Genomic DNA, 121,896 nt, shown 5'->3' with positions numbered 1-121,896 from the left:
TCTGGACACATAGGCAAAAATGCATATTTTCAAGAAATGAAATGAATGAAATTTTCAACAACATTTTATTTAATTGGAATATTAACAAATAACATCTTCAATATGATTTCCATCGTTTGTGATACAAAGGTTGATGCGCTTTGCAAGATTCTCGTGAATTCGATGCAATAACTCCACATTGCCGTCAATTTTAGCACATTCACTCTTTATTGTGTTCAGTCAAGTATGTTGCATCTGTGACTTTCATTTTCACTGAGTACACCTTCTCCCGTAGCATACCCCAGAAAAAGAAGTCACTGAACAACACAGAGTCTTCGGTAAAATGTGTTCAGACTTTAGGGACACCCTGTACAGTACTTACTATGTACAAGGCACCCTTTTAAGCACTTGACAATCATTTGAGCCTTACAATGACCTATGCATGTAGGTGCTATTAAAATTCCCCTTTTTAAGATGAGAAAACTGAAGCAAACAGAGGTTAAGTGACTTGCCCAGGGTTATGCAGGTAGAAAGTGTCTGAGGCCAGATTTGAATATAGGTCATCCTGATTCCACACCCAGCCACATATCCACTAATCCCTACTTTAAGTTCTCTGCTGGTCATCTATTAACTTAGTGTTAAAATGTAATCTATGTTATTATATTTCTATTTATTTTGTTATTTGCTCAGTTGTTTTCGACTCTTTACAACCCTATTTGGATTTTCTTGGCAAAGATACTGCAGTGGTTTGCCATTTCCTTCTGCAGCTCATTTTACAGATGAGGAAACTGAGGCAAACAAGGTTAAGTGACTTGGCCAGGGTCACACACCTGAAGCACAGGGTCACCATAGTTGGAAGTGGCTGAGGCCAGATTTGAACTCAAGAAGATTATTAGTCTTTTGGCCTCCAGGCCTGGGACTCTATCCAGTGTGCCACCTAGTTGCCTGATTTATTTTGTTAAATATTTTCCAAACATATTTTAATCTGGTTCAGCCTGAGGGATGTGGGAGGCATGTTTGATATCGTCAGCATAAACAATAGTGTAATGGATGCAAAGTCAGAAAGACCTACGTTTGAATCTTGCCTGTATGATCCTGGGAAGGTTACACCAGTTCTGTCTCAGTTTCCTCACCTGTAAAATGAAAAATCTGTAAAATAATAGCACCCATCTCCACAGGGCTGGGGTCAGCATTAAATGAGGTAATGTGAGCAAAGTGCTTGGCAAACCTTGAAGTGCTGTATAGATATTGACTACTATTCTAGAAAATCCTATCACGTGTCCTGGGATCATGGATTTTGAGCTGAAGGGACTTCTTGAAGCTATCTAGACCAACCCCCTCATCTTTACAAATGAGAAAACTAAGGCTCAGAGAGATTAAATGACTAATCTAGGATTCCACAACTATTAAGCACCGTAGTTGAGATTTGGAATCAGGTCTTCCTGCTTTCAGGGGCAGCTAGGTGGAGCCATAGTGCACAGAGTGCTGGGCCTGAAGTCAAGAAGACTCACCTTCCTGAGTTCAAATCCAGCCTCAGATACCTAATAGCTGTGTGACCCTGGGCAAGTCACTTAATCCTGTTTGCCTCAGTTTTCTCATCTGTAAAATGAGCTGTGGAAGGAAATGGCAAACCACTCCAGTATCTTTGCCAAGAAAACCCCAAATGGGGTCATGGAGAGTCAGACAGGGCTGAAACAAGAGCAACTTCTTCCTGACTCCAAGTCCCTTACTCTGTCTCTTACACCCTGCTGTTCTGTTTCTTGAATGCTCAGTACCAATTATTTATTGATGCTTCTCCTGGGCAAATTATATTAAGAAGAGGTGATCAAACAAAGGTAGGTACAGTGGATAGAGCATCGGCAGCTCTCTTCACAGGAAGAACTGAGTGCAATCCAGCTTCAGACACTTCCTAGCCATGTGACCCTGGACAAGCCAACTTAACTTCTATCTACCTCAGTTTTTTCATCTATAAAATGGGAACTAATAATAGCACCTCCCTCCCAGGGTTTCTGTAAGGTTAAAATGAGAAAATACTTGTAAAGCACTTGTCAAATGTTCAAGCAGCATGTAAATGTTATTAAAATGATCTACTCTAATGAGAACTGAGTTCCCTGTTGCTGGTAGCATTAAAGCTAAGAAGGCATGATCTCTTATTGAAGAAGCCATAGAGTAGAATGCAATTGTCACCTTCCTCATTCTTGATGACATACTTGCACTAATGAAGGCTCAGATCAAATCTGGTTTGTTGTCAGTCACATCAATTGCCAGTATCTTCCCAACAGAAATTACCCTGCATTTACTTCTTACATATTTTGCACACACTTTTATGTCTGCCTGTTATTTTCCCTTTTAGAATGTAAGCTCCTTGAGGGCAGGAACTATTGAATTTTTGTCATCTTATTCTCAGTGCCTAGCTCAGTGTATGGCCCACAATAGATACCTAATAAATGTTTGATTGATAGATTGATTCACATCAACACCCCTCTGGATCTCCTATTGGAGCTCATGAGCCCTCTCTCCTCCCCTCTGCTTCTTAGAATCCCTGGTGTCCTATGAGATTCATTTGTCTCCTATAAAAGGCCTTTCCAAGTTCCCCCAAGAGCCTTCCCCTTTAAAGTTATTTTGTACCTACTCTGTGTGTACTTTGTATATACCTACACAAGTATGAGTTGTCTCCCCCAATGGAACTTCAGCTCCTCAAGGGCAAGGATTGTTATGGCCTGTCTTTGTATCCCCAGAACTTAATTAATACAGTGCTTGACACATCCTTAACTAAATGCTTAATAAATGTGTGTTGATTGATTAAGAAGAATTGCTGTGATCAGGGCTCACCCTTTATTTTCCAGGCAGTCTTCAGTAATTAATTATACTATGTAGTTGCTTAAGGGCATCTAGGTGATGTAGTGGATAGACCCTGGAGCCTGGAGTCAAGAAGACCTAAGTTCAAATCTGGCCTCAGACACTTATTAGCTGTGTGACCCTAGGCAAGTTACTTAATCCTGTTTCTCTCAGTTTCCTTAGCTATAAAACAAGCTGAGAAAGAAATGGCAAAACCATTCCAGCATCTTTGCCAAGAAACTCCCAAATGGGGTCACAAGGAGTCAAACACAATTCAAACAACTAAACAAGAAGCTGCTTAACAAACACCTTTCTCAAGTCTTTGATGCCAGTACCTTTCTCTTGGTAGCCCCAGTAAAGATTTTCCCTTACTGAGAAAATCTCCATCATTTGTTCAGAAAACTCATTTGACTTTCACCTCTCCAGTGGCCCCCAGGGCTGTTATAAAAAGATCCAGAAAAGGACTGCAGTCTCCCAGGACATCCTTCTGGTCTTTTTTGGTTTGGTTTTCTGCAGGCTGAACCTAATGCTCTGTGTCCTGAAATATGGTCTGTTTCTGCTCTCATAGAAATGCAGGGATCTCAGGGTGATAAGGGAGCAATTGCTAGCCTTCAGACTTTGACAGGAAATTGCTCTGGGCCTATCTATTCTACCAGGCCTTGTGATGCTCTTCCTGTTTCTCCCACCCGGCTCCCTCTCTAACCTCCCCCGCTCTTGGAATAATCTTCTCATCTGGATTTCTTAACCCTTAACAGAAAAAGCAATTTTTTCTAAGTGATTGGTGCTTTGAGACTAACTCTGGAGTCAGCTGCTCCTTGGCCATAGGAATGTCAAGTAAAAGTACAAGGTCTCTCATCATGGCATCAGCTTGTTTGTCCCAGAATGTGTAAACTACCTGAAAGATTGAAGTGACTGAAAAGCAGGCATAAACCAGTTCCTGGCTCTTGAATATTAAAGAAACTACCCAATACTGCTGTCTATGTAGTAAAAGAGAGCTCCCAATCTGTTCCTAGGACCCATATTGAGTAGAACTTTGAGAAAAATCCTTATGGCCCAATAAGAAGCAAGAGCAAGTCAGTGCTCAGGCCGGGAATAGAATTGAGATTAGGGAGGTAAGGGGGAAAGCAGGAAGGGGTGGGCAGATAAAATGGGAAGTGAAAGGGAATGAGGGAATACCAGTTCGAACTCTGCCTATCTCATAAATTTGTTTAGATCTGGCATTATACATTTTTTTCTGGACAAGAACCAGCAACAGATATTTTTCTGCTTGCAACTTGAATGAGTGAAGTGAATATGATTTTGGTGAGCTGGTGTGATACAAAAAAATCCACTATTAGTGTAACTGCAAATATTCAGAGAATATTGTTGCCAGGGCCCTTGCTACTTTTCCTACATCTATTTCAGGTAATCAATTTTCACATGACCTCACCACGCAATACTCTATTTAAACACCATACAAACTATAAATCCAAAAGCATTTATTTAAGCATATAGACAATGAAAGTGCAAGGAACTGAATAAAAGAATCATTATTTTGTTATATATACAAATGGGTACAATCCCCTTAAAAGCTCCACAGGGATAATAATCTAGTCCGCCCAATCCCGGTAATTCTTCAGAAGAGCCAGAAAGAAGCATAATTCATTCAGAACTCAAAGCCCACTAATTAAAATTTAAATTCAGTGCTACCTGCCTCATAAAAATCTGTTAAAGTCTCTAAGGAAAGGCTGCAATTTGCTGAAGCTACTTAAGGTGGTTCTGGGATCCTCAGGATTCTCCCAGGATTCCTGAATTTGGTGGCACCAAGACAATACCATTCCATATTTTCTCTTTCCCATCTCCTTCATCCCACTACCACACAACATTTGCCTCTCAAGCTCTGTCAACTTTCCCATGGCTCATGCATCCCTCCCTTCACTTTCTATCTTCTATCCGTGTGAATCCTCCTCTGTTTTTCTTTCTTTTTTTCCTAGTTTACACATCCTAACATAATACCATGCCCTCCATGGACTACTCCCCCAACCTGCTCTCACATTCATGGGTTAGGTCAACAGAAAGCAGTTGCTGCCTCAAAGCCTGTGAGACTACACTCCTAGAACTGTGCCTCATGAGCCCCCATCAGTGTTTAACAATCATTTAGAATATCAATTAGCTCTGTTATTATTATTATTATTATTCTCATCTGCCCTACATAGCATACCCTACATACAAGTTTCTGTGTTGTTTCTCAACCGCCCATGACATCCTCTCTTTTCTTTCCACTTATTTAAATACTATCCATGCAATGCCGAACTCAAGTTCTGCCTTCAGCCCATGTGGATCTTCTCCTTATCATAACTACAAGTGCATATAATTGATATACGTTCAGCACTTAGTCTTTTACTGTTGCCTTACCCTGCTATATTACTGTTTTATGCACGTATTTCATATTTCTCTGGTGATGGGATAAACTCTCTTGAAAGCAGGTACTCTTTTTCATGCTTCTCTAATGATTCTAGTAGTGTCTAGAATAGCACAAAGTGCAAAGCAGTCATTCAACAGATTCTTTGATTGAATATAATTGAGTTGAAAACCTCGCAGCAAATAGCAAAAGTTGTTTGATTTGATTGAGAATCATCTCCTTTCACTGGGACCACCCTACATAAAAGGAGCAGTCAAAATTAAGACAGAAAAAAGAGATTAAAAAAATAGGGCTTGGATAAGCTAGTAATGAAATAATTCACAACATGGATAACTTCTCCCTGAATAAACAAGAGCTAAGTGGCTGTGGCCATGTCCATGTTGATTTACACATAAAAGGCTAGTAGGCAGCTAAGTGGCACATGGATACAGTACCCAAGAAGATTCATCTTCATGAGTTCAAATCTGGCCTCAGACACTTATTAGCTGTGTGATGCTGGGCAAGTCACTTAATCCTGTTTGCCTCAGTTTCTTCATCTGTAAAATGAGCTAGAGAAAGAAATAGCAAACCACTTCAACATCTTTGCCAAGAAAATGAGGTCACAAAGAGTCAGACATGACAACAAGAGCTAGTAACCACTGAATTTGCACCCCTGAAAAGATTGCAACTGCAGAGGATGATGTGAACTCCATACCTTCCTCTTTCCTAGTTCTGCAGCACTGCCACCACCAGTGGCACTTTTCCTATTTCCCTCTGGGCTGCCCTCTCTGCCCTCAAACCCACTCCACTGTCCCTATGGTGTCTCTAAAGACAATTGTTGATTCTTCAAACTCCATTAGTTCCAAAATCTGGCTTTGCTAGCAGAAGAGTGCTGGGACAGACAATGTGTTCTTCCTGGTCCACTTGAACAGTGAAATATTATTTGTATCTGAGTGGAAATTGACAAATGGAATAAGCTGTGGGACATTCAGCAATAGCAACTTAGATATATATTTCCTGTATCAAGCTAGAGAATCCCAGAATTACCTCACAGAACTGCCAAATCAAACTCAAGCTTTCAGAGAAAAAAAGTAAATGTTTTAAGTTTGGATCTAAAGGGAAATTTTCATTGTAAAACTAAGTCATATTTATATCAATAGATAATTTTTCAGGCCATATTTCTGTGGCAGTTAATATAATTATGGTTGTCAAGAATTTATATAGCACCTTTTATTTCATTTGTTTTAAGTCTACTATGATAACTTTTCTGGGCTACTTCTCCAACTCTCACTTTTACTAGTGGGTCCTGCTTGTAGTCCTATGGGTAACTATTTCTATTAGTGTAGTTCCTAAGCCCCTATCAGTATACTTCTCATTAACAATCAGCTAGTGGACTTAATTAGTTCTTAGCAAAGGCATTTGCTACTATGATATAGAAAGACCAATTGGTACAAAACATTCTCCAAAAAAATCAGAGGCTCACAAACTCACAAGAGTAAGTGCAAACAGGGAGTAAAATTGTAATGAGGCATACATGTAGGATATACCTATGGCAAAGGATAACTCACATTTCCTGGAAAAACAGTGTTTAAAACTCCTTTTTTATGGAGTCCTTATGCAGTTTCCTTTAGGTTCAGTGTCTCTTCTGGGCAAGCCACTTAGCTGAGTTCCCAGAATTTGCTACTTTCTTATATGTACATAGCCAGCCTTCTTCTGTGCTACAAGAGGTCACCCTGCTTGAATATACCTTCTGCCACAATCTCTTCCTTCACTCCTGTCTCACACAAAAAGGTGTCTTTATTCCTAACCAAGGCAAAACCTTCTATCTGCACAAGTGATCTCATTCTATCCTGTCTCCTCCAACAGATTGCTCCCTCTGTCACCCCAACTTTATAATTCATCTTCAGCCTCTCTCCTACTACTCTCTGTCTCTGCTGACCTCCCTGTCTACCTGATTCCTTCCCTAGTGTCTACAAACATGCCCTGCTCTCCTGAAAAAACCCTCTATTCATCCCCACTATTGTCCCATATTTCTTCTGCCCTTTGTGGTTAAACTCCTTGAGAAGACTATGTACCATAGATACATGCCTTTGATTTTTTTTTCCTTAACTCTCTTCATAATTCCTCTGGCTTCTAACCTCATCATTCCACCAAAACTCCCCTCTCCAAAGTTACCAATGGTCTTTTGAATGCCAAATCTACAGTCTTTTCTCAATCTTCATCCTTCTTGACTTCTCTGCAGACTTCAACAGTGCTGATCACCTCTTCTCCTTGATACTTTCTTCTCTTTAGTTTTTTTGAGACTCTCTCCTGGTTTTTTTCCTACCTATCTGATCCCTCCTTCACTTCCTTTGCTGGATCCTCATCCAGGTCACATCTTCTAACTATGGGTATTCTACAAGGTGCTGTCCTGGACTCTCTTCTCTTCTCCCTCTAAACTACTTCATGTGGTGATCTCATCAGCTCCCACGGATTTAATTATCATCTTTATGGTGATGATTCTCAAATCTATCTTTTTTGACCCAATTTCTCTGCTGACTTCCAGTCTAGTAACTCCAACTGCCTTTCCAATATCTCAAACTGAATGTCCAATAGATATCTTAAGTTCAACATGTCCAAAACCAAACTCACTATCTTTCCCACTAGTCCCTCTCCACCTCCAAATATTTCTTTTACTATCAAACACCAGCTTCCAATCCCTGAGGCTCACAACCTAAGTGTCATTCTCAACTCCTCATTATCTCTTACCACCTACATCCAATCTGTTGGCAAGATCTATCAAGTTCACCTTTGGGACATCTCTCAAATATGCCCCCTTGTCTCCTTTGGTGCTGTCACCATTCTGGTGCAGGTCTTCATCACTTCATACTTAGACTATTATAATAGCATACTGATGGGTCATCTTCCTACTGCAATCCATTCTCCAGATCACCAAATCATTCTCCTAAAGTGCAGATCCAACTATGTCACCCCCTCCCCCAATAAACTCCAGTGGTTCCCTATTATCTCCATGATCAGATAAAAAATCCTCAGTCTGGCTTTCAAAGACCTTCATAACCTAGACCTCCATGCCTCACCTTTCCAGTGTTCTCACACCTCACTTCCCACCACATACTCTTTGATACAATGACACTGGCATCCTTCCTGTTCCATGAACAAGAACTAGGCTCCAGGTATTTTCTCTGCCTGTTCCACATACCTGAAATGCTCTCCTTCCTTGTCTCTGTCTACTGGCTTCTCCAACTTCCTTCAAGTCCCAACTAGAATCTCATCTTCCACGAGAAGCCTTTCCCAATCCCTCTTGGAGGGAGAAAGCTTCTTAATTCTAGTGCTTTCTCTCTGTTAATTATTTCCTGTTTTTCCTCCATACTGTACATAGTTGTTTTCTTGTTGTCTCCCCAATAAGATTATGAACTCCTTTAGGGCAGGGACTGTCTTTTGTCTTGTTTTGTATCCCCAGCACTTAGCACAATGCCTGGCACTTAATAGACACTTCACAAATGTTTATTGACTAACTGAAGATGCTTCTTCTTTCTGGTATTCTGTGTCTGCCACCATGTCTATCCTCAAGTGTATATTTCTGCTCCCAACTGGATGTACTGTTATATCAGTAAGACAAGATTCATGACCTCCAGGATGGCCATGAACATGTCTGAATGGTTTGAAATCGCTAAGTATGAAAGACTCTCTATGTAGAAGGCAGAGGAAGTATAACATTTATTTAGACTCCAGAGGATCAAATCCAAGAACCAATATCCCCAATTCAATATGGTAGCAATTATATTCCAAAACCAGTAAGCCCACCTCAGTGAAGTAACAACGATACTATAAGACAGTATTATGGTAAGGAACCAAGTCATCCTGTAACCTTCCCCCCTGCTAGGGCCTTCCTATAAACAATCACTCACAAATCCTAACTCTACACTCAGCACTATCTTCTGCAGCTCTGCTGGCGCTGGTTCTCTCAATGTCTGCTCTTCAGCATCCTCTTCATGTCTGCTGCTTCAATGTCTTCCTCTCAGTTCTGCTGCTCTCAGTTCTGTTCCCCTTCAATTCTCTTCTCCTCATCAATTCTCTTCCTCTTCAATTCTGGGTTCTCCTTTTATCCAGTCCTAGCTGGCATCTGATTGGCTAGAACTCAGGTCTCTGATTGGCTGAATTTAAGATTGACTAGAACTCAGTGCACATATCATCAGCTTTGGCCTTAGCAACTCCCTTTAGGGTCCTGAGGGCTTCAGGCCCACATTGGCTTAGCACCTAGTAAGTAGGGACTTTATGCCTACTTACAAAAAAAGATAACCTCTTTAGCTTTCCCACCTAGGCCCACTTGAGGCCTATTGAATGGGTGGGGAAGATCTTTGATCACATTAATACAACTGTTTTCTATTGGACCTACAGTAGATGTGATGACATGGCTCATTGGAGAAAGAGAGGAAGGTAATGAAGTCTCCCCCTCCCCCACCTGGGTCTCCCCTACAAATTGCTCCTGAGCCTAGACTCCTCAACACCGGAATAAATTGCTTCTTTTCTGTATAGTCCCAAGGGATGATTGATCCTCTCAATGATCCTCTCAACCAATCTCAACCAATCAAACTAAACTGTATAGTGCCAGTTGCATTCATCTAATGACCAAGTCCCAAAAATCCTCTCTAGTTGATTAAGAAACAATCATAAATTGTTTTGGAATTGTAGAAAAACTCCTTAATACTTCCTCTGTACTTTTTGATTACATTCTAGGCTTTCAGGGATCATATCAACTGAGGTGAGGAACAAAACTCTCTCCCTTATAAAAGAGGAAAATGAAGTGGGGGTTGAAGAGGGGAGGAAGCTGAATTACTTAAACTTATTAGCAGCATAATATTTTTTTTAAATCATCTGCCTTTAAAGATTTTCAATATTTCAATACACCTGAGATCTTATCAATGTTACTATTTCCTCCAATAATGCATACTGGCAACACATTCATGTCTACCTATCCTTTGAATCTCTTACCTGGACTTTCCCATAAATCCACCTGGTGGACCAGTGGCCTTCTCCTCACTTCCTTGATATTTCAGAGTCTTTGCATTGGCCATCACCTATGACTAGAAGATACTCTCCTCATATATGATTAATAGAATTCCATCAATCAAGATTCAACTCAAACACTGCCTTTATCATGAAGTTTCTCCTGATCTCACCTGCTAGTGTCCTCTCTCCTTATCATGTATTTAAGTTCATTATATTTATATGCATTTAATCTATTTATATTTATTCTATTAACATATGTACTTATCTCTCCTGTTCAAATGTAAACTTCTTAAGGGCAGAGATTGTTTCATTCTTTTTATTTCAATCCCCAGTGCCTGTTAAATAGTAAGTGCTCCATAAATAAGTGATTGATACCAATGGAGCATATCCAAAAAGATGTCTTCAGGTTACCCTTTGCTATTCTTATAGGATCAAACCATTTTGATGAGGGGAAAGTAATGGAAAGGTTGGTGTTTAGTAATATGAGTTTGGCAACTCTGTACAAAAGAACTCAAAATTAAATTCAGGAAAGCATATCATTTTCAAGCTCCTAAATTATAAGGACAAAGATGATGCTATGAGCAGCCAAGAAAAAAAGTAGCATCATTAAATCATATTTAACAAAGTTTCTATAAAAATAAGAAATGGCACAAGCTTGAATAATCTACGTCCAAAGTTGAGAAATATGACTTGATGCTCATACTGAGTTTTCAGCAGAACTATACATGCTTTTCAATGACAAAAGATGGACATTTAAAATCAAGGTGACAGCACAATTCCTTTGGGGAAGAAAACTCAACCTCAGAGAAACTTTTAAAAGGCTTTCAAAAAATCAGCAACTGGTCTAAGGATAGGAACAAAGAGTTCTCAAAAGAAAAACTACTAAGCAATCATTGACGGGTTATTCTAAAATCGCTAATAAGAAGAATAATTAAAATCAAACCTCCCTAGGGTTTCACTTAATTCCCACTAAACTGGCAAAGATGATAAAAGACAAATCAATGTTGGAGGAGCTATGTGAAGGAAGGCAAACTATTTGTGAACTATTTGTAGCTGGCCCAATCATTCTGGAAAACAAATTGGACTTAGGTGAGAAAAATTAATTAGTTCTTTATAACTTTCCACCCAAAGATCCCATTCTTGGGAATAAAAACCACCAAGTAGATTGTTCTGGGCTGAGCCTGACTCAGGCCAGTCCCCTGATGGTTTAAGTTTGATTCTATAACAAAATGAGACACTCACAAGTTATTCATCAGATTTATTTAGCAATAGCAAGATAAGAATATTCAATGAGAATAGAAATTGAGAATCCTTTGTGATGATTCAGCTGAAAAACCTCTCATCATCATTCACTGAGTGTCAAGCATCTTACCTCTATACCCAGGAGATGAGGAAGTGTTATCAACAGTCTTAGCTATCAGTCCCCTGAGCCAACCAAGTCTCAAGGAAACCTCTCAGCACCTTTTAGGCTACCTCAATCTAGCCTCTGTGGAGAAAAGGGTTAAGCTAATCCTCCTACCAGAGAAGACAAACACAAAAGGTCTCAAATATACCAAACGGTAGGTATCACCACTTTTTGTGACAGCAAAGCATTAGAATCAAAGTGGGTATCCGTTAATTTGGGAATATCTAGAAAAAAATACTGAATATGGATATGATGTAATATTTTATTGTAATAAAAAGATTAAATTAATAATTCTGAGAAATATAAAAAGTCGTGAACTAAGGCAGAGCAACGTAAGGAGAATCAGGAAAACAAGATACACTGTGATTACCAAGTAAATTAAAGGAACAGTAAAACCAAGCTGAATATAATAATGACCAATGTTGATCTCAGAGAAGAAATGAGGAAATATAACCTCTTCTCTCCCTTTAAGTGAACAAGTATGTAATGTCACCCATGCTTTCAGATACAACTGGTTCATTTTGCTTAACTGTCTTTTCTTTGTTTCAAAGAAAGTCTAAAGTAGAGGGGAGACTGGGAGGAAGATGAGTGTAACCAAAAATTACTCTGATGTAAAAAGAAAAAGATATCAGAAGTGGTTTTTTTTTTAAAGAACTCCTCCTCTTTAAAAAAATGAAATGTGATTGGGTTTCACATAAAATTTAATATAAGAATACATTAATCACACACATGTACACACACACATACACACACACACACACACACACACATGCCCATAACCTCCTATGAAGTTTCTCAAAAGGTAAACCTTTAAGAATACTAATTAAGCAATGCTAAAGAACATTCTCTTTTATACAAGTTTGAAAATAATTGTAGTTAAGAATTATGGCCGTTTGTTGCAATTTATCAACAGCAAAGGAATAGAATTGTGTGTATGTGTATATAAATCCATTTCATATTATTTTAATCCCACTCAATTCACTACGCACACCTGCTTTTTCTGTTTCCATGTTGAAGGTGAGAAAGAAAGAGAGACAAATCTTTCAACAAATTTGCTTCAAATTCTGTGAAAAGGATAAGGATATGCACATAGCCCCAAACAGTTGGGAACATATTACCTTGTGAAACTTATTCAGTTTCTCTAATGTGCATGCATTTCCTCAAAACTATGAATAAAGGGGCTCCCATTTTGATCCGCATTAAGAGAAAGGTAAAACAGAAACAACTTTAGGAGAAAATTCTTAATGAGTCACTGCTAAGTTCTTCCCCTTCAAGGGGAAAATAGAGTGCCAGGACTGGAGTCAGGAAGACTCTTTTTCCTGAGTTCAAATCTGGCCTCAGATATTTACTAGCTGTGTGACCCTGGGCAAGTCACTTAACCCTGTTTGCCTCAGTTTCTTCATCTGTAAAATGAGCTGGAGAAGGGAGTGGAAGACCACTCCAGTATCTTTGCCAAGAAAACCCCAAATGGGATCACAAAGAGTAGGACAGGACTGAACAACTTCAAGTTTGCACCTGCCTTATATGTATTTTGAATGTATCTCTATATGTAAATTTTGTCTCCTTCTTTATGCAAATTCCTTGAGGACAGGCACTATCTTGCTTTTGTCTTTATGTCTTTAGTGTTTGAAAGAAAGACTGGCACATAGGAAGTGATTAATAAAATGCTTGTTTGAAGGATTGATATTGATTCAAATGTGTTTGTAATCATTTGAAAAACTGGAAGGTACCTTCTTTCATTATGAAAAAATACATAACACTCTGACCTTTTACCTCTTTAGGCTCCCTGACAAGAAGAGAGTCTATATTTGATTAAATAGGATAAATTGGGAGCAAGTTTACTGCATTGAAGAGAAATAATTATACTTTTTTTCTTTTTTGGCATTCAAGGGCCTTCATCAACTTCCATCTGTTTAAATCAAGCACTTATGGGTTGTGTTTTCCTGACCAATTTGCATAATGTGTTTTATCAGTGGTATGTAAACAGTTTGTCCCTAGTAGAATATAAACTCCTTGGGGGCAGGGAATGGAAGGATTCTTTATTTCTCCTCTAAGATTAATTTCCTTCTGCTCAGTATATATTTTGTATGTCTCCATTTATATAAATTTGTCTCCCCATTGGGAGATCAGGGACTGGTTTTGCCTATTTTTATTTCCCAGAACTTAGCATAGTAACTGATATGCAACAAGTGCTTAATAAATGCTTATTTGATTGATTAATTGGTGTGGTCTGTTGTGAAATGAAAATAAAGAGTCCTTGTTACTAGCTGTGTGACCTTGGGCAAGTCACTTAATTCCAATTGCCCGGCCTTCCCCCCTACAAAAAAAAAAGAGTCCTTGAAGCATATTTTGGAGAATGAAATATTTATGATGTATCTATGGCTGGAATAGTGGGTGGCAGAGCAGGGAGAGAGAATGGACAGGAGAGGCAGACATGTAGCTCCAAGTCTAAAGGGCTGCCCAAATTAAACAGATGCAGAAACGATTTGGAGAGGTCTCAGGCTGAAAACCGAGCAAGTCAATGGCACCTATTTGCTCTTTGCACCACAGGGCTTTATGCTAGTAACGGAGATGCTGAGGCCTTGGCATCTGAGGACACCAGCCTCACATTCAGTCATGGTCTGCTCACTCCCATCTACTTCCACACAAATGCTGAGTCCTCTTTCCACACAATTTGCTGCTGATTCTTGGCACACACATTTATTTATCTGAGCTGGAAAACAGAAGAAAGGGGTTAATCACAAATTGGAAACATTTGTCTCCAAAAGGCACAGATTTGGTGATTTAGAGATTTGCTCCTGGACCAAGCACCAGAGAATTAATGTTCCTTTATTCTACCAAGACTAAATGGGCAGTGGGGCCGATGCCAGTCCTTTTATTGGTTGGAATCCTATGCCGATATTCTTTCCAGTTCTTTATATTCATATTTAAATAGTGATATAAGGGGGAACCAGAACCCTGAATAGACCCACTTCCACCATCACATCTGGTCTATGACACAGGATACCATAAAACCGAAATTATAAAGGTCCATGGGGAAATGAGAAAGAAGTCAACACATTTGGGGAAATGGTCTACATTTCCCATAATGGTCCCAAACTAGGGACTGATGTCTTCCCCTTGAAAGCCAATGGACCAAGTCTCCCTGAAGAGGGTCTTAAGTAGGAGAGACATTAATCCCATACGTCATAAACAGAGCTCAGGGGTTGGAGATACTAACACATCAGCTGCAATGACTTTGGGAGCACAACGTAATGGGCAGCCATTGTCCCTGTAAAGGAAGCAGCTGTGGAATTTTCCAAGCCACAGTATAATACATGTGGCTGAAGTTCAGCACGTCCACCTCAGGTTAAACTTTGCCAGTGATACATAGAAGATAGTAGAGCTAGGCTGGACCAAAAGGCAGTTCAAACTTAGAAAAGTCCGGGAAAGGTCCCTCAAATTCTTAGGTAGGTGCTTTGTACCTCTATTGTAAAAACCTAGAAAACTCTAGGATTTTAAATTGTACTCATACTAAGATCACCAATTACAAGCATTTATTCTCCATATCCAATCAGTTGGCAAACCATCGTAAAATCTCTTGTATAAACCCCTCTTCTCTCCACTGACATTACCACCACCATGGCACAGGCCTTCATTGCCTCATACCCAGACTACCACAATAACCTTCTGGCTGGTCTCACTGCATCAAACCTCCCCCCGCTCCAATTTGTCTTCCATTCAGCTGTCAAATTGATCTTCCAAAAGCACAATTTTAATTAATTTATGTAATTCTAGCGACTTCAGGCTTTCAAAGCCCTCTCAAACCTAGCTCCTTCCTTCCTTTCCCCCATTCTTACTACTTATAGTCCTGCCATGCCCACTACTGGCATGTACTCTATGATCCAGTGGCACTGGCCTCCCTGTTATTCCTTTAACAAGACACTCCAACTCCCACCTTCAGGCATTTTCACTGACTGTCTCTCATGCCTGGAATTCTCTCCCTCCTTATTCTCTACCTCCTGGCTTCATTGGCTTCCTTCAAGTCTAAGCTAAAATCTCACCTCCTAGAAGAAGCCTTTCTTGATCTCTTTCTTGATTGCCTTTCTTCCACTCATACTCTACAATTGATTATGTATAATATATATGTGCTATATGGATAGAGAGAGAAAGAGATACCTTGTTTGTACATAATTGTTTCCATGTTGTCTCCCCATCAGACTGTTAGCGCCTTGAAATCAAGGGCTGTCTTTTGCTTTTCCTGGCAACCCCATTGCTAAGCAGTTTCTGGAATATAGTAGGCACTTACTAAATGCTTGTTTACTGATTCATTAAGTACCTACTATGTGCCAGGCACAACACAAGGCTCAAGGGATACAATGACCCCCCCAAAAAAACCCACAAAGAAAACTATCATTACTAGTAATTTCCTTACAATTACATGTGTAGTATGTCTCTTACCATTGCATTTTTCCCACATAGAACATGTACCACATGTTCTCTCAGCTAGAGCAGGTAGAGTGCAGCTCCCACTATTAGTAAGAGTATAACTCCTCCCCATACACTCAAGTACATGCAGCTTGCAAACTGTCAAAGCTACGATCCTTTTTGTTCTCCCATCTTGGGCACAAATATCCAAAGAAGGTCTGAAAAAAAGTATGGAATGAATTATAGCATTTCCATATATCAGCAAGCATTTATTAAGTACTGTACCAAGTATATTCCAGGCACTGTGCTAAACTCAAGAGCTGAAAGTACAAAGAATGAACTCTTTCTATCTAGTGGAAGAGGGAGAAGGGCATTTATTAAGGGCTTATCATGTGCCAGGCTCAGGTGCTTGAAATACAAATACAAACTAAAAAGATAATCTCTACCCTCAAGGAACGTACATTTTAATGGAAGAGGGAAACAATCAAAAAAGAATTGGAAAAGGAAAGAGAAAGGAGCATGATTGCAAGAGAGGAGGTAGAAAAGTCTGGACAGTGAGGAGTCCAACAGAGAGCGAAATGAACATGGACTGACCACCTCATGACAAGGCAGTCAAAGTCAGGGACTCACCAATCAGAAGGGAGGGCCACAGAGCAGAGGCATCTCCAGGGGGAAGAGCACCTGTTCTGCCCCTTAGATGAGAAGTTAAGTGGCCACTCAGAGTGACTTGATCAAAGAGCTAATAAGTGTCAGAAGCAGGATTTGAACAAAGGTCTTCCCGACTCAGAAGCCAACCCTCTATCCCCCATACCATGTTGCTTCTCTTAAGGTTCTTAAATGAAAATTATGGCACTTCCCTCTAAAAAAGTCTCTGAGCCTAGTCTAAACCAAATCTGATGACTTCGAACAAACTGTTACTTGGGAAATGTTGTACTTGACAACACAAATGGTGGAACAAGCAGCATTCCTATCAGATAGACCTGAATAACTTTAAAATCTGAGGTTTTAAGGTTCTCACAGATCTACAGACTATACACACCTTGATAGCCCTGATGTTTCATTAGTTAAATGGGTAATTCACAATGATAAAGAATAGACGGAAATCTTCAGAGAATTCAACTAAGCAAATATGAATGGATTTTCTCCAAAATGAATGGAAATGCTTCCTAACTCCCAAAGATGACCCAAATAGCTTTCACAAGGCTAGACACTCTAGACTTATCATACATTATCATTTTTTCTTTTCCCACATTTGTGTCATGCCTGTCTCTGAAGCTTTCCAATGATTCCCAAAGGGGTTACAGTGCTAAATAAGTTATTTTTAGCTGCATTGACAATTATAAAGATACTAAAATACAAGTTTGAGAATTAACCTGGCAATCAAAGGCCATATGAAAATATGCTATTCACATTAAAACATTTCTGAGGTTTCACTTCTCATCCCTCAGATTGGCAAAGTTGACAAAAAAGGAAAATGACAAATTTTGGAGAGGTTGTGGGAAAATAGGTACATTAATATACTGTTTTTGGTGGAGCTGTGAATTGGTCCAGTCATTCTAGAAGACAATTTGGAACCATGCCCCTCAAAGTTACTAACCTTTGACCTAGCAATACCACTACTAGGTCTATACCCCCAAAAGAGATTTTCAAAAGGGGCAGGGGGAGCATCCATATGTACAAAATTATTTGTAGCAGCTCTTTTTGTTTTCATAGAGAATTGAAAACTGAGGGTATTCACATCAATAGAGGAATAGCTGAACAAGTTTTGGTGTAAGACTGTAATAGAATACTAGTATGCTGCAAGGAATGATGAAGAGGATAGTTTCAGACAAACTTGGGAAGACTTGTTTGAACTGGTGCAAAGAGAAGTGAGCAGAACAAAGAGAATAATTTACACAATTGCAACAATATTGTAAAAAGAAAAAACTTGGAAGACTTGAGAAATATGATTAAAACAATGACCAACCACAATTCCAGAGGACTTGAGGTGAAACATGCTAGGCATTTCCAGATAGAGAAGGGATAGACTCAGTGTATTGATTAAGACATTACATATATATGTATGTATGTATTCATACCCAAATATGTATACATATATATATTTTATCCACATATACATGTATGTATATATCCATACCTATATCTATATTTATCTATGACCATTTGGACATGGCCAATACCAGAATTTGTTTTGCTTGACTATTCATATTTCTTATAAAGACTTTATTTTTCTTCCTTTTTCAATGGGGGACAAAGGGGATATAGGAGGGAGAAAAAGTAGATTTTGGTTAATTGGGAAAAAATTTTAGTTAAAAAAAAAAGAGAGACAACCAACCTGAAAGTTTTCTTTCCTCTGTTAGCTACTGTTACTGTGAGATTAGCTTGCATGAAAATTGTGACATAAAGAAACAAAAGAAATAAATTGATGCATATTAGTTTTTGTGTCCCTTCAAATGGCTCAGCCACAAAGAGAAGGTAGTGGTTTCTAAACCAAAGGTTTCCAAGTACAGATCCTGCTCAATTATACAGAGGCGACTTATCCAAATACCTCAACTACCCAGAATATAGCTGAGAATCAGGAAGGAAGTAAAAAAATGGCCTCTGAGCTGACTGTCAAAGTAGATGCCACAAAGGCCATGGACTTGAGGATCCCTTCAGACTCTCACTCTGAAAAGATTTATTCATGCTTTATACACAGTGTTTGTCTGGTTTTTTTTTAGTGCGATTAATTAAGTTCCCTGTAGACAGAGATTAGAAGAAAAATGGGGGTAGGGAGGAACTCTGGGGTTACAGAAGCAGCTCCTAGAAGTAGATACCTGGGCAGCAAATAATAACAAAAAATAACAGCTCACATGGCCTGACAACAAACAAGTAGAGACAGAGCAGGCTGGGACCCTTTAATGTGATAGCAAGCAGCCTTGGGTACCTCTCTAGATACCCTGTAATACTCTATTAGTAATAGGAAGCAATAAAGATGGCCATAAGTCAATATGAAAAGATCAAAGTACAGGATTCGTCATTAAATAAATCAGGGAAGTATGCAATATTGTTTAGCAGTATTTACATTCAAAACAACTACTATAAAATAGCTTGGATACCTAAAAGGTCACTTGGAAAATTCACTTATGTGGAGCATCTTATTCCTTGACGAAGCAGGATAAATGAGGTATTTCAGATAGGGCTATAGAAATACTCAGCTTATTCATGAAACTGCACTTTTCCCACCCAGGGATATGGGAAGAGACTAAATTCATGGTTTGTATGTGTTTTAATTTAGCTCAAATACTTTCTTTTTCACCTGGAAGCAAAATTCACTTGGAGTTCTTTGAATGAGGGAAACGAGTCTTAGTATCTAACTTTTAATCTGTTTATTAAACATATTAAATAGAACTACTCAGCTCTGCTGAAAAGGCCGGGATTTTGCAAAGCTGCTGTGTTATCAGCATCTGAGTGTCGTGTTGAAATTATATGAAAACTCACATCGGGTCTATAAATAAAAGGCTGCAGATAATCTAAATGAATTGGGAAGGGGGAGAGGCAGTAAGGAGCAAAATCAATCAAAGCAAACCATGATTAATGCCGAATAAAGTTGGAATTGATATACTTTTTTGGAATACATTAAAGATTGCCATACTAGTTAATTATATTAACCCATATTCTCTTCAGTATAGAATAGGCAGTGTGGCATTTTGGACCAAAGCTCAAATCCTGCCTCTGATATATACTGGCTATGTGACTCCTGAGCAAGTCACCTAATAATCACACTAAAACATTTATATAGCACTTTACCTGTATTATATCATTTTATTTTCCCCACAACCCTGTGAAGTAGGTGCCTTATTTTGCAGATGAGGAAAGTGAAAATGAGAAAAATCGTGTCTTCTTCAGGGTCACACAGCAAATAAGCATTTATGGCACTGTTCAAACGCAAATCTTCTTGGCTCCAAGTCCAGTGTACTGTCCACTAAGCCACCTAGGTGTTTCCAGTACCCTAGGAAACTCTAATTGCAGAGAAAGTACTGTCCCAAATTGGTAAGAGGGAATTGTCTCATTGAGGAATTCCTTATGCCAGTGAAATCATAGATCCAGTCCTCATCCCTGGGATCTTCCCAGGCCACAAAACCCTCTGTATATGGCATCATCAAATCAACTCTTTGAAGTTGGTTTTACATTTTCCATTGTAAGTGTGGTCAACTCATGATGCCAAGTAATCAACCAATAATTGAATGACTATTCCAATTCTTAGAGACCAAAAGAACTATCCAGTCCAGTTGTTTCAATCAGCCAGTATCATAAGATTTAAAGCAGCCTGAAGGAAGAAGCTAGAGGCTATCTAATCAAACATTTATTTTATAAATTAGGAAATTGAGGCCCAGAGAATGTAAATGACTTAACCAAGGTCAGACAGGTAATAATTAGCAGAGCCAGGACACATCTTGAGTGGGTAAAGCTAGAGAGATATGAAGGAATTCACCACAGAATCCACTCTCCTTGGGCTAGACTGTACCCCATATATACCATATATTGTATACAGAAAGATTCTGCTCTTGGTAAAATAGGGTACAAAATGTTAAGAGGAAGGGAGAGGAGGGAAAAGACTCTCTTCCTTCAGTAATTATGATCCCTCTAGTCACACCACTGCTAGCTAGGTCTATTTTTCCCCAGTCAAAATAATTTTTCTCAAATAACAATAAACATTCCTGGGCACTAACAAGGCACAGCAATTATCATCAACATTTGTAATAACAATGATGATGATGATGATGATGAACATTACTTCTTAGGGCAATCTGAGTTTAAAATTAAAATCCAACCTAATAAGTAAAAAAATACCTAAAACTGATTATATTCTACATATACATGATTTTTAAATATAGTCTTTGTTGTTATTTTTCAGTTTTTTCAGTCACGTCCAAATCTTTGTGACCTCTTTTGGAGTTTTCTTGGCAGAAATGCTTGAGGGCTTTGCCATTTCCTTCTCCAAGTCATTTAACAGGTGAGGAAACAAAGGCAAACAGGATTAAGTGACTTGCCCAGAGTCGCACAGCTAGTAAGCATCTGAGACAAGCCTTGAACTCATGAACATAAATCTTCCAAGCTCAGTGCTCTATCCACTGCACCACCTAGCTTCCCTTTGTAAGTACAATGAACATATTAAACAATTGTACCTGTCCCCTGTCTGTTTTACATGTTTCTAGGTCCCGTGAACACTGGAGAGTTTGAATGGTAAGGTGCAAGTCATTGGCACTAAGAGGCACTGGTACAGGTGAATTTGCAATAAGAAAGTCTAGGTTTGATTGCCAATCCTGACACGTACTTGCTATTGGATTGGGAAAATCCTTATCTCTCCCTAAGCCTTATTTTCCTCATTTACAAATCAAGGTTTAAAAATTCTTGCACTAGCTACCTAAAGAATTAGAGGGAAGTGATTTAACTTTACAAATCTCTATAAAAATATGACCTATTATTAAAAATGTCTCTCTCTCTCTCCACACACCAGGTCACTCAAAAAAGATGGAGATATTCATCGGTAGATAAAGAGAATAAGTCCTCCTTTTCCAAGCCTTAAACTTCCCAAACAAAAGATAAAAAAAGATGAGTGTCACCTAAAATTGTTTGCTCATTACCTCCTGTCCATAAGGCTATGAAATCACTGCATATAGATTTAAAATGCATACAATCTGACCTTATTTATACTGTATACCTTCTTAGATGAGGTCCTATTTTATGTCAGGGCATTTTAATGTCCTAATCAAATTCAGCCTGAGTGGAGAATGTTCTTTCTAGAGCAGGGAAGTAAAGAAATTGCTAGAGATGTTACCCTGACCAGATAGCATGAACAGCTAGTCTCCTTTATCTACTTGGTTGCTCACCCGGTTCTTCAAGATGATTAGGTCACATTCATTGTGCTTCTATAATTGCTAAGCAACTTTATGATCAGTTTATAATTCCATTTCTCCAGTAGTAGAAGAAGCATTGGATTTAGATTCAGAGAGCCTACGTTCAAATTCTGACTATATCACTTATAGGCTGTGTGGTTGTAGACAAGATTTCTTCACTCTCTGAGTCTCAGTTTCTTCAACTATAAAACAAAAATACTTTATTTCCACTACATATCTCACAGGTTTTTATCAAGATAATCAAATAGGGTGAATGTATATAAAGTGCTTTGTAAACCTTAAAGTGGTACAAAAATTTTCAGCAGTCAATTGTTACTAAGTGGATTTCTTTACTGAGAGGAAAATGCACTATCCATTTAACATAAATATGTGGACCACTTTTCAATTCCATTTGGCACATACATGTTGAGCACCTACTATGTGCAAGGCACTGTGCTAGACACATGACAATTATATTTCTTCTTGTAAATTAATAAACTGGCATTCTATTTACCAAAATGTTTCTTGAGAGTTTGGTTAATATGAATCAGTTGCCAGAACCCGATCATCCCTGGAAGAACTGAAAAACTGGAGTGTATGAAGCCAATATAGTACCAATGTACCCTTACCTGAAGTCACCCAATTGGGTTACCTTTGCCCAAAGTCTTCAATGGCACCTCCTCTGCAAATAAAGTTCTTGCTCCTTAGCCTGGTCTCTTAGGCCCCACAATATGACTCCAATCTACCCTTCAAGCATTCTATCCTAACTTTCACATACACTATATCCCAGTTGAACTGGACTATTGGCTATTCAATAATTTTGTCCTGCTTTCTCCTGCCTTTGGGTCTTTGCTCCTATGGTGCTCCCTCTCCTAACCCAATTCCTCAAATAGACTCCCCAATATCTTTGATCTTATCACCTGTTGAGATTCTTGTCATCTTTTAAGAACCATCAAACATGCCTCCTCCTCCATGAAAACTTCCCTTTCAGAAGTAAACTTTTCTTGAAGCAGCCAGATGGCATAGTAGATAGAGCATTGGAGTTGAGATCAAGAAGATCTGTCTTCTCCATCGGTCATAATTGTTCTTTACAACTTGACTATTGTGTAAACAAGCTCAATGTGAAGCTATACGTAGAAGATATATTGGATTCCATGCCATCTCGGGGAGGGAGTGGGAAGGGGCGGAAGAAAATCTGGAACTCAAAATTATGTGGAACTTAGCGATGTAAACTAAAAATAAAAAAATCTTAATCATAAAAAAAAGAAAATTCCAGGCAAGCAACCAAAAAAAGAAGATCTGTTTTCAATTCTGCCTTGGACCCTTTTAACCTATGTGACCCTGATCAAGTCACTTAACCTCTCTTATATTCAGTTTCCTCATCTGTAAATTGAGAATAATAACAACACCAACACCTACCTCACAAAGGTCATTTTGAGGATCAAACGATATCATATGTGCAAAGCACTTTGCAAACCTTAAAGAATTATGTAAATGCTAGCTATTTTTATTCCACTGGACTTGAAGTCAGAAGGACCTGAGTTTCAATCCAGCTGCAGACATTTACTAGCTGTCTGACCCTGGATATGTCACACAGTTCCCTCCTATGTTAATATGGATTTGGCAATAGCAGCTACTTCACAGGGTTATTATCCATGTAAAACAATTTATAAGCACTATTGCAAATGTCATCTGTTATCTCCCATGGTTCTTTGTACCTCTCCTACGTTAATTATTATGGTTTTGCTCATGTTATAGGTATTTGTGAATTTGTCTCATTTCCACTACTAAATTATAAACTTTGTATCTCCCCCCCCCCCCACCACCACCACCACTCGCCATCTTGTAAAGTCACTTGTAGACAGCAGGAATTTAATATATGTTTGTTGAATTGGATTTAATTCTTTTGTTCACTATGTAAGCTATCTAACTCTTCAACTTTATATAAAACAAAGTTCAAGCTTTCTAGTGGGGTGGTATTTTATATTAAAAGAATGATCATAAAAAACAAAATAGAAATGCCTCTATTCAATTTTCTCTATTATTTTGAGAGTTTACCTCCCAAGGGAATTTAATTATCCCTCAAACCTCTAAATCCTCAGATGATCACTCTGTCATGTTGCTCCATTTTCCAAGCAAGGAGGTGGCCAGCTACTTCTCAGTCATACTCCCTTAACCAGATTTCATGAGGGCTAACTGCCCACTGAGAGCTCTGGTGACCCAGGCAGCTCTGGACAGAGCACCCACCATACTGCAATGTAAACAAAAACTGGTGACTTGGACCCATGCAAGCAAAGCTGTTTTATCTAACACCAGCTGAAGTGTCTTCCCAATGTCATCTGACCTGAGTTAAGCAAAACCATTAAAGATCAGCAGAGGCACGGCTTACCCACATTCATAAGGCATTTTACAAACACATTGAGAGTTCTGCAGCTTCTCCCAGGGTTGGCATAGCTGTGTTGTCAATACTGGTTTCTCAGTGCCCTCTAAAGGAAAACAATATAGAAGATATCACTGTGTTAGGAAACAAAAAACTCTTCAGTTGTAAATGAGGTTATCTTAAGAGCTAAAATTAGTTGACAAAAAGTTCTGAAACTGCAAGAGATTATGCACTGGGAAACTCATTTTAAAACAGCTCAAAATACTTTACCACTTGTAACTGGGGTCCAGCACATTCCCAGGCTCCCCAACCTCTTCAGCATGGGAATCAGTATCCACTGAGCACACTGATGCACAGTGCTCATCTGCCAGTTCCAGTTGCACACAGCAGTAGATCATCTAGCAGCTCTTACCAATAATATTCTGAAATATGGTGGGTTGTTTAATTCTATTACGTGTATCTTATGTCCAGGAATACCACAAAAGACTCACCAGGGACATAACACACCCAGAAATATTACAAGTGTCCCAAGGTGACCCGGTCTCAAAACCTGTCTCTCTTACTTATTATGTGCATGACACTGAGCAACTCATTTAACCACTCTTTGCCTCAGTTTCCCCATTTATAAAATGAAAGATTTGTGTTAGAGAGTCTTTAAGGTCTCTTCCATTTCTAATTCTATGATGTATAAGACTTAATTCCATTAGCAGTCAAACTAGTACCCTAATCCTTCTGGATCTGTTTCCTCATTTGTAAAAGGAGATGTTTAGACAATTATGACCCTCAAGATCTAATAATAATACACTTTACTTGTTTTTGATGGCAATCAGGGTTAAGTGATTTACCCAGGGTCACCCCATCAATAGGTATCTGATGCCTGATTGGAATTCACGTCATCTTGACACCAGGGCCAGTTGCTCTATCTACTGCACCACTTAGCTGTCCCAACAATACATTTTATATACCAGAAAGATCCTCCTGACCCAGAAGATGGGCTTAGAATAATTTTTGCAGTAGGGAAAATGTTGATAACATGGTCTTCCTCATTCCACTTGAGACCACAGGCTTGGCACGTGAAGAACAACCATAATATTGTTCTGTAGAGGTCCAAGGTACCTTCGTGAAGCCTAAATACCCTGTGAAGAAGTTAGAGTTGGAAACACCTGAATTTTCCAGGACTTTCACTGCAAGACGATTTTTCATCATATTTGGGTCGAATAACCTTGTTAAGTAATTATTGTGTGGAAAAAGTAAATTTATCAAATGATTAAGCCAGCTCCTGCTCACACAGTAAGTAATGAAGATACAAAGACAAAATCACACCCCTGCTTTTGAGATTGTTACATATTAATGGTGATTAGATACAAGGTTTAGGTCTAACCTAAATGTCTAAACATACTCCCTGTCTTCGTGAAATTTGCAGACTAGTAAAGACCTAAGACTGATGTCCAGCTAACCATAATACAAAAGAATAATAACCATAAACAAATTAGAAGCATACAAAGCAATGTGTCATGGGAGAACCAGGGTGGGGGTGGAGAAGGTCATTAATGACGTGAGAATCAGGAAAGTCTTGATGGAGGATGAGGCATTTGGGCTGAGCTTTAAAGGATGTGGAGAAAGTAATAGATGAAGGAAGAGGGAAGACAGTGTAGGAAACAATACAAGAAACAGCAAGAATGTGTGGGTAATCCAGTTTGATTGGAATGTGGCTTATGAGTTAATACTAGAGTGGTAACAAGGCATCAGACTTCTGGGACCCTAAAATGCCAGGCAATTATGAAGCCACTGAAGGTCTCTGAGTAGGAAAATGACATGAAGATCTTTGAAGACAATTATTCTGGCAGCATTATAGGGAACTGATCAGAGAGAGGAACGTGTGGAGACAGAAAGATCTCTTAGGAGGCAGTTGCAATGCTACAAGCTGATGGTAATGAGGTCCCATACTGGGGTAGTGGCATTGGAAGCGCATGGAAGAAGACAAGCACAGGGGATCTTTTGAAGGAAGAATTGACAGGATGTGGTAACTGATTAGATACAAGAGCTGAAAGGGAGGAAGGAGCCAGAAATAGCACCAAGGTTTCTAACTGGGAAAGCTTGTTGGATGGCAGTATTACTGACTGAAAGTCTCCAAGACCGGACTTAAGGAGAAAGATAATGATCTTAGCTTGGGGCATAATAAGTTTGAGGTATATGCAGGGGAATATATCTTGTAGACAGAGATTTAGGCCTGAGAGGTCTGAAGATAGGCCAGAGATGGATATAGAATACATAGAGGTAATAGTTGAAACTTAAAGTGTTTCAAGTATCTTGAGAATCAATCCCTCATTGATTTCAATATTACATCACTTCCAACACGTACTTCCTCTGTGCATCATCAATCCCTCATTGCCTTCAATATTACATCACCTCCAACATGTACATCCTCTATAAATCATCGATCCCTTATTGCCTTCAATTTTACATCACCTCTAACATGGATATCCTCTGTGCATTCTATACATCTGCTCTTTCCATCTTTTTAATGTCCTAATTCCTCCTGGAGCACAACAGGAACTATGATTTTTAAGAGTACTGGATAAATTTTTGGATTTGCAGTCATGAGAACCAGAGCTGAAATCTCAGACACTTACTCTTTATCTGTGTGTGACTCTGGGAAAGGTTACCTCAACTACACAATGGAGATATTAACACGTTAATTAATAATAATAATTAATAACTATTAAAACATAGCTGTGTGAGGATCAAATAAAAGCAGATAAAAGATGTAAGTGCTTGCAAACCTTAAAGGGCATATAAATGTTACCTATTTTTATTATTATCATAGTTCCATTATCACTGATAAAATAATTTGTTATAATTTTGGCATGTATTTTTTTTATTTTTATGTTTGTTGTCCTCCTTCTATTTTCATCCTTAGATGCTCTTGGGATGATTTGTTGTTATTGTTGTCATTTCAGTCCTGTCCAACTCTTTGTGACCCCATCTGGAGTTTTCTTGGCAAAGATACCAGAGTGGTTTGCCATTTCCTTCTCCAGCTCATTTTACAGATGAGGAAACTGAAGCAAATAGGGTTAAGTGACTTGCCCAGGGTCACGCAGCTAGTAAGTGTCTGTAGTAAGTGTCTTTGTAAATAAGTGTCTGTAAGTGTCTTTGGTTTAGTCTTTCACCAGACATCTTCTTTTTAACCATACTAATTTTTTTCTTCAACCTTTTCTTGGTGTTTTATGAGATGATACTACTCAAAATCTTCTACCATCTTTCTCCATAAGATTTTACAAATGAATTTAAATTCTTAACCAGTGTTGACATTAATCACCATATTTCTCTTTCAGGATAAACAAAGAAATCGAGAGGACAAGTTGATTGAATCAGTCTCTGGGTTCTTTTTGCCTTCTAGATATAGAAATTTTAAAAGACTGTTTACAATCAGTGCTTCCACTTCCTCTTCTCTTACTCAATCCTATGCTCTGTACGATCTTGCTTCTGACAACATTATTCAACTGAAATTTCTCTCTCCAAAGGTACTAAAATGATGTCATCATTTCCCAATCTATAGGATTTCTCATCCTCATCCTTCATGATCTCTCTACAGTGTGACAGCCTCTGACACTATTCATCATTCTCTTCCCTGGGATGCTCTCTCCTTTCTAAGGTTTTTGTGACACTGCCTATGGGTATGTTAATACCCATCTAACAAGCAGCAGTTAGGGGAAAAAATTTACATGACATATTTTTCAATTTAATCTGAGAAAATTAATATTTTCCCCATCACTTTATTAAGTCTAGACAGACAATCAATAAAACAATAAATCAAGATCTGATTTGTAGTTTGCCAATTCCAAGGTATAACTTTTCACACTAAAAATTTAACAATTGTCTCTTATGAGACAGTTTGAGCCAGCTCCAACACATCCCGGCTCTGCTCTCACCTAGTATTCCTCAAACCTGTCCATGATCACTTCTTCTAAGTCTGCTTTACTAGCTTTTCATCCAGGTGACATCTTCTAAATGTGCACGTCCCCCAAGGTTCTATCTTGGGGATATTCTCTTCTCTCACTACACTAAGTCAACTGGTGATTTCATTGCTTCTCATCATCATCTATGCAGATGAGTTTCAAATCTATTTATCCAGTCCTAACTTCTCCTGACCTACAGTCAAATCACCAGCTGCCTATTAACTATGTCGAAGTGGATGTCTGGTGGATACCTGAAACTCATTATGTCCAAAACACCATTCACTATTTCTAGACCCAAACCTTCCCCTTTCCCTAATTTTCCTTTTAATATTGAATGTACCAGTCACTCAGACTTGCAACCTAGGTGTCGTCTTCAACTCCTCATTCTCTCCCATTCACCCCTCTTCAATCAGTTGCCAAGTATTGTTGATTCTACCTTGATAACATCTCTTCCATATATCCCCTTCTCTTCTGACACTGCCACCACTCTGACATAGGTCCTCCTATCTGGACTATTGTGCTAGCCTTCCAGTTGGTCTCCTGCCTTGATTCTCTTCCCACTCCAGTCCTCCAAACCATCACCCTTTCATCTGCCAAAGTCATCTTTCTCAAGTGCAGTTCTGACCATGTTACCTCCTCCACCCACTCAATAGATTCGAGTGCCCCGCATTAGTCTAGAATTAAACATAATATACTATATTTAGCTTTTAAAGCCTTTTACAACCTGGCCACTTCTTGGAACTTTTCTAGCCTTTGCACACTTTATGACATAAGATCAGGCAACATTGGCCTCCTTGCTATTCCTCTCACACCATATTCCATCTCCCATGTCTTTCCACTGACTGTCTCCCATCCCTCAAAAGTTTTTCCTCCTTATCTCTGCTTCTTGGTTTCCTTGGTTTCTTTTCAGACTCAGCTCAAATCCAGCTTCTAGAATAGACCTTTCCCAGTCCCCTTCCCATACCCCTGGTACCCTTCCTCTGAAATTAACTTCCATTTACAGTGTGTATAGATATAGACATGGATATGGATATGGATATGGATATGGATGTGGATATGGATATGGATATGGACATGGATATGGATGTGGATATAGATATAGATACAGATACAGATATAGATATAGATATAGATATAGATGTAGATGTAGATGTAGATATGGATATGGATATGGATATGGACCATGCCCAAAGTGCTTTTAACTGCACTAAGACTTTTAGGACACCTTGCATATATATACATACATATGTGCATATATAAATACATATACATATATGTGTGTGTATAAATATACACATGTATATATATACATATATATTGTAAATGGGAGATAATAAAAGACATAGATGATTAACTTTTCACACAAATAAAGTCAGATCTAAATAACTGGGAAAATATCAGCTTTAAGCATTTAACTGCACTAAGGCTTTTAGGACACCTTGTATATATACATGTAGATTGCAAATGGGAGATAATAGAAGATATATATGATTGACACAGATGATATATTAGATAGATAAATAGATACAGATTAACAGAGACAGACACACAGAATATAGAGATCGTGACAGAGAGATCTTTTATGTACATAGCAGTTTGCATGTTGTCTCTTCCAATTAAAGGTGAGTCCCTTGAATTCAAGGGCTCTATATTTATCTTTATTTTTATCTCCATTGTTGTTTAGTCATGTCCAACTCTTTGTGACCCCATTTGGGGTATTCTTGGCAAGAATACTGGAGTGGTTTTTCCCTTTTCTTTCTCCAACTCATTTTACAAATGAGGAAACTGAGACAAATTGGGTTAAGTGACTTGACCAGGGTCACACAACTATTAAGTATCTGAGGCAGAATTTGAACATGGGTCTTCTTGACTCCAAGCCCAGTGCTCTAATCACTGTGTCACCTAGCTGCCCTTTTTTATCTCTGGCACTTAGCAACATGTCTGGCACATAGTAAGTGTTTAATAGATGCTTGTTGACTAGCTAAGTTAAACTACCCTGAGAAATAGTATAAAGTAGTGAAGAGAGGCTGGGCTTTGAAAATAGGAAATCATGGGTTCAAGTCTTGCCTGATTCTGACATATACTAGCTGTGGGACTATAGGAAAGCCACTTAAGACTCAGTGCCCTAGGCAGGTAACTGGCCATCCTACAAATGAGTTGCTGATCTGCATCAGCAGAGAAAATTTTCATACCAGAAGTTTCTTATGCAGATGAAATTGCAGAGGTTTAGACCAACAACAACAACAACAACAAAACCCTTCCTTAAGAAATGGTCTTGGTATTGTACTAGAAATGTTAGCTTTAGCAGTAAGAGAAGAAAGAGAAATTGAAGGAATTAGACTAGACAATGAAGAAACAAAGCTATCACTCTTTGAAGATTATATGAGGGTATTCTTAGAGAATCCTAGAGAATCAAGTAAAAAACTACTTGAAATAATAAATAACTTTAGCAAAGTTGCAGGATATAAAATAAACCCACATAAATCTGTGGCATTCCTATATAATACTAACAAAGCCCAACAGCAAGAGATAGAAAGAGAAATTTCATTTAAAGTTACTGTACATACTATAAAATATTTGAGAGTCTACCTGCCAAGACAAACCCGGGGCCTATATGAATACAATTACAAAACACTTCTCACACAAATAAAGTCAGATCTAAATAAATGGGAAAACATCAGTTGCTTGTAGTTAGGCCAAGCTAATATAATAAAAATGACAATTTTACCTAAATTAATTTGCTTACTTAGTGTCATACCAATCAAACTACAAAAAATTATTTTATGGAGCTAGATAAAATAATAACAAAATTCATATGGAAGAACAAAAGATCCAAAATATCAAGGGAATTAATGAAAAGAGGCCTAGCCATACCAGATATTAAAGCAGCAATCATCAAAACTACTTGGTACTGAGTAAGAAATAGAGTGATGGATCAGTGGAAGTCCAGCTTCTGTGATAAGAGCTCACTATTTCACAAAAACTGCTGGGAAAACTGGAAAATAGTATGGTGGAAATTGGGCATAGAACAATATCTTACTCCATATACCAAAATAAAGTCAAAATAGGTTCACAACTTAGATATAAAGACTGATACTATAAGAAATTTAAGAGAGAAAGGAATGGTTTAAATGTCAGACTTATGGAGAAGGGAGGAATTGATGACGAAAAAAGAGATAAAACAGCATTGCGAAATGCAAAATGGTTAATTTGATTACGATAAATTGAAAAGTTTTTGTACAAACAAAGCCAATGCAACCAAGATTAGGAGGGAAGCAAAAAACTGGGAAAAAATTTTTACAACCTGTGTCTCTGACGAAGGCCTCATCTCTAAAATATACAGGGAACTGAGCCAAATTTATAGAAATACAAGTCATTCCCCAACTGAGAAATGGTCAAAGGATATGAACAGGCAGTTTTCAGAGGAAGAAATTAAAGCTATCTACAGTCATATAAAAAAATGCTCTATATCACTATTGATTAGAGAAATGCAAATCAAAACAACTCTCAGGTACTACAACTCTCCTGTCAGATTGGCTAACATGTCAAAACAGGAAAATGATTAATGCTGGGGAAAATGTGGGAAAATTGGAACACTTTTGCATTGTTGGTGGAGTTGCAAACTGATCCAACCATTCTGGAGAGCAATTTGGAACTATGCTCAGAGGGTTATAAAAATCTGCGTGCCCTTTGACCCAGCAATACCACCTCTAGGGCTGTATCCCAAAGAGATCACACAAGGGGCAAAAGGACCCACATGTACAAAAATATTTATAGCAGTCCTTTTTGTGGTGGCAAAGAATTAGAAATCAAGGAGATTCCCATCAATTGAAGAATGGCTAAACAAATTGTGGTATATGAATGTAATGGAATACCATTGTACTATAAGAAATGAGGAGCAGATAGACTTCATAAGAACCTGGAGAGTCTTATACAATCTGATGATGAGTGAAGGGAGCAGAACCAGGAGGACATTGTACACAACCACAAATACATTGCTTCTGTGATGACTAACTTTGATAGACTTGGCTCTTCTCAACAATGCAAGGTTCAAAGACAACTCCAAAAGACTCATGATGGAAAGAGCTATCTACATCCAGAGAGAGAATTACGGAATCTGAATGTAAATTGAAGCAAATTATTTGCTCTATTTATTTTATTTTATTTTTGGTTTTGTTGTATCTTTCTCATGGTTCATTTCATTGGTTATAATTACAATTTGATTATTGGGAAAAAAAAATTTTAAAGTGAAGTTATATGTAGAACCTATATCAGATTACATGCTGTCTTGGGAGTGGGGGGAAGAGAGCAAGGGGGAGATAATTTGGAACTCAAAACCTTGAGGAAGTGAGTGTTGTAAACTAAAAAAAAAAAATTAATTAATTTTTAAAAATAGCTGTAGACAACACAAAAGATTTGGGAGTCTACCTGCCAAGACAAATCCAGGAATTACTTGAACATAATTGCAAAACACTATTTACACAAATAAAGTCAGATCTAAATAACTGGAAAAATATCCATTGTTCATGGGCAGGCTGAATTAATATAATAAAAATAGCAATTCTACCTAAATTAATATACTCATTCAGTGGCATACCAATCAAATTACCAAAAAATTATTTTGTAGAACTAGAAAAATAACAAAATTCATCAGGAAGAACAAAAGATCAAGAACATCAAAGGAATTAATAAAAAGAAATGCAAGGGAATATGGCCTAGCCATACCAGACCTAAAACTGTATTATAAAGCAGCACATGATGGATCAGTGGAATAGGTTAGGTACACAAGACACAGTAGTCAATGACTATAGTAATCTACTGTTTGATAAATCCAAAGACTCCAGCTTCAGGGATAAGAACTCACTTTTTGACAAAAACTACTGGGAAAACTGGAAAATAGTATGGCAGAAACTGGGTATAGACCCGTATCTTACACTGAATACCATGATAGGATCAAAATGGGTACATGATTTAGACATAAAGGGTGATATCTTTAGCAAATTAGGAGAGAAAGGAATAGTTTATCTGTAAGATCTATGGAGAATGGAAGCATTTATGACTAAACAAGAGATAGAGAACATTATAAAATGAAAAATGCATAATTTTGATTACATCAAATTAAAAAGGTTTTACACAAACAAAGCCAATACAACCAAGAACAGAAGGAATCAGAAAGCTGAGAAACAATTTTTACAACCAGGCCTCATTCCTAAAACATATAGAGAACTGATATATACATATATACGTATATATATACATATATATATGCATATATATATTCATGTATGTATGTATACATGAATACAATTCATTTCCCAATTGACAAATTGTCAAAAGATATCAAAGGTTTTCAGATGAAGAAATTAAAGCTGTCTAAAATTCATATTTAAAATGCTCTAAATCACTATTGATTATAGAAATGCAAATCAAAACAACTCTGGGGTACCATAACCCACCTTTCAGATTGACTAACATGACGAAACAGAAAAATGATAAATGTTGGAGAAGATATGGGAAAAATAAAACATGAATGCATTGTTGGTGGAGTTATGAACTGATGCAACCATTCTGGAGAGCAATTTGGAACTATGCCCAAAGGGCCACAAAACTATGTATACCCTTTGAGCCAGCAATACCCGTACTAGGTCTATATCCCAAAGAGATCATAAAAAAGAGAGAAAGGGGCACCACATGTACAAAAATATTTATAGCAGCTCTTTTTAAATTTTTTTTTGTTTTCAACATTCACTTTTATAAGATTTTGAGTTCTGAATTTCCCCTGCTCCTCTCTCTCCTCCCCTCAGATGGCATGCAATTTGATAGGAGCTATACATGTACAATCCTATTAAACATATTTCTACATTAGTCATGTTGTGAAAGAAGAATTAGAACAAAAGGGAAAAACCACAAGACAGAAAAAGAGAGAGAGAAAACAGTATGCATAGCAGCTCTTTTTGTGGTGACAAAGAATTGGAAATTGGGGGGATGTCCATTAACTGGGGAATGGCTGAACAAGTTGTGATATATGAATGTAAGAGAATACTATTGTGCTGTAAGAAATGATGAGCAGGCAGATTTCAGAAAAAACTGGAGAATCTTATATGATCTGATGATGAGTGAAGGGAGCAGAACCAGGAGGACATTGTACAAAATAACAGCAAAATGTTGCTGTTACATTGTACATTGAACAACTATGATAGACTTAACTCTTTGCAGCAATACAATGATCTAAGACAATTCCAAAAGACTCATAATAGAAAATGGTATCCACATCCAGAGAAAGAACTATGGACTCTGAATACAGATTGAAGCATGCTATTTTCTCTTTTTCTTCTTTCTCATGGCTTTTCCCTTTTCTTCTGATCCTTCTTTCACATGACTAATGTGGAAATATGTTTAACATGATTGTACATGTGCAGTCTATATCAGATTGCTTACTGTCTTGGGGAAGGAGAGGAGAAAGAGAAAAAAATTTGGAACTCAAAATCTAATAAAAGTAAATGTTGAAAACTATCTTTACATGTCATTGGAAAAAATAAAATACTATTAAGTAGGAAAAAAGGAATAGTCTTTGTAAATGATGTATGCTGCAATGCTACTCACATCCTGAGAAGACTTGAGATGACTTCTATAGCATCAGCAATCAAGCCAATAGACAAGATAACTTATAAACCTATGCAGGTTTGAGCCATTTAGCACGCTCCTCTTTACAAATGAGATATTTCAGTACAAATTAAGAAGAAAACAGAATAATAAGCAGTCACAAATTAGTTCCCCTTTTCTTTCTTTTTAACTTTGTTAAAGTGGATGGCTTCCTTATAGGGAGGGAAAAGGATTCATTAAGGAAAGTGATATTGAAGTAAAAGATATCAATAAAAATACTATTTTAAAATAACAACACTTTAAAATTAAGGTAGACAGGTCTTTCAATTAAAGGAACTGGGGTGGGGAGGGTGGAGAAAAAAAATCATTGGCAGATATATTTCCTAAATCTTTAGTTGCTCATTAAATACTTTAATACTCATTCACAAAAGTTTAAAATTGGACAGATTTTAAATATTCAATGAGCCAATAAGAGATCTTCTGTGACCAGGGAAAACCAAATCTATAAATTCTGTTGTGAGCTATGCAAGTTGAGTATCAGTGAAGGCAATAAATAAATTCTTTATAAAAAAAATTTCTCTTTCTGAAGAGTCAGAGTCAAAATAAACAAAACAAAGAAAGATCTTTTGCTTTCTTCATATGACTCGTCAGCCAAAAAAAAAAAAAATAGTGGTGTCATGGTCCATTTAGAAAATGTGTCTTTTTTGGAACTTTCAGAAATGTAGTACCACTCAGGATATCACAATTTTTAAAACTCTGCTCTTTCAAAACCAAATTTCTTCCAATCAAGCCAAGGACCCAAACCTATCAGTATATAAGTGTATATGTGTATAAAGCACAACGAAGGCCAAATAGGTTATCATGAATGAAGGCCAAATAGCTTATCATTTTTTAGTTAGCGGAGTTTAAAAAGAAAAAACAATCAACTAATCATCGTAGTCCCTCAAAAAATATACTCAAAGTATATTGTTGCTTGAAATCATCATTCCCAGATAATTTCTCCTAGATGGAAAAGTATCATTCCCAAGAAGTTTTTGAGCAAAATGCCTGAAAACAGACATTTTAGAAAAACAAATAAATACACAATCTCCTTTCAGAATAAAAATGCAACCCTATCAGAATCAAATTGTCTTCCTTCATTTTAGAAATTTTATCCAGATGCATTATCTTCAACATTCCAAGTAAACCCATGGTCATTCTTGCTTCAGTATATATGTGAAATATAACTATTCTCCATTAATAATGGTCTTTGATAACTAAAGAGGACATTGCAATTTGTCCTAAATAGGATGCAGTCTAGTGCTCATATCTCTCCACTTCCATGGTGTTTTAATTTCATGACCAAGGTCCACCTGTAATATACTTATTTGCAATCCTTTCTTTTCCAAAGTTTGAGTCCATATGACAATGTCAGATAGTGAAGTAACCTCTTCCCTTGCCCTTTGCAATGCAAAATCTAAGCTTCTTGAGAGCAATAATGTTTCATCTTTGTCTTTGCTATCATAGGCTCATTGCACACACATTGGCATTTGACAAATGTTAACTTGAATTGAATCTATTCCTACATAGTGATAATGGAAAGATAAATTAATAGTCTTGAATAGGCAAACACAGACAAAAATAAGATCCCTTTGTGGTCGAACTTGATAAATGTTTGTTAAGTTAATTGAATATGTAAACCACACAGTGGCAATTTGGTTCCTTTGTGCCTATAACTGCAAAACTATATTATTTTAATTTTATTTCAGATTTTCAAAGAAAAGAAGACTAAGGAGTTTATTTCAACCAAATTCAACCTTTCTCAGATATCTTTGACCCATTTGGGACTCAGTTTCCTCACCTGTAAACTAAAGGAGGTGGAGGGAACTTGTAACATATAATCCCCAAGGTCCCTTCTGTTCTCAATCTCATGTATCCTAGGTTTTGTAAACAGAAATACTTTGACTTTTCTAAGTGCCTTCCCATCTGAGGGACCCACTACAAAGAAAAGCTTAGTCTGCTAAGTGTTCAGAATGCTAGGTTCCTTATCTTTTAAGAACAGCACCATTGAACACAGCTGTCTTTTCCTTCTTGAAATTCTCTTTTGCAGTTTTAAGCACATCTGTGATTTAATTTACAATTTCAGTAATGTCAACACATAAAATAAGAAGCACCAGAGAAAGAAAAATGGGGTTTTGACATCAGTTGCCATCTGAATCCTGCATGTAGTGAAAAGATGGGGAGAAATCCCAAAGAATTTCAAAGTCCTCCTTTCCAAACTCCCCTCTGTTTCTCTGGGGTTTTCAGAGCATCCATGCTCGTTTTTCATGGGACATTTGTAGGCATGGTGGTTAGTCTATCCAAAGTTGCTCTACTTTCTGGTGACTTCAAAATTCTCATATACGTCTATATCATGTCATTGATACCTTGGGTGTAAATTTGTTCTATGTTTAGCAGTGCAAAAAGTGATCACAAAATATGTTTAACATGATTGCACATGTATAACATAACAGATTACTTGCTGTCAGGGTGGAAGGGCAGGGGAGTAAAGGATGGAGAGAGAAAAATTTGGAACTCAAAATCTTATTTTAAAAAAAGAATGTTGAAAACTACTTTTAGTAGTGCAAAAAGTAACCACAAGATATGTTTAACATGATTGCACATGTACAACCTATATCAGATTACTTGCTGTCTTGGGGGAGGGGAGGAAAGGGAGAAAAAAATTGGAACTCAAAATGTTATAAGAAATGAATTTTGAAAGCTATCTTTACATGTAATTGAAAAAATAAAATACTATTTATGAAAAAAATGACCAAAGGTAAGGCAATTTAACATGAACCAAAATACATAAGTAAAATGGATTCACCCTGCTTTAAAAGTGCAGGTCACATAAGCTTCTTGAAGACAAAGAGGATTTCATTTTTCTCCTTTGTGTCTCCAGCACCTAGCACAGGGCCTGGCATAGAGTAGGCCCTGAATAAATTGGTTGCATTTAATTAAATTACTGGACTAGAATCACTGAAAACATAGAACAACTTACCTTTTAATCTGCAATGGGAGTTCATGGCAGGCCACCACTTTAGACTGGAGCCACATGAGAATAGAGATGGGCCTTCCAATATCATGCTCCCTGAGCAGGCCAAGGTCACCTTCTCTCCAACCTCATAGAAAGGCTTCTTGGGATTACTTTGGAGACCTTTTTCCAAGGTAGGCAACACACAACCTATTTCTGAAGAGAAAATCAAGTTGCAGAATGTAAGGGTCCTTAAATTTCCAAACTATCACAGTCCTGTGTTACATGCATATTTTTAATTTGTTCTTGTTCAAGAGTGGAGGAAAGAGTAGGGTTGGGAAATTCACTCTTGGGAATTTTCTGAAAGACCAAGACACATGTTCTTCCTCTAGAAATCAAATGAAAGTTTTAATTAAATAAGACTGATGAATGCAGAGACCTAAAAGTCAGCCTACCCATTAAAGGCAAAATTAGCTAAACCTCAAACTCTGTAGTTGAGTGATCTCCCACAGAGATTTTGCCTAATGCCATGTCCTAGTATATTTGCAGAAGATTAACATAACTCTACTCTGTGGAAATTTTCAGCTGACAGTTTTATCATCATAACTCTTAAGGCTGTCAAGTGTTCATTTTCTTCTGTCTCCATCCCTTATGACCTACTTACCCTTGTTAGCCCAGGTCCTCAAGGTGAAAATATATCACATAGAAAGAGAGGAAACACATAGCTAGAAAAAGCATGAAAAACAATAATAGAAACTATAAGAAAGTTTTACTGGACCACTAATAGTCACTGAGCCATAGTTTAGAAAACTTTGCTCTATTTCTTGCATGTTTTCGTAATAGAACTAATATCTCATGCATTTCACTGCCTAAGATTTTCAACAAATCACATTAGCTGACTCACAAAATTTTCTTTCCATTTTGTTAACCTGACTCTGTGAACCAGCTAGCTGCTGCAATACAGCTGAGATGGAACCCTAAGTAGAGATGTGTGTAATATCCTAACAAGCTAAAGAATTCTGCAAGAACTGAATAATAACTAATGATGATAACTAACATTTACATAGAGCTTTAAGGTCTACAACGTGGTTTAAACACATTATCTCAGTTGATCCTCTCAACAGCCCTGTAAGAAAGGTACTATAATTACACCCATTTTATAAATGAAGAAACTGAGGCTGGCCTAGCTTCACACAGCTAGTGGTTAAAGAAGCATTCAAACTCAGGTGTCGTTCACTGCAAGGCCAGCACTCTATCCACCCCACCAAGGAGCACCTAGCAGCACCCACTTCAATGCAGAATACCCCCAAGAGGATTACTCAGCATAGCTCTGAAGTTGGGTTAGGACCAAATCTGTTTCCAAAGTAAATTATGTCAGGACCCAAAAGAAGCAGCCAACTTGTCTCAGTACACTCTTTTCAGTGTACCCCAACTGCAATTTCCAGGTTTAAGTAGGACATTATCGTTAAGAGTACATACTCTGGCAATGTTTTTCTCCAGCAAGCCAAGTTAAATCTTCTCCACATTTGGCAACAGGGTCCCCAACAAGAGCATATCCCTCCTGGCATGCATAAACCACACTTCTTCCAACTGGAAATGATGGACCTGTATCCTAAACAAAGTGAGGAAAACTCAAAACATGAAGCAGGGGAAAAGAATCATGTTTTTAAGGGAGAAAATAGGTTGTCCATATATTGTAGTTAGATATTTTAGGTACACAATCTATATAATATATAGGTATATGCATATATGTTTACATGCGTACATGATGGATACAAGTAGGCTGCAGAAGGTTTTCAGTAAAGCCATATGTGCAAGAATTGGCATAAATATTGTCATCCAGAAAATGTACAATTGAAAAAGAAGAATCAATCATGTAGCAGGAAGGGAATGAGGGAAAAGAACAAGTTTTTATTAAATATCTACTGTGTGCCAGGCGAGTACTTTACAACTATGATTTCATTTGATCCTCAGAATAATCTCAGATAATAGGTGCTAATATGATCCCCATTTTTATAGTTGAGGAAACTGAGGCAGACAGACATTGAATAATTTGCCCACAATCATACAGGAACTTACTAAAGTGTTTGAGGCCAAATTTTTTTAATTGTTTTTTTTTTTATTTTGGAGGGGAAGGCAGGGCAATTGGGGTTACGTGACTTACCCAAAGTCACACAGCTAGTAAGTGTGTCAAGTGTCTGAGTATGGATTTGAACTCAGGTCCTCCTGACTCCAGGGCAGGTGCTCTACTCACTGCACCACCTAGCTGCCCCTTGAGGCCAAATCTGAACTCAGTTGTTCTTGATTCCAGTCCCAGGACTCTATCCATTGTACCACTTAGGTACCTCTTCAGCTAGAATTTAGGGATGTAGTAAGAGTGAAGGATAACAATCCGGCAACCTAGGTGCTACACCAGTACTCACAAAGTACAAAAACTTATATGAAGATCTCAGGCATCCTTAATGAAAAGTGTATGGAAGAACAAAGGCAAGAATCAGTGAGGATGAACTAGTGGGATAGGTTAGTGCTGCACTGATGAAAGTTGTGCCCACATCAGTCACAGCACCATTTAAAGATATGAGTAACATTTGCTTTGGCAATACTGTGGATGTGTTGAGAAGTAAGAAAGACTCAAAAGTCCAAAGCTTGAAGCTCCTGGTTTAGTGTGAGCCAAAAGCAGAGAGGGCAAATCTCCATGTTACCAAATAACTAGGGTGTATGTCCATTCAGGACAAGTCACGTTCCCTTTCCCATTCTAACTACAAAAAAAGTCTGCAGTATAGTTATAGTCTAATGGACTTCTTTGGGATAGTCCAGGCAGAATGGACTGCCCCACTGACATGTTCCTTGGGGGAAATTAATTCTCAGTACCAAGGATATATGTTTCTATGTTTACAAATCTGTATAGTTTGTAGCTGTATAGTTTGAGTGACATGACCTCTGATACACTTACATTTCTAATAGGAGGACAAGGGAGAAAATGGGGAAGGATAATTTTTACTCTCTTTACTATACAGTGGAGTGTGAATTCCTTGAGGGCAGGAACTGTCTTCACTTTTTCTTGGTAGCTTAATAAATGCTTGGTAATTGATACGCAAGAAAAGTCACAAATTAGTTAAAGAAACAAAGAGAACATAGGAGAGGGGAGGAAAGAGGGTCGAGGGGAATGATTCGTAATAAATTTTTGTGGATTATTTCTCTAAAAGAGATGGACTTCTAGCCAGGAAAGATTCTGTGGGGATAGTAAAACTTTCACTACTGGAAGTCACAGTCAGGAGATTTTTGTGACTTCTGACAAGTTATTTAACCTTCTAAATCTTGATTTTTCTCACCTGTAAAAAGAGAAGGTAAATTACATGATCTCCAAGGTTCTCTTCAATTCAAAAATTCTGTCATTCTGTGCAACTGAACTACAGCTAAAGCAGTATGGCCTAAACATAAAGAAAAAACTCAATGTAAAGAAAACACTGAAAACCTACTTGAACAAATCCATTTTCCAACGGAGGTGGTGATGGGCAGGAAGCTGTGGGGACTCCCGACATATCAAAGCAATGTGGTTCTATCAAGCTGGAAAGCAGAACAGAAAAAACCTTTATCATCATTTAGGTAAGTCTGCAAAGGTTATGTACATTATTGTTTATACTGATGCATTCTTTTGTTTTTGCATTAGGGTAGTGTGTTTATGTATGTACAGAAATATGACAACTAACAAGACAAAATCAAACTACATATATGCTGAGATTTCAAGCAGCTAAATTAGGAAGTAAATGAAGATTTATTGGAGTAGTCCCTTCAGGTATCAAATGTACAAAAAATATTTACAGCAGATTTTATTTTATTTTTGGCATCAAAGAACTAGAAGCTAAGGGAGTGCTGCCAATGGGAAAACAAATTATGGTATGTTAATATAATGGAATACCCTTGTGCTGTAACAAATGATAAAAGGGATGATTTCAGAGAAACCTGAGAAGACTTGCATGAATTGATGAAGAGCTAAGTAAGCAGAACCAGGAGAACAATTTGTACCTTAAAGACAAACAAAAGAACTCTCATCAACTACAACGACCAACCACAATTCCAAAGGACCAAGAGTGAAGCAAGCTACTCACCTCCTGACAGGGAGACTATGTACTCATGGCACAGAATGAGACATACATATATTTTTTGATATGGCCAAAGACGGGAAATTTTTTTTTGCTTGACTATGCATATTTGTTACAAGGATTTTGTTTTTCTTTTTTTTCAATAAGGCAAATGACAGAATGAAAAATAAATTCTGTTAAAATTGAAAAATATCTATTAAATTTTAAAAATAAATAAAAGGTACTACAACCTTCAACATAACTTACAAGTTTGAGATTCTGCAACTGAATCAAGGCAGAAAGTAGTAACAGAATCTAGTGCCTCATCATCAACTAACCCAGCTCCTGACACAGTTGTTACGTAATTGATACTTTAATATTTTAGTGAATCTGTGATGTCATTTATAAATGACTAAATGAGTACTAACTACAATTACTTATATATATATGTATATACATATACATATACATATATATATTAGAACCCATGGTATCTTTCTCATCATGTGCAATTCTTATCTATATCCTCTCATAAATCCTCTATCAATAGACAGTTCACTCATTGTACAGATAACCTTCCTCTGGGTCTTGTCTCCTCATTAGAATATAAGCTCCTTGAAGGTAGAGATTATTTTTGCCTTTCTTTGTATCCCTGAGAACACAACACATTGGGGCAGCTAGGTGGCACAGTGAGTAGAGCACTGGCCCTGGCGTCAGGAGGACCTGAGTTCAAATCTGGTCTCAGACACTTGACACGCTTACTAGCTGTGTAACCTTGGGCAAGTCACTTAACCCCAATTGCCCTGCCTTCCCCCCTCCAAAAAATAAATAGATAGATAGATAGATAAAAAGAACATAACACATTGCCTAACACATAGAAAACACTGGATAAATACTTATTGACTAAAACTGACTGACTTTGGGCACCAGTGCAGCCCTTGTTTGGACTGTGATCTGTTATCCCTCCTTCTCTGACCAGCCCTTCCTTCTTTCCAAGGGTGTATTTGTTAGGTGATGCTTTTCAAGACATTTCTTGTTCACAGATCACCATTAGAAATATGCACCCTACTCATACCTAACATATAAGTCTCTCAATTGCCCTTTTCAGCCACTTCTAATTTTGATTCTCAAGAGATTATGGTCTTTAATGATTTGCAACCACAAGGCATCTCCAGAGGAATGTTGGTGTTAAATGGAGTTTTGTGTAATGGAGCAGATAGGAATCACTCAAAGGGCTATTCATTTCTCAAGTGTAACCCAGTTTATTCTCTTCATTCTATTCAGTTCTGTAAGGAATAGTGATAATCTGACTAAACACCCTGTTTCCCCCTTTTTTCAGAGCCAACATCTAGTTTAACTAAGTAGAGTTGGAGTTGTAATTATGTTTAGTGTCTTCTCATCTATATCCTTCCTTTTAATTTGATGTTAGCTTTGACCTTGACTCTTGTTCATCATAGTTTGCCTGTCTCCAAACAGCTAATTTAGAAATTGCTCCCATGTCAGTAACTGGCCATTTCCTGTCTCTTAAGATAGAGTAAATTACATTTTTAGTGTATTATTCAACACTTGCCATTTCTAGTTCCCTCCGATTCTCTTCTCATAGTAAAGTGTTCATGTATTTAGACATAAGAATTTTGAGTAATTTATAAATCTTTGACCTCTTTTATTTCTTAATCCCAATCCATATTTTTAACATGTTTTTCACCTCTGTTAACCTTCACATTACAGAAACTAAATATGAAGGTACATATTGACTTGGTTTGGAGAATCATGTTAAATTTCTTCATAAACTTAGCTGCTTTGTGCCAAGCAACAGATGTTGGAGCACCGGTTGCCTTTGTCTCCACAGTGGTCTTCTGCTTATACTCACCATGTACTCATGCAAGACAAGGCGACCAAGGGTCCCAGGAAATTGTTTTTATTGACTTTGGTAATATGGTGAAACCACCTCTGCCAATTCAAGGAGCACCCAAGACACTGTACTTTCCCCTCCAAGGAAAACCTGTGAAATATCTTTCCATTTTTCATAAACTTCTTTATGCCTTCTGGTTTCACTTATCATGAGAATGTCAATATTTATATGGTTCCTTTCTTTTTTTTTTCCTTGTTTTTCTTTTTGGCAGGGCAATTGGGGTTACGTGACTTGCCCAAGGTCACAAAGCTAGTACGTATGTCAACTGTGTGAGGCCGGATTTGAACTCAGGTCCTTCTGACTCCAGGGCCGGTGCTCTACTCACTATGCCACCTAGCTGCATATGGTTCCTTTCTTTCAGTACTACATCAATTGTTGGTCACTGGACAAAGATTCTCTCTCGTTCTTTCTCTGTCTTTCTCTCTTTCTCTGTCTCTCTGGGTCTCTTTCTCTGTCTCTCCCATTTAAATCAATATTTACAATTAGTCTAAAACAATGAGTCTCGAGAGTACCCTCCCACTATCTCTGTGGAAACACAATAGGGTCACACAAGACCAAGGATCATTTCTTTTTTATTTTTGTCTATTTCATACGTTGTTACAGAGGAAACAAAACATCATCAGGTCCAACCTGCTTAGTGATGAACCTTTCCATATTTAGCTAGGCTGTTCCTCAGACAATAGGAACTGGCTGTCACTGAGATCACACTAAGAGTTTTTCCAGCCTTAAAGCATCTGCTGGTGCCTGTATTCCGCTAGCACAGTACTTCAAGCACCCAGGGTCACTGCTACATCATGATGAGGCATCAGAATAGGACCCTGATGAAAGATGTACTCCATACATGCTCGTTAAATATGAATGGATTGATTAATCAAGTTGCATTCTGGTCAAAATTGCTCATCGTCTTGGATAGACAAGAATTCATTCACTAGAATTTTCTCCTGCAAAATGATAATTTAAATTTCTATAGCACTACAAGGTTTCCAATGCACCTTACACAAATGCGCACACACACACACACACACACCCCTCTGAAGGTAGGTAGAGGGTGAACATATTTCTATGCCCATTTTACAGATGAGGAAGCTACAAGTTTAAAAGTGATTTTCCTACAAGTCACATAGCTAATAGGTAGAGAACCTTGATTCAAACCTAGTTTTTTCTTACTCTTAAGTCTAGTGTTCCTTTCACTCCTCCATCATGCATCTAGACTAACATTAGAACTGGAAAAGACAATATGTGGTGCTTGCTAAATGATGCAGGCAGAGGACCCCTGCCCATCATCCCATAAGGAACTGCAACATCCCAAGCTCATTCCTAGGAATGTGTGCCCTAAAATTCTATATCCTCTTATGTTTCCTTAATCAAGAAACTTGTAAAGCAGTTGCATTCGGGCAGAACATTTAGGAACCCACAGAAGCAAGTCCATCCAAAGCATGCTGTAGGCCCTTGAATAAGCAAACTTACTTCCTTACACATCCAACCATAATTTTGCAGCCTCCTTTTCACCAGCTAAAATGATCCAACCCTAAGTATCCAATTTTCTGTTTTTTCTTGAAGTCATAGTTAGGATGAGTTCACCAGGGAAAAAGGGAGCAGTGCCATGTGGAGGAAAGAGGACTAGATCAGGGTTTGATTTGTTCATGGAGCTTCTTTTGATATAGCTTGGCCCAGGGCACTTGCAAACTGGGAGAGGGGAAGAGAAGGAGAGTTGGTAGCGTTGGTACCACCATACTCACTGTCTACTAGAGAGACTCTCCCAGTTTTTCAAGGATACCTCAAGTTAATAAATGTGTAATAGCTCTGAAAAGTAAGCCAGCACAGATGGACTGTGGAAGAACAGGTACATGAGTGCACTGTTGATGGAGCTATTAATTGGTCCAGCCATTCAGGAAAACAACTTGGAATTATGCCTCAAAAGCTATTAAACTATGCATGCCCTTTGACCCTGTGATACCACTACTAGGTCTATACTCCCAAGGAAATAAAAGAAAATGGAAAAGGACCTATTTATACAAAATATTCATAGCAGCCTTTTTTGTGGTAGCAAAGAATTGGAAACTAAGGAAATGCTCATCAGTTGGAGAGTGGATGAACAAGCAATAGCATGGGATGGAAAACAATTCTACTGTAAGAAATGATGAAGGCTATGGTTTTAGAAAAGCATAGGAAAACTCATATGAACTGATTCAAAGTGAAGTGAGCAGAACCAGAACAGCTTGTACAATAACAATACTGCAAAGATAATGAACTTTGAAAACCTTACCAATTCTGATCAATACAATGATTGACTATAATTTTAAAGGACTTGTGATGAAACCTGCCATCCACCTCCAGAGAGAGAAGCAGTGGACTCAGAGCACAAATTGAAGTGTATGCTCTTTTCCTTCTTTCTTTTCTTTTTCTTTCTTATTTTTTTTCTGGGGGGGGGGAGGTGAGGACATGGCTAAGTTGGGAATTTTTTTTTGCATGACCGCATAGATTTCTAATAGGGTTTTGTTTTTCCTGCCTTTTCAATGGTTGGAGGAGGGAGAGAATTCAGAACTAAAAATAAAACAAAATTCAAAAAAAATTAAGCCAGCACTTTGCAAAGCCTATGTCAGAGATGATGCCTTCTGCATGTACAATGCACTACTGAGTGGAGCAGCACCTATGCATGTGAAAAAGTGAGTTTCTTCTTCCTCCCCGTTCAGTTGTCCAAATGGATTCTGCTGGGGTAATTTTATGCCTTTTCAAGGCATGTTCATATGAAAAGGAAACACAGTGTCTTGCACATATCAGGCATTTGATTTGACTACACAAGGATTTCTTACCTACCCTACTTCACCTGGCGTGCTAGAAGTTGAAACAGTTATTCATATAAGCCAGATGTCTGTTTTCAAATTGTTTATCATTTGATTCAATGCAACAAATATTCACTAAATGGAATGTAAACTCCTTGAGAGCAGGGGCTATTGTTATTTTGTCTTTGCATCCTCAGAACCAAACACAGAACTTGGTACATAGTAGGAAATCAATAACTCATAGTAGGAACTTGTTGAATAGCTAATCAGTTAACCACCTATTATGGGCAATGAACTGCGGTGGCATTACAGGGGGAATATAGAGATGAAACGACTCAACGAGTTATCAATCTAGTAAGAGAAACCAAAAAAATACACAAATATTATGATATGAGGGCACAGGAGCAATCTGAAGAAATGCATGTGAGAGTTTCAAAGGGGAAAGGCTCACTTATAATAAGAAACCTGAGAAGGCTTCACAGTGGCGGCTCCCTTCCCTTGAAGGGAAGGATTTTAATCATCCAAAATGTGGGAGGTAACTGTTCCAGGCATGGGGAGCACTGTATGGAAATTCAAGGTAACAGGAAAGGGAAAGACAAGATTATACAATCATAGCACAAGTCTCCAGCTGGAAAGGACCTCAGAGGCCATCAAATCCAACCCCCTCCATACATTTTACAAATGAGAAAACAGAAGCAAAGTTACATGACTCGCCCAAGGTCCTATAGCTAGTAAATGTCTGAGGCAGGATTTGAACTGAGATCCAGTACCCTGTGCACTATACCATAATAACCACAAAAAAATAAGAAGAAAATAATAAATAAGGAAATACTATTTGAATGACTACTGTGTTTGTGATGCTGTGTTCCACACAAAGACTGTACAAAAGATTTGTTTTTCTTTTACCGAAAATGCTCCAACTCTTCATTTTGGCAAGGCTGTGTTTCAAATGCTTCTCCAATACAGAATTTGCCACCTCCACTAGGATGGGGATTATCACAGCTTCGCCTCCTTACTTTTCTCCCTGCTGTACAAGTACTCCAAGGTGACCAGCAACTCCATCCTCCATCAACAATTCCTATTGGTTGAGAGACATGTAGGGTAAGAGTGTGATATCTCAATAAAGATAAAGGCTTTCTGAATTTTAGAGGTTAATTCTTCAGACCTTAAATTTATATCCCTACTTTATGCATTTACTTGGGGCTGGGAGGGAACATATAGTTGAAGACTTTCACTTATCCCCAAATCATTCTTCTGTGTGTGATGCATTAAGAAGATATTTTCCAGACAAATAAATGTGGTCCCTCACACTGGTTAGGAAGAGCTACACCAGGGCTCACTCTACTCGAGCAGCAATTATAGTAAGGTCTTACATTAAGTACATAGTGCTTTCATCTGATCTTTTTTTAATTTCAAATTTCAATTGATGTCTTTTGTTCTTAAATGAAATTACTTTCATTTCCAAATATATCACTCTACCCAGTAAGACGTTCCTTGTAAGCAATAAATCAATCAACAAGCTTTTATTAATCACCCACCAGGAACCAAAGTCGTTTTATATAATAAAGAATATAAAAGAAAGAAAAAAAGTAATTCAGCAAAACCGACCAACACATAGACAGAAGTCTCGCATTGTAGACAACATTCCACATCAGAGCTAGGATTCCAAACATCTGACTCCAAATCCAGATCTCTGTGCTATGCCGAGTTGTCTCAGTGAGAAAACGAGGGCTTAGAGAGTTTAAGAGACTTGCTTGAGGTAATTTAGCCAATAAGTGATGGAGGTGGGGGTGGGGGATGAACTAAAATTGAAATTCCCATTTGTTTAATCATGTTCTTAAGATGCGCATGCACGCACGCGCGCGCACGCACACACAGAGACACACACACACAGAGACACACACACTACCTCACATTACCAGTGGAGGAGTGTAACTGCCCCTTCAAAATTCATTTGCATAAGGCTTTTTTGATTGGTAGAGACTGATGACCCAATGCTTCAGGTCAGCCTGAGGGGTGGAGTTGGTGAGAACCTGAAAACAGGAGAGATCTTGTTCTTCTGCCTTCTATCTTTAAGAGAGAAGCCATTGAGTACCAGATTCTCTTCGGAAAGACATCCCTGAAGGGAATGACTCTGGGAAGAAGCAGACATGCCTTCTCTTTTAAAACTTGAAGCAAGACCAAGATCTCTCTTCTCCACAGGGACTGAGTACTCGATCTCCACCAAGCCAACGCTACAGTCAAATGCCTAAGTGCCAAAAAAAAACTTCAGGAAAATAAAGTGAGTACTGACCTGCCTGACCTTCCACAAGCAATCCATGCTGACAGGCAACACCAAATGTGTAAGGTTTGCAGTGGCATTGGCACTGGGTTCCCACAACTACTACCAGGCCCCCATTTTTACAAGGCCTGCAGTGGCAAGGGTCTGATTCTGCCAGATACTCCTCAATGGCTCTTTTCAGATATAGCCTTTTGACAGATGCGCAGGGAACCTCCTTCACAAGCTCGTACAGAGGTGTGAGCTATAAGGGTCAAGACAAGATAAACACATGGATCATTTTAGGAAATAGCCTACTAATTCTGTTTTGTTCTTTTTCTAAATCTAAAAGACACCAATTCATTTTTTAAAAATTTTGCTGAGAACTCAGGAAAGTTGAGATGAGGCAGGAAAAGGTGGATTCTCTATAAGAAGAAAGACAAAAGAATGCCTTCAAGTAGATGAAGGATTATGAAGAAGTTGTGATCCAGCAGCTCTCCATTTCTTCCAAGAGAAGAACAAAAGAAAATGGACTTGAAATGCAAAAGAAGAATAATGCCTGACATCCATTTAGCACCTTAAGGTTTATATTATCTAGATTGGTCTTGCGAAGGTATTTATCACTACTTTATAAAGAGGGGGAAACAGAGGTTCAAAAAGCATAATTCAATTCAATTCAGTTCAATAAATATTAAGGGCCTACCATGTACCAGACACTATGCTAAATGTTGGGGATACAAAAAGAGGCAAAAGATAATCCCTGCCCTCAAGGAGCTTACCATCTAATGGGAGAGACAATATGCAAACAAATTTATACAAAGCAAGCTATATACAGGATAAATAGGAAATAAAAAGGGAAGGCACTGGAACTAAGAGGGTTTGGGGAAGGTTTCCTGTAGGAGATAATGTTTTAGTTGGGACTTAAAAGAAGTCAGGCAAGTCAGAATGGAGGACGGAGAACATTCCAGGCATGGGGGACGGCCAGAAAGAGTGCCCAGAGTGATGGAGTATCTTGTATGTGGAACAGCCAGGAGGCCGGTGTCACTGGATTGAAGAGTATGTGATAGGAAATAAGGTGTAAGAAGCCTGGAAGGATGGGGGAGCTAAGTTATGAAGGGTTTTGAATGCCAAATAAAGCATTTTGTATTTGCTCCTGGAGGCAATAGGAAACAACTGGAGTTTATTGAGTATGGAGGAGACATGATCAGACTTGTGTTTTAGGAAAATCACTTTAGCGACTGAATGGAAAATGGCTCAGAACTGGGAGAGACTTGAGGCAGGCAGACCCACCGGCAGACTATTGCAGTAATCAACGTGTGAGGTTATGATGGCCTGCACCACAGCATTGGCAATGTCAGAGTAGAGAAGGGGGTGTTTTCAGGAGATATTGCAAAGGTGAAATTGGCAGGCCTTGGTGATAGCTTGGATATGGAGGGTAAAAGATAGTGAGGAATTCAGGATAACTCCTGAGCCTTAAGGACTGGGAGGGTGGTGTTGTCTTTTACAGTAGAAGGGAAGGCAGGAGTAGGGAAGAATTAAGGGGGAAAGATAGTAAGTTCAGTTTTGGATATATTGAGCTTCAGATATCTACTGGACATCCGGTTTCAGATGTCTGAAAGGTAGTTAGAGAAGATATACATTTGGAAGCCAACAAATTGGGGCAGAAAAGGTAGATTTGAGAATGATCAGCATAAAGATGGAGAGAGTGGAGTCCCAAAAATCTATAGAGAAGAGAGTATCAAGAAGGAGAGTGATCAACAGTATCAGAGGGTGCAGAAAGGTCAAGGAGAATAAGAATTAAGAAAAGGCCATTGAACCACTTTTAGGTCTGTATCCCAAAGAGATCATAAAAATGGGAAAAGGACCTACATGTACAAAAATATTTATAGCAGCTCTTTTTGTGGCAGCCAAGAATTGGAAATTGAGGGGATGCCCATCAATTGGGGAGTGGCTGAACAAGTTGTGGTACATGAATGTAATAACATATTACTCTGCTATAAGAAATGATGAGCAGATGGACTTCAGAAAAACTTTATATGAACTTATATGAACTGATAGTGAGTGAAGTCGGCAGAACCAGGAGAACATTGTACACATAACAGCCACACTGTGTGATGACTAACTTCTATAGACTTGGTTCTTCTCAGCAATGCAAGGATCTAAGATGACTCCAAAAGACTGATGATGGAAAACGCCATTCACATTCAGAGAGAGAACTGTGGAGTCTGAATGCAGATGGAAGCAGACTATTTGCTCTCTTTTTTGTTGTTGTTGTTTTATTTTGTTTCTTCTTTCTTGTGCTTCCTCCCATCGATCCTAATTCCTCTTTACAACATGACTAATGGAAAATATGTTTAATATGAATGTATATGTAGAGCCAATAGCAGATTGTAAGCTGTCTTGGGGAGAGGGAAGGGGAGGGAGAGAGAGAAAATTTAAAACTCAAAAGCTTATTTATGAAAGTGAATGTTGAAAACTAAAAATTAATTAATTTTAAAAAAGAAAAGGCCACTGAATTTGGCAACTAAGAGATCATTAGTAAATTTGGAGAGAGCAGTTTCAGTGGAATGATAAGGTCAGAAGCCAGATTGTAAGAAAAGAGTGAGAGGAGAGAAAGTAGAAACACTTACTGCAGTCAACTTTTAGGAGGAGTTTAGCTGCAAAAGGCAAATGAGATGAAGAACAATAGTTAGGTATGATGGAAAGATCAAGTGAGAATTTTTTCAGAATAGAGGAAACATGAACATGCTTATAGGCCGTAGGAAATGGGCTAATTGAAAGGGAGACTTTGAAAATAAGTGAGACTGGGGATGACAGAGGGGGAAATCTGTTGGAGAAGATGGGATGGAAAGGGGTTTCTCAAACAAATAGTCACACAGCTACCAAGTGGGAGATCTAGGATTCCAACCTAGGTTTGCTGACTATAGCCCTAGTATTTTCCCACTATATCTCAAGACCTCAATCAGCAGAATAAAATAGCTTGACTTAGAAGGATGATTGGTTTAACTCAAGAATGAGAAGCCATGGGGGCAGAGCCAAGATGGCGGCTGGTATGCAGGGACTAGCATGAGCTCCATACCGAGTACCTCCAAAAACCTATAAAAAATGGCTCTGAACCAATTCCAGAATGGCAGAAACCACAAAACAGCAGAGGGAAGCAGGGCTCCAGCCCAGGACAGCCTGGGTGGTCTCTGGGTGAGGTCTATCCCACATGGAGCTGGGAGCTGGGAGCTGGGAGCTGGGAACGGAGTGGAGCAGAGCCCAGCCTGAGCGGCGTGGACCAACCAAACCAGGAGTCGGGCAGAGGGGGCCTTAGCGCCCTGAATGAGTGAGCTGCGGCAGTTACCAGACTTCTCAACCCACAAACACCAAAGACTACAGAGAAGGTTAGTGGGAAAAGCTGCGGGAGTGGAAGGAATTCGAGGTTTGGCTTCCAGCCCCAGGGGCAGCGGAGGTGGGGCAGCTACAGCTGCTGCTTTCTGGCCCCAGGCCCACCTGGTGGGAGGAATTAAGTGGAGGATCAGAGCAGGAGTGCACAACCTGCTGAAGATCTAAGCCCAGTCCAGGTTGGGGGTTCTTGGGGAAGGAGCAGTGCTGGTGTGGCAGAGATGGCACCTCCCCCCCAAACATGGAACATAGAATCTCTAGTCTACAAGCAGTCATACCCCACTGAAAAACTCAAGGGTCAAGTTAGTTGGCTGGGAATATGGCCAGGCAGCGAAAATGCACCGAGATTCAGTCTCAGACTTTGCATTCTTTCTTTGCTGACAAAGAAGACCAAAACATACAGCCTAAAGAAGTCAACAAAGTGCAAGAGCCTACACCAAAAGCCTCCAAGAAAAACATGAACTGGTCCCAGGCCATGGAAGAGCTCAAAAAGGATTTGGAAAAGCAAGTTAGAGAAGTAGAGGAAAAATTGGGAAGAGAAATGAGAAGGATGCGAGGAAAACCATGAAAAACAAGTCAATGACTTGCTAAAGGAGACCCAAAAAAATACTGAAAAATACACTGAAGAAAACAACACCTTAAAAAATAGACTAACTCAAATGGCAAAAGAGCTCCAAAAAGCCAATGAGGAGAAGAATGCCTTGAAAGGCAGAATTAGCCAAATGGAAGAGGTCCAAAAGACCACTGAAGAAAATACTACTTTAAAAATTAGATTGGAGCAAATGGAAGCTAGTGATTTTATGAGAAATCAAGATATTATAAAACAGTACCAAAGGAATGAAAAAATAGAAGACAATGTGAAATATCTCCTTGGAAAAACCACTGACCTGGAAAATAGATCCAGGAGAGATAATTTAAAAATTATTGGACTCCCTGAAAGCCATGATCAAAAAAAGAGACTAGATATCATCTTTCAAGAAATTATCAAGGAGAACTGCCCTGATATTCTAGAGCCACAGGGCAAAATAGAAATTGAAAGAATCCATCGATTGCCTCCTCAAATAGATCCCAAAAAGAAATCTCCCAGGAATATTGTCACCAAATTCCAGAGCTCCCAGATCAAGGAGAAAATACTGCAAGCAGCCAGAAAGAAACAATTTGAGTATTGTGGAAACCCAATCAGAATAACCCAAGATCTGGCAGCCTCTACATTAAGAGATCGAAGGGCTTGGAATACGATATTCCGGTGGTCAATGGAGCTAGGATTAAAACCTAGAATCATCTACCCAGAAAAACTGAGTATCATGCTCCAAGGCAAAATATGGATTTTCAATAAAATAGAGGACTTTCAAGCTTTCTCAGTGAAAAGACCAGAACTGAATAGAAAATTTGACTTTCAAACACAAGAATCAAGAGAAGCATGAAAAGGTAATCAAGAAAAAGAACAAGAAAAAGAAATTGCAAGAGACTTACTAAAGGTGAACTGTTTTGTTGACATTCCTACATGGAAAGATGACAAGTATGATTCATGAGACCTCAGTATTAGGGTAGCTGAAGGGAATATGCATACATATATGTTTATGTATATATATGGGTGAATGTGTATGTATGTATATATCTATGTGTGTATATATATATGTGTGTGTGTATGTGTGTATATATATATATCGAGAGAGAGAGAGAGAGAGAGAATGCGGACACAGGGTGAGTTGAAGATGAAGGGACAATATCTAAAAGAAATAAAATCAAATTAAGGGATGAGAGAGGAACATACTATGAGAGGGAGATAAGGAGAGATAGAATGGGGTGGATTATCTCACATAAAAGTGGAAAGAGGAAGCCGTTCTGTGGGAGGAGGGGAGAGGGCAGGTAAGGGGGAAATGAGTGAACCTTGCTCTCATCAGATTTGGCCTAAGGAGGGAATACAATACATACCCAATTGGGAATCTTACCCCACAGGAAAGAAGAGGGAAGAAGATAGAAGAAAGGGGGGGATGATGGAGGGGAGGGGAAATGGGGGTGGAGGTAGTCAAAAACAAACACTTTGGAAAGGGGACAGGGTCAAGGGAGAAAATTCAATAAAGGGGGATGGGTTGGGAAGGAGCAAAATATAGTTAGTCTTTCACAACATGAGTATTGTAGAAGGGTTATACATAATGATACACATGTAGCCTATGTTGAATTGCTTGACTTCTTAGGGAGGGTGGTTGGAAAGGGAAGAGGGGAGAGAATTTGGAACTCAAAGTTTTAAAAACAGATGTTCAAAAACAAAAAAAAAAGTTTTTGCTTGCAACTAGAAAATAAGATACACAGGCAATGGGGTGTAGAAATTTATCTTGCCCTACAAGAAAGGAAGGGAAAAGGGGATGGGAGGGGAGTGGGGTGACAGAGGGGATGGCTGACTGGGGAACAGGGCAACCAGAATATACGCCATCTTGGAGTGGGGGGGGGTAGAAATGGGGAGAAAATTTGTAATTCAAACTCTTGTGAAAATCAGTGCTGAAAACTAAATATGTTAAATAAATAAATTTTAAAAAAAAATTTTCCCTAAATAAAAAAAAAAAATAAGAATGAGAAGCCATAGAGGCTGTGGAATCTCTGTACCTAGAGAACCTTTAAAAATAGAAATGGCTATCAGTCTGCCATAGATAAAGTAGATTTAGACCACTTGGAGGAAGGAGGCAAGACCAAGTGACCTGCTCTTTGTGGCTCTGGCTCCTTTTGAATATAGAGTCAAGGAAAAACGCAAACAAAAGTAGCTAATGATTAGAAATAGAAATGGAAATTCTATGGCTAATTTCCTTTGCACTGTATTTAGCATTAAATTTATCCTGATAAAATAGGAGCACACTTGACAATGTATCTACAATTCTTTATTATTGTGTACGCATATATTTTACTATACAAAGCAGAATTTGACTGCAGGAAATGCTATTTAGAGCAGTCTCTGTTTAACCATCTCATTTGACTGGTACAAATAAACAGATCTGCTCCCTGCTGCCTTAAGTAAAACATCACCTACCTTTTGTTTTATTATGTGGGGATACTGCCCCACAGTTGCAGCCCATGAAGCATACCGGGCTCTATTTCCAGCAGGATCATCTACATTTATATAACTAAGACCAGTTACCAAAGCTGGGTTTCCTCCCTCGACAATTGCTTTACCACGAAGCAAGTTGTCTTTCATTCCTATACAAGAAGAAATTAAAAATATCAAGTAAGGACATGTAAATGAATATAAAATGAAAATTCCAGCAAGCATTCACAAACAATGCACAGGATTCAGAATTACTGGAAGCATAATGTACAAAATATAAGTATAGGTAATATCTTAATCAACACAAAATGGGTTGTGATCTGAACCTCTGAAAGCAGTAGCCACATCACTAATTCAAAGTGTTTCTGATAAAAGGGAATTGATCAGAGGAATCCCTGTTCCCAAATCAGCTTGAAATCATAGGTCATGGATTTTAATTAGGAGGCATCTAAAGGTCCTCTCAATTTGGATTACAGATATGACCATTGGCACCTTGCTGAAAGGCACAAGGAAAATGATGAGGGTGCAGTCTCTGGGAACCCCCTTGAATCTGGAGTGCAGTCTGTGGGAGCCCCCTTGAGCCCTACCCTGAATCTTCCCACTTGATCTAGCTTTTCATGCCCAAATAGCCTAGCCTAGCCTTCTGTTGTTTGGTTACCTCTGGATTGCCTTCTGGCTGTTTCCCACCCTTGATCGAGATCAAAATATCTACACCCTAGCTCTCTTATTCTGGTTGCCCTGTTCCCCAGTCAGCCAAAGGATTGATTCAGGGTACACAATGAGACAAATTTTTTTTGGACGTAGCCAATGTGGGAATTTGTTTTACTTGACCATGAATATTTGTTGCAAAGATTTTGTTTTCCTTTTTTTCCAATGAGAGTAGGGATGTGAGGTAGGAAGCAGAGAAAACAGATTTTTGTTCATTGAAAAAGTTAAGAGGCAGACCCTGTATGCCCACTTGGCCCAAGATATTAGTCCATAGACTATATTCATGTACCCCAAATGCCTTCGAAGAAAAGTGAATTTTACATTCCTTAGGCAGCATTATCTGGAAATCTATTCTTCTAGACAGAGAAGAGAGGTTTCCTGAACTTTGCCAACCTTGGGAGTTGTCTGGGAGTTGTGTAGGGTCACATAGCTGTTATACGGGAGAGATAAGACTTGAATCCAAATCTTTTTGGATTCAAAGCTGGCTCTTTATTGACTAAACCACAGTGCCCCTAATTAGAAACAGAAAGGATGCATCTGAATAGATGAAATCAAGAAATGAAAAACATCTATGTAAGTCTTTTTAAAATCCCTTGCTGGAAAGGTCCCAGGGTAAGAACAAGAGGCAGACCTATAGTTGGTGTTCAGGGATTCAGACTATGGAATTATTCCTAGGAAGGGAAGGAGACCAAAGGATGTTGAAGCTTGAGAAGACACCATAGAAAGCAGGAACAGTGATGTCTAGCTGGCACAAATGATGGGTCCTGCTTTCTATGGTCCCATGCCCTCTGGTACATCAAAATGTATGACAAATCAGATTGCTCTAAACTAGAGGAATTTGACAGGAAGGAAACAAGTCCAGAACAGAGGACAAGAATATACCTTCTTCAAAGGAAAATATTGGGCAAAAGAAGGAATGTGTCAAGTCCTCATAGAAATGGGACCTTTTAACAAGAACAGAATAAAAGGCTCACTGAATTTATTGTTTCAGCATTGTATTTTTTAACATAAAGAATGATTTCAATTATTAATCTGTCTTCATTCACTTGTGTTTTAGAAGGAAGAAGGAAACAAGTGATCCTCTGGAGTCTTCTTATCCAATATATTCTCCATTGTTACCCAGCAAATCCCTGCTATCAATGCTAACCTAATAAGGTAGATTATTCAAGAAATGATTCTACGGGAAAGATTAACAGTAGAAGCTTGTGGGTAGGGGTGCCCTCATATACTGGGCTAAATCTCCATCATTCTAGCCTAAACAAGGGTCCCTGATTATTACTGTTCATTGGCTAATGTTTTTCTTTAGCGCTACCAAGTTTAATATCCCTTCAAGAGTTGAAAGTTTTCAAATATAAAATAAACACTAAGAATAAGACAGACAGTAAGACAGAAAGAAACAGACAGAGAGAAAAAGCTGCTGAGAAAATGCTAACAAACTGATTCCTTTACCTCCGGTTAGAAAAAACTGGATATGACAGATCTCTGGCAGTTACTGAATGTGAATTATCAAGAGGATACATACTTCTCACCTTTTCATGGCACTTTTACAAACATTAATCATATTATAAAATATTTTTAAAAGTTAATAGGCAAATTAGTGAAAGCACTGAACTCACCTGCAGCCGACTTTAATAACTCAATAAGTTCCTTGCATTTCTGCTTAGATACTTTAACAACAACAAAATTCCAGCTTTGTGAGGTACATTCCTGCATGTCAAGAAAGCTAAAATCTGGAAGAAAAAAATATATAATTAACTTTTTGTATTAAGACTTCAGTTGTTTTGTTTTGGTTTTCCCTTCCTTTATGACCATTACTACTTGGGACATCTCAACTAATCAAATAATGCATATGAAAATCATTTTGTAAACAGTAAAGCAATATTAAAATGTACAAAAATATCTAAAGCAGTGCTTTTTGTAATGGAAAAGAATTGGGAACTGAGAGGATGTCCACCAACTAAGGAATGGCTAAACAAATTGTGGTATAAGAATGTTAAAGAATACTATTGTGCTAAAAGAAATGATGAAGTGGATGGTTTCAGAAAAACCTAGGAAGACCTATTTAAACTGATGCAAAGTGCAAAGAGCAGAATCAGGAGAATAATCTATACAGTACAGCAATATTGTAAAGATATACAAGTTTGAAAGGCTTAGCAATTCTGATCAACGCAATGACCCACCACAATTCCAAAGCACTCGTAATGGAATATACTATCTACCTCCTAATAGAGAGCTGATAGATTCAGAGTGCAAATTAAGGCATATTTCTTTTTCTTGGTTTCTGTAAAAACATGGATAATGCAGAAATCTGTTTTGCATAACCATGCATATTTGTATTTTTTCTCTTGCCTTCTCAATGAGTGAGGGAGAAAGAGAATTTAGATTTAAGAAAATTTTTTAAATGTGCTTTTAAAAAAGTTTAATTTAAAGAGAGCAAACTGGCTAATTTTAGAATGTTGTCATTCAGTTGTAAGGCCAAAAAACAAGTACTTTTCATTACTTTTAAAATGGAGAAGAAGATGACCTCTTAAAACAAGCTAAGGACAATCTGCGAATGAGTTTTTTAAGGAAACATTCAAATGTAGTAGCCTAGGAAAAAATTGTTTTGCTTCTGTATCAACTTTGGTCATTGAAAAATGTAAAATATACATTGAAAGAATAATAAATAAATGTCTCAGAATGCAGTTCATCTGAGGAGTGATAGCGTCCAGTGAAAATCTGACCAGGTTTCACACACTTCCCATGAGTTTACTGTTGCTTCCTAATCATAGGAGTTGAACCCAGAAATCAAAAAGCAAACTAGTATCAACAAGTGAAGGTATCATAGCAAGAAGAGGACAAAACAACATTCTTGGATGTATAAGAATCTGGGATGAAGTACCAGTCATGAAGGAGAAAGGATTGGGTAAAGCAAAGTGAGTCCTAGAACTGCAGAGTCAATCTCGTTAGGTAAGGAAGATAGAAATTAATCAATAAATATTTATTGAGCACCTACTATCACGCACTCTGGAAGTTGTATAGAAATATAAGAAAATATTCCTGCTGTGCAAGAGGTTCCAGATTAGATGGGGAGAGAAGACAAATACAACCAATTATATCAGGTGCTAAATAAATGTCAGATGAGGAATACAAATAGCACAGTTCATAGAAACTCTGAGGATGAAGAATTTGTTTCTAACTAAGGTAGCCAGAGAAGGCTTTACGAAGAAAATGGGAATAATCTTGACTTATAAAAATTGGTAGGATTATCTTGATAAAAAGGAGAAGTGAGGGCATCCCTGGCAGGAAAAATTGTGAGCAAAAGAGCAGAGGTGGGAAAGAAGGCGAGGAGAAAGGAGAATAGGAGAAAGAGAATAAACCAGACTAGATAGAATAGGGTTAATGTGGGAGAGTAGTATAAAATGTGGTTTATCCCCCAATTTCTCTTGGTAGGGCAATTTTATACTAGTCAAGTAGTATAACTTTCTCCTGGATATTTGGAAAGAAGAATTTGGACATGGTGCTACACAAGTCCTTGTCCTAATAATCCAGATTTTCCCAAAGAAAACACATGTGTTTATGATTTGGGGTGAATACAACTTTGTCCTATAAGAGATAGACATTAATTGATGACTCTAAAATTTTTAAGTTTATGAAGAGAAGACCTTGAGCACTACTTATTCTCCTCTCATATAACGTTACTTCACGGGATATTGGTTCATCAGAAAAGACAGCATTCCAGGCATGTGAGATAGCTCATACAAAGGCACAGAAATGGGAAATAGAGTATTGTCTGTGATAAACAGAGATGTCAGTTTGGTCCAGTTCACAGAGCACAGGAGGGGAAATAATATGCAACTAAATACAGAATAACAGCACAATTATAATAATCGTACCAGCTTGCTTCATTTTGTCTGTGTCCATATAAAAGAGAACTTTGTACTCTCCTCCTAGGGACCCAGACTGCAGATAATGAGTCCCATACAATTCAATTATCCTTAGGTATGAACTATAGTCATATAGAGAAGGGAGGTGTAAGAGATCTTTCCAAAAGAGTTCAGCGAGATTTAAAAATTCTGGTTGGTTATTAATGAACTGAGCTACTTCAACACTGTTCTTGATAACCATCAGTTGATAACTCTAAAGGAAGAACAAAAATAAATTAGAGTGGTCCATCCCCGACATGCACCTCACCCCTCTCTCCATCCTCTATCAACCCTGTTCCTGATTCCCTATGGTCTTCCACAATTGACCCTTTTGGATTCTGCGACTAAGGAGTCTTCTGGAATTCTATCCTCCACAAACAATCCCTGAGTGGAATAGAGACAATGTCTTTTTCCTTAAACGATTTCCATGACCTTGGAAGGTAAATTGTATTCCTTCTCAAACTTGGAAGGGAAGCACAGAGACACTCAGTTAATGTATATGGACTAAACTCATTAAGTTTTAAAACGATCCGAAAGATATTTACTCTGATGCTGTCCCTTGGGGAACAGAATATTCTAGGGGTGAAATAAAAAGGTCCTTTTGGTACTTCAGTAACTAATTCACGTCCAAGGTAAATGTACCCTATACAGAATCCCCTTTGTAACCAATAGTGGTCCACCAAAGGTTGAAGTTTTTTGTTCAGTTGTATCTGACTCTTCATGAGCTTATTTGAGGAGTGGTTTGCCATTTCCTTCTCCAGTGGATCCAGTGGATCATTTTGTCAAGCAATCAGAGATTAAGTGACTTGCCCAAGGTCACACAGCTAGAAAGTGTCTCAGGTTGGATTTGAACTCAGGTCTTCCTGACTTCAGGCCCAGTGCTCTATCTCCTGAGTCACCAGCTGCCTCTCCTAAAATTTTTAATAGTCCACAAAAAAATAAACCATTTTGCTAGTTCATTCATTCACCCTACCATCACATACTCAGGTAGCAAATGCTCTCTTTTGGCTCGCATTATTAGGGAAGTGACTATCTGCAAATGTGCTATAAAATATTCACATTATGAACAATAATCACTCCCCAAAAATGTCTAAGCAAAAAAGCACATAGTTAACAGCTCAACTCATCTCATTTATTTTTCCCAGGATAGATGCCTAAGAGACTCAAGAACACTCAATTATCAAGTGTTTCAGAAGCGCTTCAGATTTCTGAGGAAAAGTCCATATCCTAGACTTTTCAAAAACCTCGTTAGCCTCAAAGTTTATTTTGTCCAACACAATTAACATCCCCTGGTTATGTTGATGCATACACCAGTTAGAAACTAATTACAATTTTCTTGTGGAAGTGCCTTAAAAAGGTGCAGCAAGTGACCATGAATTTCTTTACTTTATAAGGGCTAGGAGAATCTTAGTAGCTTCAACTATAAAGCTAAGGAGTTTTCTCTAGTTGGAAACTTTTTCAAATGCACAAATTTTCTGTAAAAAAACCCAAGAGATTGAACAAGTACAGAATCTTTAGTGAGAGAATCAAATTATAAATAAATTCCTCATCAGTGCAATTTAATAATAAGTATGTTCAAAGAATAGACTATTTTATCTCCTTCATAGTAGGATACATTCATTTTTGACAAAAATGAGAACTTTCCCTTTTATTAAGTCAATTTTTGCTAAAAAATAAGTTAATGATCCATCAGAAACATCATATTTCAGTTAATGGGAAAGTACCACTCGCTAGTGACACCAGTTGACTTTTGTTAAAGGAAATTGTTCTCACCCCATTGGCTTCTATATATTCTACCAATTTCTACTAACCTTTTCATTTTGGTCCTCATTTTTACTTGATTCATACCGATGTCCACTATTTGATGTGAAACGAGTCTCCTCGTGTTTTATATAAGACCAGCTACTATTATAAAATTCATAACTGAAATCGTTGTCTACTTTCACCTGGAAGGAAAACAGACACTTTTATTCATGGCTAAATCTGGCCTCAGAAGTTACAAACAACAGCTGTTACCATTTTTATCCCTGGAAAGACTTTTGCTCATTTCCTTACTCTTGAGGCTCCTTTTCCCTGTGTACAAAATGCAAAACCAAGATCTTCACTTTGCAACATTAAATAAATGAGGCTGTGCCATTAGAATATAAGAAGAAAGGTAGTAAGCAAAGAACATGATATCAATAAAATCATTTCAAAAATGTAGCAAGTATACAGTTCTTGGCAAAATGCTTTCTCTTAATGACAATCTTTACATAATACTGAGCATAATAAAAATGTCTTGGGCAAGTGAGTAATACATTTAGCTTGTTAAGGATCTGAGTCAATGAGTGGAGGAGCAAAGGAGCAAAAAAAATATCCTATTTAGAATGGGAATGTATTAAACTATTTTGTAACAAATTGAAGCCTTGAATTACATTTTACTTTCTTAAGCAAATGCTTATACTAGTTTAATTTTCCTAATGGTGTATGTTACCCGAGCAGAGAAGAGGAGAAATCACTATGAAGTACGTGCTAGGTAGTGGAAAAAAAGAGTCATCCCACATTTAAAATTGCATGTAACCCATATGTAGATAATCAAGGACAGACTGACTGAATTAATAACAAAGGCATATTCATTCATTCAATATATGTGCACTGAGTATCTACTTTGTGTAAGATATTGTGAGAAATATAAAGGATGAGACCATCTTTGCACTTCTAAAAAGTATAGGCTGGGGCAGCTAGGTAGTGCAATGGATAGAACACTGGCACTGGAATCAGGAGGACCTGAGTTCAAATTTGGCCTCAGACAACTTACTAGCTATGTGACCCTGGGCAAGTCACTTAACCCCAATCGCCTCCACACACAAAAAATAAGGAAAAGTATAGGCTAGTCAGAGGGACAGGACATGTGCAAAAGTGGATAACATAGAAATAAGAATTTGTCCTATAATTTCATTGATATAGGAAACTCCTGGACTAAAATAACTCCTTCTACCAATGCTGAATGGCATCTTCTCTACAACTTATAGTCTTAGAGAGTTTTCTGCCTAGATCACTAAAAGGTGAAGCCAAAGTGTGGCTGAGACAGGCCTTGAACCCAGGTCTTCCTGGCTTAGAGGTTAGAGTGGTCTACACCATATTGCCTCTCTACACTGTAACTAGGATACTAGATATAACATGAAAGTATAATAAAAGCGTTGTCAAATGAGTTCAGAGAACAGAGAGAAAACAAAATCAGAGAAAACTAGGGGAGTCAACATTTAAACTGAAGGATACATGGGTAGATATCAAAGGAGGGAAAGGGAAGCAATAGGAATTCCAGGCAGAGGCACAAGCTGCCTAAGCAGAGTTAGGGAGATAGGGCACCTATCTGAGAAATATCAGTAGTAGCCCAAGTAAGGTCAGAGGCTGTCATCCCTAGTAATCTAACCACATCAGGTCATTTCCCTAGTTCCTTTCCGCCTATTCAGAGAGAAATATCAACTAACAAACTTCCCTGCCTAGAGGTCCTCACTCTCTGAGGAATACAAAGACAAGACACATTTCCCTTGTGCCAATCCCACACCATATTGCTTTTTTGGCTACTAAACTTATACGAAAGTATACACAAACTTTACTTACAATCTTTTAAGTAGTCAGGGGGCAAAGTCTGCTTCTTGAGTTCAAAATGTAAGCTTCATCAGTACATGATGAGAGAGGTATGGCTAGGTAGCAGTTAGTCTGCAAAGGATCTTAGTGAATCAAAAACTCAACTTGAGTCAAAAGTTAGATACGGCAACCAAAAAAAGCTAATCAAATTTCATTTTAAGAAAGACACTGATAAACCAAAAAAAATGTCTCAAGGAAAGCAAGCAGAATATGGGTTTTGAGTCCATGCTAAATGATGATCATTTGGAGGAAAGGGGCTATTTAGCGTGGGAAAAAAAATGAGGGGAATAACATAGTTCATTTCGAGTATTTTAAAAACTGTCATATAACAAGTGGTTAGATTTGCTCTAATCCAGCAAATTGGAAGGGGAGGGGAGCAAACTAAAAGAAATTAATAGGAGTTGTAAGAGCTTATAAAGTTTTATGTCAAGAAAAGTTTGTTCCCAGCGAAAGCTATGCCAAAATGGAATGAGATGCCTTGGAATGTCACAAGTCCCCGCCTTCCTAGCTGCAGAAGAATGGTTGATCCCCGTTGGCAGAGGGACTTTCCTCACTGGTAGGAGTTCTATACTCCAATGGCATTACAGGTCCAGATTTTAGGGGAAAAAATAGTAGCAACTACCTAGAAGAGAACTATCCACCCCTGAGTTCTACTACAACATGCCTGGATGGATAATCAGCAATTATCTAGACTTACCATTGCAGCCTACTATATCCAGACTGGAAGTCCAAGGTATGGTACTCATATTACTGATTTATTGTCCTGCTGTGTTTATGAGTGGCTATAAACTCATAAGACACCTTGACTCTGGGGTAGTCTTGACTGAAGGATTCACTCTGTGAGTTGAAGTAGGAGGATATTGCACATATATTGAATTATAGGTCCAGATAAAAAAAAAAGTACCAACTACTTACTATAGAGATATTTACCTCACTACCGTACCCTGCCTGGATGCTCAGTAGATGCTTTTTGATTGTCTAGACATATCTTCACCTTCTACTACATCTAGACAAGCAGGTTGGAATCTGGTACTCATGTTACTGGCTCATCATCTTACTATGGTTTTAAGTGAATTTGGAGTCATAGTGTACCTTGAACCTGGGGGTACTCTTGTCTAGGGGATCCACTCTGAGTCTGTTTTCTCAAAAAAAATTATAAATTTGACAAAAATTTAAAAATAAAAAAAATTAATTTGGTAAAAAACAATATAAGGAAAAACTTAACAATTAACTCACCAACAGCTATCCTTACAGGTTTTTCTCAGGACCAGTGTAAACTGAGTTACACTTTCCTCATCTTTCCCTGGTTCAGGGACATGATTAAGAATGGATGGCAAAGTTTCTTCCAACTATCCACCTCACTTTCCCCCCAAGCTAGGACCCTCAAATTAGCCCCTTTCCCCATTCTACCACAAGCTGAATTTCCCCTCACTTCTGTCGAACCTCTTCAAATTCAGTGACTTGAAAGTCATTTTCAATGCCAATCCAAAAACCATGCCTTACTGTGGGAAACAGAAGCCAGGCTGCATGCTGTTAACACAATTATTCCTGCTCTTCAGATTAGTACTTTCCAACAGAGTTGGAAATTCTCTTTGTTATTTTTCCTCTTCTTGCAACTTTTCTGAATTTACAAAATAGCATGGGTCACTCTCGAAGTGCTTTATGAAGGTGCTACCAAGGCACACTCCTAGGAGAAGGTAGGAAAAAACTCTGATTCTAAACCTATCCTGTAGAGAATGTCTCCTGTGGCCTTTCCTTCTCATAATGATGTCTGCTGAGACTCCAACATTTTCAGAGATCAAACAACAATATATATAATTTCCTATCATGAGAGGAAGAGCTAAACAAAGTTGATTACAGAATCACAGAATATCAGAATTGCAAGCTCCCTCTGAAACCAAGTCAATAAGCATTTATTAAGCACCTACTATGTGCTAAGAACTATGCTAAGAACTATGCTAAGTTCTGGGGATGTCAAGAAAGGCAAAAATGTGATCATTGCTCTTAAGAAGCTTGCATTCGAATTGGGAAAACAACATTAAAATATCTATGTACACATAAGATACAGGATAAATTGGGAGTCATCTCAAAGGGATGGCACTAGCACTAAGAAGACCTGGGAAAGATTTTTTGCAGAAAGTAGAACTTTAGGTGAGATTTGAAGGAAGTCAGGGAAGGTAGGAGGTAAAGATGAGGAGGGAAAGCAGTCTAGACATGGGGAAGGGTTGGGAGAAGAGCTAGTGAAAAGGCACAGTCAGGAGAAAGTGTGCCTTTTCTGAGGAATACCAAGGAGGTTGTGTCCCTGGATAGCAGAGTACATGGAATGAAGAAAGGCATAAGAAAACTAGAAAGGTAGGAGGGAGCCAGATTACATCTGATCTCGGAGGTTACAGGGAACCAACGGAGTTTATTGACTTGAGTAGGGGGAAAGGGGTGACGTGGTCAGACCTGCACTTGAGGAAGATCAGTTTGACAGCTGAATGGAAGATAGGCTGGAGTGGGGAGAGACTTGAGGCAGGCAGACTACTGTAATAGTCCAAGCCCAAGGTGCTGACGGCCTGCACCACAGTGACAGCAGTATCAAAGGACAGCAGGGGACATAAATGAAAGATGCTGCAAAGTAGAATCTACAAGACTTGGCAACATATTGGACACATAAACTCCATGTCCATTTTATTCAGACATCTCTTAATGGCACCCATCATCTCCCACATTTAAGAGTTTTATGTGGGTACATATTATCCCCTATGCTAGATTACAAACATCTTGAGATTGATGACCATTTCTGTTCATGTTCCATCCTTCAGAGCATCAGTCAATCAGCAATTATTTATTATGTGTCAGTCATTGTGCTTGGTGCTGGAATAAGAAAACAAACAAACCAAACACACCTCAAAGAGCTTAAATCCTAAGGGGGTGGGGGAGGTGGAGAACAAGCTTTTATTATTATTAATCTGGCTACTGTGTGCCAGACACTGTGCTAAAAGTGCTTTACAAATATTTATCTCATTTGGTCCTCGTAATAGCCTTGGGGGGTTTTATTCTCTGTTTTACAGGTGAAGAAAGTGGAACAGAAAAGTTGCAAGGGAAGGAAAACTAACAAAGAGAATTTCCTGTTGTGGTCTTCACAACAACCTTGGGAGGTAGGTTCTATTATTATCCCACTTTTAAATATGAGGAAACTGAGGCACACAGAGGTTAAATATCTTGCCCAGGGTCACACAGTAAGTGTCTGAGGTAAGACAGAAACTCGGATCTTCCTGACTCCAGGCCCAGGACTCAAGATACCGTGCTGCCAACTGCCAGACAACATGTACCAATACAAAGAGTAAGTCCACCTACAAGTATACACAGAATGTATACGAAGCAAAGACAAGGTAATTTCCTTGCAAGGACAACAGAAGGTAGGGGATTCAGGAAAGACCCCACATAACAGGTAGTTCTTGAGTTAAACCCTGAAGGAACCTAGAGACTTTAAAAGATGGAATTGAGGAGAGAGTGCATTCCGGGTATGAGTGACAGACTGTTCAAAAGCAGAGATGGGAGATGGAATGTTGTGTATGGGAAATATCAGGCAGCCCTCTTTGGCTGGAATGAAGAAGGCGGAGAGGTGAACAATGCATGGTAAGTTTAGAAAGGTAGACCCTGAACATGTTAGGTGTCCAACAGATATTCACTAATGAATGAATAACTGGATTCTTCTGAGAGAGAATCATACACATGAGAACAATCAAGGACAGCCACGTGTCTCCGGAGCTATCCCTGTACATGCCTATACATGATCTGAAACCATGCAGGCACAAGGAGGCAGCACACTCCTAGGCACAGTGCTTTCCCCTCGTCTCCTCTTGGGCTTCCAGGTTTGATAGCACTTCACTTCTAACTTTGTTATTAATGTTATTCAGTCATTTTAGTTGTGTCTGACTCTTTGTGACCCCACTAGGGATTTTCTGGGCAGACATACTGGAATGGTTTGCCATTTCCTTCTCCAGTTCACTTTACAGATGAGGAAACTGAGGCAAGCAGGGTTAAATGACTTGCCCAGCATCACACAGCTAGTCTGAGGCCAGATCTGAACTTAGGAAGATGAGTTTTCCTGACTCCAGTTCCAGTACTCTATCTGCTGTGCCACCTAGCTGCCCTTTTAACTTCGTTTTAATGAATTTCTATCACTGGGTCTAAATATGCTTGTTTTTAGTTAGTTAGCATTTAAATAGCACTTCAAAATTTGCAAAGCACTTTACAAATGTTATCTCACTTGATCTTCTCACAATAACTCCATGGGACACATGATATTATTGTCCCCATTTTACAGATAAGGAAACTGAGGCAGCTCTGAAGCCAGGTTGGAACTCCAGTCTTCCCCATTCCAGGCCCAGAGCTCTACCCACTTTGCCACTTGGCTTCTCAAATAGGGAAAGATTATGAGATTTTCCATCTAAAGCTAAAAGGAAGCCCGGTGATTCTCTAGCCCAATCCCATCACTTTAGAGACAGGGAAACTGAGGTTCAAAGAGGTTAAATCACCTGACCGAGGTCATACAGGTAGTAAACATCAGAGGCAGATTTGAATCAAAGTCTTCTCACTCCAAACCAGTAGTCTTTCCATTGTACCATTTTGTTCAGTCATTTTTCAGTCGTGTCTGACTCTTCATGACCCTTTTGGGGTTTTCTTGGCAGAGATACTGGAGTGGTTTGCCATTTCCTTCTCTGCATCATTTTACAGATGAGGAAACTGAGGCAAATAGGGTTAAGTGACTTGCCCAGGGTCATACATCCAGTATGTTTCTGAAGCTAGACTTGAACTCAGGAAGATGAGTCTTCCTGACTCTAACTAAGCCTGGCATTTTATCCATTGTGTCATATAGCTGCCCACTGTACCACGCAGCCCCTCAAACAACCATAATGAATGTCAACATAGAGAACTCATGCATGAGAGATCCAAGGTGGCCAAAAATGCAACGTGTTCCTAAAACACAAGAAGGGAAACAGAAGCTCTATAGTTAATAATCAAATACCTGAAATGTGTAGGAGAGGACATTTGCACTCAGCCGGTAGTATTCTTTCTGATCACCACTGAACACCTTTCTACACTGACCACCAAAACTTTTTGTGTTGATAACTGTGTCCTTAACCTGGCCAGTTAGTACATTAAACCTGTAATGAGAGAGGAGACTCTTTTAAACCAAAATGGCAATTGCTGGAAAAGCACAAGTTAGAGAAGTCTTTAAACTCTAAAACTCATTACAGTGAAGCATCTGTTCAATGGAGCTCAGAGAGAGAGGACAGACCACTAAGGCAAACCATCTCTGAAGTATTTTCCACATCTCTATGCTTTGTGTAGTCACTAAAGCTAATGTATGGAAAATAAAACAGATTAAGGGCATATTTGCTACACCAGCTGCATCACACTGGTATCTACGGCAACGGTTTATGTCTACAGCTATATCTATAGCTAAAATTAGCTCAGTTAAAAGACCAACCAATAAGCCACTCTCTGTTGTACCAGAGCTAAGGTGGCTCTTGAGGAGGGACCATTCCCTAAAACCAACTGAAACTAATTACATTTAGGCAATTTGACTCCTAAAATGAGACCAAAAAAACTCATTGTAAGAATCATTGATAACTATCCTTTTATGTGGATCATTTCAAAGCTTTCACAGCTTATTATAAGTATGGGAAGCTATAAATGGTCTTCAGAATTTCCATGGAATAGGAAAACTTGAAGTTACATTAGAAGGTTAACTTTGGGCAAAACACCTCACTTTCTGGACCACCGCTTCCCCATTTGTAAAACAAAAGAGATAAATTAAATGAACTTGAAGTTGCTCAGTGCAGCTTTTTTCCTATTTTTCTTTGAAAATTAAAATCCCTAGGGGAAAAAAATATCTTGACTGAAGATACCTCAAAGAAACATTTTCCAACCAGTGTGGCACAATACTTTGGTTTCCTCACTTGCAGCTCTTGTGCTTTCTCTCTCCCTCTCTCTTTCTGTGTATGTACATGTGTCTGTCTGTCTGTTTTGTCTTCTTTGATTCTCCAGTCTGTTGCCCCATTTTCATCAGTGGATGTTCATGTTCTCCTAACCTTCTCTTGGTTATGTTCTTCCCAACATATATACAAATCAACAAGGACAAAGGAAAAAACCTCTAAAGGTTACCTCTAAACAGTAACCAAATTTCTATGAACAAGTGGAAAAGACTAGAAAAGAGAAGAGTATTTGCTTAGACTCATGAAATTAATACGACAATGGTGCCACTGGTGCTAATTGATGGATGCCAGATGGAGCCCTGCATCTTACCCTGCTCCAGTACATTCTACATGAGGAGGAGGTCTATCAACATCACACAAAGGTTTGCCTTCAGGGAGCTCACATAGATCTTCATCACTGCCATCTTCACAATCTCGGTCTCTATTACAAACCAGTGATTTGCTAAGACACTGACCTAAATGCAAGGAACAAAGGAAACAGAAGAGGAAAAATCAATTGCCCCATTTTCTGAATTATGTCAAATTTCCTTACACATGCACTTCAACGGCAGTATGACGTGAATATGACTCAAGGCTCTCCAGTGTCACTGTGAAGGCTGACAGCCTTTCTTATCCCTGTTTTACAGAAGACAAGCTAATGACACAGGAATTTCATTAGCCCTGGGCTACATGATACAACAGAGGTAAGACCTGAGTTCAGAATTCCAGGTTCTTAATGTTTGTTTTCCTAGAGGCATGGAATAGTGGAAAAAAGGCTGGTTTTGGAGTCAGAGGACCTGGGTTTGAATACCAATTCTGACATTTACTGCCTCTGTGACTTTGGGCAAATCCCTTAGCCTTCTTCCTAGGCCTTATCTTCCTCTCTGTAAAATGAGGAGGTTTGATTACAAGGCTTCTTATCAACCTATGATCCTTCTACCTCTAAATCAGCTGTCTTCACGTATCCAAAGGGCTTTCACCTGGGAAAAAAAAGAGTTTAGATTCATCTTGCTTGGTCACAGAGGTCATAACTAGGAGCCAATAAATGGGTGGCAGCTAGGTGGCATGGTGGAGAGAGCACTGGACTTGGGACCAAAAAGACTCATCTTCCTGAGTTCAAATCTGGTCTCAGATATTTAATAGCTATGTGACCCTTCACGAGTCACTTGATCCTGTTTGCCTCAGTTTCCTCATCTGTAAAATGACCTGTAGAAGGAAATGGCAAACCACTCTAATATCTTTGCCAAAACAACAAGCAAAAAAAAATGGGGCCACAAAGAATCAGACGCCACTGAAACAAGTGAACAACAAAGCTGCCAGAAGACCATTTCGAGTTTGGTGTAAGGAACATACAGGATCATCCCTAACGTGCAAAATTGTCCAAAAGTAGTAGAACGTGCTTCCTCAGAAGATAGTGAGTTTCCCCGCTTTGGAAGTCTCCAAGAATAGGCTAGAAGATCACCTATCAGTTGTGATAACCACAGGACCATAGATTTAGACCTGGAAGAGAACTTAGACATCGTCTAATCCAACTCCCTTTTATAGATGAGGAAATTGAGGCTCAGAGAGGCTAAATGACTTGTCAATAGTCATATAGCTAAGGTACAGACATAATAATGAGAATCCCAGTATTCTTGATTCTAGGCCCAGAATATTAGCCACTATACCATCCTATTTCTCATTTGTGTTATGGAGCAGAGATTCTCAACATGAGGTCTTTGGGTCTCCCAAAAGGTCTATGGATAGATTTCAGGGGTTTTGTGAACTTAAATGAGAAAAAAATTATATATACATATACACATATATATGTATAATATAAAAATAAGAATAGAGAGATAGATGTGTGTGTGTGTATAGATAGATAGATATATCTTTATTTTTGCTAACCACTAACCAAATTTAGCATTTCCTTCTAATATGAATGTAGGCAAGAGAACATGATTCTGTGAAGGGGTCCATAGGTTTCACTAGACTGCAAAACAGATCCACAGCACAAAAAGATTAAGACCCTCTCTGGTAGAAGGAATTATTTTCCAGTTATTGATTGAACTATGTGGCCTCTGATTAGCCTTCCAAATCTGTTATTTTGTGTTTCGATGATAAAATGATCTCTAAGGTCCCAACCAGCTCTAAATCTATGGTGCTATGAGCCAATGTTAGGAAGATGAGAGTGTTCTAAAACCTCACTGCTCCTAGGTAAGCATGGCACTGATGAAATTGCTCTGGTGCAGTGGTGGAACCTACAGGTGGCACCTCAAAAGGTCTCAGTCAGCACCACTGCTTTCTCTCTGTTTGCCTCACTAACATTAGAATCATAGGTTCCTCCATATCCAGAGGTTCCTCTATAATTTTATCATGTGCCATCACTTCTTACAAGGTATATCACTTTGGATTTCAGGGCTCTCAGAAAGGAGGATATATGCAACAAGTCAATCAAAATTCTATTAGTGTTTGGCCTTCAAAAAGAAATGGCATATCCCATTCCAATACTAGGGATCCCTCAAATATACCATCCACATTCAAAGACCATGGCAAACAAGTTACCTGAGGAACACCTGAAAAGCTCTCCACAGCCATCTTCTGCTGGGCACCCCCTTGTAGGCACACATGCTTGTGTTTCAAAAGCATCCCCAACACATGGCTGGCCACCATATTGCCCATAAACTGCTATGTGCCGCCTTCGAATCTGAAAGTAGAGGAACAGGATGCTTTTAAGATATCTCCGGATATCCTTTTTTTCTGGAGATAGAAACATGAAAGAAACAAATAGGAAATATATGAGCAGCAAGATGCTAAAACATTATTAGGCTTTAAAATTAAACGTAGGCCTATCAAGTCAAGGCAAGAACCTCTCGCCTAAATCTTGATAATAACTGGACAAAATAGCATTAATTCTTGCTGGCAGGATAGCAAGGATCTAGTGCTTTAAAGAAAAAAAGTTTCTCAAGTCCCTTTCTTCCCAATGGCCAAGTAAACTGCAATGCTATGAAGGAGATGCCATCGTCACCTCCATTTTACAGATGAGCTGAGCCTGAGTTTAAATGACTTACCCAGGGTCATACAGCTGGTAAGTTTCTGAGGCAGGATTTGATCACAGGCCTTTCTAACTCACACTAAGTCCAATGCTCTATCTAATGTACCACCTGGCTGTCTCTAACAACAACTGAGGTAAGACATCCAAGAGACAGGGCTATGTGATTAGGCAATATTTGGGGAAGGATCAGGAGAAGAGTGATCCTTCTAAGCATCATGGGGATCCAAAGAGAGTAAGTATAATGTGGCCATGTAAATAATGTCCAGTATTCAGATACTAGAGAAACTTAAGTTATTTGTGAGTGGCTGGCCCAATGCCGATACAGTTTAGCTGGTACTGTGTAAGCTCAATAAAGTGTTTTGATAAACTGGTAGGCTCACAAGACTAGAGCTAGAAGAAACTTCACAGCCTATATAACTGAACCCCCTCGTTTTGCAGAGAAAGAAATTAATGTTGAGGAAGGTTAAGTGATTGGTCTGAACTAATACAGGTAGTAAGCATCGTTAAGACGTGAACCCAGGTTCTCTGACTCCAGAGTCAGTATTCTTTTCACTATACCATGTTGCCTCCTTAAGGAAGGGGAAGGGAATAAGAATAATGTGAAACAGGCACTACGCTAAGCACCTTTTACAAATATTATCTCATTGATCCTCACAACAACCCTGGGAGGTAGGTGCTTTCCTATTTTATAGCTGAGGAAACTGAGACAAAAAGAGGTTAGGTGACTTGCCCAGGGTCACACAGCCTGAGGCTAGATTTTAACTCAGGTCTCCCTGACTCCAGGCCCAGTGCTCTACCCACTGCACCACCTAGTTGCTTCCTTGGAATCGAGGCTGGTTCTAGGTTACTTCACAAACTCAGAGGACCCAAATAGAGAGAGGTAATAACAAATGCACAGATAAACATAATTTATAGTTTATATGTTGATTCTTCACAATCCGTGGAAATCCCAATAATTTCTAAATTTAATTCCACAGATATTCACGAATCACATACTATATCCCTTCCTCAGAGAGCCTACAGTCTTTTGGAGAGTTAACATCTACACAAATGATCAAGTAATTTGAGAATGATAGAACTACTACACATGAGAGCATGGCTTTGTGAAGTAAAGTGATAACTGATCTAAGCCCTAAAGGAAGCTAAAAAGTCTAAAAATTGGAGATGAGAAAGGAATGCTTTCATGATTTGGTGCCAGGAAGGCATCCAGCCTGTGCAAAGGTATAGGGATTGTAGAAAAATTCTGAGTTCATTCCTAATAGCGTCAATCCAAAACTTTTTCCAGCTGGGTAACTCTGGGGATATGTCTTTCTACTTCCTCTGACTCTATGCCCCGTTGAAATAATTCTGTTTTCATCACGCTATTTTTAATGGATTTTTTAAATGTTGGGTTTCCTCATCACCTTGTCCTCATGGTATCTTAATTTGATGATATTTTTGCTAGTTTGATTTCTTCCTCTAATTCTTTTAGTGTGTTTCGATAGAAGCTACAATTTCATTGGCATAGAGAATTCTTAGGGAAGGAGTATTTATCATCCATTTTATTATATTTGAGGAAATTCTGGCCTCATTTCTGTGTTACATTCTTCTTCTGGTTTTTTTGTTGTCTTTTTGTTTCTCTTTCTAATCCGTGTGTTCTCATTGTGTCAGAACTCTTATTTGTTCATTTCTTTGAGTAGTTTTTTTCCTCCTAAAGTCATTTTTTTAGGTTTCTGGTATTTGTGCTTCTTTTTGGCATTACTGTTGCTATTTTTGAGGGGAGTATTAAAGATCAAGGCTGCCTCAGAATCCCTCTATCCATCTTCATGGGAGGCCATTCCATTCTTTTTCAAGTAACAAGTATTTTCCTAGTAGCAAGGGTTCACAGGTGAACAAACTTATGTTTTTACCAGCCCCTGTACTGGGCATCAGATGGTATTCTCAAATCTTGGTACCTACAGGGAGGCAAGGCTGAGTAATGTATACATGCCTGGCAAAGGGAGAAGACAATTCAATGCGTTTTTTCTACTATAGCACCAACTTTAAGAAATACTATACTTGGCAATATGAAAGGATTAACTTTTCCTTTTTTGAGATTTTTAAATGTAATGTCTATCTCCCCACATGGGCAATGGTTCACCTCATTTCTTGTCTCACCTTCTTACTCCTTTATCACTAGTTCTTTGTTTCTCTCTCAGGAGTCTCCTTTCCTCACTAAAATTCATTCTTGCCTCTTCCTTTCATTTTTATTTTTCTTAAGCTCTGTATTCTTTATTCCAAAAGTTCAACTCTACACTCTCCTCTTCAGTGGAGCCTTCCTCTGAGCCTGGAGTCAGGAAAACCAGAGTCCAAATGTAGCAGTAGACACTCACTAATCACACAGATCTCACACAAATTACTTAGCCTCTGTTTTTCTGTTTCCTCAGCTGTAAAATGGGGATAATAATAACATCTCCTTCCAGAGTTGTTGTGAAGATCAAATGATATTGTAAAGCACAGTGCCTAGCACATAGTAGGTATTTAATAAATCTTTGTTTCCTTCCTTCAAGTCCCTTGCCCATTTTCCTATTGCCAACCTTGACCTGTCGAACCTCAGCCTTCAATTACTCCCACCATCCTCTTCCTTTACCCCTAGTCGTGTACTGTTAAATAAAGCTGGAGAAAATCATGAAACCAACTGGGTCCAGTACAAATTTATGTTACATAATTTCAATTGGGTCTTCACTGGGTCAAGGAAATCCTTGTGTACCTCCCTAATAGATTCACTATCCCACTCACCACTAGAAATCTTTTCATCCCTCTTTAAGTCTTTCATGGCTCCTCCTCTCCCCACCCAGGGAATCAAGCTAAGAAACTTGCCTCATATTTCATTGAAAAAAAATGAGGCCATTCACAGACCTCCTCCTCATCTCACATCACTAAGATGCCATCCACCACTACTTCCTCCTTAATTTCTGTCTCACATGAAAAGGCATCCCTTCTCCTTACCTGGAAATCCCATTCCATACCATCTTCTTCAGCAGTTTGCTGAAGTGTGCTCCATCACCCACATTCTCTCATTCATCTTCAACTTCTCCTCATCTACTAGCTGCTTCCTTCCTGCCTACAAACATGCCCATGTCTTCTCCATCCTCAAAAAGTGTTCACTTCCATCCATGCCTACTAGCTATCTTCTTATATGTCTCTTCCTTTTGTGGCTTAACTCCTTGAGAAGGTCTTCTATAATAGTTGTCTCCACTTCCTCTCTTTCTAATCTTAACTTTCTTCAGTCTGGCTTCTAACTTCATCATTCAACTGAAGCTGCTCTCTCCAGAATTACTAATGATCTCTTAATTTTCCAAATCTAATGGCCTTTCCTCAATCCTTCCTGACCTCTCTGCAGCCATTGACATTGTCAATCACTCTCTTCTCCTTTACCATCTCTTGTCTCTAAGTTTTCACAATTCCACTCTCTCTTGCTCTCCTTCTACCTGCTGGACAACTACTTCTCAGTTTCTTTGTTAAATCTTTATCTAGAGCATTCACACTATGAATATCCAACAATTACCATGGATTCAATGATCATCTCTATGTTGATGTTTCTCAGATTTACTTATCCAGCCCTAACCTCTCTCCTGACCTCCAGTCTTGTATTTCCAACTACCTATTGAACATCTGGAAATGATTGTTCCATAGACATCTTAAACACAAAGTGTCTAACACTGAACTCATTAACTTTCCCCCAAGCCCTCCCCTTTTCCTAACTTTCCCATTACTGTAGAAGGTACCACCATCTTCCCAATCACTCAGGCTCAAAATCTCGGTATCATCATCCTCAGGTCCTCAATGGCACTTATCTTACACAACCAATGTGTTGCCAAGTCTTCTAATTTCTACTTTCACAACATCTCTTTCTCTTTTTTCACTCAGCCATCACCCTGGGCAGTCCCTTCTCACCTCATGCCTGGACTATTGCAATAATTTGATGGTTGCTAGTCTCTAACCACTACAATCCATTCCACTAACCTGCCAAAGTGATCTTCCAAAAGCACAAATCTGACCCCTCATTCAAAAAACTCCAGTAACTCCCTATTACCTCCAGTATCAACTATAAAATTCTGTTTTTCATTCAAAGTCCTTTGTAACCTGGCCCTCTCCTTCCTTTCTAGCCTTCTTATACCTTGTTCATCCACCTTCCACTCTCACATAATATATTCTGCAATCCAGAGACGCTCGCCTCCTTCTTGTTACTCACACAAGACACCACATCTCCCAACTCCATGTACCTCACTGACTGTCCCCCTGTCCCCCATGCCTGGTACTCTTTCCTCCTCATCTCCATCTCCATCTCCTCCTGGCTTCTCAAGTCTTGGTTAAAGTCCCACTTTCTACAAGAAGCCTTTCCCATCCCCCTTAAAGCTAGTGCCTTTCCTCTGTTGATTATCTTCAATTTATCCCGGCTATATCTTGCTTGTACCTATTTGTTCATATGCTTTCTCCCCCATTAGACTGTGAGATCCTTAAAGGCAGGAGTTCCTACCTTTCCCCCCAGTGATTAGCACAGTGCCTGACATATAATAAATGTTTAATAAATACTTGTTGACTGACTAGATGGCGAAAGAAATCATTTTTGACATCCAATAAGCCCTCTAGGTCCTGATTTAAGTTTCCTCTTCAACCTTTTTTGTGACTATAAATATTTAAATGTGTTTTTATTTTATTGTCAGTGTCCCATGTCTCAGGATTTCATTTGCCTGTCTTCAGTCGAAGAACCATTGAATTTTAAAGTTAGGAGGGACCTCACTGGTCATCTAATCCAACTCTCTCCTGTCTGTGTCTTCAATTCTACACTTCTAGAAGTCAGACTCGCAAGTCATTTTTCTTGCTCTTTTTACAACACAGTCACATAGGTGTTGAATAAATAAATGACGATCATAATCATCATGATAGTGATTATGAGCATAATGTCAATGGTAGTGTCTTTAAAAACAGAAACAAAAAAATTAACAGCCTTAAAAAGCGTTCCTCAATCTCAAGGTGGACTCCAATCTTGACAGCCTGATAACATTCTTAAGCCAGGCTTCTTCTCACTGTGAGAATTTACATGATGATGTAATACATTTCTCAATATTATTTCTAGCCACTGACCCAAGAGCTGATTAAAAAGTCTGGGATTAATTCCCAGAGCTCCCCTTTCTCATCTACATGTATATTAAATTCCTTTTCCAGTTCAATGAGAGCAAGAAAACAGGGAAGATGGTTGGTACAATCAATTCTAAATTACTTAGGCATTGATTATCCCGTTTGTGAAATACTCGTGCCCTTTGCTTCATTGCTGGCCTTTTGGTTATTTCGCTGTTGACAAGAAAACAGCATCTCTCCATTAGAAAGTAAAAGAGAAAGAAAAAATATGAGTTCAAATTGACCAGCCATTAATTTACATTTGTCATGATCTCCCTATTCCTTAATATTACTAATAATTGAAAAGGGGCTTCCATGACCCCCCTTTGCATATTGGCCCCCTCTAAGCTCCATCTTAAGAAATCCTTACAGCAGAGATCTTAAAGGAACACACTCCAGTTTCTCTGGACTAGTTATCACAATGTTCAGTTGGTTCTCCTCTGCCTTCAAAATTGACATCTGATTTTGTTTGTAAAAAAAATTACTCTCAGGAAAGTAAAAACACACAAAGGATTAAAAAGTTGATACTGCCTAACCTAATTTTCACAAGTGACATTCTGCACATGCATAAACAAAACATGATAAAATCCTACCTGAATCTTTGTGCAGCCATCACATTCTGACCAGGAATCATAGGGATGCCAAAGGCAATTAACTGCTTGGAAAGGACTGCCACATATGCAACCATCGATTACAAAATTAATGGAAAGGAAAAAATTGTCAAAAAGCTGAGCATTCTTAATTAACATAGAACCTAGGCATAGATCCTCAGAACTAAATGGAAACTTTGAGGTCTTCTGATCCAACCCCTTTCTACAGATGAGAAAACTGAAGCATAAAGTGAATGAATGACTTCACCAAGGTCACAGAGCTAATTAGTGGCAGAGCTAGTTCTTGAGCCCAAGTGTCCTGATTCCTAGTTCAGACATGCGCTGGCTCAGGGCATGCAAAACTTTCAGGGAAAACAATGGCTAGATTATCTGCAATAGACTACAGGAGGAGTTGCAGAGACAAGAAGATCTATTAATTCACTAAATTAACTGCACAAGGCTGGAGAATTGAGGGAGAGAAGAATGATTGTGATAAGGAAAGGTTGTAATAAGAAAAGGAATACTTTTTGAAATGTTCTACCTGTTCATAAAAAAAATGTACAGATACTAGAAAAGTTACCTATGACCATTCTTATAGTTCATAATTACTTATGAGCAGATTTTGAAAATCACGGTGGCCAGATTGACACATTTATTAAGTATTTTTATCTTTATAAAAAATATTCACCCCTCTTACATATGTATAGCATTCACTTATGAGGTTGAGATGCCACCAGGTCATCTGGTTTGAGATACCCAAAAGGAAATTAGTGATTCAGGACTTAATCTCAGGAGAGAGATTAGTACAAGACATGTGTGTGTATATATATATATATACGTACACATATGTGTATATGTATGTAAATATACACATGTATATGTATGTGTATATGAGTGGAGACAGAGAGAGTGTGAGAGAGAGAGAGCGCGAGAGAGAGAGAGAGAGAGAGAGAGAAAGAGAGAGAAATCTTGTAATCATCTACATAGAAATGACCATTTAATCTATGGAAGCTAATGAAATCAAGTGAGAGAGTATAGAAGTAGAAGAAAAAGGGAGCTTAGGATAGAACCTTGGGAGACATGCAGAGTTAATGGGAATGATATGGATGAAGATCCAACTAAAGTTTAAGGAGCAGATAGGAAGAAGACCAGGAGAGAGTAATGTGTTGAAAACGTAGAGAGAAGAGAATATCCAAGAGGAGAAGGTGACCAATATTGTCAAATGCTCAAAGAAGGATGAAGATTTTAAAAAGACAATTGGACTTAGCAAAAGCACTTTAATGGGAATCTTCTTTGAGGTTTGTTGTTTTTTCACTAATATTGTGTAGGATGTAAGTTCCCTAAAGACAAGTATGACATCTATCTTTAGTTCACCAGCTCCTGACACAATTTAACATGTATTATGTGAATTAAATCTAATTGAATTAAGCCGAATCTCCTCTGTATGTAATATAGATCCTTCTATAACTTGACCGGCCATTTAGAACCATAGGCCAGGTTGGGAACAGGTAAATTATTATGATCAACTGCCCTGAGTTTAAAGCTTTGGCTTTTCTATTCCCTCAAACAATGATTAGTTAGAGCTGAAGTGAGGATGAGAGAAAAGGGAGAAGGGTGATACTGAATAAAAGGTGTTTCCCCCATCCCTGTACAATCAGCCAGATCCGCTGGTGAGAGGAATGGGGCTCTAGAGGCTCAAGTAATTCCTTCTCTCTTCTTCATATGCACCCCTCAGACTGTCTAACACTAGTTTGTAACGTTTCCCTTCATTCTTTGCTTCTTCAAGACTACCCTAGATCTTCCTTTTAAGTTATATAAAACAGTTAGAAAGGGGTCCCATAACATGTGATTAATTCCAGAGTTAAGAATCTTTACTTGTAGCAATGGAATATACAAGGCGACTACCTGTGTGATCTGGGGCATGTTCAGTTTTCTCATCTGCATGTAACTTCAGATTTGACCAAAGTCAAAAGAGGCAGAGAGAACTAGGGGAGGGAACTGATCTGATGGATTCTCAGCGTTTGCCCTTAATCTTGACATGGCAAGTAGGTTGATGGAAAGAAGGAGAAAGTCATATGGATGATGCTGAAGAAAAGCCGCCAAGAACAATTATTACAAGATCTTCCCACCAGCCTGCTTCCCAGATCAGGGAAGTTGGGAGGAAATTGGAAGTCTGTGTAACTGAAGGTTCAGTAGACCAGTTTCTTGTGTCTCTCTGCCCCTTGCATGTGTGGCCAAGCCAGGGCTGCATTTAAAATTAGAAAGAAGGACTAGATGATTACTTAAACCTGTGGTGTTAAACTCAAATAGAAAGAGAAACCACTAAACTATGTATAAGAAATCCCTGTAGGTTCTATATTAACTTAGAAAACCACATATTAACATTATCTATGTTCTATTGCATCATTATCTACTTTGTTAAATATTTCCCAAATACATTTTAATCTGGTTCCCCCACACACACTTGGAAGTGTTGCCCACCACATACTGCATGCTAGTGTTTGACATCTCTCACTTAGACCCCATAAAGCTCTAGGATTTGAACAGAGATATGATGACTTGTTCAAGTTAATATAGGTAGGAGTAAGGAAATAAGACAGTTTAGGGGTTTGCTGGGTAATAAGGTATAGCCAACCTGAGACCTAAAATCTACCATAGGGAAAAGTCACAAAATTATCCAAAATTAAGCATATGTACATAAATAATTACATTAATTCCATCTTTTGAACAATAGCTTTTCAAGTCCTACTATGGGCCACATAGTCATGAGAGATCATAAGGATGCTATTGCTACTTTTAAAGAGATCCAAATAAAGAGCCTACCTTAGGGCCCTCATCAAGTAAATAATGGAACCAAGACCCATGACTCCCTGGACAATGTAAAATTAATTAGATGGGGATGGGCCCTGGCAAGGGTCAATCTTGGAAGTGTCACTTTGAAGTTCTATTCTATAGTTCCTAGGAACCCTCAGTATATTTGTGTAATCAGTATTTTTTCTTGAGGACCTAGTAAAGTACACACACACACACACACACACACATATGCATATATGTATATATATACACACACATATATACATATATATGCATGTATATACATATATGTGTATGTATATGTGTGTATATATATCCTTCTTCCCATATTCTCACCTGGAAAAAACTTGAAAATTTTCCATAAACACCACTAAAATGAACATTAACACCTAGAAAAGAAAAAAAGAAAAAAGTTTCATGTTAGTTCATAATTTGCTGTAACCAGCTGAAACTTCCCTGAAAGCTAAAACCTCCATTCCAAAACATCATGGCAGAGCTCTGAAAAATATGCCAGCAGAGCCCAAGCTCTCTCAGGGCTTAGAACCTTCTCACTCTGGAACATCTGCCATGTTGGCCTCCTGACCCCACTCATGAGTTCCTTTTGAGGCCTCCATTTTAGGGACAGATTCAGGGCACCCATGTTTTATTCCCCTCCCAGCTGTGCTTCTGACTCTCAGGACTTCCTGGCCACATCCCAGATCTACCTTTTTTCTGTCCCCATCTCAGCTTTTAGCTCATTTTTATATGTTCTCTTGGGGGCAGCTAGGTGGTGCAGTGGATAGAATACCAGGCCTGAAATCAGGAAAACTCCTCTTCCCAAGTTCAAATCTGGCCTCAGGTACCTACTAGCTGTGTGACCCTGGGCAAGTCACTTAACCCTATTTGCCTCAGTTTCCTCATCTATAAAATGAACTGGAGAAGGAAATGGCAAACTACTCCAGTATCTTTGCCAAGAATACCCCAAATTGAGTCATGAAGAGTCAGACACAACTGAAATGATTAATCAACAACTACCAACAACATGTGTTCTCTTACTTCCTTAAAATGTAAACTCCTTGGGGGCAGAGACTGGATTTCTTTTGGCTTGTACTGTATTTATATCCACAGCACCTAGTATAGTACCTATGTGCCTGGCACATAGTAAATAATTAATAAATTTTTGTTATTTGCCTATCTATCTCTGTCTGTCAGGTACAGTATCAAACTGAAGAGGCCTAAGGAGATATTGTAGGACCACTATCTAAGGACAAGCTTAATAACGTCAGAGAGATCCAATACCAGATGATTGGCTAGCCCATGAAGTATATACATATGTGTGTGTATATACATTACATATATAATATACAAATTATATACATGTTTATTATATATCACATAGATAGATAGATAGATAGATAGATAGATAAATGGATGGATGGATATTGAGCACAGCAATTCATAACACTTTTTATTGTGGGCATGGGATAAAACCTTCAAAGTATGGGTCTGAGTCTGATTCATTTCAGTTTTCTAAATATCATCTCCAGTTTTCAGTTCCTATCATGTTCCAGACAAGGATTCATTGACTCACTCATCCAATCAGTTAACAGCCATTATTAGGACTTACTAGGTGCCAGGAACTGCTAGGTACTAGAAATACAAAAAAAAAATTAGTCTCTGCACTCAAGGAATTTATAGTTTACAGGGAACTCTCTTCAGAGAGGTATTTAAAATTATCTATTTAAATAAGTTGAGTTCAAAACCACTAATGTGTTTTTTATTCTGACCTTAAACACCAAATAAAATGAGCATTTCTGTATGCACAGTGTAACAGAAGAAGAAGATTCCCATAAAACTGTGGGTTTTATATAGCTTGCTTTTCTTTTAAATATATACTTATACACATAAATTCAACACATAACTTTCAAAGCTGTATTACTATCCCGTGATTCTCTACAGCCTTCCTTTTATTCTCTTATGTGCATATTTCTAAAAAGATGCCAAATTACCCTCTTTTCCTTCTTTTTTTTTCTTTTTTAATACCTTATTCCTATTCCCTTTTTCTTTCCCTTATAACCCTCATAGGAAGAAAAAAAAAGAAAGAAAAAGTCCCTGTAATAAACATACATAATCAAGCAAAACAAATTCCCACACTGGTCATGCTCATTCTATATCTCATGTCCCTCACCACTTGGACAATAGATGGGTTGCTTACGTCTTCATCAATCTTCTGAAATCATTGTGAGTTAGTGCCTTGATCAGAATTCTTTTAAAAGTACTAGTGATTTTTAAAGCACTCTTAGTAGTCAGCAGCTCATATTTCCTCCCCCTCTCTTTTCATAGACTCTCAGAGTTGGGAGTGACTCCAGAAGACATCTAGCCCAACCTACAGCTCAACAGGTATGCTCTTTCAACTAAATAGTTTCCCTTTAGGGATGATTTCATTGGCACAAATCAAAGGCATGCATATCTTACCTTCATGTTTGGAAAAAATATTCACAGCCTCTGCAGAGAAGGGATGAAATTTACCTCCTGGGAGAGTCAAATTGGGGTTACTCAAGAGCTGGGAAGAGTCAGTCAGTCTGCCTCCTTCACTGTCTGTGCCTGGCTTTGTTTTACTTAGCACTCACTCACATATAAAGTGAATAATCCTGAGGACTTTAACTCTTAACCCATCTGGATTCTCCAGAGACACAAACAGTCTGCCCTTGCACTGATCCCATGTCTTAAAGCCAGACACATCTTATCCTTTAAACAAGTCTTGGCTGAAGCCAGCTGGGGCTGCCTGGAACTGTTATTCTGAGAAATGGTGTTTGTCGATCAGGAAGGGCAGCAAGCATTCCCAGTTCATGCACATTTAAGTGCTTTCCAAGGGAGAAAATGTCACATAAGCCAAGGGATGAGTCTCCTCTCCCATCCACAGAGAAAAGCTGCCAAATGGCGTATCTGTTGGGGGAAGGGTTTAAAGGGTATTAGAACACCAGAGGTTGGTATTAAACACTATAAGGAACAGGAGGTAGGGTGAAGTTTGAAATATGATTTTCTTTCTCTAAAAATTATAAAGGAAACTTAAATCATTATGCAGAGGCCAGTTAAGTATCATGGCTGCCAGGCAATTCACAAGATCTTTAGAAAAACAATTACAAGACCCATAGATCATTAGGGCAAGCCATCATGTTGAACATGAAGTTTTGTACTGAGAGTCCACCCCTTTTCCCTTCCACTATTTATTTCCACTGAGTAATCCCCATTAGCCTTGACCTCCTCTTCCAAGGATCCTTCAAAATTTCCCATCCATGCAGCTCATGCCACTTTCACATTCTTCCCACTGAAATTTATCTCCCAGGGTATGGAAAGATTTACACAATCTGATGCATAGTGAAGGAAGCATATCCAAGAAAACAATCCACACAATGACTACAACAATGTAAATGAGAAGAAGGACAACCTCAAAACAATCATGTGTGAATAGTGCAAAATTACAAAGAATAAGCATGGCCCCAAAGAGGAGACATGAAGAGACTCTCCATTCCCTTGAAGATGTGGGAAGTGTGGAGCATTGTATATATTTTCAGATTTTTCTGCATATTGACAGTTTTGCTGATTTTTTTCTTTTCCCTCTTTTTCTTATTTTTCTTTAAAAATATTATTTGTTATATGAGATGGTTCTCTGGGGAAAAGGCAAGAGGAGGAGAACTGGGAGAAATTCTGGTTTAAAATATAATAATAAAGGCTATCAATAAAAATATATTTAGAAAAAAAGAAATTTATCTCTCATTTTTCACATCCCTTCAGGTCCCTGTGGGATTAACCCACTGACTAGATAAACTAAACAGTGCTGAGAAAAGGCTGATAGACTTAACAGCCTCCTCAAGACAAAAGTCTCCACCTGGGCTATCTAAACTATCACAGAGGGGCAGCTAGGTAGCACAGTGAATAGAGCACCAGCCCTGGAGTCAGGAGGACCTGAGTTCAAATGCGGCCTCAGACTCTTGACATATGTACTAGCTGTGTGACCTTGGGCAAGTCACTTAACCCCAATTGCCCTGCCAAAAAGCAAAAAAAAAAAAAAACAAACAAATAAACTATCACAGAAACTGATCATGAGAATTTTAGGTAAGAGGAAAACAAGCCTTGCAAGGAAGATGTTTGAGAATAAATCTACTTTAGAAACAGTTTTCTCTCTATCATATCCAAGAGGTCCAGTCCTTTGGGGTATCCACACCAGACTAGCGGAAGCAACAAAGCACTAAGATCTCTGCAAACAGAGAAAGGAGGAGGAATGGGCCAGGAGAAACCAGCAATATCTTTCTCTTAGACATCTCTGGAGATAGTCCAGGGCCCTAAGCCCAAAAGTCTTGGGCATAAGAGCGTCCATACCACCACCACCCCCAGACTACCTGCCCTACTTCCAGCCTAGGCTTACAGTCAAATTAGATCAAGCATCTATTAAGCATTTACCATGTGCCAGCCACTGTGCCAATCCTTAGGAATAAAAACACGAGCCGAAAAAAAGACAAGATCTGCCCTCAAGGAGTTTACATTCTAATGGGAGAAAACACATCTGAAAGGACATGGGGGATATAGTAGAGAAAGACCAGAGAGTCAGGAGTGGAACTTGGAGAAGGAAGATATGGGTGGCTTTGGTATCCTCCTTAAAATGGATGTTTTAGGAGGAATCACCCAATGAGAAAAAGGGGCTACGGGAATAGCACATACTTGCAGATGGAGCACAGTCTTCACTGAGGTGAGCAGTCTCTGTGGTGAGGGAGTCCACCTTCCTCACCATCACTAACACCAACCTAGAACCAAGTGTTACCAAAGAACAGGTAAGCCCAAGAGCTCCCACAATGTCAGTGGCCCCTCTCCCAGACCACCAGTCCTGCTTCTACTCCAATCTTACAGTCATCATCTGGGTAAGTAATCCCTCTGGATGTGTGACCTAGCAACTGATCCTGCTTTTACTGTAGTCACACCACATCTCCACACCCCACACCATACCCATAACATGCACAGCTTCCAAAGACCCAAAGTTCTGGACACCAAAGTCTCTGGCGTTGTCAAATGGTTTAAAATCAGAAACAATAAGACTTTATCAGTGGAAATGACAATAAAGGAGATACATTTCTATCTGCTTTGCTGCTGCACACTAATGACCATGAGGCCTTTCCATTTGATATGCTGCTGAAAACCCCTGTATATGCTGCCTAAACAGGGGTTAACCACCCCAAGTTAGAAATGGAATAGATCAAATTTCCATGCCAGTCAGAAGTAGGATTGGGACCATGAGTGGCCACTGCACTTTGAGGCTACCTCAGTGAAATAGAGAGACCTAGTCTAAGAAGAAGAAGGAGGAGGAGGAGGAGGAGGAGGAGGAGGAGGAGACGAAGGAGAAGAAGAATACTATGTAATTATAATGCCCATGATCTGGGCCCAAGGAAGAGATAAGAAATGTACCTTCTTCCTTTTCTTTCAGAGGCTAAAGAACTAAGAGCAGTGATTTGAGACGAGCTCAGGAAAGAGAATAGAGCTCAGAAGAGAGACTAAGATTGAATGCATAGACTTTTGTCATCTGAGTAAGAGTGATATTTGTATTGAATTTTATTATTTCCAGTTAACAAGCATTTATTTTCTTTCCCTCCCACCTCCCCTCCCCACCCCTGATATAGAAAATATCTCTATGGATAGTCAAGCAAAACAAATTCCCACATTGATCATGTCTTGAAATGTGTATCTTAGTTGGAATATGTTGTCTATTACCCGTCAGGAGTTGAGTAGTATTCATTATCATCCATCCTCTGGAATCATAATTGGTCATTGTATCATTCTTTGTTTTGCAATAACTCAATTTTATTTTATTTTTAGTTCCAAATTTGTTCACTTTCTCTTCCTCCTCTACCACCCAATGAAAAGGCCAAAAAGAAAAAAAATCATCACAAATACGAATACTCATGCAAAACAAATTCCCACATTAGCCATGTCAAGAAAGAAAGAAAAAGAGAAAGAGAAAGAAAGAAAGGTATTCTTCAGTCTTCACTGTGAGTCAATAGGCTCTCTATCTGGAGGTGGGTAGCATGTTTTATCATGAATCCTTTCGAATTATGGTTAGTCATTGTTTTAATCATAGTTCCTAAGTCTTTCAGAGATGATTATCTTTACAATATTATTGATACTATATAGATTGTTCTCTTGGTTCTACTCACCTTGCTTTGCAACAATTTGTACAATTATTCCCAGGTTTTTCTGAAATCATTGTCTTCATCATTTCTTACAGCATAATAGTATTTCATCATATTCATATACATATACAATAACTTATTCAGCCATTTCCCAACTGATAAGCATCCCCTTAGTTTCCAAGTCTTTGTCACCACAAAAAAAGCTACTATAAATGGTTTTGTACATATGTGTCCTTTTTCTCTTCATTCAATCTTTCTGAAGTATAGACCTAGTACTACTTTCCAGAATGGTTTTTACTAGTTCACAGTTCCTCCAAATAATGCGTTAGCATATCTGTTTTCCCATATGTTCTCCTGCATTGGTGTTGTTCTTTTTTTTTAATCATCTTAGACAATTTGATAGGTGTGAAGTGGTTCCTCAGAAATTTTTTAATGCAGATGTCTCTAATCATACGTGATATAGACAATTTTTTCCTATGGCTAAATGATAGCTTGGATTTCTTCCTCTGAAAACTGATTAAGCATATCCTTTGACCATTCATCAACTGTGAAATTGCTCTTCTTCTCATAAATTTTGTTCAGTTTCCTAGATATCCTAGAAGTGAGATCTTTTTCAGATAAACTTTCTGTAAATATTTTCCCATTTCCTGCTTTTCTTCTAATTTTAGCTGCATTGTTTTTGTTTTGTACAAAAACCATTTTTAATTTTAGGTAATCAGACTTGTCCATTTTACCTCCTGTGAACCTCCTCTTGTTGATGATGAACTCTTCTGATGTCCACATAAATCTGACAGGCAATTTCTTGCATACTCTACTAATATGCCTATGATGTCACCCTTTACATCTTAAATCATATATCTATTTGGAGCTTATTGTTCAAATGACATTTGTACCTATTTTCTGTCAGACTTCTTTTCAGTTTTCCCAAAAATTTTTGTCAGATAATGATTTCTTATCCAGTACCCAGCTTCTTTGGGCTTATCAATCTTTAGGCTTCTGTGTTCATTTGCTTTCATATGTTGTATACCTAGTCTGTCCCACTGATCAACATTTCTGTTTTTTTAACCAGTACAAAACTGTTTTAATGATTACTGCTCTACACTATAGTTTACTATCAGGTACTGCTATGCCCATTTTGATCCCATTTTTTTTCACCAATTTCATTGATATTCTTAACTTTTTATTCCTCCAGATAGATTTTGTTATTATTTTATAGCTCTGTAACATAGTTCTTCGGTAGTTTGATTAATATGGCACTGAAAAAGTAAAATAATTTTGGTAGTATTTCCATTTTCAACATACTGCCTTGGCCTACCATGAGCAATTAATATTTCTCCAGTTATTTAGATTTGCCTTTATTTGTGGAAAGATGGAATAAGGGGGTAGTGAGTTCCCCTACATTAGAGGTCTCTAGGAGAAAGCCAGATGACCCCTAGTCAGGGATGTTATATACAGCATCCTCAATCAGGTACAGGGTGCACTAAGTGGCCTCTGAATTCCCGTCTAATTCTGCAACCGTGAAGATTTACAGAAAGATTTATATGAAAAGAATTATACAGGAGGAGAAGAAAGGAGGAAAGCAGAGGAGAGGGTAGGAGAAGAGAGGAAGAAAAAGGACAAAAGAGAAAAGACAGAAAGAGAAATGGAAGAGGTACATATAGTAGGAAGTATTAACAAGCCACTAATGAATTGCCTCTAAGGCCACAAATGTTATCCACCCTGGTCTAGTTCAGCAGAAAATTGTGGCATTTGACTTTTATCTGTCCATAGCCTATAAAAAAGCAAACTATAGTTGAAGATAGTCCTAATACACACAACTGTGATTGAAATGAGAGGTAGCCAGCTGAAAGTTCCATATGAAGCTGCCAAGCCACAAGTCCCATGGAAGCTTTAGGTAAATGGAAGACAGTGTTGGTGATGAGAAGTTCATGAGATGCACGTATCTTCAATAGTAAGTGACTGTTGCTGTTGGTGTTTCTGACTCCATTCTTCCCAAGGACTTCCTGCCATGTCTGATAATCTATGCCTGCTCTGACATTAAATTCATCCAGAACTGCAAGCTTGTCCTCTCTCAGCACTTTGAGGATGAGGGTCTCCAGTTCTTCATAAAATTTTTCTTTGACTACATCAGGATGCGTCATGGTGGGAGCATATGCACTGATGATGATGGTACAGACCTTTCCTAAAAGTGGTAATTGCGTTGTCATGAGTCCTTTTGTTAGGCAAACAAGCCTATTGACCAGATTAGTCTTGATTACAAAACCTGTAGGAACTTCACTCCCCTTCACTGCAGCCACTCTCAAAAAATGTGTATTTAGCTCTGGCTTTGGTAAGCTGGACTTCATTTGCCAGCCTTGTTTCATTCAGGGCTGCTATTTGGATACAATACCTGCTGAGTTTTCTTGCGACAAGAGATGTTCATCTTTCAAGACTACTGGATTTTATGTTGTCCAAAAGCTTGCACACATTCCATGTACTGATGGTCAATAAAATCATCCTTGCAAAAGTTCATGTACTTTTTTTCGTGTTTTGACTGTAGGGTGGGATCCCCACCCGCCACAGTAACTAGGCCAAGGTTAGGTGAAGCAGATAATTTTTAGGGCACCCTTTTAGCCCCTTCCTCACACCAGGAGATGAGCAGTGCAATCCTTAAAAAAGGCTGCCAAATCCCACTGTGAGAAGATGACTCTTTGGCCTGAGCCACCCGTGTGCAGGGTTGGGACTCAGCTCTCAGTGTATCCACACCTGTAGCCACAGGACTTTGAGGTAGGTAAAAATGTTAAAATGGTGTGTATGATGTCTTTTAACTCATGCATAAATTGTATTTTGAATGAGACAGAGTTGCACTAAGTCTCAGCCTCACTCTCTCTTCCAGAGTCATTGGAGTCCAGTGGCAAGACAAAAGTCAAGATGACTGGTAATGATGAGATGCAGCGGATTACCTTGGCATTTTCAATGTCTATCTAAGCTCTAAGCACTCCACAGCACCTGCTTCTGCTGTCTTCATGGCCATTGGAACAAATTGTTCTTATCTGCCCATTCTGCCTGGGAAAGTCTTCACAAGCTTGGTATAGACACCTCCCTAACTCACTGATGGGTTTGAGACCCTTTGGATGCCTTCAACCTAGTTTAGCCCATCAGCAGCCATCACACCAGAGGTACTAGTCTTCTCTGAACACACCCTACACCCAAGTAGAATTATTATAACCAAAGGAAAGTGCACGAAGAAGATACAAAGGGAGAAAAGACTTCCAGGCCTAGAAGTGCCACAAATTGTGAGTTACCTTTGCCACACATGTATCCTACCCAGTGCCCCACCACCATTATACTCTAAGTATTAGAGTGGTGCCTGAGTAGCAGTGTTCCTTGAGGACTCAATTCATGAAATCAAGTAGAGTTGAGAGAGTTGCTGGCAAAGAGTAGTATATTTCATTTCTTTTTCTATGTCACATTCTTCAACTATCCATCTTTCCATGAAAGTTTAATATTCTCTTTTGCTTTTTCAAATTCTTTTTATTCTTTGTTTCTCCTTTGAAAATTTTCTTCCAATATTTCAAAGGATGTTCAATATCCTTCATAAACTGTACTATATAAAGAAGCAGATTAAGCAGGGGGTAAATAACCATGCCTCATCTGACAAATCTGGGTATGTGCTTCAGGTCATTCTGAACCATAAAACCAAAAAGCCAGGAGTTTGGAGGTGAGGGGGTACCAAAGAGACAAAGAGGAATCTGATGTACTTCTCAGTCACCAGAAATTCTAATCCAAGATCAGAGAGACAAGGGGGCAGAATGAGTGTAGAAGGCTGAAGGTTCTCCTTGCCCAGCCCTGTCTTTGATACAACTCATCCTACTCTATGAGCAAGGAACTAGTCGCTGTATAAGCAGTAAATAATATACTGAACACAAGAATATTAACCATAGAAGCTTCTGTCTATACTTGCAGGTTTCCTAGGTCCATTCCTCATGTCATGAGACTAATCCAGGATCTGGAGCCAGAGTTCCTGATTTCTTCATAATCAATAACTACAACTACATATCACAAGTTAGGCATAAATAGGGAACTGTGCTATTTTTCCTACCTATCTTTGCATGTTCACATGCAACCTTCCTTCCCACCCACCCCATTGTGAGGATTAAACTCCAAAGGCCATTTGGGCATATCTACCATGATGATTATGAACAGCTGTTCCTGCTTCTTCATCAAGAACAACAAGCAGGTGTAAAGCAATGAATCCACAACCTTAAGGCCCAGAACTCATGTCATTAAAGTGGGGAAGGTGGGGCTACTAAAAGACAGTGTATATTGAGCTAGCAACTGATGGCAAGAATATTGTGAAATGTCATAGGAAGCCTGTCACCTTCTACATGAAGATCACCTTCCACAAGAAAGCTTGGTTCACACTGAGTAATGTCCAGCACGTCATCCAGAACAAAAACCAGAAAGATCTTTGCAAGAAATCAGAATCCAGTTGTGGTGAAGAAGAAACAAATCCATCCCACTGAGAGCACCTGTTTGGAGCATGCCTATATGTACTGTCTAGAGATAACTTGGGTTTAGAAATATTGAGGTAAGTAGCCATGTGTGATTCTATTTTGTATTGTTTGTTTCTCATACTGATTCTCTGAAAAGAGTAAAATCCTATGCACATTCAAGTATATTTGTTTATTCCCATAATGACACCAACTCCATCATGCTATGGTCATGTGATTAAGGCTGATGGAAACAGAACAAATCAGGGAAGAGAGTGTTTCCAGTAGATGGAGGCTCAGAGCTATTTGAATTGTGGACAGATCTTTTCAGGGGAACAGGTTCAATTAATGGCTAATACCACCATCTAGTGTTAAACATTCTTTCTGTCCTTTTATCTGCTGCTTTAGTAGGATGACCAGACTTAATTTAGTGCAACCAAAGTGTCACTGTTACTAGAAGAAATGGGTTCACTCTGTAGATAGCTGAAAATTTTTCCTTTCTCTCCATACTCGCCAGAAGTGAGATTCCTAAATCTCTGTCAATCTTGTCAGTATAGCTCCTATGCCTATACCATATGGCCAAAAGCCATGACAAATTTTCTGTTTGTAATGCCTATCAGTTACAATGGGAGCTTGCGGCTTTTCTTTTCTGGGCTTTCCCCACGTTGTGTTACCATTCAACATGCGTTTGTGAGGCTGCCTTTGATCTATAATTAGGATATCCATGCTTTTTGTTCTCTACAAGAAGGTCTTAAGCAGAAATACATCTCCTATCCAAGTCTTCCCTTTTCCTTTCTCTTCTTTCTCTTGATGAAACATCAAACGGCTATTCCCTTCTTTCTATTTCAGTGTCTCAATGTCTTCTGTTCCCCTTGGTCCTTGAATTAGGATTTATATTTTACTTGCATGTATATAGAGTCATAAAGTATTAGAGATGGAGGGTGCATGTGTCAAGTGGGATCATGGGGTCTATTAAAGTTGTTGCTCAGTTATTTCAGTCATGTCCAACATGTCATGACCCCATTTGGGGTTTTCCTGGCAAAGACATTGAAGTGGTTTGCCATTTCCTTCTCTAGCTCATTTTACAGATGAAGAAACTGAGACAAACAGGGTTAAGTGACTTGCTCAGGGTTACACAGCTAATAAGTGTCTGACACCAAACTTGAACTCACAAAAATGAGTCTTCTTGACTCCAGGCCCAGCAATCTACTCACTGCACCTCCTGGCTGCCCCAATAGTATTAACTATTTAAGTTAGTACTGATCATTTCTGTTGTAATGGTATCTTATTGTTTGACCATATACCAATGGCCTAAAAAACAGGAGATTGGTTTGGGTCTTTCTGAAGGTCACACAATGATTAAGTTTGGAGTGGTATCATGTCTGGGTCAGCATGAGGGCACATTGACCCAGGCCCTCAGTCAACAAGGCCATGGGCCCTACCTTGTGAGTCATTCCCTCTCCTCTTCTGCTACTACTATTGCTTCCTATCCTTGTTTCTCACCCTCCACCTTCACCTCACGCACACATACTCTTTTCACTTTTCCTACTGCTCACAGTCACCGTTATCAGCCTTTTCCCCTTCTGACCAACCTAGATCATTTCAGTAAACAAGGCAAAGATCTATGCTGGTCCTCCATAGGGAAATGTTTCCAAATGACTTTCAAGCCTTCTTTATACTGTGTCTCTTTAATTTCTACTTAAATTGTTGCAAAAGGTAAATCTGGATAATTGAAAAGGGCTAAGCTAGACCAAAGGAAGAGATATTTCTGTCATACTTCAATATCCAAATGGTCAGAAATTATGAAGAGATGGAGTAAGGAAAAAAGGAGCACTCCAGGGCAATTACCAGGTATACTTCTGTCTTCTATACCTGGAGCAGTATGCTGGGAGATTTTGGTGGGAGATTCAAGAATAGAATGTGTGGCAATGGCTCAAACAGAAGTGAGGCGATACATCGGCTCTTTCCAGGAGTTCTGTCAAGAGCTTGTTAAACTAATAAGTACTCTGGGTGGCATCTCCTTTTCTGTTAAAGTGTCACTGCATGAAAGGTTTTTGAAATAAAAAGGGGGCCTGCCAGGCAAAGCCTCCCCCAGACTGAGGATTTCAGAAAAAAAGGATGAAAGTTAAAATGCTTTATTATTAAACCTAATGATGATTCTGTCCATGTCTGCTAATGGAATTGCATAAAGTGATGTGATTTGGATTGGAATTTAAACTAAGGTCATTCAGCCCTTCAGAAGAATAATTTTGAAGCTTAAGTGGGATAAAAATTATATAAATGGCCCAGTACCTACTATTCTGAATGACTTCACTACCCTTTACTATATGAGATAAATCTTCCCTCTGGCAACAACTGATTGCTGCAGATGGCAAAGATCAGATTACAATCAGTCGGAGTTTGAACATTTTGTCTCAGAGTTCTTGATTAGGATATGCATGCTCTAAATTTAGGGGAAATTCTAGATTTGCTTGGGTTTCCAGAATGTCACCTGGGTTTTCTAGCTGTCATCAGAGTACTCACTTTGCTGCAGCAGTCTCTATGTCTACAACACATTTCATTTGGTTTAAATTTAAATGTCAATGCTGTGAGATGAAAGATTTGAAGTGAAAAGAATTTACAGGTAGTTTTCCCATAACCTCAATAGTGAAGGTCCTTCAGGGGACTCACAGGTTCCCAAGAGAGGCTCACTTATGCAAAGAACACTACAGTTTGTGGAGCCTGGGCAGTAGCATTTATATTTATAGGGCAAGGGCTCAGTATATAATATCCCCAGAATAAAAAATCAGGTGCGTTTTCAAGAAAAGTCAGATTCTTCCTCAGGAAATGTTTTGTGTAAGCTCCATTTCCTTCAACTGTCTTTAAAAATTATATGTATAATATATATATATAATATTAATAATATTGATCTTTCCAGGGTATCTGAGAAAAAAATACTTGCTAAGAAATATAGTACATCAGAGACCTGAGTTTGAATCCTAACTCTAACATTTATATCCTGTGTAACCTCAGGCAAATCACTTACCAGTATTCAGTTTTCTCATCTACAAAATAAGAGGGTTGAACTAGATGGAAGAGAGGAAGCAATCTAATATATGCAGACACTGTGCTAATTGCTTAACACATATCTCATTTTGATCCTCACGACGACCCTATGAGATAGGTGACATTATCATCCCCTTTTTTACAGTTGAGGAAAACAAGGCAGATGGAGGTTAAGTGACTTGACCAGAACCACACAGCCAGCAAGTGTCTGAGACCATATTTTAACTCAGGTCTTCCTAACTCCAGGCTCAGTGTTTTCTCCACTATGTAAGCCCCTAGATGACATGCAAGATCTTTTCTAGCTCTAAATTTATGGTCCTATAAAGGTAAAATTTCAAAGACATGGGAGCACTGAAATAGTATAAAAATCTGAAAGTCTAGAGCGGAACAGTTTTAGACAATCTGCTAATTTACCATTAAAAGATCTAGAGGTTCTCTTTATGATCAGCATTTTACATCAAGGCAAAGGAGCCACTGACGGAGTTGTTCATATAAAATTAAAGGTTCATTGATACAAAAAAGAGAATTATTAGATTTATAGTCTTAGATAGCATTGAGGTTTCCATGTTGTCTCTGCCCAATAAAATATTGCTGTTGTTGCTGTTTCACAAAAAGGACCAATAACATCATGAGGGTGATATCTTGACTTGCAAGAGAATTGGATTTGAATAAGGTAGGGCTGCACAAAGTTATTAGCATCACTGTCCTCCAGAATCATTGGAGTCCAGTGGAAAGACATAAATCAGGATGACGAGAGATGGTCCCGATGTAGTGGGAGACCTTGGCCTTTTTAGGCTAGGTCTTAACCATGTTTCACTTTGTCTAAGGCAATACCCATTCAGTAAGAATGGAGGCAAAAGATTAGTTTGCCTTCACAAAAGAGTTAGTCTGGGAGTTCTGGGAACTGTTATTGGCCAATCAGTGAGAGCCAGAGTGATCAAAGCCTGGTTTCCCAGAGCTATGTTTCAACAAATCCTAAATGAAAACTACATGAGACAAAAGAGTTAATTGTCCTGGTTTTTCAGGGGAAAAAAACCATAATGATAGAATATACAGGTAGGGAAGAAAAAAATCTAGCCTGCAAACCCTACAATACCTTGCAAAGTATAAGCAATCAAAACTTATATTCCTTTGGATAGAGCACCCACATGTAAGGGTATGACTCCCCACGTAGAGAGAAGAAGAAGAAGAGGAAGAGGAGCACAATAAAATGTAATGTTAGATGCATCGACCCTACTTTGCTGTTATTTATAATGTTCACACATTAGCATGATTCCATCATTGACTGGCTTAGTAGATAATACATACTTTTGCACCTCAATGCATCCATGAGCTCATCAATTTAAGTATGCCTTCCAGTGTAGAAGAATTCAACCCACCCACAGACTCTCATCCTGTATATCTCTAGTCAACATCCTCTCATTAGTCTCCATAAGAGATCCATTCATTTAGGTCTTTTAACGTTATGTCAGCACCAGTGACTTGTGAGGTTCTCCATCTTACCATTATTTAAATACATATACTTCATTGCTTTCCGGGTCTGTGATTTCATTAACACACTCCATTAGCACAGATCACAATCCTATCATTCTTATTGGACTTTAAAAATTCAACCCCTTGTGGTGGATAACTAATAGTAACCAAGGAAACAATCTGAGCTATACAATTTATTAGCAAAATAGGCATAATAAACAGGTCAACAGACTCTTCAGTCAGTCCAAAGACCCAAAGAATAGAATGCGACAGATTTTTATGTATTAAAACAATTAATCAAATAAGACTAATTAATGAAAACAATAAACAAGGATATAAAATCAGGCAATCTGATTTCTAATTGGGGGAAAATTAGGGACTTTCCAAGTTGGAAAGGTGAGAGCAAACAGGCGCAGTTCCCTGAAATCAGAAAAAGAGATGTCCTACTCCCCCCAAACATCTGTATTCAATCAAAGGAACATGAAAACAGTAACTGATTAACCAGTACTGGGCTAGTTTTCAGAAAAGACATATGGGTTACATGAGATAATTCTGAGAAAACTCCTTGCAATAATCTTTGGATCTGACTGGATCCTTTGGATCTGACCTAGGTCCTTAGTTAAGGGTCTCCAAGCAACAGATAGAGATGCTCCAGTTTTCCAGCCATGCAGGACTAGGTCCAAGTAATACAATAAAGTTTTCTCACAATTCCCATAACTGAATAAAGTTTTCTCACAAGACAGAAGTTGTACTAGACCCATAACTGAATAGAAAGGGAATGAGCTAGAGCCAGAATTGAGACACAGAATGGAGTCAGTGTGGTTCAGTTCTCACACCCTGATGGTCAACTACAACTAGGACCTGAGTAATGCTCAGGAATTCATCCACTGTACATTTCCATTAGTCTGGAACCAATTACTATGTAAACATCATTATAACTTCAGATAGTGCAAATTCAAATACAAAATCACTTTACAAGATTCATTGCTTATACTAAATAGACCTAACTATATGGTCAGCCTCCTGTGATAAATTCTTCCAAGCTTAGTTAAGTTGGACATTGGGCAATAGACATAAATTCTATCAAAGGCCCATACTTGAAGCCTTTCCTTCTTGACAGAACCTGCCAGAGCTTGGGCCCAAGTAGTAGAGCCTTTGAAAACCCAATAGCCTTTCCATAGCATGATTAAGCATCAAAGTAGTACTTAAGTGGAGGATTATAATTAAATATTTCATTAATATGTATGCATCTCTACTTACATGGGCAGCTAGGCAGTGCATTGGATAGAGTGCCAGTCCTGGAGTCAGAAAGACTCATCTTTCTTAGTTTAAAACTGGCTTCAGACACTTACTAGTTGTGTGACCCTGGGCAAGTCACTTAACCCTGTTTGTCTCAGTTTCCTCCTCTGTAAAATGAGTTGGAGAAGGAGATGGCAAACCCCTCCAGTATCTCTGCCAAGAAAACCCCAAACAGGGTCACAAAGAGTTGGACACGACTGAAACGACTGAACAACAACAACAAAAACTTACATGGACAAAGAGCATAATCATACCTGTCAATGCTAGTTCCACCATACATACAATACTTCTAAAAATTAAAACAAAGGATTACTGCATATACACTCACACAGACATATGCATACACACACAGTTCCCTCCTTGCTATAAAGTCCAATAATTATATATGTATATAGTGTATTCACACACATATACACACATATAGACATATATTTACACACACACAAATGCATATGTGTGTGCATGTCTGTATATAGAGAGAATATACATATGTATGCATGAATGTGTATGGGTATATACACAGCACAGTCTTGACAGATTGATTACTATAAAATATATTGTGTGTATTCGTTAGGTATACATATATACACACACACAGTTACCACCCTGCTGTAAGATTCATTAATCACGTGCACCATATATATGGAGAGAGTATGTGTGTATATACATATATATGTATATACACACACACATATATACACATATATATGTGTGTGTGTGTAGTATGTGTGAATATACATACATATGTGTACATATATAGGGTGTGTGTGTGTACACACACATACATACACAAACACACATAGTCTTGCAAGCTGGTTACTATAGTCAAGTCAAAACTGTAGCATAGGCACAGAATGGACAAAAAGATGCAAAGTCATGCTTTTTTAAAAATCTGGTACATTTCCAGGGAAACTTTAGTGTAAATTCCATTTTTTACATTCATCTTTAAAGAGCTAAATGATTTTAATCAAGTTGACCTTTGCATGATTCCTCAGGCTAAAAATTTCTTTGCTAAGGAATGAATGATACAGAAAGATAAAATTGGTGGACTTTTGTTATGTCTATACAACATTTACATCACCAATCAGAAAACAACAAGGATTTCCCTGCTTCAGTTGCTTCATCCATAAAAGAGATTGAACTCTGAAGATCTTACAGCTCTAGATTAATGGTCCTATGTTCCTAAGGTAAGGACACTGATTCACTCTTTCAGGGGATGTTCTTAGGTAACCTATCTGCAGCTTCTTGGCTGTTCCTGGGGTGGGTTCTGGTCTCTTTCCTTTAGTTTAGAGCCCAGTGACTAAGCTTAAGATCTCCAGGACCAATTGCTGGCCATCTCAGCTCCTGTGGTGACTTCAAAACCTCTAAATTATAGCATCTTAATTACTATCCACTACACTTAGTCAAAGGACAAAACAAAAAATACAAGATCAAGTCTTTTCTTTAATTCAGCTTCTTCTGGCTAATTAGTTATATTATATTGTGACAAACTTTTATCTGACTTGGGGTTAGAAAATCTTCTTTAACTCAAATCAATTCTTATTTGCCATTCTACATTCCCCAACCCCAAACAATTTCAAAGGCTGTTTTTCAACATGGCTGTGTAGGTCTGAGATACTTTGATTTCTCAACACTTGATATACTCATGATTCTTTTCATATTTCTAGGTAAATTAAAGGGTGGGGGAAAGCAAAGATCCAAAAAGGCTAAGTTGCCTCTGAAAATCATCACCCTCCACCTCTGAAACAGTAAGGCAATAAACACAACATCAATGATAATTGTGAATATGCCTATGTAGTTCTGTATCACAAAGTATGAGAGATTCTCCATAAAGAAGGTAAAAGAAGTATAGCATTTATTCAGACACCAAAAATCCATATCCCATAACCGAATGTTCAGCTCCCACAGCCAGTCAGCCCACTTTATCATAACAGCAAGGAACTTAAAACACCATATAACAGACTGGAGACTCACCATCCCAAAACCTCTCCCACCCTCTGCTGGGGTCTTCCCCAAAACAAACTCACAGTACAGCTTAGTCAGCCTGTTCAGTTCTAACAATCACAAGAGCAGCCATTAGTAGCCATAACATCTTTCTCTCTCTCAGCATTTTCTGTGACATAACTTCCTTTTCCTGTCAGGAAGTTCCTCCCACCACATGTAACTTAGGCTTCCTGTGACATAAGCAGGTCACATGGCCTATTAATGGGTGGGAAACATCTTCAAATCTAATTGCTACTACAGCCTCCAATTCTGGTTAGAAATTACTGTCTTTCACATTAAAATCTGGCCCTCCAGTCTTTGAACACATACACTAATATTACCAATAAAATTCAGCAGGAAGAGATAGAAAGAGAAATACCATTTAAAATTACTACTTACAATATAATATGTTTAAGAGTCTACCTGTCAAGACATATATAGGAACTATATGAACACAATTATAAAATACTTTATATAAATAAAGGCAGATCTAAATAGCTGCAGAAATATTAATTGCTCAAGGATAGGCCAAGACAATATAATAAAAATAATAATATTACCTATATTAATTTACTCATTCATTGCCATACCAATCAAATTATCAGACTACGTATTTTTCAGAGCTATAAAAAATAACAAAACCCATCTAGAAGAACAAAAAGTCTAGGATACCAAGAAAATCAAGAAAATGGGAACAAAAAGGGCCTAGCAGTACCTGATCTCAACCTATAATAAAAAGCCATAATTGTCAAAAAAAAAACAGTTAGGTACTGGGTAAGAAACAGAGAGGTTGATCAGCGTAGTAGGTTAGGTACATGATATACAGAAGCAGATAAGCACAATAAGCTAGTGTTTGATAAACCAAAACTCCACAAACCAAAACCAAAGCCAAAAATAATTATTGGGGCAAGAATTCACTATTCAACAAGAACTATTGGGAAAACTGAAAAAGAATCTAGTAGAAACTAGGTGTAGACCAACAACTCAAACCACATGCCAAGATAAGCTCTAAAAGGTACATGATTTAGACATAAAGGGTGATATCATAAGCAAACTAATGTAGTGTGCAAGAAATTACCCATCAAATTTATGTGGGTAGGGGTTCATAAGAGGTAAAATGGAAAATTTTTATTATGAAAAGTAAAATTTTTTGTACAAACAAAACCAGTGCAGTTAAAATTAGAAGAGAAGAAGTAAATCATGGGGAAAATCTTTGCATGTTTCTCTGATCATTTCTAAGATATATAGAGAACTGAGTCAAATTTACAAAAATGATAGATATTTCCCATTTCATAGGATATGACTAATTAATTTCCAATGAAAGAAATTCAAGCTATCAATAGCCATGTGAAAAAATGCTGTAAATCACTAATAACTAGAGAAATGCAAATTTAGACAACTCTGAGGCACTCCCTTATACCCATCAGATGAGCTAAGATGGCAACAAAAGAAAATTACATATGCTGGAGGGTATGTGGGAAAACAGGTATACTAATGTACTGTAGGTAGAGTTGTGAATTAGAATGACCATTTTGGAAAGTAATTTTTAATTTTGCCCCAAAAAGTATTAAAATGTACATATCTTCTTACCCAGAAATACTGCTTACGAGTCTACACCCCAAGGAAATCAAAGAAAAAGGAAAAGGATATTTGTACAAAATTATAGTAGTTCTTTTGCTAAGAGCAAAGAATTGGAAACTGAGGGTATACCCATCAGTTGGGGAGTGGGGAATGAAGATATGGTATATTAAACAAGAAAATACTGCATTCTATGCTATAAGAAATGATGAAGGAAATAGTTTCAAAAAACCTATCAACTTAAGTAAAATTAAGTGAGCGGCAGGACCAGAACAAGAACATTGACTTCGATATTATAAGAACGATCAACTCTGAAAGATTTAGGAACTCTGATCAACACAGTGACCAACCACAAATCCAAAGTACTCATGATAATACATGTTATCTCTAGATAGAGAAGATAGATGGACTACAAGTCAAAATATAATTTTTTCTTTCTTTTCTCTCTTTCTTTTTTCTTCCTTCTTTCCTTTCTTCCTTTCTTTTTTTCTTTCTTTCTGGGACATAGCTGGTGTAGAAATTATATTGTATCACTACGCATATTTGTAATGGTCTTTGTTTTCCTTGACTTCTCAATGGGACAGAATTATTTAAACTAAAAATAACATAAAATTGAATTAATATAAATAGATAAATTAATGAATGAATGAATAAAACGTTCCTGTTCCTTTCAAGAGCTGATTTTTATAGTTTTAGGAAACCAAGCCATGTCAGTCACATGAAAAGGCCACAGTAATGAAAATAATATGTGTTCAGAGAGCACCTACCATCTTAATAAATCTTAAAGTATTTGCCAATTTATTACACAACCTTTCCCCTGGATTTTTCAATGTTTGTAGAAGTTTATCTTCTGTCACACAGGCTGCAATTTTCACTTTGTCCATCCCAAAGATTTGCTATTGAAATAAAGCACAGGGTTGAGTATTAATCTAAGGTAGCTTTGTAGAGAGAATCTCAGATTGCACATTCATTTCGTCAACCATTCAAGATTAAGACCTTTGTATTATTATCTTCTACATCCACTACCCCTTCTCAGAATCATAGTAGCTATTGCCAAGACTGACCTCATTTCTTCCGGTACAGAAAAGATGAGGAGGTTCTTAAAAGCAGAAGCTTAAAGTAGGAGTGTTTATAGGACATCTGAGTACTTAGTATAGCCCTAAAACCCTTATTCATTCATGCAGCAAACATTTATTAAGCATCTACTATGTGGCAGGCACTATGCAAAGTGCTGGGTATAGAAAGACAAAAACTAAACTGTCTCTGCCCTCAAGAAGCAGATACCCTATTGTATATGTTATAAGTAAATATGAGATATATATGAAGTAATTTGTTGGGGATACTATTTTCAGGGATCAGGAAAGGTCTCCTTACAAAAGTAGCACTTGAGTTAGTCTTTGAAAAAAGTTGGGGGTTCTAAGAGATGGAATGGAGGAGGAAAAGCATTCTCTACTCTCCTCCCTTAGAATCTTTTATTCTGGATTTCCTTTTAACTTATATTACACTTATGTTACTGCCTTTATTTGTTGTCTGTCCATTCTCCCCTATATCCTTTTCAGAGACTTTTCAAAACCAATTTAACTTGTTAAAAATGCTCACGCAGGTCATGTGATCAATAAAATGGAGAACTAGACATTTTCTCTGATTCCCTTGACCTCTCAAACTCCTATCAAAACAGAAATTATCTGCCAAAGATAAAGCAACTTCAGCTGCCTCCATGATTTAGAACACTCAAAATGCAAAAGAAGGTTAAAAAAATGAACTGATATCTACACTGACCTCATTCAGTACCCCTTGTCCACCTCTGATCTCCTACACTATCAGCTACACCAGCTGACCACAGACCACATGCTCACAATAAAATGCAACTCCACATCCTCCCACCCCTATCCTTCCCCACTCTCTCCATTGGCATAGAGATTCTGGCTCCAGGATGCCGAGGTTTATTCAGACAGTGACAGAGAGCCACTGCCAACACCACAGCAGTGCTCCAGGAGAAGAAACTTTCTGGGATCCCATAGGGTTGCAGCAGTCTGTGATACAAAAGTCTTTTCGAGAGAACCAGGAATAGAGGGAATGGATCAGGACGTGTGTTTGGTCTTCAAAAAGAGCTCCACACCACAGCTCACACACTCCTCCTTCTGGAGCCACAGAGACCAAACTACAGAAATCAACCCTACAGCACCAACATGGCAACTCTCTGAACTGCCAGTGCTAAGCACAAAGGGAGTTGTACAAGACACTAGAAAAGGTTTCCATATATTGGGGAACTATGTGTCATTCCTAGAGGCAGCTAGATGGCTTAGTGAATAGAGAGCTGGGCCTGGAGTCAGAAAGACCTGAATTCAAATGTGACCTCAGACACTCACTAGCTATTGTAACCCTGGGCAAATCACTTAACCTCTATTTGCCTTAATCCCTTGGAGAAGGAAATGGCAAACCACTCCAGTATCTTTGCCCAGAAAACCCCATACAGGGTCATGAAGAATCAGACGCAATTGAACCACTGAACAACAACAATGTGGCACTCCACTAAGTCTGAGAGAAAGATCTCAGCATCCAGCTGAAGGCAGTTCTATACATTCAAAAGTCATTTAGGGCAAAACCCTAGGATGGTTGAACGTGCCCAGTATAGAAGGAGGCTGAGATCTTTTGAGATTCATCCCCCAGAAAATCTACCATCAGAAAGAAAGAAGTCAGAAAGTGAGCAATAAAAGAAAATAAGAGGAAAAAAAACTGAAATTACTAAGAATTTAAGGAAAGATAAAACTCAAAGACCTTGAACATAAGCAGATAAATCTACGGGGAAAAACAGTAACAACAAAAGCAAATATGGTTTCCAGATCAAGCAAAAAGAAAAAGCTAACACTTGATGAGACAGAGGCCTCTATGGAATGTGAGGAGAATATAGAACCACAGCATGCTATTCCTGAGACGTTTAAAAAAGAAATAAAAATTATGAAAGAAAATTCATGGCCTGCACAGCAAAATAATGGGCAGTATAGAAAAACTGGAATGTACAATGGCAAGCCTCACCAAAGAAGTAAAAGAGAGAACAATAGATGGGGTTATGCAAATGCATAGAAATGAAGGACAATATAGAAGAAGAGAAGCAAAAAACAAATTAAAAGAAAACATGCTTGGGTAAAACATTGTAATCTCAAAGACAGAATGCATAGAAACAATCTAAGGATCATAGGTCTCTCAAAGAAACATGACAGGACAAAAAGTCTTCACACTATAATGAAGGAAATAATTATAAAAGAACTGTCCGGAACTTCTGAACATAGAAAATGAAATACCAATTAAAAGAACTCATAGATCACCTACCAAAAAAAAAGTTGCAAACTCCAAAATGTGCAGTGGCTAAATTTAGCAATTCAATTCAGAAATAAGTTCTGCAAGCCATCAGGAGGAAGAACTTAAAATTAAAAGCAAATTTGAATAACATAAGACTATTCTGCACCCACCAGAAGATGCAGGAGGGAATGGAACAGTGTGTTCAGAACAGCAGTGGAGCTCAGAAAGCAGCCCAGGACGACCTACTTTGCAAATTCGAGCTTAATCAAATGAAAAAAAAAGATGAATGTTCAGTAACAGAGGCATTTGAAACATTTTTCTAACAAAAACCAGGCCTAAAAAGATAATTTGCTTTGTGAAGACCCAAAACAACAGAAAACTCCCAGTCCTGATGGATTCATCAGAAAATTCCATTAAACCTTTCAAATACATCTGGTGCCCATGCTTCATAAATTAATCTCAAAAACTGGGAAAGCGCCCAAGCAGAATCCTTTTATGAGACAAATGTAGTCCTAATAGCTAAATCAGGGAAGGATAAAGCAGAAGAAAAACAGTAGCCAATATCATTAATGAACGTCGACTCAAAACTTTTAAACAAAATCCTGTCCTATTACAGTGACTTATCCAAGAAATCGTCCGTCATGATCAAGTGAGATTTATACCAGAGATGCAAGTGTAACCCCAGTCTCAAAGCTCATTGTTATGGGACTCTTTCCTCATTGGTGGAGACAAATGCCCTGCCAGCAGTGCGAAAACCGGGAAGAGTGGGAGAAAGGAGTTCTTTTCTGTTTTCATTGTCTTCTTCAAGTTCTCTTCCAAGCTTTGGGTCACTATGGGTACTTCTAGCTTCCAGATTTAAGAGGCAAGATGGACGGGTAGTGGCGCCGAAGCTTCCTCGAGATGAGCAGCCCTCACATGGCTCTGCTGCGAGTACTTTCCCGGGTCGCAGGCGCAGGACCAGCCCGTTGCCGAGGCCTGGCCAGAGGTCTACACGGCAGTCCCTCCTCCGCCTCCTCCTACGAGTATGTATTCACAACGTGCACCATGGACATGAAGTCTGTGGCTGACCGAGCGGCCCAGACCCTGCTGTGGTCGGAGCTCTTCCGAGGCTTGGGGATGACTCTGAGTTACCTGTTCCAGGAACCCGCCACCATCAACTATCCCTTTGAGAAGGGCGCTCTGAGCCCTCGCTTTCGAGGAGGGCACGCCTTGAGGCTCTACCCTTCGGGGGAGGAGCGCTGTGTCGCCTGCAAACTCTGTGAGGTGGTCTGCCCGGTACAGGCCATTACCATCGAGGCCGAGCCCAGGGCGGACAGCAGCCGCAGGACGATCCGCTATGACATGATATGATCAAGTGCATCTACTGTGGCTTCTGCCAGGAAGCCTGCCCTGTGGATGCCATCGTGGAGGGCCCCAACTTTGAATTCTCCACGGAAACCCATGAGGAGCTGCTTTACAACAAGGAGAAATTGCAGAATAACGGGGACGAGTGGGAAGCCGAGATCGCCGCCAACATCAAGGCCGACTTCCTGTACCGATGAAGCCGAAGCCGGAGCTCCGGGCCACTCCCTTCTTACCCAGTCCGGTCCGAGGGCAGCAGCTGCCCTCCTGCCTGGGCCCCTGGAATAAAGCCTACATACAAAAGAGAGAGAGAGAGAGAGAGAGAGAGAGAGAGAGAGAGAGAGAGAGAGAGAGAGAGAGAGGAGAGAGAGAGAGACAGACAAGATGGACAAAGCCAACCCCACTTCAAGTTGCTGAAGGAAAAGACTCTAGGAAGACATGAGAGGAACTGGCAGTCTCTATCATGTCCTTATCCCCAGCTTGCTACCCTAGAGACTTCTAGGAATTTCCCCTCAGATGACATCTAGGACTCTCTCTCTCGTTAGAACTGAGTTACCTTGCTCCCAATGGGAGATCTCCTTCACTGTATATTTTTCAGTATACATTCTCCTATAAATACCTTCTCTGACTTCTATTTTGTTATCAGTTTGGATAGATGGGTTTTCTTTGATAACTGCTCTATGTGTTCATTGTGTAACTGGTACTTGGTAAAGAAGTTAAGTTTTGGATATAAAGTTTGGCGTCCTCCTTTCCCCCAATAATGAAACAGTGATCAGAAGTTAGACTGAACCTGAAATTCACATCTAGGCTAAGAATATTTAACAGATAGATATACTCCTAGACAACTATCTCCTCTCTCTGAGGAGAGCAGAATGATGGGGGCTGACCCCAACTTCCTGCTTCCCCTTCTGGCAGGAATTACAATCTCTCTTGAAGAAAAGTAGGGGGAGAAGACGCTAAAGATATCTATTCTGCCTCTCTTTGAGGCCCACAAGACACTCCCCATGCTACATGCAAAGAGACAGTCCTCACAACATATGGTGGGGCAAGGATAATTCAACATTAGGAAAACAAATAACATAATCATATTTTTTTAAAAAACATACAAAACCACATGGCCATCTCAACAGCTAGTAAAAAAAAAGCCTTTGACAAAGCACAGCACTCTTTTATGCTAAAAAACAAAACAAAACAAAACAAACATCTACAAAGTGTAGCCATAGAGGGACATTTATTAGTATCACAAAAAGCATCTATCTAAAACCAAAAGCAAGCATCATATGCCATGGGGACACACTAGAACCTTTCCTAATAAATACAGGAGTAAAGTTAGGATGCCCATTTTCCCCACTGTTATTTGATAAAGTTCTGGAAATGCTAGCAACAATAATAAAACAAAAGAAAGAAATTAAAAGGATAAAGAGGAAATTAAAACTATCCCTACTTGCTGATGATATGATGGAGCACTTGGAGAATCCTAAGAAATCAATGAAGATATTGAGGCCATTAATAGCTTCAGTAAAATTGCAGGCTACAAAATAAATCCTCAAAAATTGACAGTATTTCTGTATAATTAATAATAATAATAGTTAACATTTATATAGCACCTACTACGTGCCAAGCACTTTACACATATTATCTCATTTGATCTTCACAACCCTAGGAGATAGGTGCTGTTATTATCCTAATTTTACAGATGAGGAAACTGAGGCAAACAAAAGTCAACTAATGTCCTAAGGTCACATAATTAATAAGTATCTGAGACTGGATTTGAACTCAGGTATTTCTGACTCCAGACCTGGCATGCTATCCACTGTGTGTCCTACCTGCCTCTATGAAATGCAAGAAGCAAAAATAGAAAAAGAAATCTCATTCCAAATGACTATAAAATGCATAAAATATCTGGGACTCAACCTACCAACACACACAAAAGACTTGTATAGATTCAATTACAAAGTACTCCTTAAAGAAGTAAAAAAAAAAACCTCAAGTAGAGGAATACACAATGCTCATGGCTAGCCTGTGCCAATACAATAAAAATGACAATACTTCTAAAATTATTTTTCATTTTTAATACTATGCCAATCAAATTACCAAGGAGATGCTTTGTAGAATTCAATAAAATAATAACAAAATTCATTAAGAAAAACAAAAAATCTAGCATATCAAGGGAAGAGTTGAAAAAAATTAGAGATGAATGGAGAACAGTACTTCCAGACTTCAAACCATATTATAAAGCATCTATCATCAAAACCATCTGGTGCTGGTTAAAAAATAGAGATAGATCGATGGAACATGCTAGACAAGCGAGAATGAGAAAAAATGGAATTCAATAACCCGTGTTTGATATAATAAAAAACATAAATTACCTAGGGGAACACCCCCTTATTTAATCAGAACTGTTAGGAAAATTAAAAGGCAGTCTGGCAGAAATTAGACTTAGACCAACACTTTATACCATATTCCACAATCCAATCTAAACAGCTATGGGACCCCTAAGATTAAAGATTATACCATTAAAAAATTTAGAGGAGAAGCAGATCATATACTTCTCACAGCTGTGGATAGGAGTTGTATTCCTAACCAAATGAGATACAAAGGCAATTACAAAAGATAAACTAGATAACAGATCACAAGAAACTAACAGCTTCTGCATAGACAACATTAATGAATCTGGGATAAGAAGGGAAGCTGTTAAATGGAGAAAAAAATCTTTGTACAGTCAATCCTCAATTTGCCTTTTTAACTTCTGTGACTTCAAGCATTTGGGTGATTTTATTAGCAACCTTGTTTCTACTTTCCTTTTGGCAACTGCACTCATTAGAGGGAAAAAATGAGAGGCACAAAAATGCACAAGTTTATATGCAAAAAAGAGGAAAGTATTTGTAAAAGTGTTCATGAATCTGCTCCAGAAAGTGCTAAATTCTCAAATGCACTGGGGTGGCAGACATCACAGGTTAGTGCAGGTAGAAGATCCGAGATAGGACAAGGGGCCATGTCTAAGTCATATGCTTTTCATCTGGGGACATTTCAACCACAGAGCCAAAAGGGAGATTAGAGATGGGAGGTTAAAGATAGCAAGCTGCACCTTTTTCTTTTTTACCTCAGTGTTCTTCTGACAGCACTGCCTCTGTTCTTGTTCCTCCCATCACTGTTGCTTCTCCTCTGTATGGATTATTTCATGGTTACTGTATTAGAAAAAAATGCATATTCTCAGAATTAATGTTTTGTTATAAAGAAATTTTAAACAGAAAAGTGTATTTTGAGCAATCTTATGAAAGATTAGTTTTAGACGGTCATAGGAGCCTAACCCCCGTTTCCCATAGGTTCAATATATCAACATCCCATTTTTTACTTTCCTGCTGTTTTCTGCCCTGCAAAAGTTGAGGATTGATCATATCAAATTTCTCTGATAAGGGTGTTGTATCTAGGATACATAATCCATTAGTAAATATCCATGAGACTAGCAATTGCCCAATAAGTAAGTAGTCAGAAGATATGAACAAACAGCCCTCAAAAGAAGAATTGCAAAGTATTCATAATCTCATAAAAGAGTGCTCCAAATCACTAATAAGAGAAACACACAACAAAATAAATATGAGATCTTACCCCACACCTTACGAATTAGCTTAGATGACAAAAAAGGGGAAAAAAAGGCAATAGTCAATGTACTCAATGTTAGAGGAGTTGCAGAATGATAGGCACACTAATACATTGTTGGTGGAGCTGTGAAATGGTACAACCATTTTGGAAAGCAATTTGGAATGATATAAATAAAGTGACTGAGATGTCCATACCTTTTGATCCAGAGCTGCCATTATAAGGTGTACCCCAAGAAAGCTATTGATAAGAAAGTCCCCATATACAGACAAAATATTTATAACACCATTTTTTGTGATAACAAAGAAGTAGAAACAAAGTAGATTCCCATCAATTGAGGAATGGTTAAACAAATGTAGTATGTGAGTATAATGGAGTATTACTGTGCTTTAAGAAATTATGTACATAATGCCAAAAGAGAAACATAGAAAGATCTACGTGAACTGATGCAGAGTGAAGTATACAGAGCCAAGAAAACAATATACACAATAACTACAGCAATGTAAATGGAAAATACCCCAGAGCAAAAAAGAAAATCAAAAGTGAATGTAACTAAACTGTAAAAATCAACTATGAATTTAATGAAGTGATATAAGAAGATATCCCCAAGCTTCCCCTTCATAGAGTTGGGAGGTCTACATTGCACATGTTTTGGGGCTTTTTAAATGAACAATCAGTTCTGATTTTTTTTCTTTAAAAAATGTTATTTGTTATATATTCCTCTGGAAGAAAGAGAAAGAAGGATGCTGAGGATCACAATAATGATGGAAGAATCAGAAGATATCAATAAAATATTTTTAATTAAAATTTTTAATGATTTTTTTAAAAAAATAAACATAGAAATGCTAGCACAAAAACAGTTCTGCTCTCTATTCCACCTTCCCCTAGATTGCTTTGCAATGAAGCATCCAGCTGGGCCACTGTGCAACCAGTGAGTAACCATCTGAATACTATATCAAGAGAATCTAATGTTACACAGGATTTGAGGCATTATCAGATATAACACAAGGTCACAGTGCTGCATCTGGAAAAAAATATTCTCCAGCACTCACAAAAATCTCTCCCAAGTGTTTGATCTATAATTAATGAATGCTGCCAGTAAAGAACTATAATAATAGTATTGATTGGGGTTGTTCCCAGGGAAGAAAGTACATTACAATTTCTTAAAGCAGTCATTTCCACACAGCTGAGAAAGATGCCTTTTATTATTTTTTTAACCATTCACATAAGTAGTAGGTATTCTGCTTGAGTGATTGCTTGTGTGTCCTTTTGGTATAAAAAGATAAAATCACCCATCCATTTAGTCCTTTCAATAGGAATGTAGCTGTGGACCAAAATAGAATTGAGTTTCTTAACCATAGTTTACATTCCTTACATTGGCCTGAATAAACTTCAATGAGACCAAAATGTCCTGTGCAAACAGCCTTTGAAATAGAAAAAAAGCAGAAAATGCAGCTTCTGCTATAAGTAATAAAAGGAGATGGGAGCCTGATTCTTTCAGGCTTAGTTTAGGATTACAAAGAAAACAGGGCTTCCCAATGGGCCAGATGCAGAACACAAGTGATGCATCACAACATTTTCATAGATGTCTCTTATTCTCTCTTTCTTCCTCTGTCTCTTCTCCCCTTCCACCAGTTCAAGCCCTGCACCAGTTTTCGTAAATGAATGAATGAAGCATTTAAGTGATCACTACGTGCAAAGCACCATGTTAGGTAATGGGAAGACACATAGAAAAGTTAGACAATCTCTGCTCTCATGGAGCTTATTTTCTAACGGAGGAGAAAACACACCTGGAAGGTTTCAGGGGCAAATAAGGCAAAAAAGTTTCATGATCTTAGGGTGCAGCAGCAAATTTGACATTTCCACTAGGAAAATCATATCAACTTCTGATGTTGAATCATTTGACAATGCCAAAGACTTTGTTGGAGGAAAAAAAATCCTTTTCTATTTCTTCAATAAAGGTAGCTATAGTACCTTCAAGAGCAGTTGCCAGGCTGCATTTCCATAAGAGTTATATCCCAGAACGATGGCTATAGGTGCTGGAATTGAACAATTGCTATTGCTAAGGCTCTTGATCTCAGAGTCCTAGGATGTGTTCATCAGTGCCTGATGGGAGTTGGTAGTCAAGATGATGACAGTGGTGGTTTGACTTCCATGAGCTGCTTATTCCTGTCTCACTCCCCTGCTTCTGCTAGGCTGGTCCACCTGCCCTTTGACTGACAATTGGTTGGCAGTTGGTGGGGACCCTTCTCCACAAGATTTGTTTCCCCAGATGATAGCCATGAGTGCTGGGCAGGAAGCAGGACAGGTGGTCTGGGGAGCAGAACCACTCCCAAGGCTCTTGCTCTCATCTGCCAACTCATGGTAGTTGTTGCTGGTAGTGATAAGGAAGGTGGGCCCTTTATCCGTAATGATTTCTCCCTTCAATGATGGCTACATGGGCTGAGCAGAATGCAAGTCTAGTGGTTTGGGGGACAATGGTACTCCCAAGGCTCTTGGGCTTAGGATCCAGAGCTGTCTCCTTCAAGATCTGAAAGGAAATGGTTGTCAATGGGGTAGTGGTTGTTTGACCTACCCAGCACATGCTGCCTCTTACATCTCCCTAAGAGTGGGAGACTGCTTGATCCTGGATGAGATCCACCTACTTTAAAGCAATTAAGATAGGCATGATTTTAAAGAGCTTAAGGAATCTTATTCTAGTAGAATGTAAACTCCCTGAGGATGAGGACTGTTTCACTCTTGTCTTTGCATCTCCAGTACCTGGCATCATACCTGGCATATAGCCGGCATTTGTAGGAGACAGGAAACTTGCGAAAAGGCTTATATGGAAAGAAATAGTAAACAAAGAGTTTCTCAGTTTCAGCTATGATAGTTACCACTGTCTGAACCTGACTGTCAGAACTATATGTAAGACTTGCTCAGCCAGAGACTGACTAGCAGAATGTCTTTATTTGTTTAAAGAAAAGTCTTACCTGATCTATGTGACTATCTAGGTTGCATACCAATGAGCAATGTAAATAAAAGGCAAAGCCCTCATTAACTCACTAACTCATAACCCTACATCCAGATTGAGCCAGTGATGCTAGAAGTTTCCCATATAGAAAATTACAAAACAGTATGGCAGAAACTGGGCATAGACCAGAAAAAAAGCAAAAAATGCAGCTATAAGTAATGAAAGGAGACAGGAGCCTGATTCTTTCGGGCTCAGCTTAGGATTACAAGGAAAACAAGGCTTTCCAATGGGCCAGATGCAGACCATATACCAAAATAAAGTCAAAATGGGTTCGTGATTTAGGAATAAAGGCTGACACTATAAGCAATTTGAGAGAGCAAGGAGCCGTTTACCTGTCAGATTTATGGAGAAGTGAAGAATTCATGACCCAACAAGTGATAGAGAGCATTACAAAATGCAAAGTGGATAATTTTGATGTTAAATTGAAAAGTTTTTGTACAAACAAAGCCAATGCAACAAAGTTTAGGGGCGAAGCAGAAAATTGGGAAAGAATCGTTACAACCAGTGTCTCTGATAAAGGCCTCATATCTAAAATATACAGGGAACTGATTCAAATTTATAAGAATACAAGCCATTCCCCAATTGAGAAATGATCAAAGGATATGAACAGGCAGTTTTCAGAGGAAGAATTTAAAGATAGCTGTGGTCATATGAAAAAATCCTCTAAATCACTATTGATTAGAGAAACGCAAATCAAAACAACTCTTAAGTACCGCATCTCTCCTGTCAGATGGGCTAACATGACAAAACAGGAAAATGATAAATGCTGGAGAGGATGTGGGAAAATTGGAACATTGTTACATTGTTGGTGGAGTTGTAAACTGAGTCATTCTGAAGAGCAATTTGGAACTTTGCCCAAAGGCCTATAAAAACGTGCATACTCTTTGACCCAGCAATACCATTTCTAAGGCTGTATCCCAAAGAGATCACATAAGTGCGAAATGGACCAGTATGTACAAAAATATTTATAGCAGCTCTTTTTGTGGTGGCAAAGAATTAGAAATCAAGGGGATGCCCATCAATTGGGGAATGGCTAGACAAATTGTGGTATATGAAGGTAATGGAATACTATTGTGCTATAAGAAATGAGGAGCAGACAGACTTCATTACAACCTGGAAAGACTTATATGAACTGATGCTGAGTGAAAGGAGCAGAACCAGGAGGTCATTATACATGATTATAGACATGCAGTATCTGTAAGGACTAACTGATAAATTTGACTCCTCTCATCAATGCAAGGTTTGAAGACCACACCAAAAGACTCATGATGGAAAAAGCTAAGCACATTCAGAGAAAGAATTATGGAGTCTGAGTGCAGATTGAGGCAAACTACTTGCTCTCTTTTTTTTTCCTTCTTTGTTGGTTTTGTTTCTTCTTTCTCATGATTCATTCCATTGGTTATAATTCTTTACAACTGGACCATTATGTAAAAAGTTCAATGTGAACGTATGTGTAGAACCTACATTGGATTACATGCCATCTTGGGGGGGAAGGAGGAGGAGAGGGAGGGAGAGAAAATCTGGAACTCAAAACTTGTGGAACTGAGTGTTGTAAACTAAAAATAAAGAATGAATTTATTTAAAAAAAAAAAAGAAGTTTCCCATATAAGAGGCCACTTTGAAGAGTCTTTTCCAGGTCTCCTCCATGCTGCTATCCCTGTGACCTCCCCCATTTAATCATTCTCCAACACCTTTAGTTTAAGGAGGTGAGTCCTACTATTGGATTGTTTTGTTCATGCAGATTATATGTATCCATACAGGGCTGTCTAGATGTGGCTCAAAGGGAGGCAAGAAGAGCTATCTCCAGAGTCTCCTCCCCCACCTTTCTCCAAGGTAAATCTGATAGCTGCCAGGAAAAGAAGCATGAGGTTGGAGCAAGAAGCTGGTCATTCTGCTCTCCTTAGAAAGAGAGGGTACTGGCCTAGAATTATATCTATTTGCTACTTTAAATATTATTCATCTAGTGGAAATAATTTTTAGTCTCAAGTTGTGCTCAAATTTACTGTACCTTAACGGGGAATGCCCCAAGCTATATATCCAGAGCTTAATTCCCTTCCCACCAAATGCCAGTTTCACAATGAACATACATGGCAAATAAAGAATATCCAAATCAATAGCAAAAAAGTATCTGTAGGAGAGTTATACTAGACAACGCACAAAGTAAATGAGATCTCCTAATGGGAGTGAGATAACTCAAATCAGTTGAGAAAATCTCAGATCTTGCCCAAGTAGAAATTTCCCAAATGTAGTAAGCTGAGAATTAGGACATGATCAAAGTGCTGGCTCCTCTACACATTGGCTTATTCCCAGAGTCTTCCTCTCCCTTCAGAGACCTGAAGAGAGTCTGAAACCAGGTGTATTCTCTCTCAAAGCTAGAATCCTGAAGAACAGGATCTCTATTCTCTCAGTCTTTTATCAACTCCAACTTTCAAGCAGTGGTGGAGCATTAAGTAAATTTCTACCAATGATGAGAACCTTATGCAAACAGCCTTTGAACCACCTGTTAACATTAATAAGAAAAAAAATTTTTTGTTACCATGTTGTAGTTTTCCTTGTCTGAAGTTCCCATAATACAAACCCAGGTCCTTATTTGATGATAGTGCTTAATAAGTGTTTGTTGATTGATTGGTTTCTTCTATATCTAAGCCCACCCCTATTTTCTTGGGCTTCTATTCTCAGTAGTCACATAACTTCTTGAGGTTAAGTAACTTCTTTAAAGGCAAAATGAGCTTAGATGTTTATGGGGGAGAGGGGTAAAGGAAGGATCCCAGAAAGTGAGCAAAGAGCTCAGAAAAGGGAAACAGGGACAAACGGGCTTCCTTCATAAGAGGAAGGACAGTGAAATGGTTCGGTGTATAGGGTGCTGGATTTGGAGTCAGGAAGACCTGTGTTCAAATACTACTTCAGGCATCTACTTGCTATGTGATTCTGTACTTTACCTCTATCTGCCTCGATGCTTTTGTTGTGGTGGCTGTTGAGTGTCATTGAACTGATCTGTAAATTGGGGATAATGACCCTCCCAGGATCATTGTGGGACACTATTTGTAAAGCGCATCTTAAAGTACTATGTAAACTCTAGCTGTCATTATATTTGTTATTTACACTACAGAGGGTTATCCCTGTTCAAATGGGGACTCTCCATTTTTCTGAATTTCTTTCACCCCTAACTCTCACCTCCAGAACATTTTAAAAAGTATATGTCAGTATTTTTTTTAGAAGCTGAGAAACTTTGCGTTGAAGGAATAAGGTGCCACAATAAATAGAGCTCATGTGACTTTAAATAATTGATGCTGTTCTATGAAGGCCGAATTTACACTTTAAGAGTTGATTAAGAAGGTAAGGAACTGGCCAACTAAGGTGAATTGGAATTCTAATATAGAAAACTGTACCAAAAGTTTACCCCATTGGCCCATTTATGCTATCTAGACCTCCTCATAGTCTGAGAGCCTAACGTACATTACTTCATTTGAGTTTCACAAATGCAATCATACAACTATGATCACTCCCATTTTAGAGATGAAGAAACTGTAGTTCAATAAGAGATAGTGTGAAGAGTTTTGAACTTGGAGTCAGGAAGCCTGAACTAAAATCCTAGCCCTGCCACTGAACAGCTGCATGACCTTCAGGAGACCCTTTATCTTCTCTTGACTTTAGTTTCTTCACCTCTTAGTGTCATCATATAATGAGCATTCAATTTAATTTGACCAGAATTTATTTGATGCCTATGATGTGCAAGGTATCATGCTAGATATCAGGGATACAGAACTGAAATAAGGCACACAGTCCTCTCTCAAGGGCTTTACAAGGTAATAGAGGAATAAAATATATACATATATTACTGAAGAGGTTTTGGAGTGCTGGGACCCCACAAATGCCAAGGCAGGGCCGCATGGAATGAATTCACACACTCCAGCCTTCTCTTAGTCAAGTGGCAAAAAGTTTATTGTAACGCTTTAGCAAAAGCAGGCATGGGTCCTTAAGGGAATCTCCAAGAGACTGAGGATGGCGCTGGGGTTTATATGGAAAGGGGGCATGGGAAAAGAATTCCAGGGATACAAATTAGGGAATCTAAGGGTCCAGTGTCTTTAGGAGCTATGGATGGGAAAATGTATACCAAACATTGAGGGAGTTGTCAGAGGCATGGTCCTTGGGGATCTGGCAGGAGGAAGAGTCCTTGGGGCAGCCAGGAACAAAAATCCTTGGGCCAGGCACCCTTCTGTCTGTTCTAGTAAGAAAACGTGTTCGGCAACAAGAGAAAATTTTCTTACAGGACAGGGAACTACTGAGAAATTTGGAGGCTTTCAAAGAAATAATCTTAGGTCAGGGTCCGAGCATCCCATCCTTACCATGAAATAGGCCAGTAGATGATAAGTGGAGAGGATAAAGCCAAACTACTACAAGAAATTTGTGATGGGAGAGGTAACCTTGGTTGGCAGGAAAGAGGAGGCTTCATGAAGATGACAACAAGTAAGGCAGATCTTGAAAAAATCTCAATAAGCCGAGATTTAGGGAGAGGGTGTGGGCCCAGAGAACAACATGAGCTAAAAATCCCCTTCTTGGGCCACCATGCCTCTATATGTGCTGTCTCCCCATTAGAATATAAGCTCCTTGAAGGCATGAGCTGTTTCTTTTGTAGCTGAATCCCCAGTTATTAGTGCAGCATTTGGTGCATAGCAAACATTTAATAAATGCTTTTTATCCATTCACTTCTCTGAGACTGTTTCCTCATTGATAAAAGGAGCAGGAGTACACTATATAATCCTCAAGATCCATTCCAGCCCTAAACTTCTCTGAAAGCAGAAGGTAGATTGGAACTATACCATGGAAAGCTTTGAAATGTCAATCTAAGGAACTTCAGCTTTATAAACAATGCGTAGCCATTGAAGCTGTTGGAGTAGAGGAGTGAGATGATCAGAGTGGAGTGTTAGAAAGATTACTCTTTCAGCATCGTGAAGAAGGGAATGGAAACAGCAGAGACTAGAGGCAAGAAGATCAGTTAAAAAGTTATTACAATATTCCAGGCAAGAGGAACTAAAGGCCTGAACTAGGATAATGACAGTGGGAACAAAGAAGGCAATGGATGGGATAGGCACTATGGAAATTGAATCAAAAGAAATTAGCAACCGATTGATGGGGGAAAAAAACATAGATAACTGGGAGAATGATTATTCTAGCCTCAGAAGTAGAGGAAATATAGAGTTGGACAAAGAGAGGAAGGGAGGGAGAGCACAACTATTTAATGGGAGAAGATGATGAGTTCCATTTTGAATATATTAAGTTTCAGGTGTCAATCAAGTGAAGATTCCCAGCAGGTAGCTAGAAATTCCAGATTAGTGTTCTGAGAAGAGACACAGGTTTGGGAGTCGTTTGCGTGGAAGTGATAAACAAAGCCACAGGAGTTGATGAGATCACCAAAAAAAAAAAGTGGAGCTAGAGAAAGGGGCCAAAGACCCAACTTTCAGGGACAACCAGGTTTAAATGTTGAGAAGATGAAGTATCAGCAAAGGAAACAGAAAAGGCAAGGTCAAGAGGAGGAGGGAGAGTCATAAGAGTGAAGGTGTTGGTGATGTCAAAGGAGCCACAAGATCAAGGAAGGGTCAAACACTGAAGAGAGGTCAAAGAGGATGATGGCAAGGGGGAAAAATGGATTTGAGGGTAAGGAAGTCATGGATAACCTTGGAGTGGAGCTACCTCTCTCCAGTAGGATGGTAGGGACAGAAAGTCAATTACAAGGGATTGAGGGTGAGTGGCTAATGAGAAAGCAGAAGTAGTTAGTATAGACTACTCTTTTTAGAAGTTTGAAAACAAAAGGGAGGAGAAATAAGACAATGCTTTGAGAGAATGATACACTGATGGGAATGTTTTGTTTTGTTTTGCTTTTTTTTTTACAGGAGAGCTCTGACAAACTTAGACTAATGGTTAAGGCACCCTCCTAGCTTGGATTTACATTTCTTGACATTTCACATTATTCCCCTTCTTGTAAAGTCTGACCAAATTGTGGTATTGACTTAAATTTAACATTCCATCGCTGCCCTCCAAACATCTGTATAATCTACTTTCTTCCCATGTACACCAATTTGATCAATCCAAGAAGTATTTATTAAGTGCACATTACATTCAAGGTTCTGTGCTAGGCACAGAGAATACAACTAACAACACATGTCCAAAAAAAAAACAATACCTGCTCTCAAGGAGCTTACTTTCTACTGTGAGGACTGAGACGTATATATCTTCATTTGAAGAGTGAGAGACCATTAACAGCTGGGGGGATCAGAAAAGACTAAACTTGAAGGAAGCCAAGGATTCCAAGAGGCAAAGGGTAAGTGAAGTGTGAGTACAATCCAGATGTAGGAGACAGCAAAGGCGCAAAGGCAGGATATGTTACAGGGATAGAAATGCAAGACTAAGCAACAGATTGGACTAGGGGGTTGAGCAAGAGTAAAGGTTCAAGGATGATCCCAAGGCTATAACCCTGAGTGACTAGGAGGACGATAGTGTCCTCAACAGAAATAAGGAAGTTTAGAAAAGGAGTGGGGATTTTTTTTTGGGGGGGGGAAATCATGAGTTCTTCAGTTTTGTCTCTCAAAGTCCTTATTTTTCTTCAAGGTTTAGCTCTAGTGCTACCTCCTCCCAGAAGCCTTCCCTGATCTCCCCAGTTTTTAGGGACCTCTCTGTCTTCAAACTATAATACATTTACTTTTTTGTGTTCAGGCTGTAGCTCCCAACTAGAATATAAGTTGCTTTAGGTCAGGAAGCTAGATAAACATTTGTTGAATTGAATTAAATTGTAGGCAGATGAAAAGGAACCACTAGAGGGAAATAGACTGAAGACATATACCCTCACAAGATCCAAGATAGAGGGAAAGACCCCACATATGCTAAAATATTCATAGCAACATGTTTGTGGTAGCAAAAAAATTGGAAACAAAGTAGGTACCCATAAATTGGGGGATAGCTATATGGGATGGTATATAATATGAAGAAATATTATTGCCCTGTACAAAACAGTAAATATGAGGAATTCAGAGAAATTTGGAAAAACATAATTCTGCCTCTTGACCCTTCCTATCTAAGTGACCCTAAGCGGAGAGCATAAATGAAAGAATATATGTACGCTAGCCTTAGAGTACGCTATAAATGTTAGTTATTATAACCTTGTCTTAATCTCCAGATGTGCTGCATGTTTTAAGAAACTTTCTAAGACTTCTCAACGAACTCATAGATGGGTTGGTAGAGAGAGTTCCCTAACACCGATAAAATCAAGATCTTTTGTAAGAGTAAAATGCTGTGAACATGGGAGCTATTCTTATTAGTTTTAGATTTTACTATTTATTATTATATTTATTTATTATACTATTACTCTAAGAAGTGGGACTCACTGGGGCTATTTCTCCATTGTCCCTACTGGGGTAGCTCCAAGACCTGGCTTCCTGACATCCTCTGGTGCTAACCTGGTGCAATATTACTGCCACTACTTCCTGGTTTTCCCTAATACGCTCCTCTTTTGGGGACTTTCCCCTCCAAGTTCCTGCACCTGCTCCCCAAAAGTTGTACGTGACTGCCCTCTAGTGTTTTTTTTTTTAATTTATTTTTTATTTATTTTTAGTTTACCACACACGGTTCTACATAGTTTTGAGTTCCAGTTTTTCTCCCCTCCCTCCCCCCTCCCTCCCCAAGACGGCATGAAGTCTCATATAACTGTCATGTATAACTTCGCATTGAATTAATTTATGCTCTAGTCAAGTCGTGGAGAAGAATTTTGACCAATGGAATGAATCATGAGAAAGAAGAAACAGAACCAAAAAAAAAAAAAAAACAAAAAAAAACCCCAAAACCAAAAACAAAAGAGAAGCAGAAAAGGCGAGCATGTAGTAGTGTGCCTCAGTCTGTATTCAAATTTCGCAGTTCTTTCTCTGAATGAAGATAGCATTCTCCATCGTGAGTCCCCTGGAGTTGTCCTTGCCCCTTTAGGTTGCTGAGAGAAGCGCAGTACGTCAGGGTTGGTCCTCACGGAATCCACATATCTGTGGCTGTGCACAACGTTCTCCTGGCTCTGCTCCGCTCACTCAGCATTATGTCGTGTAGGTTTTTCCAGGTTGTTATGAAGTCTGCATCATCCCCATTTCTTATGGCACAATAGTATTCCATCACCTTCATATACCACAGCTTGTTCAGCCATTCCCCAATTGATGGGCATCCCTTTGCTTTCCAATTCTTGGCTACCACAAAGAGAGCTGCTATAAATATCCTTGTACATATGGGTCCTTTTCCCGCTTGTGTGATTTCTTTGGGATACAACCCTAGAAGTGGTATTACTGGGTCAAAGGGTATGAACATTTCTATAGCCCTTTGGGCATAGTTCCACACCGCCCTCCAAAATGGCTGGATCAGCTCACAACTCCACCAGCAATGCAACAATGTTCCAATTTCCCCACATCCTTTCCTGCCCTCTAGTGTTTTAAAGAGATTTGTTGCAGAAATCTTGACAGTAGGAAAGTACAATAAGAAAGAAAAGAAACAAGCATTTATTAATCACCTGTTGTTATCTTCTTTAATCTTCATTACATCCCTGTGAGGTAAGTGATAGTATTATCCCTATGTAACAGGTGAGGAAACTAAGGCAGACAGAAATTGAATGACTGGCCCAGAGTCACACAATTTTTAAGTGTCCAAGGCTAGATTTGCACTTGGGTTTTCCTGACCAGAGCTCTACCCATTGTGCCACTTAGATACTTCTAATAAGAGGCAATAAGAGAGAGAAAGAATAAAATTTATGATTTCCAAAGGTTCTTGAACTATAACCCCAGTCTTGTATACCGTAGAATACTAAACCTGGCTCTTTCTCTAGCTCCTTCTTACTAATCTTCTGTCAGGCCTTGTCCTTGACATTAGCTCATTTCTATTTCTTCTGTTAGATACGGTTGGCAAGATTTATTGATGCTTCAGCCTTCCAGGACCTTTTTCCCCCTAAGTTAGCAACATGGAAATCTAAGGCCTAGAATAGATACCAGTCCCCTGAAGCCCTTTCCAATCCAGTCCTTCTTATAAAATTCAATTTCAACAAATATAGGTCTGCTGAGCATGAATCTGGAGAACTAAGTTTCCCTACTCCTTACGTGTTCTCATATCTGATCCCCAAGCTATTCCAGACCTTGTACCTATCCTACTCCTCACCCTCCCTTAGAAATCTTGGTGAATTAGCCCCTCGATCATACATGCTCCCAAATCCCTGTCACTCTAACTCTCTCCCTCCCTTTTATTCCCCCCAACTGTTTTTCTCATTCTAATACAGTGAGACTGAAGTTTTATGCTAGCCACAATATAGCTCCAAAATAACCAGGCTTTGTTACTAACAGATATTCATGATGAAAACAGGAATCTAGGTTAAATGGGTAAAGAACAACGATTCTGGCTCTTTAATTTACCCTTTGTTCCGGTTCAAATTTATTTGCAGGCTAAACCAGGGATTTTAGGATCTTACTTTCTTTTCCCTGTCAGGATTTAACCCATTTGGGAGAAAGATGCCTAAATGTATGAGAATGGTATTTAAGCAGT

General features: G+C 38.6%; 1 protein-coding gene and 1 pseudogene across 1 annotated transcript; one reads left to right on the top strand and one right to left on the bottom strand.

Annotated features, from left to right (window-relative positions):
• Positions 1 to 13,957: 13,957 nt before the first annotated feature.
• C7 (complement C7) lies at positions 13,958 to 83,712 on the bottom strand. The gene is made up of 18 exons (XM_036736015.1): positions 83,534 to 83,712; positions 81,416 to 81,468; positions 78,269 to 78,344; positions 72,047 to 72,188; positions 69,834 to 69,978; positions 68,551 to 68,689; positions 61,715 to 61,849; positions 59,874 to 60,117; positions 57,615 to 57,728; positions 55,276 to 55,442; positions 48,903 to 49,131; positions 47,516 to 47,687; positions 41,312 to 41,399; positions 39,312 to 39,444; positions 37,860 to 38,048; positions 24,288 to 24,384; positions 16,053 to 16,237; positions 13,958 to 14,325 (listed from the first exon to the last, which is right to left on the bottom strand). The coding sequence occupies exons 1-18, from the start codon at positions 83,537 to 83,539 to the stop codon at positions 14,141 to 14,143; spliced, it is 2,499 nt and encodes an 832-aa protein (XP_036591910.1). The 5' UTR covers positions 83,540 to 83,712; the 3' UTR covers positions 13,958 to 14,140.
• A 21,575-nt stretch (positions 83,713 to 105,287) lies between these two features.
• Positions 105,288 to 105,928, top strand: LOC118842590 (annotated as a pseudogene).
• Positions 105,929 to 121,896: the final 15,968 nt, after the last annotated feature.

This window comes from Trichosurus vulpecula, chromosome 1 (assembly GCF_011100635.1).
Source record: "Trichosurus vulpecula isolate mTriVul1 chromosome 1, mTriVul1.pri, whole genome shotgun sequence".
Lineage (NCBI taxonomy): Eukaryota > Metazoa > Chordata > Mammalia > Diprotodontia > Phalangeridae > Trichosurus > Trichosurus vulpecula.
The sequence above is the reverse complement of the archived record's forward strand: the minus strand, read 5'-3'. Positions and strand labels throughout refer to the sequence as shown.

What these genes read in the sequence shown, in the direction of transcription:
- C7 (XM_036736015.1), bottom strand. An exon ending in AATTTTCAAGTTTTTTCCAG is followed by an intron (nt 78,345 to 81,415) that starts GTGAGAATATGG and finishes CATATGTGGCAG; the next exon opens with TCCTTTCCAAGCAGTTAATT. An exon ending in ATGGCTGCACAAAGATTCAG is followed by an intron (nt 72,189 to 78,268) that starts GTAGGATTTTAT and finishes CTCTACTTTCAG; the next exon opens with ATTCGAAGGCGGCACATAGC.